This window comes from Ceratotherium simum, chromosome 16, assembly GCF_057802395.1.
Source record: "Ceratotherium simum simum isolate JZ-2026a chromosome 16, ASM5780239v1, whole genome shotgun sequence".
Classification (NCBI taxonomy): domain Eukaryota; kingdom Metazoa; phylum Chordata; class Mammalia; order Perissodactyla; family Rhinocerotidae; genus Ceratotherium; species Ceratotherium simum.
The window spans coordinates 16,274,199-16,401,637 of record NC_141915.1 but is presented as its reverse complement, the minus strand read 5'-3'; the positions used below and the strand labels follow the sequence as shown (position 1 = coordinate 16,401,637).

Sequence of the window (127,439 nt, the reverse complement as noted above, 5' to 3'; positions counted from 1 at the left end):
GCCACCGAAGCGGAGCATGCGAACTTAACCACTACGCCACCAGACCAGCCACATCATCAATTATTTTTCAAATTTAATGAGCTAAGTTTAAAAACCAACTTATAGAAATACTAGCATAAGGTAGAATAAAATGTCTGTGATCTGTGGAAGAATGCTTTTTCAGCATTGAAAGTAAAAATAAAAATTAACTATTTATATAAACAGTAAATCCAATAAAATATGCAAAGGATATAACCTGATAATTCATACATGAGGAAATTCAAGGGGTAAATAAATGTAAATATATTCATTCTCACTGTAATAAAAATATACAAAAAAATGACTGAGATATACCTTTTTTTTTTTTTTTTGTGAGGAAGATCAGCCCTGAGCTAACATCCATGCCAATCCTCCTCTCTCTTGCTGAGGAAGATTGGCCCTGGGCTAACATCCATGCCCATCTTCCTCTACTTTATATGGGATGCCACCACAGCATGACTTGATAAGTGGTGCATCGGTGTGCGCCTGGGATCCGAACCTGGGCCACCAGCAGCAGAGTGCGTGCACTTAACCACTGCGCCACGGGGCTGGCCCCACCTCTTTTTTTTGGTGAGGAAGATTAGTCCTCAGCTAACATCTGTTGCCAATCTTCCTCTTTCTGCTGAGGAAGATTGGCCCTGAGCTAATATCTGTGCCCATCTTCCTCTATTTTGTACGTGGGATGCCACTACAGCATGACTTGATGAGTGATGCGTAGGTCCGCGCCCTGGATCTGTGAACCCCAGGCCACCAAAGTGGAGTGCGCGAACTTAATCACTATGCCACTGGGCCGGCCCCTGAGATATACGTTTTACAAAATTTACTTAATTTTTATTTATTTTATTTTTTTTTATTTATTTTTTTGTGAGGAAAATCAGCCCTGAGCTAACATCCATGCTAATCCTCCTCTTTTTGCTGAGGAAGACCAGCTCTGAGCTAACATCTATTGCCAATCCTCCTCCTTTTTTTTTTCCCCAAAGCCCCAGTAGATAGTTGTATGTCATAGTTGCACATCCTTCTAGTTGCTGTAAGTGGGACGCAGCCTCAGCACGGCCAGAGAAGCGGTGCGTCGGTGCGTGCCCAGGATCCAAACCCCGGCCGCCAGTAGCAGAGCGCGCGCACTTAACCGCTAAGCCACGGGGCCGGCCCATAATTTTTTTTTTTTTTTTTTTTTTTTAAAGATTTTATTTATTCATTTTTTTTCCCCCCAAAGCCCCAGTAGATAGTTGTATGCCATAGGTTCACATCCTTCTAGTTGCCGGCCCATAATTTTTAAATTAAAATATTTTAATTGTGGTAAAATACACATAACAAAATTTACCATCTTAACCATTTTTAAGTATACAGTAGTGTTAAACACATTCACATTGTTGTGCGGGACATATAAACACTCTCTGGAAAGCATATATTCAAATGTGGTAATAGCCATGACCCAATAATCCTATTCCTGGGAATTTGTGCTAAAAATAATTCAATTGAGGGGCTGCCCCATGGCGTAGTGGTTAAGTTTGCACACTCTGCTTCGGCAGCCTGGGGTTCACAGTTTGGATCCTGGGCGAGGACCTACACCACTCATCAAACCATGCTGTGGTGGTGACCCACATACAAAATAGATGATGATTGGCACAGATGTTAGCTCAGGGACAGTCTTCCTCAAGCAAAAAGAGGAAGATTGGCAAGAGCTGTTAGCTCAGGGCCAATCTTGCTCACCAAAATAAATAAATAAATAAAATAATTCAATTGAACCAAAAGGCTATATTCATGAAGATATTTGTAATATTTTCCTATTACTGCTGTAATAAATTAGCACAACTTTGTGGCTTAAAACAATGAAAATTTATTATCTTACAGTTCTGGGGGATAAGAAGTCCTAAAATCAAGGTGTCAGCAGAGCTGTGTTCCTTCTGGAGGCTCTAGAGGAGAATCTATTTCCTTGCCATTTCCAGCTTCTGCAGTCTGCTTGCATACCTTGTCTCATTGCCCCTTCCTCCATCTTTAAACTGCCTCGTTGCAACCTCTGGTTCCATTGTCACATCTCCTTTTTCTGACTCTGACTCCTCCTGTGTCCCTCTTATAAAGACACTTCTGATTGCATTAGGCTCACCAGGATAATCTAGGATAATCTCCCCATGTCAAGGTCCTTAACTTAATCACAACTGCAAAATCCCTTTTGCCATGTAAGGTACATATTCATAGGTTCCGGGGATTAAGAAGTGGACATCTTTGGGGGACCATTTTTTGTCTTCCACAGTATTACTAACAGATGTTAATATAACTGCAATATCATTATTACATCCAACAAGACTAACATTTATTTCTTAACGTTATCTAATATCTAGTCCATGTTCCATTTCCCATGGTTGTTTCAAGTGCTTTTTTCCGATTGGTTTACCTGAATCGGGATACAGACTAAGTTCACATGGTGCATCAGTTGGTGGGTGTCTTAAGTCTCTCTCTCTTTTTTTTTTTTTTTTGAGGAAGATCAGCCCTGAGCTAACATCCATGCCAATCCTCCTCTTTTTGCTGAGGAAGACTGGCCCTGAGCTACCATCTGTGCCCATCTTCCTCCACTTTATGTGGGACGCTGCCACAGCATAGCCTGACAAGTGAGGCATTGGTGCGCGCCCGGGATCTGAACCTGGGCCGCCAGCAGTGAAGCGCGGGCACTTAACTGCTACGCCATGGGGCCGGCCCCTTAAATCTCTTTTTATCCATAACAGATTTCCCTTCCTGTCTCTTTTCTTTTTCATGCCATTTATTTGAGAAGAAACTGGGCCCTCTGTCTTGTATAATATCTCACATTCTAGATTTGTTCCTTTGCTTCATTATGGTGTTATTTAACTTGTTCCTCTATTCCTCATATTTCCTGTAAACAGAGAGCTGGATTAGAGTCAGGTTCACATTTTTTTGGTTTGAATGCTTCAGTGGTGGTGCTTGCTGTGAGCTTCCTGTTGTATCACATCACAGACATACAATGTCTTGTTCACTTTTAGTGATGCTAACACTGATAAGAGACAATATTTTTAAATAGCTTTATGAGATATAATTTACACACCATAAAATCCACCCATTTTAAGTATACAATTCCATGAATTTTAGTATATTTACAGAGTTGTACAATCATTGCCACAATCTAATTTTAAAACATTTCCATCATACTAAAGTGAAACTTTGAGCCCATTTACAGTCAATCCCCATTCCTACTCTCAGCCCCAGGCAACCATTAATCTATTATCTATCTCTATAGATTTGCCTTTTATAGAAATAAATCATATTTTGCGTGCTTCACTGTTCTGGTCTTTCTGTTAACTCTCAGTTAGCTTCTGAATTTGATTCAGACATATTAACCTCACTAAGTTTTTGTTTTTTTCTTGCTTCTGTTTCTCTCAATCCTTCATTTATCTTGGTCCATTGACAAGAATAGTGTCTCCAGGGACGGCCCCGTGGTGTAGCGGTTAAGTTTGCATGCTCCACTTTGGTGGCCTGGGGTTCATAGGTTTGGACCCCGGGTGCGGACTTATGCACTGCTCATCAAGCTACGCTGTGGCAGGCGTCCCACATATAAAATAGAGTAAGATGGGCACAGATGTTAGCTCAGGGCCAATCTTCCTCAGCAAAAAGAGGAAGACTGGCAACAGATGTTAGCTCAGGGCTAATCTTCCTCACAGCCCCTCCCTGCCCCAAAAAATAGTGTCTCCAGCTTTGTGCTTAAACTTTATTTTCTTGCTTTGTGCATTTTGTGCCGTCTCATATTCCCCAGTAACCAGTTCTTTGCTACCTTAGGTTGAATACTGGGGCCCTGCCAACCCATAGGGAGATTTGTGAGACTTATAAAATAGATGCCCCTTCCACACAGATGCATCCCTAGGGGCCTGCTGCTTAGCAAGCAAAATGTGCCTTTGAATTTAAAATGATGCCCCCTGCAGGCAGACAAAGCCAGAGACCAGGCCTGCTTCTCAGCCAGCAGAGCAAAGGTTGGATTTCAGCCCCACTCCTCCCTGCCCCATGTCGTTGGGAAGGGCATAACTTGCACATCCACAAGCAGCAGCACTGCTAGTAAGACTAGATATTTGGTTCTTCTTTACAATAGCAAATAGAGGTTTACTACTATTCATTCAATAAATATTTGCTGAGTGTTTTCCGTGTGCTAATGATGTGAGATGCTACAGATACAAGTTAATACAGTGGACACAACACCCCTTATGAAGCTCACTGTCTTCATTCTCAGTGATATTTTTCCATGCGCCTTTCTTCTCAAATAGTCCCCATGGCCCAGTTCCAAACAACTACTTTGGCAGGTACTAAAAATCATGCTTACACATGCAAAATTTTCAAGTTACAAAATAAAATGAAGAAAAACTGTGAACATTTGGATATTGACTCATCCAGTGATGATGCATCCTAGTAATCTGTGCTTCTTCACATTTTAGTTAGTTTCTTTGCTTAATATGGGGTAGCTGTGTAGATTGCAAAAATGGCCACAATCCTTCACTCTTCCCATATCCACACCCCTTTGCAATATGACTGTACAGCTTCTCCTATCCAGAGGTGGAGTCTATTTCATCCCTCCTTGAATCTGGCCTTGGGACTTGCTTTGATCAACAGAATGCGGTGGAATTGACATTGCGTCAGTTCTAAGGCTAGGACTTGAGAGGGCTTGTGTGATTCCACCTGTTCTCTTGGAAGCCTGTCAAGAGCCATGAGAACCAGTCCAGGCTACCTGCTGGAGGATGGGAGATCACACAAAGCAGAGATAAAAACTGTCAGCTGAGGGCCATCCAAGACCAGCTAGCCCCCAGCCAACCGGGAGCTGACCTGAGACATATGAGTGAGACTAGCCCAGACCAGAAGAACTGCCCAGCTGAGCACAACCCAAATTGCTGAGCTGCAGAATTGTAAGATAAATAGATGATTGTTGTTTTAAGCCACTAAGTATTGGTGTGGTTTATTTGGCTGCAAAAGCTAACTGATCGGTAACTTTCTTAAGTCCCTAGGATTATTACCATCCACTGCTCCCACTTGGCTTTTGATGACCTCTAGCCCACCTATCCCATGTTTTTCATTCTTTTCTTCAAAATACACACCCTGGGTATCTGCTGCGTGTCAAGCAGGGCTGGATGTTGGAAATATTACAATGAGCAGTCTTGGTCTTGTGACAGACACATGCACAGGCAATTTCAGTTCACTGTGACATTACAACTGTAAGCACATATTGCCAAGAGAGGATATGGATATGCCAAGAGAGGATATAGGTAACCCACATTACAGTGTCAGATAAGACTGGTAATTGAAGGTGAGGGAGAAGATGAGCCAGATAGAGGTACAGACTGTACAAAAGTCTAAAGGGGTGAGCAGGTAGTAAAGTAAGGACAAGAAATTCAGTATGGCTAGAGCCCAGAGTACACAAAGCAGAGTGAGGATAGGTGGGGCTGGAAAAAGAAGCAGGAACTAGAACATAAAGAGCTCTGCATCCCTTTGCAGGGAGTTTAGATATCTGCTGAAGGAGAATATAATCTAACATAATATGATTTATAGAAAGCTCCCCAGGGCTGCAATGTGACAGAGGGCTTGGAGGAGCCAAAACCAGAGAGAGGCAGGAGACCAGTTAGATAACCGTTGAGGTCATCCAGATGAGAGACATTGGCAGTTTTAACTAAGGTAGCAGCAGTGGGGATGGAGATAAATGGATTGACTTTAGATGCTCAGGAGTTAGGACTTGGAAAATGACTAGAAATAGGATGGTGAAGAGAAGAAGGAATAAAAGATGGTCCCCAGGTTTTTGGCTTGGCCAAATATAGACATTGAAATACGGAATGTGTAGGGCCGGCCCCGTGGCTTAGCGGTTAAGTGCGTGCGCTCCGCTGCTGGCGGCCCAGGTTCGGATCCTGGGCGCACACTGATGCGCCACTTGTCTGGCCATGCTGAGGCCGCGTCCCACGTACAGCGACTAGAGGGATGTGCAGCTATGGCATACAAGTATCTACTAGGGCTTTGGGGGAATAAATAAATAAATAAAATTATTAAAAAAAAAAGAAATAGGGAATGTGGATGAGGAGCAGATGGGGGAAGGAATGATGAAATCAGTTTGGAATATGTTGTTTGAGGTGTCTTCAGGACATCCAAATGGAAACGTCCAGTAGGCAGTTGAATATATCTAAGACCTGACAATATTTTATATATTATATATAATATATGCATCTAACTTGAAAAAAAGGAAGGATAGGAGCTGGCTGATAGTTGAGGAATTTAGGGACTAGAAGTCTCCTTGAAATTGAAGAACAAGGGCTTTGGGAAAATAGTGAGAGAATTGGAAGGCAGAAGGTAGTGGTCAGAGAGTAAGATATATAAGATTCCAGGGATGTAACAGTACAAGATAATGGATTTGAATTTGTCAAAAAAATGAGAGGCCAAGGTGATGGCTGGGTCACCCCAGATCATACCAGGCCTTGGGGTGAAGAAATACTGTGAGCCAGATGTCAAAATCTTTCATAAATAAGAAGGTCGGTTGATGACAGTCAAGTGGGAAAGGAGCATAACAGGATGGCAAGAGCTTCAAAGACGGAGTGAAGTCCAAAAATGGGAGTAGGTATGGTCAGAGAAGAGAAGAACCAGTACAGATTGAGGATGCAAGTGACAAAAAGAAGGTGACTAGGGACTTTCACTTGGGGCAATAAGCAAAGATGACAAGAATGTGAGCTATGGAATGAGCTGGTTGGCCCCAGCTGTCCTGGTATGGATTGTTTATGCTTCAGAAGGAATTCAATTCCCCTGGAAGGAAGAGCAGCAGCCCTGCAGCAGTGTTTCCCTAAAGGGCAGATGAAGGATAGAGTTGCCAGATTTAGCAAATAAAAATACAGGATGCCCAGTTAAATTTCAATTTCAGATATTACATGGGACTGACTTATACTAAAGAATTATTCATTGGTTATCTGAGATGCTTGAAGCATCATATGGATTTCTACAAAGCTTTGGCATCATGCAGTCATTACAACCTGCCAGTGGTTAACCTCTCACCTAACCAATTCAACTCCCTTCTATTAGTCAGAGTAGGCTAACTGCTCTAACTTAGACCTTAAAACATATAATAGTTAAACAGAAGTTTCTTTCTTGCTAACTAAGCTGGTCACTAAGCTGGAGAGGCCCTTCTCCATGTAGTCATTTAGGGCTCAGGTGGATGAAGGCTCTGCCCTGGGTGTCATCTCCATTCCTGCCTGATGGAAATGAAGAGCATGGAGGAGTACCTGTGGGAGGTTTCCATGCGCCAAGGCTGAAAGTGGTGCAGGCACTTCTTCTGTACACAGTCCATTGGCTGAACCCAGTCACATGGTCATATGTAATGGCAAGGGAGCCTGGGAAACGTAGTTGAGCAGTGTGCACAGGAAAAAGAGAATGTGGATTTGAGTGAGGAATCTCTGCCATACCCTTTATGAGTCGATCTGTGAATCCCCTAGGGATCAAAAGATTCTGGATCAATAAACTTTGCTTTAGAAGAACAGGCACACACACACACCCCACAACCTAACTGCTACTGAAAATATGATTAAGGACAGAACTAAAGATCATCACATTCATTCCTTTTTTTCTAAGTATATTGCAGTTTTTTTGATAGCAAAAAGTGGTATTTATTCAAATAGATCTCATTTTTAATGAGATCTTTTAGGAATAGGAAAAGTCCATTCTGTTGTTCCAAATTCTAGCTGCTAGCCCATCAAGTTGGTGTTGTATCTTTCCATATCAATGAAATTTACCACAAATCATTCCAAACAAATGTTTTCCCTCAGTTCTTGCTTATGGAAATGCAGGTTGCCATGACAACAACAACAAAAGACTGCCCTTGATCATATGGCAGATCTTGCTAAGGAACAAGAAGCAACTAGCTGGTTCAGACATAAACCTAACCCCACAGGCATGCATAACAAGGGAAATGAGAAACGGGGGCAATTTTTTATTTAAAAGAAAAAGTGAAAGTAGAGAAAGAACCTTGATTCTAGCGGGAGAAAAGATGTGGCCAAAGAATTTAAATAAACCACTTCCTCTTGTTACATTCTTTTTTTTTTTTTTTTAAAGATTTTATTTATTTATTTTTTCCCCCCAAAGCCCCAGTAGATAGTTGTATGTCATAGCTGCACATCCTTCTAGTTGCTGTATGTGGGACACGGCCTCAGCATGGCCGGAGAAGTGGTGCGTCGGTGCACGCCTGGGATCTGAACCCGGGCCGCCAGCAGCAGAGCGCGCGCACCCAACCGCCAAGCCACAGGGCCGGCCCTCCTCTTGTTACGTTCTTTTTTGGGGATGGGATCTGGCTTTCTCCTTTTTTCTTGTTATATCACAAGCCTCCTAAAAGCATTTGTGCCCCAGATGCAGGTTAGTTTTCTCTACTTCCAACCCACCTTGACATTAGAATGGGGTCATGCCCTTTACGATAATGCACAGAGAGAATTCCCAAGGACCCCGCCCATTAGTTACTTCTTGAGTTGCTGCCTCTGAGGTCTATGTTATTGAAAGACCTAAATGATAACATGTTAATAAGTAATTACTTTGAAGTCTGGCCCTGTGGTGTAGTGGTTAAGTTCATGCGTTCCGCTTTGGCGGCCCAGGGTTTGCAGGTTCGGATCCCAGGTGCAGACTTACACACTGCTCATCAAGCCATGCTGTGGTGGCGTCCCACATACAAAAGAGAGGAAGACTGGCACAGATGTTAGCTCAGGGACAATCTTCCTCACCAAAAGAAAAAAAAAGAATTAAAAAAAAGGTAATTACTTTGAATAATGTTTAGGCTATATTAAGCTACTTCCAATAAAATTGGCATTTTAGAACAAAATAATTTGCACACAATCTTGACATTTTAAGCAATGGGATTCAGCTTTTTTAAAAGTATGGCTAAAGCTAGAAATTAAAAATAACATATAACCAGTGAATAATCTTCATTGTATGAATATAGCTCTCCTCTAAGTGATCCAGTCACCTCCATTTCTATGGAAAAGGAAAAGGGACATGGCCACAGGGAAGCACTCCAACTTTCGAGACTGGGCTTTGAAAAGCATTTCATGTTTCAGCAACAGAAGGACCTTTCTAAATGGGTTTTACTCTGATCAATATTAAAATGAACCTACAGAGGCCAGCCTGGTAGCACGGCAGTTAAGTGCACGCGCTCCGCTGCCGCGGCCAGGGGTCGGGATCCCAGTGCGGACCGACGCTTGTCAAGCCATGCTGTGGTGGCGTCCCATATAAAGTAGGGGAAGATGAGCACGGATGTTAGCCCAGGGCCAACGTTCCTCAGCAAAAAGAGGATTGGCAATGGATGTTAGCTCAGGGCTAATCTTCCTCACAAAAAAAATAATAAATAAAAATAAAATAAAATGAACCTACCGTCTTGGAGCATACACAGGACCAGGGGTGCTAAGGACAGCAGCTGAGAGATAACTGGCTGGGTCCCTATTCCCCAGCACTCACCCTGCTGAGGAAAACATTATTCATTCAACAAATATGTACTGTCTGTTATGAGCCAGGCTCTGTGCTGGGATCTGGAGATGGAATGATGAGTAAATCAGATGTGGCTCCTGCCCTGCTAGTTGATTTATTGTCTAACAGAGGAGATAGAATGAAATCATCACAGAAGTATATAATTATAATCTGAGGAGTGCTGTGAAGGTGAATGATGTGATGATTAGGGATGGGATTTAGGGGTTCAGGGAAAGCATCTCTGAGGAAGTGACATTTCAGGGGGAACCAAGAGTCAGAGTTGGGGGAAGGGAGATGGGGAAGGGACAGGGCTTCCTAGAATGGGGAAGGGCTTACCTATCTGAGGAGCTAAAAGGAAAGCTTGATGGGAGCTCAGAGAACAAGATAGGTTGAAGGAGAGGTCAGCACTGCCCTGCCATGTAGGCCATTCTATGGAATGCAGATTGTATTTTATGATTAAGAAGCTGCCATTAAAGAGTTTTAAGCAAAGGAGTGCCATAATCAAGTCTGCTTTGTGGGAAGATCATCCTGGCTGCTCCTCAATGAACAGATTGGGGAAAGTGAATGACCAGGAAGGAGGCTGTTGCAGTGGTCCACAGGAGAGACGATGGCTGCTTGGGTGGTGGCGGCAGTGGAGGCACACAAATGTGCAACAGAGAATATTTTGGAGGTGGAGCTGACAGAACATGGTGATGAACTAGATGTGGGGGCGAGGGACATCTATAAATGGGCAGCCAACTGGAACATTAAGCAGAATAATCAAAGCTAATGTTTACTGAGTGCCATGTATAGTTGTGTACAAAACAAGGACACTCATTTGAGGAGGCAAGAGGGGCTATAATCCAAACACTTACTTTAAGAAAGCCACAAGGAGCCCCTGTGGGGGTTATGGATGTGGTTTTCATCCTGTTACTCCTAGAATGTAAGATTCACAAGGGCTGAGTCCATTCCATAGGAGCTATCACTTAGAACTGGGGAAATCTGATCAAAATTCCTAGTCACTGAAGCACCCAGCTAGCCCTGCCAGCTAAAAAGCCAACAAAATACGGAGTCAAACCACCCTTTGGTGATGATAGATGAATACTTCATATTTAGAGTGGCCCCTTTCTGTGGCAACAGAAGTATCCTTGGGTTCATGTGATACCCTCTCAAAACAAATAATTACAAAATGATGATGAGGTTAAGGTTGCTATCACCACACTGTAGGTAATCTTTGGACACCATGACACCACCAGCTAAAGCAGCCAAGACTTTGTGTTACGGCCCCCAGCTATGAAGGGCTCATGGGAACCCATGGACTCAGGCTGCAGGGCTAGGAGGAGAGCAAGGCAGCACCAAGTCAGTATAGGAATCTGCACAAATGGCAGAGCAACTCCAGGAAGCTCAATCCTTTATAACCAAAATGCTAGGGCAGTCCAGAGGTATTCAACAAGCAGTATTACTATACTCTTACACAGTACCAAACTCATGTTCACTTTCAGTCAAATACACTTTCTCAGCACAAAGGAGAAAGCAGGAACCCATCTGAGACCTCAGCTCAGGCCTCCACTTTCCTAGTTTCCTTGCTGGTACTGAGAACCTTGGAGAAGCCCACATGCCCCACCAGCTTGAAATGAGGCTAGAAATGCCATGAATTTCTCCCAAAGGGAATAGGGGCTTTGAACAAGCCTACCTGCACATGTCTAATATATAACTATTCTTCCCATTTCCAGAAAGCTAAAATGTCCAAAATCTCCCCCATCTGAAGTGGGAGGATGGAAAAGTTCTGTCCAAGCCAGTTTACCTTTGACCATATAGTCAACTTGTGAATGCCCACTTTGCTAGGATTCAACACAGGTCTAAAATCAAAGTAAATCAGGCCAACCACAGAAATATTGGAAACATCCCCTGGACCAAAAGCCAGCCTGGGCGTGCATGTATTTCTGCTTGCCTTCATCCTGTATCCCTAGCGGATCTTCTATGTGTCCATAGAACACAAAACTACAGAGTATAATGTCAACCTTTTAGGTATACATATTCACACACTGTGTGTATCTGTCTGTATATATATATACAGACAGATATATATATATATATATGTGCTTTGAGAAAGGATGGGAAGAACATGTTCAACGTTTTTTTTTTGTATTTCCTAAATTATCTACCCTGAAAATGTGCTTTCTGAACCTCACTTCTTGATAGCTAACTCTCCTTTGTCCCCTACCTTATCTCCCCCATTTCCTTTTCTTCAGGACATGTGTGGCAACAGAGCTCCAAATTCTTAGCCTCCTCCTGCCAAACTTAGGAAGACTATTTCCACATTTTCTTCTACGAAGGGGGCCTCTTCTCTCTTCATATCTGTAACAGGAATAGAATTTAATCTGAAGATCAAGGTCACAAAATATAAGAGCTGGTATGAACACTCCAGGCTATATAACACTCCTCAACATATTAAAACAAGATTTTAGCAATTTGTTTTATTGATAAAAAGTTGAAACATACTTAAATCACCTTGCTGTTAAGCTTGTATAAGCCAAAGCAGACTCCCTTCGGAGTATTTTTCTTTATTTAACTCTGGGTTGGCATACCTTGCTATGTCTACAGCAGTAACTAGATGTTGTGTTTTGGGTCCAAGGCAGAATACCGTGTAACAACTGGCAGACTGTCCTTTTCATTTTAAAACTTCACCACCCATAGAACACAAAACTACAGAGTATAATGTCAACCTTTTAGGTATACATATTCACACACTGTGTGTATCTGTCTGTATATATATATACAGACAGATATATATATATATATGTGCTTTGAGAAAGGATGGGAAGAACATGTTCAACGTTTTTTTTTTGTATTTCCTAAATTATCTACCCTGAAAATGTGCTATTTACATAAAAACAGAGAAATTACGCTGGATATCTACACTAACACTTTAAGAACCTATTGTATAACATCCAAACTTCTTGTTTGCTTTACAAAGCTCCCTACCACATCCTTATTTTCTTTACATCCTCACATAACCATTTCTGGACAAGTTGGATGTTCTCTGTCCACATCATTCCAGCTTCCTGGTCATTATATAATTTTTTATTTATTTATTTTTTTCCCCCAAAGCCCCAGTAGATAGATGTATGTCATAGCTGCACATCCTTCTAATTGCTGCATGTGGGATGCGGCCTCAGCATGGCCAGAGAAGCGGTGCGTTGGTGCGCGCCTGGGATCCGAACCCGGGCCGCCAGCAGCGGAGCACACGCACTTAACTGCTAAGCCACAGGGCCGGCCCTCCTGGTCATTATACAATCATTCTTCTTATGTTCCCCTCAAATCAGTATTTCATGACTTCTGGAGACCTTTCCAAATATCATCAATGATTAATCCCACCTTTCATGAGTATCCACAGAGAGTGTATAATTGTTTATCTGATTATATGATTATTTGTAGGCTGTTGAGGGCAAACACCTCTTAGTCTCTAAGCATAAAAGATTTAGCTCTTTTGAGATACATATTCAAAGATTACTTTCTTCAAAAGATCACCAAGCCAAACATTTGGCCATATTTTTATTTACTACATATACTATAAACATATACAATACATGCTACAAAAAAAACATTTTTTTTTAAATTTAACTGTCAAGAAAGTGTATAGTGTTATAATACAATGGCACATGTTCATATTTTATTTCAAACTGGTTTGCTTATTACCCATTTCAAACCACTAAAAGTGAAATGTTACTTAAGGATAATTAAAAATTATCTATTTGCAATATTAACAATAAACAATTCCAACAAATTAATAAGAATTAACCATGTCAAATATTAGTATCCAAAAAATGGGCTTTTGCAGAAATGATTATATATAAAATATAGCAGCCAATTTCAGTTTACTTTGCTCAGTGACAATGTACATATGCACTTGAATAGGATTCTAGCATTTGCTTTTGGAAGATACTTATAAGAAGTCCTTTGATTTCTTAAGGTCCAACAACTGCCACATCCAGCCAAATCCAATCCAATAGTTCATGTAATGGCTTTGGACAACCCATCATTGAGAAATTCTTATGATCTGGGTAGAGTTGCATGTTCCACTAATATTACATATGATGAAAAGAGACATTACAGGCCAATATCAAAGTCAAAAGAAAATATAAACATTCAAATCAGTTGTGACAAGGTTTTTCTACAAATATTTTAGATGTCATACTTTCAGGAAAACAAGATTTAATGTGTATTTGGATTTTACAGTATCTATACTCTAACAGAAAATTTAAGAGTAGTCAGATGGAATTAAGTCTAGTATTGCAAATCTGTTCATTCAACATTATCGAGCACCCACTATGTGCATAGCTCTGTGCTAACATTTTAAAAGTCGAGTATTAATGTCTTTATCAAGCACTACCTTAGTGTGAGGTAAAAATATATTAAATTAGCGTCAACTCATTAGTTTGCTTGTGGTAATGCATGTAATCCTGTGCCAGCTGGCTTCTCTGTGCCATATAATGAGCTTCTGCATGCCCCTCGTTCACTCACACAAACATCTGCAGACCAATTGTGCCGGGCGTTATGCTAGTCACTGGGATACCATGATTTGGTATATGTTCAAAGAATGCAAATTAATCATTAACCTATGCAAAACAATTAGAAAGATACATTACTTTTCTAAAATGAGGCTCAAAGCAAAATATAAGGTGTTTCTATTGGTCATATCACAACACAGACCAGTAAGTGCCTTTCTAGACTGAAAACTAACTTTGCAAGTTTCATATTGTAGTCTAAATAGCCTAGATCATTTTTGGTCTCAGAAGTCTATTCTTTGGAGCACCCGACCACATATAAACCACTCCATACTTTAAAGGGTTTGTAAACTAAAGTTGAACATAAAAAGAACCAAAAATGAAGGTAGTTTATAATGTAATGCACTTCAAGCACTACTCTGGCCATGTGAAATGAATAATACATAAGTAATTCATGATTGGGTCAAACATTTTTCAAAGCATTAACCCTATCCCCAAACTCATGTAATTTTAACTTGACTTCTATACAAGTTCCACATAAAGCAAAGGGCAGAATTTGGCCCCACAACCTTCTATGGAATATTCTAAGTGATTGGTCCTTCCACTCCAAGTAGAAGCTAAGAATTCTAAGATACTGGCCCTCAGGAGAAATGGCCCTGCTGGATCCCATTAGCCAGAAGTCTATTTAGCTGCGGCAGCAGTGTGAACCTACTATGACCCCTTGAGGGAAGGCAGAGAGCTGGGAGTTTGGCTGTCAACTCAGTGAATCCAATACTGGCTTAAAGCTATGCACTGAATAAAGTGCTCTGCACATCCTGCTTGTCATCTGGAATGAAAATAAACACTTATCTTGAGAGTTAACTATCTGTAGGTTTGGGGAAGAAGAATGACAAGGGTTAAAAGATTCCCAAGAAAAAGTATGAAGCATTGACTAGGAAGGAAGACAAATGCTTCTAGTAGTGTCCTTAGAATTCTCAGGATTGAACTGTCAGAATGAGTCATAGAATGGTCATGTTCTATAAATGAAAAAGCAATCCCACTGGGTACTATTCACATGGTGCATGATTACTTCATGGGGGTGGAAGGGAACAGTCTACTGCCATTTGATAGCATGATTTCAGAATGAAAACAAAACCACTGAATAAATCAGGGTAAGCAGTGTGCAACACTCCTCTCCTGTCCATCAGTTTTCCACAGGTTGATGTGCAGTGCCTGAGAGAAAGGAGTCAAGACACCTATCCCTTCTGATACACTCAGGCATGGCTGCTGCTACCACCTAAAATTGCCAAATCAGAAGTTAACACACAAGCCCTCCAGTTTCGTACCCTGAATATGGTAAATGAGCCTAGGGATGGAGTAGTTCAGTCTAATAAAGGTCACAGGTAACAATAGAATGCTTATATAAACTAGACTGTTTTGACATCTGTAAGAAAATTGTATAGATGGCAATTGGAAAAAAAAAAAAAAAAAGATTGTTCCCATCTGTCAGCAAAACTGTTTGTTGAGCTATACTCAGCTGAAGTCCTCATCGGGATTCTGTTGATCCAGCAGACGGACATGTGTGAATGGGAAGTGACCTCGTTTGCCATTACACTCCCCTTCCCACTGACCACTCACATTAATCTTCGTAACCTTTACCAGCTCACCGACCTGCAGGAGGAGAATAAGGAGAGCACTTTATTTCCAGTTATGAACATAAGCTGAAAAACTCCATTCTCTGGTTAGGCATACCCTGCCCACGTGATTACTCTAGGGCTGACATTACAGAAATGGCTATTCGCTGCCTCCCAAGCCCCAGCCACCAGACTGATTACTTATGGTTAATGCAGGCAGAAAGAAGTGATTTTGGAAGTGCAGGAAAACACACAGAGTACAGAAAATAGAAAGGATCCTAGAAAATGCTATTTTTTGGAAATCCCAAGTGTCTCTGGATGAGCAACCCCAACTAGAGTGAGATAGTATGCCTTTTCTTTGTATCCACTACCCTTAGCTTCCTGCCTGCCCCACAGGCCCTGGCCTAGGGGAAGAAGCACCACCCCCTCACTGGCATACAGCAGCAGCACAACCCCCAGCCCATTCTCATACACATATTCTGGCTTGCTACTGCTTGGAGAGCAGAAGGCAATCATGGGAAATATACTTCACTTGGTCCCAGAAAATGAAGTGTTCCCATCACCTTCCTACCAAGGCAAGGCTTTTCCCACTTGGGAAGGTACAGACCAAAACTCCTAATTCCATCAGCCCCCTGAAAAGCCTCCAACTTCTTCAGTAAGCTCTACTTGGCACGCCACTGCCTGCCAGTCCCCCTACCCGACTCCTCCATGTAATGACAGACCTTGTTGCTCCCTCAATGCTATTTGGTACCTGTTCATTAATAATAAGGGGACATCATGTTCTTGGTCCTGTTATAAAAAGCTTCCTGTCGCAATATAAAGTTTTGACAATCCAGAATATACCTCACCTCTATCCTGCTATGAAACTTAAGACAAGGTCAGTCTGATGAACGGATTCACTCTGTGACAAAATATTGAACAATGGTGAGATAAGGCCCCAGATAACATCAGACTAAAGAATTTTATGACTATCCTTCAATTACCAACATCTGAGTTCTGAGCATATTAAGTGGTTTCTAAGCATAACTGTTCATTTGGTTTTATTAAGTCAGTAACTACTATTTGTTGAACTTTCATAAAGTACTATAAAGGGTATTTTATAGAAATTATTCTCTAATCATTATAACAACCTTCTAAGACAGGAATTATTTTCATTTTACAGATGAAAAAACTGAGTTTCAGAGCAATTACATGATATACCTGAGGTCACACAGCCAGTGGCAGGGCTGGGATTTGAGCCCAGACACTATCTGGCTCCAAAGCCTATTTATACTCTCTCTATTATACCAGGAACTTTCAAATTATGCTCCCAGGGGCTCACGGGTTCCCTAAGAATGTCTGTGGGCCAATACCAACTCAAGTCTAGACCCAGTGCCTTCTCTAGAACGAGCTTGATCACACTCACAGAGGAAACAGCTTGCCTCCTTACTGGCTTATCTGTAACTTCCTAAAGAATTATCTGAAAACCACCGAGTCCTAAAGTGTTTGTGGGGGTCACAGTATGCTGAGAAAGGAAGATAGAAACCAGGGAATATCAGAGAGACAACGGATAAGATACAAGGGTGAGGAAAAGTAGTAGCTGCTGGGTCTGCTGATATTGTAAAGATTAAGGCTGATGGTGTAAGGGGACAAGAGGGATGGATGATATTGCACATCCATCCTTGCAAGCAGATCCAGCCCCTACAGGCTGTTGGCACCAGGGTTCTGTTTATTCCCAGCAATCTTTCTTTTTTTTATTTTTTTTTGTGAGGAAGATCAGCCCTGAGCTAACATCCATGCTAATCTTCCTCTTTTTGCTGAGGAAGACCAGCTCTGAGCTAACATCTATTGCCAATCCTCCTCCTTTTTTTTTTCCCCAAAGCCCCAGTAGATAGTTGTATGTCATAGTTGCACATCCTTCTAGTTGCTGTATGTGGGACGCGGCCTCAGCATGGCCAGAGAAGCGGTGCGTCGGTGCGTGCCCAGGATCCGACCTGGGCCGCCAGTGGCGGAGCGTGCGCACTTAACCGCTAAGCCACGGGGCCAGCCCCCCAGCAATCTTTCAATTCAAAGTTCCTGACATCCAAGCAGGCCAACTATGACAAGCAAAGATTTTCATACAGTCTTTGGGGAGAGGAAGACCAGGATATCAAGTGAAAATTTCCTTGCTAATAAAAACAGTCTAAAAGATTTCTTCCCCAATTCTAGTTCTCAGACTTTATCTCACTTGCTCCCTTTATAAAACTCTCGCAGTGTTGCATAAAGCTAGGCTTAACATCAGCTCTGTAACATTTGATATTCCTTAGTGAATCTTCCTCATTTCTGACCTGTCAGCTACCCTTGACTCCCTACCCTTCACACTCAGCACATGTTACTGGAATTAATGCACCTGTGCTGCTAGCCCCTTGTTATGTTAACGTCAATAAAAAGCACTTCTTTTCCCCATTTTTAGTATTTATTTGTACTATCTGTTAAAACACTCACGTCACACTAAGTGCTCTTTTGTAGCTGGACCCAGATAATATAAGTCAGTCCCTGACCTTAAGAAAGAGAAAAATGTTTGAGGGAATGTTTATGCTCATGCCAAAAATCTAAATTGCCACTCATGTTAGGTTTCCCTCCAGATGAGGACAAAGGGGACAGTTTCTTTTAAGAAGCTGGTTTGACGACATCCCAGTTAACAACCCTAATAGCTGTTATATCTGAATCCATCATCTTACAGATATTAAAAACACACACAGGGACATTAGGGAACATTCTGGAGTGCTGGATACATTCTATACTTTCATCTGGGTGGTTATCATATAGGTGTATATGCATGTAAACTCATCAGGCTGTATACTAAGGATTAGTACATTTTACTGAATGATTTCAAATCTAAATAAAAAGGTGAAAAGAAGAGTATGTTTGTTATATTTTATCTAGCTTTTCTAGGTGTTTTGTAGGAGACAGTTCTTCAGGATACATCCTCAAGCACATCATTCTACTTGATACCAAAATCTACATTTAAATACCTCTGTTTTCTCTCAATATTATATTGTCTTTATTCTTAAGCATTCAAAGTGCCATCTCAAATCACATCCCACAAAGCTCTAAGAAGTGAAGAGTAGGTTGAAATGTGGACCAGCCCAGCCCCTTGCTGTTATCAGTACCACAGAACCACACTAGCTTCTCCACAAGCAGGTCAAAACTTGCTGATCTGGGGGCCAGCCCTGGGGCTTAGCAGTTAAGCGCGCGCGCTCCGCTGCTGGAGGCCCGGGTTCGGATCCTGGGCGCGCACCAACGCATCGCTTGTCAGGCCACGCTGTGGAGGCATCCCATATAAAGTAGAGGAAGACAGGCACGGATGTTAGCTCAAGGCTGATCTTCCTCACACACACAAAAACAAACAAACAAAAAAACTTGCTGATCTGCCCTCAGACCTTTCTTCTTTTAGAGTTCGAAGGGAGAAATGAGTAGAGGTTCCTATAAGGCAAGATGTTACTAGGGAGGAGGAATTACGTGCAAATTAGATCTTTGGACAACATCTGAGCCATCTCTAACACACACACTCTTTTGGGTCTACTCTATAGAATAAGGCTCAGGAAAACCACACCATATTCTGGGATCCAAAATCTATTTTACAGTTGATTAGGTTCTTGGCAGAGAGGTCCAAACATCAGGGGGTGGAAGAAGGGCTACGCCATGACTCTGAAATGATTCTGATTTTTATTTATTTTTTTTCTTGTGAGGAAGATCAGCCTGAGCTAACATCCATGCCAATCCTCCTCTTTTTGCCAAGGAAGACTGGCCCTGAGCTAACATCCATGCCCATCTTTCTCCACTTTTATGTGGGATGCCGCCACAGCATGGCCTGACAAGCGGTGCGTCGGTGCGTGCCTGGAATCCGAACCCGGCCGCCAGCAGCAGAGCACACGCACTTAACCGCTACGCCACGGGGCCGGCCCCCGATTCTGATTTTTACATGGATAAAAGAGAAAAGTTGTAAGCAGTTAATTCGCCTAATTAACCTGCCTAAAGTGGCCTTCAAGTACAAATATTTCAAGGAAGACCTTACTAAAATTAAATGACCCTTTGGGGCCGGCCCCGTGGCTTAGCAGTTAAGTGTGCACGCTCCGCTGCTGGTGGCCCGGGTTCAGATCCCAGGCGCGCACCGACGCACCGCTTCTCCAGCCATGCTGAGGCCGCGTCCCACATACAGCAACTAGAAGTATGTGCAGCTATGACATACAACTATCTACTGGAGCTTTGGGGGGAAAATAAATAAATAAATATAATTATAAATAAATAAATAAATAACCCTTTGTACCCTATGCAGTTTTTCTCCTGAAATATTCAAAGCACAGGGGGACTTCTAGGGTCAAGTACAGTGCCAAAGGCAACATGACTATCCTTAGAGACTAGATGAGGCCCTAGCGCTTCAACAGTTTGGAAGGGTGGCTGTCAAGTCTGCAAGGTGAGGGTGGGGAGAGCGAAGGAAGGCAGGGCAGTCTAAGAACATGGTGCTCCACTAAGTGCAGTCTCTCTCCAAGTCCGAAATGACACCAGAATTTGTGCTCCTCCTCCTGTAAGGCAACAAACCACTAAAGCAGAATTCCCGAAGGCCAAACCAGGGAGGGTGAGGGGGATATGTATAAGTTTGAAACTTGATGTACTATTTTAAAGACAAAGAAACCAAAAGTGAATATTCGCCCCAGAAATGTTACGATCTTAAGGTACAAAGGAATGTACTAATCAGTGACTGCAGTAATAACCGTAGTTCTAACACTACTGATTTCAAAATTCAAGTAATAGATGGAAAAAAAATCCTAATTTGCCTACCAACGAAAAAAGACCTTATAAAGGACTTGAAGCAGTACAAAGCAGTTAACCTTTCTTTTTACAAGGCAGACATCACTAACACCTTGTAAAAGAGAGACAGTGATGAGTCTTTCACCACTGAGGTACTGTTTTAGTTACCAGTCAGTTCTTCAGTCTCCCAATCCCGTGCCACATCCTTAGCAGCAAGGCTGGAAGTAAACCATGGTATCATCTGTAAAGAGGACTGGATGTGGTTACTTCAGTTTCTTCACTCCCAGAGAACTTGATAAATACTGGTTTCTGGGGCCGGCCCCATGGCGTAGCGGTTAAGTGTGCGCGCTCCGCTGCCGGCGGCCCAGGTTCGGATCCCGGGCACGCATCAACACACCGCTTGTCAGGCCATGCCGTGGCGGTGTCCCACATAAAGTGGAGAAAGATGGGCATGGATGTTAGCTCAGGGCTGACCTTTCTCACAAAAAATAAATAAATACTTCCCCAGCTCTGTGTAGTTCCCAAAGTCAATCACGATTTTGGTACACTTGTCGTCACATCTAGAATTGGTCCAGAAGCAAAAGATTACCCAGTTGATGTTCACCAGTGAATTCCAATGATAATGAGAAAGAAATTGGAAGCCAAACAGCATTAATTTTTGGTATTCACTCAACAGGAGACATCAGGGAACTGTGTGACCTCCCTTGCCAGTATAACCCCAGGTGACTGCTTTTCTAGTTTTGTCCCTATTATCTAACAGGAAAGGCATCAACAATTGCCAGCGTTCCTTTGATCCAGACTTGCTGCAAGATTCCAGTGAGCTCAGGGCAGGAAACACATACAAATTCATATAAATAAAGCCAAGGAAAAGCAAGTACAGAGATGGCGTACGGGGGCCTTGTCTTCAAACATTTTCAAACACACCAAGAATGCATTTAGTAAACATTTTAAGATTTGGCTGAAGGAGAAAAAGAGTTAAGAAAACTATAGCAATCTAAGATAGGGGTCAGCAAATTATGGCCCATGAGCCAAATCCAGCTTGCTGTCTGTTTTTGTAAACATTTTGTAAACATTTTTATTGGAACACAGCGAGCTCATTTATTGTTTTGTCTGTGGCTGCTTTCTTGTTACAATGGCAGAGCTGAGCGGTTGTGACAGAGACCATATGACCTGTAAAGCCCTTTACTGAAACAAAGTTTGCAGAACCCTGATCTAAGGAATAGGTAATATTTAGGGCCTATCTACAGTCTTTCAAATCAATGAAAACAAGTGAGGACAGTTCAGCTTTAATGATTCACCTGCCTCAGAGATGGACTGAAATGGGCATGCACTGTACTGGTGGAAAGTTGCAGGTCTTCATGATTTAACTGGTAGACTTCCAGGTGAAGAGACAAAGTATCCCACCACAACCTAAAAGACGGATTTTACCCTGTTCTAGTCCAAGTCAGAGAAGATCTTCTCTAGCTCAACAACTGATGACACCTGAAACTAAGTTCCCCATCCCCGTGGTGAGAGGTGGGGAGGTGATCACACATAGTAGGTACATTTTAGCTTAAAAGAATGAATGAATGAATGAATGAATGATTTATTTATTTGTTTGTTTGTTTGTTTGTTTGGTTGGTGAGGAAGATCAGCCCTGAGCTAACATCCATGCCAATCCTCCTCTTTTTGCTGAGGAAGACCGGCCCAGAGCTAACATCTATTGCCAATCCTCCTCCTTTTTCTTCCCCGTTTCTCCCCAAAGCCTCAGTAGATAGGTGTATGTTACAGCTGCACATCCTTCTAGTTGCTGTATGTGGGACGCCGCCTCAGCATGGCTGGAGAAGCGGTGCGTCGGTACGCGCCCAGGATCCAAACCCGGCTGCCAGTAGTGGAGCTCGTGCACTTAACGGCCAAGCCATGGGGCCGGCCCCAAGAATTTTCTAAAAAACTAATATAATGAACTAGACTGAGGTTCCCAAACTGTACAGTGGCAGAGGCAATGGAGCAAACTCAGAGGGGTGCCTAAATGGAACCGTTAGGTATTTCTTTTGGCCTGGAGCACTGTGAAATATTACTGAGACATTATGGCTGCTATGAACCAAGAAAGTTTGGAACCTCTGAATTACACTGTTTGGTTGATACCAAGTTCCCCAAAAATAGAGATATTCAAATAGATGTTTAAAAATCATCTGTGGGGGCCGGCTCCATGGCTTAGCGGTTAAGTGCACGTGCTCCGCTGCTGGCGGCCCGGGTTAGGATCCTGGGTGCATACCGACACACCGCTTCTCCGGCCATGCTGAGGCCATGTCCCACATACAGCAACTAGAAGGATGTGCAGCTATGACATACAACTATCTACTGGGGCTTTGGGGGCACAAAATAAATAAATAAAGTTAAAAAAAATTTTTTTTTTAAATAAAAATAAAAATCATCTGTGAAGATACCAGAGGGCCTGCCTTCGATGTCTGAGAGCCCGATTAGTTACTTGCAAGTCTCCTCCCACTGAGATTGATTTGAAATGAAGATGTCCAAAAAGGATGGAAGGGAGAGGGAAAGTAGACACTGTCTCAATGCACAGGAAAAAAAACCTATAGCTAAAATTCCAGAAAAAGACAAACTGGACACAGCAAGAACTTGCCACTCATGTTCTTATACCTTCCAATCTCATTTTTTTTTTTTTTGCCAGTAATAGGTCAAAATGCCTTAACAACTTAGGTTTTATAGAATTCCACACGGGGAGATGTGGAGTTAATGTAGTCACTGCTGCATATAATTAGGGACCCAAAACACTTTACACCCTCCCTATCTGTGCTCTGACAAACAGGTCCAAGCCTAAGCATACCCAAGAAGATCCTTAGTTACTCTGAAGTCTTATCATTATCATCTGTCAAAGGCAAAATGCCAGGTTGAATCAGAGAATAGAAGTTACATGACTAGCACATTTCAAGATAATGTGATTATCCTGGACAGTCTATAGAGGTATAAAATAAACTTTATTTATTTATTTTTTTAGAAGCTATCAATCATAATTTTATTTATTATTTTTTTCCCCCAAAGCCCCAGTACATAGTTGTATGTCATAGCTGCACGTCCTTCTAGTTGCTGTATGTGGGACACGGCCTCAGCATGGCTGGAGAAGCAGTGAGTCGGTACACGCCCGGGATCCGAACCCGGGCCGCCAGCAGCGGAGTGCGCGCACTTAACTGCTAAGCCATGGGGCTGGCCCTAAAATAAAGTTTTCACACCTGCAATTTAGAAGATAAGATTTATCACTATTCCAGCGCCCAAGAGGCCATGAAACAAAAATCTAAGATCAAAATTTGAGCTCAAATCTAAGATCAGAAAACCAAAGGTGCCTCTGCACTATTCTAGTGTTATTTCCAATACCTCTCCTTCCAAACACTCGGCATATCTGCATTTGTTTAAAATCTGTCCTCATTAGGAGCTCCAGGATGGAACAGATGGTGTCTGTCTTGTTCAGTTATATTCCTCCAGAATATGGCTGACTGATTAACCCAGAGAACTACAGTGGGCAGAGGAATACCCCTACTTTGAAAGATTATTTATTTATTTTCCCCCCAAAGCCCCAGTAGATAGTTGTATGTCATAGCTGCACATCCTTCTAGTTGCTGCATGTGGGACGCGGCCCCAGCGTGGCCGGAGAAGCGGTGCGTCGGTGGGCGCCTGGGATCCGAACCCGGGCCGACAGCAGCAGAGCGCGCGCACTTAACCGCTAAGCCACGGGGCTGGCCCTAGGAATACCCCTACTTTGGTTGTTAGCTAGCATTAATCCCTTGTTTCCACAGCCTTCATCCCTTCTAGAGAAATCTGGTGGGTGGGAAAAGAGAAAATATCTAACAATTTATATTCTAGTGGGAGACTCTAGTCACAGCAAATATACCACAAAGGAAATATCCATCCATGAGGTGAAAGCATGTGGTTCTTGAACACTGCTTTTTAAATTTATTTTTTTAAAGTACAGAAACCCTTTCTTCAAAGAAAATCTTATAGCGACTCCAATATACAACACAGTTAAAAACAGAGTTGCTTTGGTGGAAGCAAGGGAGGAAACCCAGAGCCTTGCCTCCTCCTCAACTTGCACCCTCCTCCCCATCCACCCCTCTCCCTAGGCACCCCTTGGGAACTCAGGACACTGAGAAGCAGTCTGAAGAGTGCTGGTCTAATATATTATCTCCAGGGTCCTGCCCAATTCTAAAATGCAAGGATTCTCACATATCAATTTCAAGTTAAAACTCCACTAACGGGCCAGCCCGGTGGTGTAGTGGTTACGTTTGCACATTCTGCTTCAGCAGCCCCAGGTTTGCAGGTTCGGATCCTGGGCGCAGACCTACACACCGCTCATCAAGCCATGCTGAGGTGGCGTCCCACATAGAGCAAGTAGAAGGATGTACAACTATGACATACAACTACCTACTGGGGCTTTGGGGAGGAAAAAAAGGAGGAAGACTGGCAACAGATGTTAGCTCAGGACCAATCTTAAAAAAAAAAAACTCCACTAAAATGTACCTTGCTGGTCTACAGATCTGGATTTATAGTGGGTCAAACAGAGCAATGAATGTTTTTCTTACTAGAATGATAAGGTCAGAAAGCCAGAGTCTCCTAACCTTATCTCCCAGCCTTACATCAATAGGGACTAGGCATCAGCTCCTATGAAAAACCAGAGATGGGAAAAGAGAACCGCACCTCCCTGAATAGACTGTACAACTGAGGATATGCTTTCAATGAAACCAGACAAAAGCTGCATTGAACAAGGCAGCAGCACCGCTATAAAACAAAAAGAATCAGACTGAATTTGGGTATGGTAGGGCCAGCCCCGTGGCTTAGCGGTTAAGTGCGCGTGCTCCACTACTGGCGGCCTGGGGTTCGGATCCAGGCGCGCACCGACGCACCACTTCTCCGGCCATGCTGAGGCCGCGTCCCACATATACCAACTAGAAGGATGTACAACTATCTACTGGGGCTTTGGGGAAAACAAAAAAGGAGAAGGATTGGCAATAGATGTTAGCTCAGAGCCAGTCTTCCTCAGCAAAAAGAGGAGGATTAGCATGGATATTAGCTCAGGGCTGATCTTCCTCACAAAAATAAATAAATTAATTTAAAAAAAAAAAAAACTATGAATTTGGGTATGGTAGAAAAGGCACCAAGGCGGGCCCGCCCGGTGGCGCAAGCGGTTAAGTGCGCACACTCTGCTTTGGCGGCCCGAGGGTTCGCAGGTTGGGATCCCGGGCGTGCACCAACGCACTGCTTGTCAAGCCATGCTGTGGCGACGTCCCATATAAAGTAGAGGAAGATGGGCACAGATGTTAGCTCAGGGCCAATCTTCCTCAGCAGAAAAAAAGGAGGATTGGCATCAGATGTTAGCTCAGAGCTGATCTTCCTCACAAAAAAAAACAAACAAATACAATTAAATAAATTAAAAACAAAAAAGGGACCAAGGCAGATCTGAGTTCATATCTCCACCTCCAACTAGTTTGAACAACCCATTCAATCTGTCTAAACGTCAGTTTTTTTCATATAATGAATAAGGATATCGAAGGGCCCTTCCAGCTCTAGAATTCTATGATGCTAAACTAACACCATTTTTTTAAGTATGTAAGGTGTTCTAAAGCTATTACTTGGGGTACTTATTCTAACTTGAAAGAGGCCATCTTCAGCAATCAACGTATGTGGCTCAAAACCACCAACCAAAAAAGAAAACTTACTGAAATCATAAACTAGTTTCATACTCAAATCTTTATTTCACAAGATTTATGTTTCAGAGCAGGGAGAGCAGCTCAACCATTTTTGAGCACTAAAGCCTCTAACCAAGTCAGGCATCATTAAAAACAATTCTCTTTGAGAAAGGAAATGCAAATGGAAGCAAAATTAATGTGATAACTATTCTCTCCTGGGTGTTAGCTGGCTTGTCTAGGAATGCTTTTTTCACACTCCAGCCCAGTGCTGCAATAACCGTCAAGAGTCACATCTGTCACGTGCACAGCACTGTGCTGGATGCTGCTATCACCTGAACTTAAATGAAAACATGAGGCTAAAAACTTTTGTTTTCCTTATCCTCCAAACTCTAATTGGGAAAAAGTGGTGTGACCTAGGCAACATACAGTTCATTTCTCATTAAAGCAGGGACACGATACTTTTAAGTCACAGCATGATCTCAAAAAATATACACTTTAAAACACATATTTTTCAGTCAAACCTGTTAAGACTCAACTAACCCTCCTGTGCATCTACTATCCAGAACGTAAAAGAAAAAATTCAAATTCAGTAATATCGGAGACTGGTTCAAATAAATTCTAGCTTATTCTGTGGGCTAACACTCCCACTTAGACAGAGGGCAGCTCCTACTCCTCAGTGTATAAACATGACCCAAAGAAAACAAAATTTAGTGATTTTAGTTTACAAGAATACACTTTTGCCCCTTCTCTGCTAATCTGTGCTCACATAACTTCACCCTGTGCTAATGAAAGTTAGCCACCTGCTTACACTCAAGTTACCATATCAGTAGGCTCTGAAATATGGGATAGTATGCCACTTATGTACTAGCTTTTATGCTGAACCACTAGCTCTGCATAACTCAGAAAGGAAGAAAGGAAGAGAGAGGGAGGGAGGGAGGAGATAAGAGACAAAGCTCTTGAAGAGAGGAATAAAAGAATAAACAGAATGCAATGGTGAGCAAAAGGAGATGGGCTACCAAGGATAACTATTCACCAGTAAAAGACAAAAATATTTCTCAGGAAGAACTGGCTTCTTGCCTGTAAAACGCATTAAACAACAAAAACCAAGTAAACCTTGGTTGCTCCTTGGAATTAATACTTTTGGGTAGGTGTCTCTTCACACCTGTACTATGCTTTATTGTTACCCTTGAATTCTTACTTGATGAAAACAATCAATCAATAATAAATAACCCCATGCCCCCTAAAGTAAAAACATTATGTTTTTGTGGGAAAATCCCATTTAAGTGCTTTGCTAAAGACCACTTATTATACTTAAATCTGGTGAGCCCACTTTATTTTAGACAATGATAAACAGAAAGAAAGAGATTAGAACATAGATAAGAAAAAATATTTTAGGTTAATTTCTGCGAATTCAAGTAGTGTTATTAAAGTAGTCAAAGTATGTTTAGTAGATCAATTAGAACATTCAGTTATACAGTTTTAAGCTTACTCATTCCAATATAGGTTTTCTATAAAAAAGAGAAAACCCAACATTAAATGCCAAAATCAGTACTTAATGGTTTGACATCTACAACATCACAACGCTGGTGCTTGTATTCAGCATTCCTACAAAGCTCTAAGAGGTTTGAAAGGGAGACCCTGTAGCAGATCTCTTCTTTCTACATTTTGCACATTATGTACCTCCAAAGCCAAGGCTGTCTTGTCGTAGGCATTAGGGACTCGCTTCTGGATTACCCTGGCATAAATGGGCCCATTCTGGAGGTTAGGGAGCGGAGTGTTGACGCTGGGTTGGGCATAGGGCCCGGGCTCCGGCCCACCCAATGGCTGTGGGTGGGAACCCTCCTGGTTACCTCCAATCAGAGCCGATACTGAGGCGGAGGCAGGTCTATACTTCTCGACGTAAGGGACTGGAATCATCCCCCTCTTGCCTTCGCTGTCCTCCGCATTCCACCACTGCTCTTCAGGCTTATCCCGGATTCTCAGGATGTCTCCTTTCTTAAAGGGAAGATCTTCTTCATCATTCCCATTAAAGTCAAAGAGGGCTCGCACATACTCTGCCTCCTCCTGCCTGAGAATCACTCCACTACCCTGCCTGGATCTGGAAACTGGTTCTATCAACGTTGTAGTGTCCAAATAGTGTATTTTGTAGAATTCCAGTAAAGCAGGCAATGACTCAAACTCTTGATCTCCTATTCGGAGTCTGGAGGTGCTCACCCCTGGAAAAAAACAGAGCAGGGTATTATTTAAAGATGTATTACACTGGAGATGAAATGTAGATTTCTTTTTTGCTGAGGAAGATTTTCCCTGAGCTAACATCCATTGCCAATCTTCCTCTTTTTGCTTGAGGACTTGCCCTGAGCTAATATCTGTGCCAATCTTCCTCTATTCTGTATGTGGGGTGCCACTATAGCACGGCCGTTGACAAGTGGTGTAGGTCCATGGCCGGGAACCAAACCTGGGCCTAAGACGGAGCACACCAAACTTAACCACTAGGCCACCAGGCTGGCCCCTGAAATGCAGATTTTAAGCACTTCCCACAGGGCCGGCCCCGTGGCTTAGCGGTTAAGTGCGTGCACTCCGCTGCCGGCGGCCCGGGTTCGGATCCCGGGTGCGCACCGAGGCACCACTCCTCCAGCCATGCTGAGGCCGCGTCCCACATACAGCAACTAGAAGGATGTGCAGCTATGACAGACAACTATGTACTGGGGCTTTGGGGGAAAAATAAATAAATAAAATCTTTAAGCACTTCCCACACATATTTAGTCAATATTTAATCAGGAAAAAAAAACTGTCTAGAAAAAAATAATCCCTTCCCTTCACAGTAAACTGAATCATATTCTGTAGCTGATGCATTTCCTGAGAAGAAAGATGCCCATCACCGCCTGCAGCAGAGAAGGAACAGAAGGCCATGACAGACCAGGTCAGTCAGGACTTGCTCTCATACTGGATCAAAGACAAAGCAACATGTAGACTTTTTGTTCATTCTCCCAAAATGCTCTATTGCTATCCCATTTACAGAGTAGCACAAGGTTAAAGGTCTTATTGCAATCTCTTTTCAACCTTAGGACATGTAGCAACCTCTCCTTTTTCACAGGTTCCAGCAGCTATTCCAGGAAGAGGTGGGAAGAACTTGGTATCTATCTACATTAGGCTCATATATTCATTCTCTTCACATCTAAAAATATACAATTCCTAAGAAAAAGTTTTAAGACTATCTTTTTTATCTATGATTGCTGATCTCCATTTCATTTCTGACTGCCAAAAAAAGCTTAATTAGGCAAAAGAACCAAGGAGCCTAAAAAGAGAAACTAAGAAGCTAACTGTTTAAAAAGCAATTCCTAAGGTCTTCACTTAAATAAAACACGGGAACTAGACTGCTCCCTTAGAAGCAAACAGGTCATGAAAAAAAGGTAAACGAGGATGCTTGGGAAAATGAAGAAGTGTTAAAATCCTCAACCTCTGATGACACACTGAGGGTCCAAGAGAAAGGACACATTAGGAATGCTTAAAATTCACGTGACACAAAGATGTGTGCAGCTCTAGACACAGGGCATACTTCAGAATGTATTCCCTCTCTATCTTGAGAGTCTGGAATTGAAGAATAATAAATGAACATATATAGGTTCAAATAAGAAACAAAATTTCTAATGAGGAATACAAACCTTTTACTTGCACTCTGCTGAGCACCCAAAATATCAAATCATCTTTATTGGGTTTTTTACTTTTTGATTTCCCAATAAAGTAATAAATAGCTTTATAGAAAATTGGGGGGCCGGCCCTGTGGCTTAGCGGTTAAGTGCACGCACTCCGCTACTGGCGGCCCGGGTTCGGATCCCGGGCGCACACCGACGCACCACTTCTCTGGCCATGCTGAGGCCGTGTCCCACATACAGCAACTAGAAGGATGTGCAACTATGACATACAACTATCTACTGGGGCTTTGGGGATAAAAAGGACTGGCAATAGATGTTAGCTCAGACCCGGTCTTCCTCAGCAAAAAGAGGAGGATTAGCATGGATGTTAGCTCAGGGCTGATCTTCCTCACACACACACAAAAATTGGTTTTTGTGGAGTTTGTTGTTTGTGTTTGTGTGTGTGTGTGTGTGTGTGTGTGAGAGAGGAAGATCAGCCCTGAGCTAACATCTGTGTCCATCCTCCTCTTTTTGCTGAGGAAGACCAGCTCTGAGCTAACATCTATTGCCAATCCTCCTCCTCTTTTTTTTTCCCCAAAGCCCCAGTAGATAGCTGTATGTCATAGTTGCACATCCTTCTAGTTGCTGTATGTGAGACGCGGCCTGAGCATGGCCGGAGAAGTGGTGCATCGGTGCGCGCCGGGGATCCGAACCCCGGGCCGCCAGTAGCGGAGCGCGCGCACTTAACTGCTAAGCCACAGGGCCGGCCCAAGTTTGTTGTTTTTTAATCAGACTTAACCCTGCCACAGGACACTCTCAGCATTTTGAGTTATAACCTCCCAGATTTCAATATATGTAATATGTTTGTGTGTGTGTATGTCATAAACATATAAAGGTTTTTATAACTGGGTTACTATACATAGCTCTGTCTTGCTTTTTTCCTATAAAAACATTTTATTTTATATAATAAAAATTTCCCCATATTCTTCAAGAACATGACTTTTAATGGCTATAAAGTACTCCCCACTTTTCACTAGTGCAAACAATGCTGTTATGAGGGTTTTTGTTCTTATCTATTAATGAACATTTTTTATTACTTCCTTAGGATAAACTTGAAATGCAATAGCTGGATCAAAGGGTAAGAACATTAAAGTTTATGTTGCCAAATTGCCCTCTAAAAAGTTTGTACAATTTTACACTCCCACCAGTGGTTTACGAGCTCCCATTTCCTCCATATCTGTGCCAAAACAGCATTTTTTAAATTATTGCCAATTTAATAAGGAGAAATGTTATCTCTTTTTAAATATCATCTTTGATTGTCTGATGTTTTTCATATTTATTGACTATTTATACTTATTTTGTGAAACTTACTTATGCAAGTCCTTTGATAAGAGAACATGACCTATCTACCCTCTCTATTCTATTAACACTGGCCCACTCATCTAAAAAGCCACAGCAATTAATGCTGTGAAATAGGAACACTGTGGTAGCCTAGTAGTCTAAATTAATTTGCCACTCTGAAAAAACGAGACCCAATTATTTTGCTCAATGTTAGAAAACAATTCTTCCAGAATGACCAGAAACAGTACACATTTAAAATTCACTACTGGGGAGAGGTGAAAAGATAAACTTTGGAAGTTAACCAAAAGTCCTCAATACAGAATGAATACTGATGAATGCCTTCTCTTTTCACCCAAATGAATAATAAGACACCCAGACACAATTTAAAGGACAGTTGCACATTTCTTATATTGCAAAAGTCCATCTATGGAATTCACGGCTGTAAGCTATAACAAGTTAATAGTCCACATTCAGTAATGCTGGCTCTCTCTCCAACTCAAGATGCTGAAATAGATGCCCAGACCCAGGACTGTCCATCTATGGCAAACACTCATCAGGTACCAGCAGAATGCAACTTCAATAGTTCCAAGTGCACGACTGGAGAGATGATTTTGGTTATGACCATACCAGAACACGGTGGTGCAATATTCTGGAGTTTCTCTTCACTAAAGTAGATCACTGACGGGGAGTTATTCCTATTCAAATCTGGTAGGCAAGGAGATACCTGGCCACCTTGCCTACCACCACTAGGCTAATTCAGCGTTCCTTCCAGCCTGCAGAACCAGGTTAAGGACATGGTCAGTGTGAACTCCAAGGAGATGTACTTAGCACTGCCTGGTCAAGAGAGCCTCTGGGGCAGAGTGGTAGGGAGAACCTTCACACCAGCAGAGCACTCAAGACTTAAAAAATGGTCCTGATGACACCTGGGGAGAAAAGCTCCCTTACTAGAGTTTACTCAACTACATGCCAAGGTGCAACAGCGAAAATGGTTTTCACTAGTCACCTTTTTGGGACAGCAGTTCGCAGACAGTAAGTGCTCAGTAAGTGTTAGATATTTTTCTTAATGAACATAACTCTGAAGTGAGGGAAGGAACTTAAATGAAAATCTGTTCCCAGCTTTAAGAAGCTCATGGCATAGTTGGGGATACAAAGGCATCCACAGTGTGGTTGGTGAGCAGCGGGGAAAGCAGAATGTCTTAGGAAGACATTCTTTTTTCCCCCTGGCTTTCACTTTCAGTTGGAGATGTGTTCTTAAAGAAAATATTAGCAACAACAAACTATTCTCAGATACAACAAAATCACAATGAAAGAGCAGCTCTGACCATCCCTGAACATTTCCAAGGTACTCTTTTCACTCTAAGAAGGAAGACAACCACTCCCTGTCATCCATTGTTATGGTTCCTCCATTAGTCTACTAGCCCAAGTGAAATGTGTTTTTTGGGGGGGAGGACAGGGTTTAGAAAAACAAGTAAGACCACTAAGCCAAGTCCCTTAAAAAGATCAGTGAGAGAATTCTGAAAAGAAAGAAACTGGCAGCTCATCTGCCGTCAAGGTAAGAAGCTGGTTCCATTCATTTCTTGTTCAAATGCTACACGGTATCAACTGGGCCCACTATGATTTTTCCTTTTTTGGCTTGGCAATCCCAACAGACACAGAAATAAAAGTAAAACACCAAAGGAAATCTTTGACATTACTTCACCTATAAATTCTTTTTCTATTCTTTTTTTTTTTTTTTTTTTTTGGTGAGGAAGATCAGCCCTGAGCTAACATCCATGCCAATCCTCTTCTTTTTGCTGAGGAAGACTGGCCCCGGGCTAACATCTGTGCCCATCTTCCTCCACTTTATATGGGACACCGCCACAGCATGGCCTGACAAGTGGTGCCTTGGTGCGTGCCTGGGATCCGAAGCCGGGCCACCAACAGCGGAGCACGCGCACTTAACCGCTACGCCACGGGGCAGGCCCCTTTTTCTATTCTAATGACACTTTAATAATCACACAGAGGAACACCTGTTGTTGTGTACTGCTGGAGCAGTTAGATACATGGGCAATCAAGCTTCACTGACCCAAACTCCAGAAAGGAAAGGAGGGGAACAGAACATACATTAAGTCCCCGATAAGCCCACACCTCACCACAGCTATGTGCTCCAGCTCCTTTTCCCTAGTTCATCTCCTTCCAACCACAAACACCCAAAGGCAGGAAACAGAAGGGCGGTAAAGGAAGGAGATACAGCCAGTCTGTCTAGAGAACAGAACCAACAACAGGGTTCCCATAGCTGGGACTTGGAAAAACTCAATGATTTGTTGTACATCAAACCTGTGCTGGACTCTGAATGTGCAGTTATGAACTAAAACATCCAGAAATCGAAATCAATGCAAGCAGTTAGCTATCCTTTTGGTTTCTGTACATGCTCAACTCACTACTTCTAAGCATTTCAGCCCTCGGGTTACACCAGTTTTTACAATTCCCTGAAGGTTTTATGAAGAACACCCAAGAGCTCTGTGGGCTACAACAGGCCAGGTCACTTCTGGCATGGGTACCAACACAGGAGCTCCATCATCAGCCTCTCTTTGATCTCACAGCACTTCCTCTTCCCCTCCTCTTTCCTTAATTCCCACTCCTTCTCTTCCTTCTCCTCTGCCTATGGTATTTACAGAGGTTGCTTAGATAAACACTCCCCGCCACCTGCCCAGTACAAAGGGCTAAAAAGAGGCCACTGACTTCCATCTGAGAAGGTATCATAAAAAGGTGTCAAGATGCATGGTCTGGGCCGGCCCCGTGGCTTAGCGGTTAAGTGCGCGTGCTCCGCTGCTGGCGGCCCGGGTTCGGATCCCAGGCGCGCACCGAGGCACCGCTTCTCAGGCCATGCTGAGGCCGTGTCCCACATACAGCAACTAGAAGGACATGCAACTATGACGTACAACTATCTACTGTGGCTTTGCTGGGGGGGGGGGCCGGGGAGGAGGAGGATTGGCAATAGATGTTAGCTCAGAGCCGGTCTTCCTCAGCAAAAAGAGGAGGATTAGCATGGATGTTAGCTCAGGGCTGAACTTCCTCAAAAAAAAAAAAAAAAAAGATGCATGGTCTCCTAAGCAAATAGAACTTTCTAAAAATGGTGGGTGTTAGCATGGCACTTGGCAGATTCAGACTGACTGGGTTGAATAAATTCTGGCTCTGCCATTTACTAGCTGTATGAGCTGTCATTTATCTTCTCATGAGGCCAATGAGGCCAAGTATCTATCTAAAGTTCCTAAAAGTAGCTGGTACATTATAGGTGCTCAATAAAAAGCAAATTCAGTTTAATACCCCTCCAAACTTCTGAATTCCTTTAGAAATTTTCAATTCATCCCCAAATTCAGAATCTGCTGCACTGGTTCCCAGAGAAAATTCCACAGAATCTCAAGATGTTTCTCAAAAAGTTCTGTGGTCAGATAGATTTAAAAAACCCAATATCCAATACCTGCCCCTCTTTTGGAGGGTCATAATTTCACGTGAGCATAGTAAAGGCTTGGAGAAGTCTTGTAATAAATAAGCCTACTTTCTTTTACCATGGAATTTTCTTTGGTGTAAAACCTGTAAGTAACTCACTGAAGAACTTCTCTAGAACCACTGGATGGAGGGATACTCTGATACTGCAGACTAAGACATGAGGATCAGGTTTGCGAACTGCAAAGAAGATGAGGTAAACAAATGACACAGAAGCTGAAAGTACAAAAAGGGGGCAGCGGGTAATCAGCAGTCCCACAGGATCTCCAGAGAAGCAGCTTGGCCCAGCACCACCTTGAAGAGGCAGCACAAACAATCACCACCTTAGCTTCTGCTCCCCGACCCCCCAAATGAGGCAAGCTTTTATGCTCTCCTCACCCACTAGGGCAATAGGTGGGAGGCTCTGGGTTGAGCAGGGAACAGCAGGTGCCATCCTATTTCCAGGTACTGGATCCAAGATCCTTTCACACTTCCTGATGCACCCCACCCCGCTCCACCCCAGCACTTACTCCCTAAGACATGCTGTTTCACCAGTGCTCACCAACCTACACCATGCATGCCTGTGAGCCTCTCAAAGCTAAGAATAGATTTCCAGGGCCAGCCCTGTGGCTTGGTGGTTAAGTGTGCGCGCTGCGATGCTGGCGGCCCGGGTTCAGATCCCGGGTGCGCATCGAGGCACCACTTCTCTGTCCATCCTGAGGCCGAGTCCCACATACAGCAACTAGAAGGGTGTGCAGCTGTGACATACAACTACCTACTGGGGCTTTGGGGGCAAAAAATAAATAAAATCTTTAAAAAAAAAAAAAAAAAAAGAATAGATTTCCATTTTGCTTCAACTCCCCCCCCACAACCTCATAGTTATGTTCATAAGATTAATATATCTAATATTTATTGAGTACTTACGATATGCCAGCCCCATGCCTAAGCATTTAATACATTAAAACTCATTTAATCCTTACAACAACCCTATGAGGTCAGTATTACTATTTTCCCTTTCACAGATGAGGAAACTCAGGCAGAGAGAAGTTAAAGAACTTGTCCAAAGTTACATAAGCAGTAAGTGGCACGTAAGTAAGATTCAAATCCAGGTTCCAGAGCTCAAGCTTGTTAACTACTCTCCCAACTCATACTGATTCAGTTTTGTCGACTGTCTACTGGTCAAGGTCTAGTGATACCTCATTGTTCCAAGAGGAAGAAACTAGCAGATCAATGATTGCAAAGTCTTCCCAAGAGGTACACCTTGAGGTCCAACCTGACAGAGTATGACCAGGACACTTGACCAAACCCTGCCCTATGGCCCTGGGGCACAGCTAGGATAGTCCCAGGCTGCGGCAGCATCGGTAGCCTGTAGGACCTGAACACCTAAGGTAAGTTCAAATAGGTTCACTGGAAAAGGTTGAGAATACCTGGTCTATTCTATTCCTATAACTCTAAAAACTACATCTAGGCCACTCCATACATATTTTACATAGGTATTATGTCCACAAAATATACTATATAATCCTAAGCAAAAAGCTCATTTTCCATATTCCATTTGCCAAATAAAGATTTTAAAAGCCTCTTCATCATTGACTTTTAGATAGCAGATGTGTATTGTCTGAACACTAAAGCCAGTTTCTTCTTGTGATCCTTTCCTTTCGGTTTTTAAATAGAACCTGGGACCCTAGGACACAGACAAAAGCATTGAGTCCTCCATGTGCACTGCTGAGATCTCAAAAGGAAACTGGCTTTGACAGAAAAGAGTACAGTGTAACAGTGTCAGCACTCAGGTCAGAATTCCTAGGTTCAAATTCTGGCTCTGTCATTTACTAGTTGTGTGACCTTGGGCAAGTTACTGAATCTCTCTCACTTTCCTCATCTATAAAATGGAAATATTTTAATAAATGGAGATCATAGTACTTTCCTCACTAGATTGTTACAGACAGTAAATGAGATAAGGCACATAAAGCACTCAGCAAAGTACCTGGCACAGAATAACCAGTCAATAAATGTTAGCTATTAATATTGTATATGCCTTTCTAAAATTCAAGAAAGTCCTCTGTGTGATTTCAAAAGGAAAAGAGCTTCATCTAGGAGGGGGAGAACAAAGATTAAGTTATCTTGATAAAGACAGCAACTGGATCCTATGTGAAAAATAGGGTACACAGCACAAAGAATTACCACAATGCCCATGAACTTTCCACACCCTATCCACAAACTTTGGCAATCTTCACCTTCTCTCTTGGGCCAAGGATCTGAACTCATATCTGCTATGAAAAGGTGGAGCTCAATACCAAAGTAAGCGCTGCGATATAAAGTCATAATGCCAAGGTGTGGAGAAAGCTCAAACAAACCTGCCTGCTGCCATTTCCAAATTTTGCAACCAACAGAACACATACACATACAGAAGGTTGAGAACTGAGCTTCGGTGACAGTTTGCCATCATGTCACTAAACTATAATGCAAAACCCTAGATACTGTGCAGGTTGTAAACAGCAGAAAATATCTGGTTTAGGGCAAATATATGTTACATCAATATTATCATCTCCTGTCATAATGCTATTAAACCTACCAGACTGAGGAAGACCTAGGACAATTTGTGGACTAAAGATCCCACATTCTTTCTAAAAATTGGCAAGGGTTAACAACAAAGAGACTGATTATCCTGTCCCCCCATTTCTGGCCAGAGTGAATAAACCTAAATTAGGACTATGCTAAAAGGGCATGTCTGCAAAGGCTGGCTCAGAAGCCTCCTAATTCACATGAGATTGGCTTGGATCTAGACTGGGCTGGTGAGGAGGAAACTGCTTCAACCTGGGAACAGTGAGAAGACACCAGAACTCCTGTGCTGTTAGACAGGTAACGACAACCTCAGAATTACCGTGTCCCTCACAAATCTCAAGTACTATGTGCAAAAATCTCCTTAACATTTCCCAAACACCTCCAACGGCATGGGTAAGAGAGTCATACCTCAATGATGCTTGGCAAGAAACATCCAGTGCAGATAATTTAAATTCTCAGAGAATCAGCTTGGTGGGGTCTGTTCCCAATACCTAGCAAGACTCAGGCCACAGCCCCAACTTACTGAGCACGGAGACGCCCTAAAGCAGAAGACTGACAATGTTTAAGTCCAAGGAAAAATGAAGTTCCATTCACTGCCAGGGAAGGGATTGTTTCCACTGCCCTATTTCTGGTTTATTTCCTGAAAAAAATCTTTCCTCCATTAAACACGCTGAAAACTACAACCCCCTAATTGTGGAGGACAGTCTCTGGACACTAAAATCTCTGTGACACGGTCAGCTGGGCGTCACCTTACTGTGGGCTGGTCGTGGAGGGCTTTTTTCTATCACCAAGGCACTCAGCTCACCACCTTCGTCCTCCGCGGGGGAAGAGGACGGTAAAAGTATTTTGGAAAAATGCCCAAGAAAGGAAAAAGCTGACCGGTTTCCTGAGGGTGTCTCCATCCCTCCGGGCCAGTATGTGGTGACTTCCTACCAAAGGCCACCAGGGGAGTATAGCCAAACCCGGCTCTCCAACACTGCAGGAAATGTTTCAAGCCTAAAAAGCCACTTGCAGGATTATCGGATTCATTCTGGGCACCGCTGCCAAGTGATGCCCCCGCAGTGCCAACATCCCCCTCAGTTCTTTGTCCCCACGTTGCCCGGCTCTGCCCTTGTGCCTGGCCCAGGCGCTAGCCCCACCCTGGGACCGAGGCAGTTCCCCTTCCCCTGGGCTGTCCTCCCAAGTCACACCCAGAGAAGGCCTGGGTCAGCGGCTCCTCCTCCCCCACGCACTCCCGCTCGTCGGTGGGAATGAGCCCCGGCAGCAGGCTGCCCCCTGCCATGGTCACTCCAGCCCTCTGCCCACGTCCCTCGTGAGGGTCAGCACGCGAGGAGCAGCCGGCCAGGCTGGGGAGTTCCGCGGCCCTCACCCCCGCCCGTGGCCTCCCGTCCCGTCCGTCCCTCACCGGGCGGAGGCTGGGCGGGCGACGGCGGCACCGGTGGGCGCGGGCCGCTGCTGTTAATGATGTAGTGGGAGACGCGCGAGTTCTCCGAGACGCTGAGCACATAGTCCCCGGGGCTGGTGCTCGAGTCCCGCACCAGGAACACCCCGTGCCGCTGGCCCTGCAACAGCGCCACCGCCTCCTGCCGGCTCAACCGTCCCCAGTACCAGCTACTCCGCTCCTCTGAGTCGAAGTTGCCCGCCATGGCCGCCTCCGCGCCTACACGTTGGGCCGCCGCCGCCCCGCGCGCCCCTCCAGCCCCGGCGCCCGCCGCCCAGCGGACCGGCTCCGCTCTCAGCCTCACAGCAGCGCCCGAAATGGCGGCGGCGGCCGCGGGCCTTCCCCACCGGAAATGACGCGCTCCCTGCCCCCGGGAGGACGCCGGGAAGGGGACCGCCGCCCGCCATTGGGAGAAGGGCGAGAGACCGCTTGCTTTCTCACTGCGCATGCGGCCTCATGGGCGTCGCCGCCTGGCAGGGACTGGGACTGCAGAGGACGGAGAGGTGGAGTCCAGGGCCTAGAGGCGGGGCCTCAGCCGGCAGTCCGCGGAGGTTTGTATTCGCCCGGTTGCCCACGCGGTTCTTAGCTCCGCCAGGCTTCGAGATCCTGGAAGGCCCAGAACTTCTAGGCAGCGACTCCGACACAGAATTAGAGTAGCAAAGATGATATGGCCTCAGGGCCCGAGCTCCCTGAGACGGTCTTTTTTCTGATGATTCCTCCAGCTTCTCCCCAGGCCGGCTCAAGTTCTTGTTTTCATTGATTCATTCAGCAAACAGTTACTGACACCACATTTGCCCTGCGGGTGCAAAGGTGATCAAGGCTGGATCCTTCCCTCACCGCCTTCTCAGACCAGTGGGAGGAACCAGGAAACAGCCAAAGACAAAGGAATGCCAAGTGCTATGACAGGGAACGGACTAGGGACTCCAGGAACACAGAGCAGGGCCCCCTAATCCAGCCTGTAGAGCGATCCAAGAGGGCTTCCCACAGGAGGTGGCTTGAGCTGAATGTTAAACGGCAAGTGGGGAAGGGCATTCAAGACAAAGGGAACAGAGTATGCCAAGCCAGAAGTATGGAGGCTCTACTGAGGCTCTACTGAGGCTCTCAAGTCATCTGCCCAGATTCTTCTAAACCGTAATTGTGGCCATGGGTGTGCTCTACACTCCTTGCCATCATAATCATCTCTATCTCTGTATCCCATACCTATATCTGTATTCCTGTGAACAGCCTGCTCACTGGTGCTCTATAGTCTTGCTGCCCCTAATTGCATTGCACATCTGCCAGTGTGAACTTTCTAAATTACAACTCTGAGGCTGTGGCTACCCTGTGTAAAACTTTTAACAGTCTCCAGGTGTTAAAACTCTCGGTTTAGGACCAGCCTCATGGCCTAGTGGTTAAAGTTCCACACACTCTGCTTCGGCAGCCCCAGGTTCGCGGGTTCAGATCCTGGGCACGGACATACTCCACTCATCAGCCATGCTGTGGAGGCATCTCACATACAAAAAATAGAGGAAGATTGGCGCGGGTGTTAGCTCAGGGCAAATCTTCATCACCAAAAAAAACCAACAACAACAACTCCCCATTTAGCTCACAGCATAAAACTGAGCCACAGTCCCATCTTCACTTCTCCCACAGTAACCTTGTGTCTCTTCTTCCTGCAATGCCTGTCCACTCCTTTTGGGATCTCAAAACTCAAATGCCTCTGCTTTCCCAATCAGCACATCTCTCCCTCTTTGCATCAATAGCAGTACATCCATATTATCTCCATTTCTTACTGGTTGTACTGTAATCATTTACAGGTCTGTGTCCCATGCTAGAGCTCCTCAAAGGCCAAGCATCTAGTGTAGAAGGCACTCCATATATGTTTCATAATAATAGCTTACATTTATTCAGGGAATACTATCTGCCAGGCATAGTGCTAACTGCCTTTATATGGATGATCTCATTTAATCCCCTCAACAACCTTATGAGTTGGTATTTTACAACTATCTCCATTATACAGATGACGCTCAGAGAGGTTAAGTAACTTGTCCAGAGACACACGACTGCTAAGTGGGGAGCTGGGATTCAAATCCTGGAAGGAGAAGGGAGCTATGGTCACTCTGCTATATCCTGAGACTTCTGGTAGAGGGTAGGAGGTGGAGGGAGGATGGTAGGAATAGACATTAAAAAAAAATCAGTCAGCCCTGGGTTCTGGTCTTACGTGAATGACACACCTCTTCCGGACCCACTTCACACCCCTCTGAGCCTGCTCTGGGAAGGGGAGGGGAGCAAGGGCACCTTCCCTGCTGTGGGTGACTCATCGTGACCCTGGCTTAGTCACAGCATGTCACCACAAGCCAGCAGCAGAAACCACCCCAGTGTGAATTCCGGCCCTTTGGGAAAGAGAAGTGCTTGGTCTTCATTTTCCCAGGACGGCCGGGCTTTCAGACAGGACCATACCCAGAGACTGCCTGTGGGGTTCTGAAACCATGCCTCTAAGTCCCCTCCCTAGGGCACATGGACATGACAGAAAAGAATACTTTAAAAGAAGAAGAAAAAGAGAGAGAAAGAAGGAAGGAGGAAGGAAAGAAAGAAGAAAGAGAAAGAAAGAGGGAGGGAAGGAAGGAAGGAAGGGAGGGAGGGAGAGAGAGAAAGAAAGGAAAGGAACAAAGGAAACGAAGGAAGGAAGGAAGGAAGAGAGAGAGAAAGAAAGAAAGGAAAGGAAGGGAGGGAGGGAGAGAGAGAAAGAAAGAAAGAGGGAGGGAGGGAGGGGGGAAGAGGAGAACAAATTGTAACTGGAAAATAAGCAAGGAGATTGGCAAAGAGAGGAGATTCAGCCCCAAGCAGAGAACTATTGAGTGTGTTCTTCCTTGGAGCCAACAGGTAGGAACAGGAGTGGCCCTGGGACAAGCAGAAGGCCAGCCCAGCTTGCCCCTCCCTTCTTTCTCTTCTCCTCCTCCTCCTCTCCTCTTCATACACCAGGATTTGCAGCTATAATGGTGGCTTTTGCCCCCTGATAAGCCCAAGATCTGCCCTACAAAGAATGTGACCTTGCTTAGGAAGGGGTCCTGGTGCTGGGGGGTGTATGTGGGAGGGGTCGGGGAAAGGGACCTGAAGGAGAAGCAGGGGCAAAAGGGGAAAAGAAAGGAAAGGCTGCCCTGCGCAAGAGAAAAACCGCACCAAAGTCCTCCACTTCCTACCCTCCTAACCAAAGAAAGGCATTCTTTATTTTAGCAATGGAGGAGGAGCAGGGGTCAATGACCTGCTTGCCTGCCTGCTGCATGTCGCCTAAAGTGACCAGAGCTGCCTCATACAGCTATGCAGACAGGTCGTGCATTGCACAACGCTGGGGTACTATGTAAATGGAACCCTCTGGAGTTGGGCTACTTATATCCACTTTTCCTTAAAAAAAAAAAGCAAACAGAAAGATTATTTGTATCAAGATGACAAAAATTGCTATTTAGAGAGAAAACTGACAGTATCACCTTCCAAAGTGTGTGTGAGAGAGAAAGAGAAAAGGTAGGCACAATTTATATCAAAATATGTGGAGACAAGGAGAGAGAAAGGAGACAGAGAAATTCCAAGTCTGCTGGATTTTCTGGACTATGACAAAGAGAGATGCCCCACCTGCCAGTGGGTAGCCCTTAGTTTTGCAGTGACAAGGACCAGTCTTTAAATGTGCAAAGAGGGGGGCCGGCCCGGTGGCACAAGCGGTTAAGTGCTCGCGCTCCACTGCAACGGCCCAGGGTTCGCTGGTTTGGATCCTGGGCGCGCACCTATGCACTGCTTGTCGAGCCATGCTGTGGTGGCATCCCATATAAAGTAGAGGAAGATGGGCATGGATGTTAGCCCACGGCCAGTCTTCCTCAGCAAAAAGAGGAGGATTGGCAGATGTTAGCTCAGGGCCGATCTTCCTCACCAAAAAAAAAAAAAAAGTGCAAAGATAAGATCTGGAGGCAGACACTAGGGGAAACCTCTGGGGAGAAATATGAGGGGACTCAAGGAGGGCCTTAGGGAGCAAAGCGTGCTGGGAACCAAAGCAAGATGCCAGACCTTCCCAGAAAGGGCAGTGAGATGCTCCCAATGGCAACAGTCCGTAGGACTGTTGAGAATGAGTTATCTGCCTTGCAGCAATGTAAATCTCCCTCATGCCCCCATCTTTTAGGAAAGCTGCTCACACAGATGCCTTTTGTGGGGAGGAGTCCAGAAGAAGGTGCCAACTTCCTTGTCTCCATCCTCGTGGAGCTGAGAAAATCAAGAACATCTGAAGGAGGTGAGATGCAAATGCACCCATCTTTTCTTCTCCTCTTCTCTCTCTGCTTACTCCTCTCTGGCCCACTGACCTTTTCTCCAAAAATCCCCCACGCTTTGCACTTGCTGTTCCCTCTGCTGGATATCCATGGTCACTGGCTCCCCTGCTTCAGGTCTCTGCCCCAGTGCTGCCCCACAGGGAGGCCCTCCCTCACCAGCCCATTTGAAACTGCAAACTGCACACCCACTTCTCCCTCTCCCCCTCCCTGTGTCTCTGCTTTATTTATTTTCCTAGTACTTATCTCCTTCTAATCTAGTACATATTTTACATATTTGTTTTCTGTATTGTCTTCTCTTCCTCTTTAGAATATAAGCTCCATAAAAGCAAGGATTTTGGTCTTTTTTGTTCCTCCTATATCCCAAGTGCCTGGCAGAGAGCCTCCCACACAGTAGGCAGTAAGTACATATTGGTCGAATGAAGGAATGAATAATGAATTGGAGTCAGGTGGAGGCTCTCATCCAGAGCCAAAGTTAGCTTCCTACAATTGGCAGATAGCTCCTGGAGGGCACTGGACTTCCCACAGGATGGTAGCCGGGGGTGCAAACCATTCTTGATTACTTCTCAAAAGGACAGGGTCCTCAGTTGCATCTGGGTTATGACTTGACATCACTCTCATTTACATTCCAGGGTGCTGGAGAAAGGAGTGTTGTTACGGTTATAAAGCTAGTAATTGCACCTAACAATGCTTATCTTATCTGTCGGCTTCTTGGAGCCACTCTTACTACTGATAGAGTGGACAGATTATTGTGGTGCTTTAATTTTTCTGTAAATTAATTTGTGGGGAGGTGTCAAAATCTAGGTTTGCTCCAAGGATTGTGTCAAGCCCAAGATAGTCTTCCATAGCGTAGCCTGACCCCAAACAAAACCTTTCCTTGCCTTTAAGCCCTGTAGGTGCCACTCCTTCTGCCCACGGGGCCCTCCCCGCTTCGGAAAACTCTTAGCTATCTGCTGCTGAGTTCTGTGGTTTCAGCTAGCAACACTCGTTCCTTTTCTTTCTCTCTCTCTTTCCTTCCTTCTTTCCTTCCTTCCTTCCTTCCTTTCTTTTCTCTTTCTTTTTCCTTCCTTCCTCCCTCCCTCCCTCCCTCCCTCCTTCCTTCCTTCCCTTCTTTTATTTATTTTTGTGAGGAAGATCGGCCCTGAGCTAACATCCATGCCCATCTTCCTCCACTTTATATGGGATGCCGCCACAACATGGCTTGACAAGTGGTGTGTCGGTGTGCACCCGGGATCCAAACTGGTAAACCCCAGGCCGCCACAGTGGAACGCGTGCACTTAACCACTTGTGCCACTGGGCTGGCCCTTGTTCCCTTTCTTATGGAGGTAACACTCTGATTTTCTTTTGGCAAGTCACCTGCCCCCACTCTTGGTCCTTGTGGTTAGGTGTGGTTCATGCCGCTTCTGTCTGGGGAAGGGGATAGACACACAGCCCGGGCCTGGCAGACGCTCTTTTCCCTGACTGCAATGACTGGGTCCCGGAAGAGCACCTCATTCAAGCTGGCCCACTGAGGATGGGCTCTGAGACTCGAATCACTGGAAAGAGGCCCTTTTTCTTTCTGCCTCTGATGCTCAACTCAGAATGAAAGCCTGGAGCTGCTGGTGGCTGTTGCTACCACCACACGAGGGGAGAATCTGCCTGAGAACAAAGCCACCACAGAAGAAGGCTGAGCCAAGAGATGGTTCCAGACACATTCCTGACAATGCTGTTTGAGTGCCTGGAAGCAGCCCTACCCGGGGACGGGTGGGTCACTAATGCTAATCAATGCCCTTTTCTGCCCAAGCCAGTTTGGATTGAGTTTGTCACTTGCAACAGAATTTGGAGACTATCCTTTGAGACCCATCTCAAATGTCATTTTCTCTGTGAAGTGTTCCCTCCCCTGACCTGAGTCAGTCTCTCATCAGTGTGTCCCTTGGTGCCTGTACTTCCCACACTGGGCTGCGCTTCTGTCCGCCAGCTGAGGACCACACGGGCAGGGACCGAGTGTGATGCTTCTCCTCCCTGCCCGCAGAACTGGGCCAGGCTGAGCAGCCCTTCGGCAGACAGTCAATGAAAGAGCAAGGCCATGTTGCAGCTACTGGTCACTCTTGCTCCTTCCCCTGGGGAGGGAGCCCTGCCTCCTTCCTTCTGGTGACAAGGCAAAAATCGTAATACAAGACCCCTGGTTACCTTCTGGGGGTCCTCTCCCTTTCCTAACATTCACAAAGAGACCAGTGTTGGCAAACACATATTGCTTTATTTAGTGTTTCTCTGGATTGCAGAAGTGTCAGCAGTGGGTGAGACCCACAGAGGCCAGAGGCAGCTGCGCAGCCCCGGCGCCCTCTAGGGAGGTGTGGGGGGGAAGCAGCAGAAAGAGGTGATGCCCCTGCAGCTCCTCCCAAGGCCAGCCCCTTCCCCAGGCTCCCAGGACAGGGAGGGGGCAAGGGCCAGGAAAGGCCCTACATCTTTGAATTGGGGCCAAAGTCCGTGAGCAGGGTGTCTGTCATTCTAAGGCATGGACTTAGGCAGGAGTGCTCCTCCCACCCGGTGGCCCCCAACGGTGATTGCTGGTCAGAGAGCCACATGCACCCTTAAGACATGAGCCTGCTTCCTGGGGCCCCTGTCCCTGGGAGAGGCAGTGAGGTGTGTTGAGGACAGGGCTGCAGCCCCGACCTGCTGGATGAAGGGCAGGTCCCTTCCCCTCTTTGGGCCTCTGTCTCCTGCTCTGTCACACCAGGAGGCTAGACTAGATGATCTCTCAGAGTCTTCCATATTCTACAGTCTAAGACTCCTTCTCCCACTCCAGGATGCCCTCAGGCTGGATGATGATATTGAAAGGGCATTTTTAAGGCAGGAAGAAGGGGGCAGGCAAGGGTGGTCTCAGCCCCCAGGGAGATGTTGGAGTGGGCTGCAAAGGGTACAGATGGGCAGGCAGCCAGACAGACAGACAAGATGCCAAGGGAACGAGGACAGTGGCCTGGGCAGTGAAGAGGGCACCAGGGCCCAGACTGCCCCACGTCTCAGTGACATTCCCTGCCCTGCTGGAGTCAGGGAAAACACATCCAGTGTGTCTTGGGGCGGGAAAATGGCTTTTTTAAAAAATAGTTTCCTACAAAGCATCAAAAAATCTCAGAGAAAACCTCAGCAAAAGTTTCCTTCTCTCAGATATTTGGCATTGGCAGTGGGGCTGGCACAGCTGCCTCTGGCCCCAGCTTTCCTATTGCTGTAGCCCGGCCTGGCCCACTCCTGGGGCAGCTCCCTGGCCCCGCTGCTCCCTCAAGAGAGGGGTGAGCAGGGGACAGGAGTTTATCAGTGGGCTTCGAGGTGTCTCTGGGTCCCTGTCTGGAAGCTCGAGTCTTTGGTAACCGGGAAGGGGAGGAGGGGACAAGCAAAGCATTGGGAGGTGGGAGGGGGTCCAGTGGGCGCCTTCATCACCGAGAGTTCAGCCGTGGGGCCACCTGTGGGGAGAAGCCCAGCGGGTGAGCAGAAGCAGACAGAGGCTCTCCAGCCACTTGTCTCCATGGGTTAGATACATGCAGTAGCAGTTGGGGGTCCAGTGGCCTCGGTCCAGAGACTCTGATCCTACTCCCATAGGAATCCCTGCCCTGGCCAGAGGGGGCCTCTCCTCCTACCCATCATACCTAGGTCTTCCCCACCTCCCCATGCTGCCATCTGTATGACCCTCTGCACTGTGGGGGCTCAAGTGGCCCCTTCCTACGGCTCTCAGTGAGCAATGGGATGAAGGGGGTGGTATGAGACCCATGGGTGAGGTGCCCAGCCTCTGCCAAGGAAGCCTTGGCCACCAGAGGCTCCACCCTAGCCCTTGGGGTATCAGCAGGGAAGCAGGGTGTTGCCTGCCAGGCCCCACTCACCACAGCCAGGTGCCCGTTCTTGGCCTTGGTGATAAGCAGCTCCGAGCCAGGTGTGAAGTCAATAACGCCATCCCTGCCGGGGCCCCCTGCAAACGTGATGCTAGAGGCAAGGGGGTGCATGAGGACTGCCCGCGTGTGCACGCATGGGCCCCCCCAACCCCAACCGCCTCACCTGCCCTGGTTGATGTTGATGTTGTTCACACGGTCAGCGCTGAGGGCCACTTTGGTCAGTGTCTCAATCACATGGTCACTCTGCAGCACCACGTCCCCCTGGGGGACCCAGACAGGGCAAGGGGTCAGGCGCTGCCAACAGCTAGAGAACCGCCCCCCTGCCCCCCAATCCCCCATTCATTCCCCACCCCCCAGGCCCCACATGGGCACCTTCTGCTTATTGTCCTCACGCTGCACGTGCAGCACAAAGAGGCTGTCGCTTAGGCTGCTGACGGAGATTCCTGAGGGGGAAGGGCTGAGGTCAGGGATCAAGGGTCAGAGCAGGGCTCTCCCTTGCAGCCCTGGCCTCTGCTCACCGGTCAGGTTGGCGTAATCAATCCTCTGCTTGACTTTGGCGTCCTCCACGATGACCACGGCGTTGGGCGTCAGCAGCAGCTGCCGGGAGCGGGGCTTGTAGCCCTTTCGGTCATACTTCACTACAGGCACTGCATACTGGGGACAGAGGGTGTGGTGAGGGGTGGGGGGCGCTGAGGGGGCTCACCCTCTGTCCAGGCCCTGAGCCCCCGTCCAGCCCTCGGGCAGCAGAACTGTGCTGGACTAAGGGCTGTAGGCAGGGTCTCACCTGGATGGGCTCAGAGCCAAGAGCTTGCAGCACTTTGGGGCTGATCTCATCTGTACCTGCAACCCAGATGGGGACAGGGCAGTCAGAGGAGGAGAGAGGAGACTAGGATGGTGATGGAAGGTTTGAGCACTGGAAAGTCAGGGGCTCACCAAGCCGCGTGCTGATGAAGAGCCTGGGGACACTCTGGGGGTAATTGTCCTTCTTGCCCTTGAAGATCTCACTAGCCACGGCTTTCTGCTGCAGCTGAGGAGACAAGGGCAGGGGGCAGGTTACAAGGGGTGGGGACCATTAGGCGGGGGGCATGGTGGGGGTGGGAGGCCAGCCTCAGGAACTGAGACAGCCTCTCTCACCCTTTCTCTGGCCCCAGCACCAGGAGGCTGGGCCCGGCCACCAACACTCTCATCCGCCCCTCCTCTTCCTCACTCCCTGTCCCCACCAACTAAGGCAGAGGGCTCCCCAGAAGGGTCATGACAGCATTGTCAGGATCCAAGCCCGACTACGGGGATAATTCCCCACCATATCAGGCCCTGGAGTCCCTGAGAAGCTAGCTGATTGCTAACACTCAAAACTACTACAAGCTCTCTGAGCTGGGTGGGTCCCTTAGCATCATGCAAGACTGAGTTGACAAATACAAGGCACATGAGCCACCAAGGTCTGTCTCTGGAACCATGGCAGACATTACCAATTGATCAGAGTGAAGCTGCAGCCTCTTCAACGCAGGGCTCTGGACAGCCTCTGCCAGTCCAGTGGAGACGGCCCAGAAGATGAACCCTATTTGCCACCCAAAATCTACTCTGGCCTCTGCTTCATACATGAAGCCAAATGGGGGCTGGGATCCACTCGAGGTTACATGATAAATCAGGGGTAAAGTGCTGCAGGCCAGCACTCTTGGTGGGCGCCCACTGCTCCCCTGACCCCCTGCCAGCCCATGCCCACCTCCTCGGCTCCGTACCTGCTGCTTCCACTCCGGGCTGATGCTCCGGCAGTACTTCCACACCATGTTCTTCACGCACAACTCCCGAAGAAGCTCCGAGGCCTGTGGGCACGAGGGAGGGAGGTCAGGGCACCCAGACAGCTGGCTCCCTTCCCTCTGAAGACAAGAGGCATGTGCCCGCCAGCCGGTCTTTGCCTAAGCAACACCTCCTCAACCTGGACAACCCTTCCATTCCTCAGCTGTTTCTCTCAAAAGAACTCATCCTCCATGGCCCAGCTCCAGTTCCCTTCCCTGGGAGCCCTCCTGACCGCTCCTCTGGCCACAGGATTATTAGGCCCCTCTGCTGAGCACTCTGAGGGTCCCTAAGTCAGCAGCAAGGGCTCACAGACCTCACGCAGGGCAGGTGGGGGTGTGGGCCAAGAAGTGTCCAGGACATTCCGGGGCAGCTGCCGCCGCAGGTTGAGCAAAAAAGAGGTGCGCACGTGGTCTAGAAAGAAGGCGTTCTCGGGGCAACGGGGTGCGTGGCGCAGGATGAAGCCGCGGATGAGCCTGGGGTTGGGGGCCCGACAGGGATGGGGGTGAGAAGCCTGGCAATGGACCCCCCCACACACCTTGCTCTGCAGCCCCCTCATGGCACTCCCCTGCTCACCGCCGGATGGTCTGTGCTGCCCACTTCCTCTTGGCCGCCTTCCTCCGGCCCAGCGTGCCACGCCACCACGACTGAATGCAGATGGCTGCAAAGACCACAGACGGCTGGCCTTATTTCCTCACCATGGTGGCCCACCCTGGTCCCAGACCCTGCCCCTCCTCAAGACCCTTGGGCCGCCGAACCTGATCGCTTCACCCGGAGGAATTTCTGCCGCCAGTGAAAGCCCCTCCAGGCGGCTTGGATCTTCGTGGCTGTGGTTGGGAAAGAAAGTCAGTTGGCCAGAGCTCAGGGGAACCAGCTGGGGGCCTGGCACTGTCAGAGCTCACTGAGCGGCATGAACGAGCGAGTGGTTGAACAAGCTATTGGTGAGAGGACAAATAAGCGAAGGGAGAGTAAATGAAAGAGAGTAGGAGGGGACAAAGGAACGCGGGAACGTGCCCCGAGTTTGTACCCAGGGGCAGGACAGATGGCGGGTGCTGGAGCTGGTAAGGAGGAGGGCGGCTGAACGTGGGTGAGGTGGACTTCCTGGAGAGGGAGCCCAATGCAGTGATCTCTTTCCTGCTCCCCAGAACGGATCCCCTGGGACAGGAAGGGTGGGGCCTCTCACCCAGGCTCTGCCGCCGGACCTCCAGGGCATCCTCTGTGGCAAACAGGGTCTTGGGGAAGCGGATGAAGATCTTGGTCCTAGGACAGCAGCAGTGATCAGCCCCTGGTGGCCACCTCCGTGCCCCCCAAACACAGGCATGGGCACCACTCACCTGCCCATCTTGTATTCTTCTGGCTTGTAGCCGAGATGCCTGACCAGCACGGCCACCCCATCCTGGGGCCGTCCTGCCCATGTGGGCCATGTTTCTGGGCACAGCGACTTGTACCTGGGGACAGGAGGAGCAGAAATGCATCCAACCCCCACCCCAGCCAGTGCCATTCTCTGGGGGACCAAACCAGCTTTCCTGGGCACCTGCTGGGCACTCCCACTGACTTGCAGCTCACAGAAAGCCTGGGAGGTCACCCTGTCACTACCTCACTTTAAAGATAAGGGAACAGGTATTCTCACCTGCCTAAGGCCCTGGGGCTAGAAAGTGGCAGAGTTGGAATTCACACCTGATTGAGTCCCCCAACCCCTAACTCAGGATAACCGCCCAGCTGCTCTGTCCTTTCTGAGCCGATGGGAAACTGTCCTCTCAGAGGCTTTGGCCATCTCGTGGTGACAGGCATGTGGATGCAGGCCTCACTGACCCCTGACCAGGAGCTCTGAGGGCAGGGCCTGGGGCGCTAGTGTTTTCTCTACTGAGCTTGTCGTTAGATCTGCAGCATGGAGGGGTCCCTGACCTAGGTCTCTCAGCAGCTCAGAACCTCAGCATCCTAGTCTCCGAAACTGGCCAGGAATCTCAGTCCTCCCTCCCAGGATCTAGGAGCCTCCTTGCTGTCCACCCCCTTCCCTGGCGCTGAGCCAGGCCCCGCCCCCACCTCTGCAAGAAAACCTCGTATTTGCGGCGATAGGCAAAGCCGGCTCTGCGCACGCGCAGGTTCTCCATCAGCCCCAGGTACTTCACCTGGTGCCGGATCAGCACCTCGTCAAAGCGGCCTGAGAGAGGGATAACTGGGTGGTCAGCGGGCTTTCAGATGGCCCGTCGCCTCTGCAGCGAGGCCCAGCCCCCACCGGCCACACGGCGGGAGCGGCCTACCGGGCTGTTTGGCGTCATTGGGCTTGATGCAGCGGACATAGGCAGGCTCCTTGGACTTCAGGATCTCCACCAGCTGCAGGAGGCTCATCTTGAACTGGGTGGCGACCTGATCAGCAGAAGAGAATGGAAGGTTGGCCAGAGCTGGGCTGAGGCCGCTGATCCCTGCAGCCGTCCCTTCCTGGGGCAAAGCAGCACCAGTCCCCACTACTACCCCCTGCCCTGGTTGGGCCCTTAGTTCCTCCGGTCACCCCTCCCTCACAATAGAGGAAGGGGCCGGACTATGTCCACCCACATCCCTCTAGCTGGGCTACAGACCTCTGCTTAGGAACCTTGCTCCCATCTAAAAATCCTGCTCAGGTCTCCCTGCAACTTCAACCCTACATCTCCCTTTGGCAACAACTCTTTCTCTTTCTAGAATCTCAGGGCACATTCCTAAACGATATGTCCTACATCTATGTATTCATCCATTATCCCTATACACTGCTCTGTAGGCCCTTCAAGGATCTCAGGCTTGGGTGAAGCGGACTCTGCAGCAAAGACTCGCAATCCATCGTGACCCCATTAATGGCAGGGGCGTATACCTGGGGGTTCTGGGAACCCCAAGAAGGGGCAACTAATCCAGTCTGTGGGGTAGGGGGCATCAGGAAAGGCCTTCTGGAAATGACCCTTTGGCTAAGATTTAAAGGATAAGTAGGAGACAGCCAAAAGGAAGAGAGGAGAGGAAGACATTCAGGCAGAGGGGCAGCCTGAGTGGAGGCCTGATGTGCACAGGGAGCTGTGAGCAGTACAAGGATCCTGATGGGAATAAAAAGAGAGCATCAGAGAGGCAGGCAGAGGCAGCATCACGGCAGGAGTCAAGAATCACATTAGGGAGACTGAATTTTATCCTGAGGGAAATAGGGAGCCAAGGAGCATTTGGAGTGAGGGAATGACAGGAACAGATCTGCATTTGGACTATCTCTACAGCAGATATGTGGAGCCAGGAGATGAGGGAGGAGTCTGGCTGGCTCAGAGGACTGAACTGGAGCAGTGGTTATGGGGAAGGGCCAAGTGGGAGGAGCTGAGAAGTATTTAGGGAGCAGAAATGGGCAGATCCAGTGGTTGTCTGGATGAGAGAGATGGGGGAGACTGAGGGTCAGGGATGCTGCCCAGGTTTCTGACCTGCAGGACTGGGTGAAGGGCGATCCCTGTCCTGAGTTAGGGACACAGAAGGAGCAGGCCTGAGGGACCTAGCAATTGAGGGCCCATTATAGACCAGTGGAGTCTGCTGCCTGGAGGCCACTTGGAGGAGATCAAAGGATACATGATTCTGCGGCTTGCTGGAGAGGTCTGGACAGGAGTGGCTGTGTCCTCACGGGAGGGTGGGGGGGATAGTGAGGCTGGGAGCATGAGAGTGCTCAGGGCAGGGGCTGGGTGGGAAGTGGAGGGAAGGGTCCCAGGGGGTCTCAGCCCACTGGGACATGTAGCACTCTGGCTTCTACCTCCCGACTGACCTCGCTCTTCCTGGGCTGCCCTGGCCCTCCTCCTGCCAAGCCCAGCAGCCACACCCCTGCCCAGCTCACTGGAGCTCTCCCCGCATCCTACCCTACTGGCTACACCTGCCTTTCCCAGCTTCGCTCCTCGATAATGTCACTTTCCTGTCGACCTCCTGGTCTTTTGTGGACTGTATGTCTGTGTGTGCCCTCTCACTGCCTGCAGTGCCCTCCCATAGGTCTATCTGACAAGCACCTACTCATTCCCAAGTTATCTCAGATGCTTCCTCCTCCAGGAAGCCTTCCCTGACCCTCACCCCTTCTACTTTGTATTCTAAGTTTCCAAAGCACTCCGTGCACATTTCTATGAGAGCATCTATTCATTTTTGGATTCTAAGTGCCTAACAATGTCTGCTACAAATGTCTGCTGAGTAGGTGAATGCCTGCAAGCGCCCACACAGAGACAAGTGTATATACATATATGGACATGCACACAGACACACATGGGTCCACACTTAGAGACAGATGCACACACAGGAGTAGGCACAGATGCACCCAAGGGCAGCCTCCTAGACACACACAGATGAGCACACAGGCACCAACAAACACACGAGCTCACATGCACACTGCCAACTCCCAGGCTCGTGCAGGCACTCGTCCACGCCCCCGTGCACACACATGCCCCCTTGGGTCCCACGCCTCCACACCGTCTCTGGCCGCTTCTTGTCACTGAGCTCGCTCCGGTCGAAGCACTGGCTCATAATGGGACTCTCCGAGCTGCACATGGTCTGTGAGGGCAGAGCAGGGGTCAAGGTGGGAGCACAGGGCAGGCAGGACAAGTTCCTGGGGCAGAGGTCATTCAGGGCCCAAACCCGGAGCCCTCCCTGAGGTCCTCCTCACCTCCTTCAGGTTCCGGAAGAGAAGGTCATTGTTTTTATCCAGAAACCCTAGGAGGGAGAGCAGATGTGAGGTGAGGGAAAGCCCCTTCCCCCGCCCACTGAGGGAACCGAGCCCCAGGATCCTCACCCGTCACGCTGTAGGTCACCTCCCCTGCGTAGTGCAGAAGGCGGAACTCCCCTCGGCCCAGGGATTTCCTGGTCCGCTGGTCGGCCAGCTTGTGCCTAGGGGTGACAGGGAGAGGAAGGTACAGACTGCTGGCCAGAGCTGTGCCCCCTGCCTGTTGAAGAGACTCTGAGAGAGGAACCAGGCATCCAGTAAAGAACAGCATGCTCAGGGCCGCCCCACAGCCCACTGCGCCGGGTGGTGACAGGGCAAGTTCATCGGCCTCCCTGCACAGAGGTGGCTGCTGAGGCTTAGGGAGGAAGATGGCCTTGCCCAGAGTCATACGGTGCCAGGACCGAGACCTGGGCCTCCGCACTGCCAGGGCTCGCTGGACAGAGGGTTACATTCATCGCCTCTGGCTGCTGCACGACTGCTCAGAGGGCTGAGGGCTGCCCACTGCATTTTAAGAATGGAATCTGCCTCAAGAGATTACTTAAGTCTTAAACATGTTTATACCCTTTAGCCCATTTTCTAATTTTGAGAACTATTCCAAGCAACTAACCAGAGATGCAGGCAGAGATTTAAGACACAAAGATGTCTGTGGCAGCCCTGTTCTCCCAGCAGAAACCTGGAGGCTGCCCAGGGCCCCCAGAGCCTGGGTGAGAGCAGCGGAGTATCTGTGGGTTACAGCCATCAGAGGAAGTGTTTTGAGGAAATTTTTCTGTTTGATGATACAGGAAAATACTCAGGATATAACATTATCCCGAGCCTTACACACAATGAATTCTCAACTATGAAAAAAAAAATGTATAGAAAAAGGCAGGAAGGAAATGCCTTGAATTGTTAACAGTGATGACCTCTAGGTGACAGGATTACAAGTGGCTTTTGCACACATTCCAACTTTTCTCTAATGAGCAACATTATTTTTACAATCAGAAAAAGGTTTTTAATATACTATTAAGCAAAAAGTGCTCAGGGCTTCGGCATTCGCAGCCCTGGGACCAAGTGTCAGCCCTGCAGCTTACTAGATGTGCGATAACTGTGGGCCAATGACTTCACCTCTGAGCCTCAGTAAAATGGAGAAAGCACCACAAACACCCCCTTACGGGGTGGCTTCAGGTTAGCGGAGATGACGTGCACAAAATACGCTGGCCAGAGCTGGGACAGGGGGGTTTGTTTCTTTTCTCCCTCTCCCCACTGTAGGGGATTCCTTAAATAAAAAGCAATTTCCAAATAAGGAAGCTAAACAAATCTTAGCAAGTTTCATTCTCAACAAAGAATAAAGAGGAAGCCACGCTCCTAGCTCCTGACTTTGTGGAGACCACGAGCTGGGCTTTGCGCTCCCGTCCTTGACTGAGCACCTGCCCTGCTCCTCTCCTTGTGGCTGGTGTTTCAGGACTGTGGGGATGCTCTGCCTCAGGGGAACCCCCGCCCCCAAGCGCGCCCTGCAGCCCACTCACGTCAGCAAGTGCGGATGATGCTTGACTGTGTCCTCCAACTTCTCCAGGAAGGTCAGATCTGTGGCCTCCCCAGGGCGCAGACACTCCTCATCCTAGGGGGTGTGGCACAGGGTGCAGCATGTATCAGGGGAGGGGCTGGAGAGCACAGGAGATTCAGGGGCACTGTGCCGGGAGGCACAGACGCAGGGGAAAGGGGCAGATCACAGGAAGCCTCCTGTAGACAGCTTCCCGACCCAGCCAGCACCTCACCTCACCCTCCATGCACAGCCCTGCCCTGCCCCTGCTCAGCCTCAAACTCTGGCCCTCTATGGACAGGCCTGGAGAGAAAGGGAAGGGGATGATGTCCTCCCACCCAGCCCCGAACACAAGGCCTTGGAGGAGCAGAGGACTCACCAAAATGGAGATGATGCCCTTGAACTTCTCCTCTACCAGGTCACAGATGATTTTGTTGTTGAAATACTGGACAGGCTCCCACTGAGGGGTAAAGGGAAGGAAGGCATCATCCTGGGGTCCTGGGACGTCTCCCAGTGAGACCTGTGGGCCAGGGAACACCCGCAGGCTTGCACTTACCGCGATGCCCTCGGCCTCATATTCCTCCTGTTCCGACTTTAGGGTGAGCTCGATGAAGAGCTGCTGCAGCTTCTCGTTGCAGTAATTGATGCAGAACTGCTCAAAGCTATGAGGCAAACAGAAGAGGCCACAGTTCTCGAGGGGGACACAGGACCAGAAGCAGGGGACAGATGGCATGAGGCCCCAGAGTAGCTGAGGGAAGAAACACAGAGCAGGACCTGGGGTGGCTGGGGGAGTGACTGGCAGGAATGAGAGAGGCAGGGGGACAGGAGGGACCAGGACAGAGGAGACAGGAGGAGAGACAGGCAGAGGCATGGGGGGTGCTGACCTGTTGTGCTGAAACACTTCGAAGCCATAAATGTCCAGGAGCCCAAGGACCGTGGTGCTCCGCCAGCTGGGGCTCTCAGCATCCTAGGGTCATTCAACCGAGAGCATGGGTTCCCATTCAACCGAGAGCGTGGGTCCCCATGTCCGCCAGCTCCCACCCCCAGTCCCCCCTGAACTGCCCTCCCTGCTGCCCTGGAAGCAGCATGGGCCAAGCCCTCACCTTGGAGGCCAGCGACCTGTTGATCTTCTCGACCAGCCAGGTAAAAGTGCGACTGTACACGGCCTTGGCCAGGGCGTCTCGTGCATATGCAGCCTGTTCCAGGTTTAGCGGGCTCAGGAGCTGCAGGCACCGAGTGTGACAGGGCGATGAATGCTGCAGACCCCTTCCCATCCTCCTCCCCTTCCGGCTCAGGCTGAACCCCAGGAAACTATGACCACTCTGCCCTCCCTGCTGGGGGGTGGGGAGCATCAGAGGAGGACACAGTGGCCACACAAGAGGGAAGGTGGCATAGGGACAAGAAGCCTCATTCCTAGAGGTGGGAGTCTTGGTTCCAGCCTGACTCCAACATCCTCTTCCTGTGTGACCTTAGCCAGCTCCCTGTGCCTCTCTGAGCCACTTGCCTTCCGTCCTTCCAGTATTGCTGAGAGGACCAGCTGAGCAGACCAGGGGAAGGGGGAACGGTGGGAGCAGGGGCTGCCCTGGAACACCTGCACCCCTCACCCCACCTCCTGAGGCAAAGGCTTGGCTTCACCTCTTCTCCCTTGGCGATGATCTTCCTGTGTGTCAGGGCTTCCCGCAACGTCGAGCCTTCTACACTGAGGAGCTGCCGAGGGAGAGGGTAGGCATGGTAAGGGTGTGCCCCCCTCGCCTCAGCTGCTCTGCCCTCGCCCGCTGCTCACCCCGCTCACCCTGGTCAGATACTTGAGCTGGTTCTCGGTGGTGACCTGAGCATTGCTGTCCTCATCGGCAGCAAAGTGGATGTTGCCCAAATGCAGGACACTGGCCACGATGCTCAGCAGGTCCTGGGGGAACAGGCAAGGGGCAAGTGGGAGTCACAGGAGGGGCTGAGAGTCCCACGAGGGTAACCAGTGGGTGGTCGGATGGAGCAGGGAATGGGTGGTAAAGTGTCTAAGAGGAAAAGGGGGCTATAAGTGGAAATAGGCTGGAAAAGTGGACTGAGAATTTCAGGGTGTGATGGGAGGAAAGGGAGGGTCCCCAGCAGAGGGCTCACCTCCACTTCATCCTCAGTGAAGTCGATGACTGTCAGAGCCTTCCTGACGACCTTCCAGTCACTCTTGTCATTGATGGAGGAGACTTTGGCACACTGGCCCTGTAGGAAGGGCAGAGCTGGGTTACCCGGCCCGGCGCTGTGCTCCCTGGGTGGTACCTGCCCTGCCCGCCAGTTACTCACCTTCACCAGGTACAGGTAGCTCTGGGGGTTGCGTTCCAAGCCCAGCCTGCGCAGCAGCTCCTCCTCGCCCCCCTCCAGCAGCTGGTAGAAGATGTGGAAGTTCCTCTCCCCATGATTCTGGTGCACCACTCGGGACTTCTCCAGGAGGTAACTGAGGATGTGGCCACCCACGGGGGCACCCTATGGGCAGGGCGGGACATGGTGAAGGCTCAGGGGACTGAGGAAGGGAGCCCATCTTCCCCTCCCTCCCCTGCGCTCGTGGGCTCAAGTCCAGCTCTGCCACTAGCTGCGTGGGCTCAGGTAAGTCACCCCTCTGGCTTCAGTTTCTTCATCTAAGGAATGAGGACATTCAGCCCCATCTACTTGGCAGCTCCACTTGGATGTCCAACTGGCAGCTCAGACTCAACAGGCCTGAAACAGACCTCCTGGTGTCCCCCTCCTCAGACTAGCGCCTCTCTTCCCAGCTTGGTCAATGGTTACTCCACCCTTCCAGGTGCGCAGGCCAAGATGTCTGCAGTCCTCCTGGTAGCCTCTGTTCTCCCACATCTCACGTCCGATCAGAGAGCCAATCCTGCTGCCTTAACTTTCCAAACATCCAGAATCCAACCACTCCTCACCACCTCCACCGCCACCAAACTGGTCCCAGCCACTGTCATCTGTCACCTGGATTTAATAATCGTCAGCTTCATAACTAGTTTCCCTGCTTGGCCTGGTTCTCCTACCATCTATTCTCCACAAAGCAGCCAGAGCAGTTTTTAAGAGGAAAGTCACATCATGACATGCTTCTGTTCCGAACCTTCCAAGGGCCACCCTTCCACTCAGAGTTTAAAAAAAAGTTCTTTTTTTTTTTTGTGAGGAAGATCAGCCCTGAGCCAACATCCATGCTAATCCTCCTCCTTTTTGCCGAGGAAGACAAGCTCTGAGCTAACATCCACCGCCAATACTCCTTGCTTTTTTCCCCAAAGCCCCAGGAGATAGTTGTATGTCATAGTTGCACAGCCTTCTAGTTGCTGTATGTGGGACTCGGCCTCAGCATGGCCGGAGAAGTGGTGCGTCGGTGCGCGCCCGGGATCAAACCCGGGCCGCCAGCAGCCGAGCGCGCGCACTCAACCGCCAAGCCACGGGGCCGGCCCTAAAAAAAACTTCTTACAAAGACTCAAAAGGGTCTGCACCATCCCACCTCCTCTGCTGTTCCTTGACCCCTTGCTCTCTTCTCCAGCCACTCTGGCCTCCCTGCGTCCTTGAACACACCAAGCACCCTCCCACCTCAGGGCCTCCGCACTGGCTATTCCCTCTGGCTGAACTGTCTCCCACGGTATCTGTACATCTTGCTCCCCTGTCTCCGTCAAGCCTTTACCAAAATGCCACCTTCTCAGTGAGCCCTACCCTATCTGCCTTATTTAAAATAGCAACTGCCCCTACTGCTTATCTCATTTTATTCTTTGCCATGGCACTCGTCACCTAAATTACCTTTTTCTGTTTATCGTCTATCTCCCTAGAGGCAGGATTTTTGTTTCACTGCTGTACCACCAGCACCTGTAACAGCGCCTGGCACACAGGAGGCACTAAATAAATATTTGCTGGTGCCAAGGCCTTGGCCAATGGGTGCCTACCGAATGGGAATCCCACTCCCCCAGCCCTGACACACACACACACACAGTACCTTGAAGTCAAACTGCACGTCCATGTATTTCCCGAACCTGCTGGAGTTATCGTTCCGGAGGGTCTTGGCGTTTCCGAAGGCCTCGGAGTGGACGGAGAGATGAGGGACATTCTCTCCCCGCCCTCTCCCCCCCCCAGATGCTGCCGGCCCCTCACCTCCAGCACAGGGTTGCTCTGTAGCAGCCGGTCCCGCACAGCGCCCCCCAGCTCAGGGGCTGGGCAGGTCTCTGCATAGAACTGCAGCAGCCGCTTGGTGGCCTCTGTCTTGCCTGCCCCGCTCTCCCCAGAGATCATCACTGCCTGGTCCCGGCGCTCGGTGCGCAGTGCCCGGTACACAGTGTCGGCCACCGCGAACCTGGGGCAGAGGCTCGTCAGGAGCTCAGGCGGTGGGAGTCCCACAGGTAGGACTGGGGGCCACTCTCATGTCTGGTTGGAGTTCCCTTGTGGATGGGAGTTGGGTGTACCCTTGGGGGACCCTCAAGGCTGGGTCAAGGGAGATCCTCCACAGTTGAGGATGGGGACCACTTTCAGATGGAGGACTGAGGGGATCACCACAGGTGGGGGTATTGGAGGTCATTCAGGGGGAAGCTGGGGTCTCTCACAGGTAGGGCTGGGAAGTCCCTCAGAAGTGGGGGTCAGAGGGCCCCTAAGGTTGGGAGGCCATGCCCAGGTAGAGTTGGGGGAATAAGTTATGGGTGTGAGTTGGGGTGGGGGCTAGGGAGGTTCCACCCAGAAGGAGTTGAGACATTCACCTCAGGTGGGGATTGGGGTCACGCCAGGGTGAGGGATTGTGGGATTCCTCACGGATGTGAAGAGTGATTCATCTCAAGTGGGAGGTCGGGGGTCATTTTAGAGTGAGGGTCAGGCGGGGTCATCTCAGATGGAAATGGGGGGTCACTCACAGGTGGGGTGGCACCTCATAGAAGCTGACACCACGGTAACGCTCCATGTGCTGCCGGCTGTAGATCTGTAGGTCCCGGTAGGGGTTGACAGAGACCAGGACAGGGCCAATGTAGGTCTGGGGGTCAAGGGAGAAAGGTCAGAATTTTCTCCCAGAAGCCCCTGATGCCTCTTTCCCCCTCAGCCTTTCGTCTGTACCCCCCCAGCACCCCCACTGTCTTCCCACTTGGGTCTCACATAAATGAGGTTCTCCCGGAACCGTCGCCGCAGGTTCTCGATGAAGGCTGCCTCACTGGTGAAGTTCTCCAGCAGCACAAAATCTTGTACCCCAACCCGGTCACGGGCAGTCAGTGCACTCTCCATGGTCACCCGCACCCCGTCACTGCCCAGGGCCTGCAGGGAATGGGCCACAGGAGAAGGTCAGAGGCAGCAGGATAAGAGAAGGCCACTTCTCCCCCTCCACCACAGCCTGCAGGACTGAGAGGGCAACCAGGGGCACACGGACAGAGGAGGCCCGGACACAGGACCCAGAGAACACCCAGGAGACGGACCATGCTGGGTACAGCAGGCCTGGGTCACAGGAAGCCAGCACATGGAACACTGAGGACACGGGTCACACAGAAAAACACCACATGGGGCACATGGGACTTGGACATAGGACACTGGAGCACAGAGGACCCAGAGGGCATGGGAGCAAGGCCACTGAATCCAGGGAGGTGCTGGTTTTGTGTAGAGAAAGGGGGGTCATGAGAAGGAACTCCCTGGAATAACAGAAAGAATGCTGTGTTGTCCTTGGACAAATCCCCTCCTCTCTCTGGGTTGCTTCCTCCTCAAGGAGGAGGAGTTGAGTTAGACCAGGTGACTTCAGGTCCCTTAGCTCTGGGCCGTGTGTGACAGGTACTTTAGAGGACGAATGGCTCAAAGTGAATTCTGCACAAAGGGTGGGGCTATCTCTCCCACCCCAACCACCAAAATCTCCAGGGAGAGAGTATCTGGGGACCAAGCAAGAGGCCATCCCCAGGCCATAGGAGAGGGATTCCCCCAGAGGGCCTCCCATCCCAGCTGGGCCCAACACTCACCCCAGAAAGGGGGCCCTCCCTCTTGTGGCTGGGCCCCGCCCTCCCCCCCAGCTGCTGGGCTCTGCAGACACCCTCCTCCACTGAGGGCCCTGAGAAGCCTCAAGGGAGTGGGGGTTTTACCACGGAAAGCCCAGCTGCCTCAGAGTCCATCAGAGGGTGAGGAGAGGAACGGGCTTAACAAGGCCTTCTCCCCACACCACACTCTTCAAAGAGGGTCTGGGGGCTCTGGGAAATTGACACCAAGAGTGTGAAGGGTCAGAGAAGAGCAAGGTGGCGGTGATGAGAGGGGGTGTAGATCCCAAAGAGGCCACCAGGTCTTCTCCAACCACAGACCACCCAGATCTATAGCGCGGGGCACCCTCCCCATCTGGCCGGGGTGCCTGCCTCTCCCAGGTCTGTCCCTCAACGCCCCCCTTCCAATCCTGCCCCGAAGCTCCCGCCCCCTTGCCCTCCGGGTGACGGGTCTCTCAGCCCTCCCTGGGGGCTACTCGCCCGGCCCCGGGTCCGAGCGCCCCGCGGCCCTCCCTGCCTCTGCCTCCTCCCCCTGCAACTTTCCGGGACGTTTTTCCACCCGAAATTCCTGGGCCGCGCCCGCTTCCTGGAGGGGCTGAGGCGGCGCCGCGAGGCAGGGAGGGACGCCCGGGACCCCTCGTCCTGCCCGCCACCTCTGCTCACCGACGCCCGGTAGCGCATCCTGCCCGGCTGGCCCGGCGCCCTGCTCCGCTGCCCGTGCTCTCGGCTCGGGCTCGGCGGCGGCGGCGGCGGCGGCGGCGGCGGCGGCGGCGTCAGCGAGGGAGGGGCCGGCCCGCCCCCCCGCACCGCCCCCTCCGCGAGCCTCCGAAGCGCGGGACTCCCCGGCCGCCCCCGCCTCCCTCGAGGCTGGACTCCGGGGTCCCTCTGCAGCTGGTGGGGGTGGGGTAGGAACTAGGGGGGATCTCGGGGCGGGGGTGGGGGCGGGGGTGGGGGCAGGCGGGGGTGGGGGCGGGACTCCCCGCCGGGCAGGGGCTCCGCCTGAGTCAGGTTTTCCAGGAGGGACGTCGTTGGTTCCAGGGTGGGGCCCGGAACCCGCTCGGCCGCCGCGTCTACGCGGACCCGGAACTCACTTCCGGGCTTGTGTCTACACTACGCACCAGGCCAGGCGCGGGACAACGGCTGAGGCCCGTGGGTCTCCGAGGAAGCAGGATTTCCCTCCCCCCTCACCCAACCTCGAGTCCCGGGAAAGTTAAAAATAGAACGAAATGTCCAAATACGGCCTGCGCGCCCAAGCGGGCGGAGCCTCTGCCGGACACTGTCCACCCCCATACACTCTCTAGGGGGTGGGCCCCGCGTCCTTAAACCCCAAGAAAATCTCTTTAGGTTCCCGCGTCAGCACAGAGCGCGAGCCCCGACAGAGACGGCCACAGGGCGCCTCTGCCGAGAGCGCCGTGTGCCCGGCCCCTACGGAGGTCTCAGTTTCCCATCTGGGAAATCCACGTCTGACTTCCAGCATTCGGGGCCAATACCCTTCTCCCCTATCCCGGGCACCCCAACTAGGGCCTCTGTGCCCCAGGAGCGCCTCACTTCTCTCCCTCCTCTGGAGGGTGTCTCCCTCTCTTGTCCCTCTGGATCCCTCCATACTCTCTGCCCAGGACGCCCTCCCTCTCCCAGACAAGCCCCCAGCAGCCCCACCCTCGCGAGGCTCTTGGGAGGCACCAGCTTGAGGGGCAAACTCTAGCTCAGATGCCACCCTGGTGGGGGTGGTGACGGCTAGTTCTTACAAAGGCTGGGCTGTTTCTTACAAGCTGTGTGACTGCGAGCAACTAACTTAACTTCTCGGAGCCTCTTCATCCTTAAAATGAGGCTAACACCTGCCTAAAAGGGTTGTTGAGAAGGCTAAGATAAAGCACTAAGGCACCTCTAGGCCCTCAATAAACATCACTTCCCTCTCTCGGCCAGACATTCATTCCACACATGCTTGGGACAGACGGGGCACACTTCCTATCTAGTGGGGAAAGCCCCTCAGGCGTGTCTGCCAGTTACAAAGGGTTCTCAAGAGCTTTACCTGTCCCTCACTTGACAGATGCGGAACCTGAGGCGCAGTACGGGCGACACTGACTTGTCGTAGGGGGGAAAAGGTAGAGCCGGGATCCAAAGCCCCAGCGCGCCCCGCCCTGGGACCCAGGCTCCCCGGGGAGGGGGCGAGGCTGCGGCAGGTGCGGGCTGCAGCCTCGTGGAAAAGGCTCATTACCTCGAGAACAACAGCCCTGCTGGAGCCACGGCCCAGGGGACCCCGCGGGGGATGCCAGCTGGGAGATGGGGCCCTCTGGAGGGGTGAAGGGACTGGGTGCTGCCGCGCGCAGCTGGGAGACGGGTGGGAGCAGACAGTGGGTATTAAACGCCACCGGCAGAGGCGGGCTCAGGGCGGGAGGGGGCGCCCTCCGCGGTGCCCCTAGGGGCAGAAGGGGGCGGGAGAGGGGAGGGGACTCAGCCTCCAGCCCACCCTGGGTGGGGGGTGCCTTAGAAGACCGGGGAAGGGAGTCGAGCGAGCCCCCCAGAAGCGCGGCTCCCCTGCGGGCAGGGGCCCGGGGCTGGCGCAGCCCGGCTGGCGGGCCGGAGGGCGGGGCGGACCCTCCCGCCGCAGTGCCCGCCCCGCCCGCCGCCGCCGCGTCAAGCGGCTGGAATGAGGAGAATCCGCGTGCGGAGGGGTCCGGCCGGCCCGCTGCCCCGAGCCGCGCCGCCGCATTCCCGGGATGCCCGCTGGCGCCCCCGCGGCCGCCGCCGGGTGCCGGAAGGAGGGGGCGTCTCCGCTACCGGGCGGGCCTGAGGGCAGGCCACAGCCCCCGCCACCCCCACGGGCCCGCCCCGCCCCGCTGGACGGAAGCGCGAGCCGGGGAGAAGGGGTAGGGAGGCGGGGACCCGAGGGTGACAGATGCTGCGACGAACTAGGCAGCGCCAGGCGCTTCCTGTCTTCTGAGCGCTCTTATGGTACTCCCTTCAATGCCCCCAGCCAAGCCAGGAGGTCTGTATTAGTACTCCCCTTCTACAGAGAAACTGAGGCTGAGCAGGTGGATGACTTGTGTAAGCTCTCAGGACTAGTAAAAGGAGGGGTGGGGTTGGAACGGGAACTCTAGCGCTCACTCCTCCTGCAGGGCTGCCTTGAGGGAGAGAGGCCAGCCTAGGGCTGGCAGATTTCCAAGCTTCTCCTAAAGGTTAACACACTACCCTGCCAGGCTGTGACCTTCCTCAATGGCCTCCTGACTGCAGTGCCCTGTACACAACCCTGTCCATGCTGTGTGACTACTGACAAGTAGGCCTTAGGAGTAGCAGCTAGGGAGTGGGCCACGGCCTTTGGGCCCCCAGCATGGCCCCGGACCTAGGGGCTGGCTGCAGGCTGGGGTGCCGCCATGGCCCCTGAGTGACCCAGGACTTAAGTTCCCAAGGCTGCCTCTGGGTCTCCTCCCACATAGGGAGATGTTTCCAGCAAAGGCAGGGATGGGGCAGGCCCAGGAGACCTGCGTCATCCAGAGCCCTTTACCTAGTGTGGGCCAGGTGCGCCCAAGCCTGACCTCTGGAGGAGAGGGGAGGGCAATGGGCAGCCTCAAATGTTCCCCCAGCCCAGGGCCACCCAGGTCTTGAGAGGGTATTCTGAAGACCCCCAGATCGCTGCTATAAGCTGATTGCCACAGAGGCAGCCTCATGACCTGTTGGGGCAGTGGAAAGAACCCTAGCCTCTCTCACCTGCAGCGCAGTGCTGGGTGCAGAACAGGTCCTCAATTTATCTTTGTCAAATATATCTTAGGTCTGGGCCCAGGCTGCCCCACGAAGGACTGTTCTAGACTCAAGGGAACCGTTGTGAGGGGCAATGGGGAGGAAAAGTGGGGCCTTAGGGGCTCTACCTAATTGCTCACAGGGCCCCAGTCAGGGGCTGTACACTCTAGCTTCGGAGCCATGGGCCTTTGGCCTGCTAGACACTTCTGCCTGGGGGTCCAGCAGAAGTAAACAGAGCACCTTGCCCCCATCCTTCTTGTTTAATATCCTGTAGGTAGAGAGAAGGGAGGCACCTCCAGCTAGTCATCACCACCTGACCTCAAAAGGCCTGTCCTCTTCCCTCCACTCCTCACACCAAGAGTCAACACTCGCCAAACCCCCCACCCCCTGCTCCTCCATCACTGCTCCACTCCTGACCGGGCAGCAGCCTCCAAACTGGCCTCCCTGCCTTCCTCCTCCAATCCATTTCCCCACAGCAGCCTGTGGTATTTACAAACGCAAATCAATCAATTAACATCTCATGTTAATAGAGTGAAGGTTTATAGGGCACGGGTCCATGTGCCAAGCCCATGTGCCGAGCCTGTACTTCACACCCACTGCTTCTTGCCAGGCCCCTGAGTATAGACTCCAGCAGCCCCCTCTGTCCTCAGTTTACCCCCCTGCTCCTGCATTCTTGTGTGACCATAGGGGTGGCCCTCTCCAGTCCCTTCTCTCCCCATGCCTCCCTCACCACCACACAGAGCCAGGAGAAGCTGCTCCCACCCCTGCCACCAGCCACATGTGGCTCTCTAAGCTTCTTGCCTTTGCACCTGCAACTTCCTTGGCCCAGCGCACCCTCCCTCCTCCCCACCTGACTGACTCTTAAGTCATCCTTGAAGACTCAGCTCAGGTATCACCTCCTCCAGAACCCCTTCCGACTATCCCCAACACACAGCCCCCTCCTTATCGCTTTGCGCTCTAATCGCCGGTTTTCTTGTGGGTCTCTCCCAGTAGCCTGCTCCCGCCCGGGGCGTACACCCAGTCCGGCACACAGTCGGGGCTCAATAACCCCTCGTAGACGCCTGCATAAATGAATGAATCACAGAGCCCGGGAGTGTGAGCAGGAGGCCGGAGCGCGCTGGGAGTTGCATAAGGCCCTGGGCCAGCCATTCATTCTCTCATTCATCTCGGAGCCCCCCATCTACCACACTCACGCCGAGGCGCGCAAAAGCCACTGGCGCGGCTGGGTCCGGGGGGCGGAGAAGGGGAAGGGGCGGGGCTCGGGCAGCTTGTGCGGAACCCAGAGGCAGAGCCTGGCTGGTGGAGGGGCCCAAAGGGCGCGCAGGGTGCCTGGGTCCCGGGACCCCAGCTGCTCCTTCCCGCCCTCACGTTACCCGCAAGTAATCTAAGTCTCTACCCGGCCTAGTTCCGGCGCCAGCGGGTCCTGGGACCACGTACGGCCCAGGCCGAGCCGACCCTCGGCCCCAGCGACCCCCGCCTCCCGCACGGTAGCTCGGCGCCTGGCCGCCTGCCCGTTGCCCCCATCCCGCCCGCCAGCGGAGGCCTCTACGGGCCACGCGGCTGCTGGCCGCCCGGCGCCCGGGCCCCGTGTACCCACCGTCTCGGTTCTTCGGGTGCGTGGGGGGGGGGCCAGGCTGGGCGGCGTGGCCGGCTCCCCAGTGCTCGGCCCTGGCACGCTCTCCCCGCCCAAGGCCCGCCCGGGGCCGGGCCGCTGCCTGTCGTCATCCCGGGCAGGGCCCAGGCCTCGGCGCGCGCGCGCGCGCTCCCTCCGGCCCCGCCCCGCCCTGGCGGCCCTGGCCCTGGCCCCGGCCCGCGTCCGCGGAGACTTGGTGCCGCACACTCCGCAACCAGCTTCTGGGACGAGGCGCGTCACTGTCACACACACGCGCGCGCGCACCCCCCTTCCAGCCAAAGACCCGGCCCACTCGCTGCAGTGTTGGGTGGGTGGGTGCATCTGATGGCTTTCTCTCCCTCCTCATTCTAGGGCCCCTTTGCATCCCCAGAGCCAACCCGACCCTCCCCTGCGTGCCAGGCCGGGTCAGTTCTTGTCCCTTTGTGACTACCTCCCTTCACTCCCCCCTACCCCCACCCCGCTACTGCTCTGAGTTGGCCAGTCCCAGTTCTTTGGGCCAGAGGGAGAAAGGCGAGACATTAACTGAGCCTGTAGTATGCGCCTGGAGCTTTTACATGCACTAGTCCTTTGATCTCAGAGCAGCCCTGTCACCAGTTCATAGCCCCCTGAGGATCAGGGAACCAGAGGAGAAGGGGTTCAAACTCAGATTCCTGCTTCGAAAAACCCTGCCCCTAGTGGTGCTTAAACCTTCACCCCTTCTTGTCCAATCTGTTCCCGTCCCACCAAGGATCAGAACCTCTCCCCACTGCTCACCACTTTCCTGAGGGGTTTGCTTAAGAGGGGGCTGCTGGGCCCTGGGGAGACACTGCCACCCTTCCTCCCAGCCCAGAGCATCCCAGCTTACAAGCTTGCAGGGCCTGTGGGGATGAACCACGCGGATGATCTCCCCGGTGGGTATCAGCTCCACTTGCAGCGCCATTCTGCCTGTGGATAGCCAGCGTGCAGAGCACTGGGGCCTCTGAGCAAAAGCTTGCCTGCCTGCTTGCCCACTGGCTCTGGCTGCTCCCGGAGCCAGGAATCTGGTCTCACGCCGGGACGGCCACTTGGTTCAGCTTCAACTCCAGCCCCAGGGGATGTGTCTGGTCCAGCTCCTCAGGACACAGCTGGAGCAGCCCAGGTCTGATTGGGAGGCCTCTTGGCCCAGTGGGTTGGGGCAGGAAGAGGAGGGGCTGAGGGATGGAGGAAATGCCTGTTGTCCCAGGTAACCAGAGGAGCTGATGCAGTGCAGTCACCGTGGGGGACCCTGGGCTCCAGGTCAAAGGGTAGGAGGCTTTTCCCCCCAGCAGCTCCATGGCTGGCCTCTCTCGCTGCCCACTCACTGGTGAAAGCTGGAGAGCACAGTGACCACTCCCCAAACCACAACGCACATCCTGCCCTAAGCCAAGAGGATCCATCAATAGGCACTGCCCCTCCTGCATGCTCCCCAGCTTGCCTGCCTCCCACAGCAGCAAGTGAGCCCCTTGAGTTTGAGAGGCTAGGGCTGGTGGGGGCTGGCCATGTTGGGCAGAGGGGTTTAGCTGGAGAGGCAGGGGACACTCTGAGGAAGCCCCTGTCCCACCCTCCTCTGGAGCCACAAGCGCTTGGGAGGTTGGTCCCTGGGTTCCTTGGCTGTGGGCAGCCTTAGCTCTGTTCGCTTCTTGCTTTTCCATAGTACCCTCATGTGCCCCCTAACCAGCATGTTCCTGTTTTTCTGTCTTTATTGTTGCTAAATCACAGCTGACACTTTCCTGGCCTGGGACTGAGCCCTCTAGTCTCCAGCCATTCCTTATAGGAAGTGAGAAGGGGGAAGTGGATGAGGGAAAGCAACCTTTCCAGAGGGAGACACTGGCATAGGAGGGGCAGAGGCCAGTGGGCCTCTGCTGGCCTTGACAGCCCCTCGGGCAGGCATCTTCCCCCAGGCACCCTTCCCTTTCCTCCCCACAGCTTCCCCCGCCCAGGAAAGGCCAGCAAAGCTTCCTTCCTTCCTCCGGGAAGCACATCTATCCAAGGCAGGCTCATCCCCGGCAGCCACACAATGGCCCTTATCAGCCTCGGAGCCAGGCGCAGAGACCCAGCACACACGGAGTCTCACATATTTCCTGTTTCCACCCAGCGGGTCATGGCTGGGCCCAGAGCGGCCATATCCTGACTGGGGCCGAGAGGAGGGAGAGCACTCCCCCTTCCCCTTCCGCCTCTCAATCACTGCTGCACTCACCCCTCCCAGGCAAGGAGCGCCCTGCAACAGGAGGCGGGGTAGGGGTCTGTGAAGACTTAAGGGGGCAGGGGAGAGGTGGGCACGTGGAGGACAAAAATGCTCCACAGCAGGAGAAACGGGGGAGCCCTGGAGTCAGAAGCCCTGAGACCCAGCCCCAGGGCTACATTAATCAGAATGAGGAGGTAGGTATAGGATTGCTCTGTGTTTTTTGCAATTGTTCTCTCACAATAATCTTGTGAATAGGTTCATTATTTGTACTTTACAGACAACTGAGACTCCTATGTGGATAGAGATGGAACTGATTCAAACCCAGGTCTTGACCCCAGTCCTGTTTCTGGTCCTGCGTAACACCACAGCTGCCTGTGTAACTCCAGAGGGCTCATGCCACTTCTCTGAGATTTGGTTTCCCCATCTGCCAAACAAATGGTTGTGCACTTGAGAAGGAATGAGGTGGGCAAGTGCGAGGGCTCGGGGTTCCTCAGGTGTGTGTGTGTTGGGGACAGGGAGAGAGATTACAATGAGAACCTCGGGGTAGGGGGATCTGGGGAGAGGTGGCACAGAGAGAAAAGATGGTGACATTTTTGGATAGCTTAACCCAGGACCAGTGGTCAAGACTAAGGTGTGAGAGAGTGACAGGTAAGGAGGGATGGACCAGTGAGAGCAGAGTAAGCACCTTTTCCGAGTTCCAAGAAACCCATTCTATTTAGCAATGGAATAAACTAAGTGCCCAACAGCATAGGTGGCATGTCCCAACTGGGCCAGGGACCCAGAGGGCCACCATCCCAGAACCTCATCTCATTCCTACCCAGGCAACGTCTGTCACTCGCAGACACAGAAAGTCTAGTCTGGATCTACAGGGCCCTCGTCCTAGAGTCTAGCAAGGGCCCATCACCATGTGCCCCCTCCCACCACCATCATGAAGGAATCACAAACAAGTGTAAAAGCCATGTTTCTAATTATGCCCCAATGCAACAGACACAGAACACAGACAGCCACGGCCCTCTAAAGCCAAGGGGACAGTTCTAGATGGTACCCACAGCTCCCAGGGTGGAGTATGGAACGTACAGCAACTGGAGTGGCACTGTCTCAGATCATAGGATGGGCATGACCGTCACAGAGCGGGCTCCCTGAGGTGTCTTCTCCTGCGAGAAGGGCTGTTGAGTCGCCAGTGGCTGGAGGCAAGTGGTGGGAGTGCGGACAGACCTAGTCCACGCAGCACCTGGAGAATGCTCTCTGAAGACCCCCAGTGCCAGATTCTCCAAAATGTCTTGATTCTGGCTCTCCTCTCTGCCTGCCCCCACCTCTAGGTCCCAGAGCAGTCTAGATAGGTTTCTGGCCAATGACTGCAGGCAAGGGTACAGGCAGATGAGCTCAGCTGGGCAAGGACTATCTTGGAAAAGCCTGTGGCCACAGCTCCTCTACCACCTGGCCAACCCTTCACAAGAGGGCAGGTTGGGGGCATGGAGCCTGACCCACCAGCAGAAGTGAACCTGGGTCCAATTCTCTGTTCAGGCCCTGGAACTTTCTGGTTCATACTCCATGGGGGCGAGGGGGTGCTGGCAGAAGGACGCTCATCAACCTGTCCACAACCCTACCAAAGAGCCTGGGTAGAGGGACCCCTCATCCTGCCCACTTAGTCATACTGCTTCTGCTGAAAGCAAGGATCCCAGACCCTCTGCCCATCCCTCAGGGGGACAGGCAACAAAATGCCAAGACTCCTGGAACCCAGTGCTGCTTGTGCCAACCAGTCTATGGAGCCTGTACAAATGTATCTCCCCCTCCCAGGCAGCCTGAGGCCCAGGATGGCGTGACAAGAATGCAGGCCTGTGCCAGATGGGGCATGTGCCTGGCAGGCCTGCTTGGGCAGGACTAGGAGTGTGTGGGGGGAAAATCAAAAAAATGAGATGCAGGCTGGAGGGTCTTTCCCACATCTGGTGGACTGTCCACAAGTCTTCACTGTTGACAAACTAGCTGGTTTCACTCACATCTCAGTACCAAAAACCTGTATTTAAGAGGCTGATTCTAGAGATCTAGATTGGAGAGAGCAAAGGAGTGTGCTAGCGCTCCCCCTGGGAGGTGGAGGATACTTGCTCCCTCTTCAGAGGGCTGGGCTGGGTCCCCAGTGCTCCTGGCAGTGGTAGGCAGAGCTGGCTGCCAGCTCTGGCCTCCGCCCTGGATTTACTCGTCCCAGCTCAGAACTGTGGTTGGGCTTCATCCAGTAGATCCTCCCCAAAGAGCGAGCGAGGCCAGATCTGCAGGAATAAAGCAGGTGGTGAGCGGAAGGGAGAAGAGCAGGCTCTCCTCCGTGTCATCACTCCATTCCCCAACTGATGCGGCTCCACCATGTGGGCTGGCTCCTAGGCCTGTGGCCTCGGTGAACTGATGATGGGCTCACGTCATCTGTGATACCCTTCCCCTGACCCCACCAGCATCTCCTACCTTGAAGGGTTTGCTTATCCCCACCACAGAATGTAGACTGTTGCTATAGTAACAGAGGAGAAACTGATCCTCAGTCTCTGGGATATCGCTGATGTCCATGTATACCTGGAGCGGGGGATGGACAGGAATGGGGTCAGCTCCATGGCCCTGGGCCCCACCCAGCTCTCAATGACAAGTTATCCAGCTCTCTATTCCTTCCAGAAGACAGGAGTGCTCGGGCAAGCCCACCTGCTGGAAATGTGGAATACCTATCTCAGGAAGGGAGGCAGGTACCTGGTTCAGCCCGACACTGAAGGAGATCTGGTTGTCCCCGACCCAGACATAGGACACGTAGTCATTAATGTGGCGCAGTCCCACCTGTGGGAGGGAGGGTCGGGGGGTCAGTGGTCATGGAGGAGGTGGGACCTACGGCAAATCTGAAGGAGAGGATGGTCTCATTCCTAGGGCTGGCCATCATATTGGATGCCTCTCTCTCTTTCACTGCCAGCCTCTAGGTGGGCAACGACCCCTGGGGTGGACAAGGGTGAGTTCAGTCTCTGTGCCCAGTTCCCGTGAGCCCTCAGGATGGATCAATCAGAGGGGTGTGGCTCAGGGACTCCCTGCCTCGCCTGCCACATCACCTTATACAGTCCAATCCAGTCCCAGGGGCTGTTGAGGAAGCCTGGGGTCAAGGAGTAGCTGATCAACACGTCCTTCTCCATGGTCCACAGGCCCTCGGGCATCAGGGTGATCAGTGGTGCAGATACCAATGGCTTCAGCTATACACAGGGGTGGGAAGGGGGTTGAAATTCCATAGCATCATTCCTTTCTCTGAGGTGAATGTCTTTACTGTACCCTTCCAATAGGTCAGGGTCAGTGGGGGGAGGAGGGGCACCCAGCGGGGTGGGCACAGAACTCCACTAGGCTGTTCTGAGAAAGTATCGGACCTTGGTAGGCCAGCTGGAAAGAGAAAGGGCCCGAGGCTTGTCAGGGGTGGCTGGTCCTGCCACAGAGATGGGGCTGAGAGCCAAGTGGATAACCAAGCAGAAAGCTAAGTGCTGAGGGGTGAAGGTGGAGGAGAATGAGGGAGTTGCTCACAGGTTTAAGAAAGAAGCCAGGTAGCTGCTCTCAGGCCTCCAGGGCTCCTGACCCAAAGGCCCAAATCCAATTTTGCACGGTGGGGTGGGGGTGTGGTTCTGATGAGAACAGCTATAGGGATGTGGAAGGACACAATGGTGGAAAGACAGACAAACCAGCATGAAAAGGTGATGGCTGAGGGTAACCGGCAGCTGGAAGGTCAACACTGCCTTGGTCATTCGATGGCCAGATACAAGGATGGAGGGAGCTTCCTTTGCAACCCGATCCAGATACATTTAGGACAAATAAAAGGAAGTCCTGCTTCACTTAGTAGGTAATAAGCATAATGGAACTCATTTGCCCCAAGGGACAGTACCGAGAGGAAATGGAAACCTATTCACAAAGGGTCTGAACATGTTTTTGACAGACAGAGCCATCAACAGCTCCTAAGAAGAGCTGGGGTACCTGACCTGGGAGGAAAGGCAATTATGTCCTCCTGCAGGTCTCCCCTGGAGGATTTGCTGACATTAGAATCCAGGGCTAGAGGGTTTGGGGATGTGGCCCAGCATGGCTGCTCCTCTGCCAAGTGCTGGGCAGCCTGGCAGTTCACCTCCAAATCAAAGGTGCCGGTGACAGGCTTATGGTCACTGATGCTGTACATCATGTGGCTGACGTAGCTCCTCAGAGACAGGGAGAAGTTGGGGGCTGGCAGGCTGGGGGTGTGGGAGCTGTCCTGGGGCTGCTGCTTCAACCTCCACAGGATGCGGTCAGTCCATGCAGGCTTGCGTTTTTTCTCACTAGGTGTGGGAAGAGGAAGAATGGGAAGGGAAGAAATGGTTGGTAGGAGAGCAGGAAGGTAACCACATGAGCTTGCTGGAGCCCCTAACACCAGGGTCTGTCAGTGGCCGTGAGACCTGAGCTGGATCATGGCATGGCGCAGGCAGGAGGGTGCCCTACAGAACCAAAGGTACGCTGGCCTTTCTCGGACTCAGCCACGGACCCTCAGCCTCATCTACATTCTTACGAATCAAATGTGACTCAGAAACATCCCATTTCAAAGCTTTTCCTATATCTTAACAAAAGCAGCAGTAGATCAAAGAAGCTGAGATTTGGATTTTGAAGTTGGACAGATCTGACCTTGAATTTGGCTTCCCATTGACTAAAGGTGCTACCTTAGGAAGGGGAAGCATTTAGGGAATGCTCACCACAGGCCTGCGATCAGTACCCTTTATTTCACTCTTTACAGGTGGAGAAACTGAGTCTTAGAGGGGAAGTAACTTTCCCAAAGTCACACAGCTACTGAGCGGAGGAGCTACAATTTAGGGCCAGTCAGCATGACTGCACCAGGCCAACCCCTCTTGGGCCTCAGCTTTCTCATCTGTAAAATGGAGATAATTATAGTAGTTACCTCACAAGGTTGCTGAGATGATTAAATGAGATAAAGCACAAAAAAGGTTTAGCACAGTGCTTTGTACAAATAAGCTCTCTGTAGACACTGGCTATTATGATCGTTTGTTCTCAAGAGTCAGCTGAGACCTCCCACCTGTTCTTCATTTACCAACTTCCCTGAGGAGCCTGAGAGGCTGTACAGCCCCTGGAGACAAGAGTGCTTTCCTCCCCTAAGTAACTGTAGTTGCTCCCAGATAGGCAAGTCTCTGACTCCTTACCCAGCCCTGCCCAAGCTACTAGGTACTAGGGCACTCAGGTCCCGCTCTCCAAACAGAAACCCCTCCAAGTCCTGGAATGGGGGGCGGGAGTTACTGTTTCTGGGTTGCTCCCCCTTGGTTTTGAATGAACCCAAAGAGTAGTAAAGCCTGGTCACATGACTCCTTACTTTAAAACCTTCAAGCAGTCTTCATTGCCTCCAGAATACAGCTCGTCCCCAAGCATGGCTTTCAAGGTGCTCAGGAGTCTGACGCCCCTGTTCTACCTTATCTCCCACCACTGCCCCAGACCCTCTCCACCCTGGCCACTCTCTCAAGCCTCTGGACCTTCCCTCTTGCAGTTTTTGCTCCCTGGAACACCCTTCTTCACAGGGAGAGGCCCAATTCCAATACTGTCTTTGTCATAAAGTCGTCCCTGTCCTCTCCTTTTTGCTTCTAAAGCATTTTACACCAGTACTTTTTTTTGGTGAGGAAGAGTCCCCCTGAGCTAACATCTGTTGCCAATCTTCCTTTTTTTTTTTTTTGGCTTGAAGAAGATTAGCCCTGAGCTAACATCTGTGCCAGTCTTCCTTTATTTTGTATGTGGCATGCCTCCACAGCATGGCTGATGAGTGGAATAGGTCCGTGCCCAGGATCCGAATCCACAAACCTGGACCACAGAAGCAGAAGGTGTGGAACTTGAACTACTCAGCCATGGGGCCAGCCCTACACCAGTACTCTTGCAATTCCTTTATATTGTAGTTTCCTATTTCTCGTTGGCATATCAATTGGTGTGTAAACTCGGAAGGCATGGACTGGCTCTTGGAGTCTCCTGTGTATCCTCTGCCTGAACACAGAGCCTGGCACATAGTAGGTATTCAACAACCACTTGTGAAACCCAGACTAACTAGAAAACCCCAAGATCTCTCCTGAAAAATGTGCATCTAATCTTAATGTATACAGTTTCATATGCTTATGATCAGTTTGAAATGCTATTTTTGTCTTTTGCTTTATTCAATTACTATTTTTATTTATTTTTTTTGTGAGGACCATCAGCCCTGAGCTAACATCCATGCCAATCCTCCTCTTTTTGCTGAGGAAGACTGGCCCTAAGCTAATATCTATTGCCAATCCTCCTCCTTTTTTTCCCCAAAGCCCCAGTAGATAGTCTATGTCATAGCTGCACATCCTCTAGTTGCTGTACGTGGGACGCCACCTCAGCATGGCTGGAGAAGCAGTGCATCGGTGCGCGCCCGGGATCCAAACCTGGGCCGCCAGTAGCGGAGTGCGTGCTCTTAACCGCTAAGACACGGGGCTGGCCCCTCAATTACTATTTTAAATAAAAATTTCTGACATCCTGTTGTCACAACAGCGATAGTTTTCCAGCAATTGAGGCAGATGGTGTCTCGGTGGTGAATTCTGATTCTAGAATCAGAGACCAGTCAGGCGAAGGTTCTACCCTGCTAATTAAGAGCTGTGATTCTGGGTTTGTGACCATGTGCAGATTTGGGGAGAGTGTGGCGCCTGGGGAGGGCATGGAAGTTCCTTCCCATTTCCCCATACCTTGTCCTATGCATCTCTTCCATCTGCCTGTTCCTGAGTTATATCCTTTTATAATAAACCGGTAATCTAGTTTAAAAAAAAGCTGTGTGTCCTTGGGCAAGTGACTTCACCGCTGCAAGCCTCAGTTTCTTCAACTCTAAAATGAGGTGATAACAGTACTTACTTCAAAGAGCCATTGCAAGGATTAACTAAATTAAGGTGCATCAAGGGAGTGGTCAAGAAGAGGTAAGTGGCTAAACCATATCTGCTTGGGGCTCCTTGGGTTGTTTCAACCTTTCACTCTTCTGAGCAGTGTTCGGAGGACATCAGAATATGGTATTTCCAACCCAGAGACAACAGACACTGAATCGCTGAACCAACCTTGGACATTCAGTGCCTAGCAATGCTTAAAACTTGGTGATGAACCATACGAAAGTACCACTCTCCCTTTCAAAGCATCCCCCCTCCCCAACTTCCCTATTATGGTTAAGAGCCCATACTTGCTGTCACGTCAGGATCTTCCCCAAGTCCTGACCACAGCCTGTCTCTCCTTCCTCCTCAGTACCTCTTGGCCTGTCTCCCTCTCCTCCTTTTCCACGGCCTGGTCCAGGCTCGTCACTGGGTACCTATACTATTCATTCTTTCAACAAGATTTACTAAGCCCTTATTATACACCAGGCAACTGGGGATCTGAAAAATGGGATTGACAAGGTCCTTGAGGAGCTTGTTTGACAAGCAAAAAACAAGAAATAAGCAAAATAAGTACATACAAATTAAATATTACAAATATTTCCCTAGTTCTCCACTTCTAACAATAATAATAGCTAAACATGGGGTCCTTCTGTGCATCAGCCACCATGATAGGTGTGTCATAGACAGTTCTAATCCTTCCAACACTGAAGAAGGTTACAGGTCACATTTTTCTCCTTCTACAGGATACTGAAGTTCAGAGAGGTCACCCTGTCCAGGTGGAAGCTGGATGCTTGCCCAGGTTTGCCGACTATGAAGTCCATGCCCCTACCTGCATTCCACTGTCTCCTCTAGCTTGCCCTGTGGCCAATTCCCAGCAGCCAGAACTGTCTCATAGTGTGTACTACCAGAACAGGACCTCACTAATGCTTTTTAGCTGAAGGGTTGTGACAGTATAAGAATTGCTCCTGGAGATTAGTGTGTCTTTACTTTCAAAAAATTAAAACTGAGTAGCTCTGTACGATTCTCTTGGCTTAAGAGCCTAGAAAACGGAGGCAATTTACTGACCCCAAAGTAGTGATGTGTTCTATTTCTGGGTCTGAAAGTACTTTAACAGCTCCCTGTAGATGGCTTCTAAGTGTCTTATTGAACTCTGGACACGAGTCTTGACTAGATTGATCATAATATCCTCTGCTCATTGCCTAGCAGAGAGGCTGACAGGGTTCACGTCGACTGTAACAAAACACCATTGCAATCCCTGACTTTAACAGGATTTCCCGCCCTGAGCCCTTTCACCCTCCCCTGTAATGGAGTGACCTCGTTTCTCATTACATCTTGGCTCGGGGACACTGCTGTGGCTGGGCAAAGCTGCATACCATGCCCTGCACACAACTCACTTGCAGTTACTTTGTACAGCTGGGTCAGGCTCCACTCAAGGTGCCTCTCATCAGTGCTGCTGACTGACTGGAATGCCTGCCCTTTCTGCTCAACTTGACAACTTGCGACCTCCTTGACAACAACTCTCACTGACTCCTCCAGGCTTCAGCTGCCCATCTCCTTACCATTCGTTTCAACCTCCTTTTGTACTTCCACACAGCATTCTTGAATCTTCTATTGGCCAACTCCTGGACTTGACAGTGTTTATTTGGATCTCTTGCTACGGATGGGTCCCTCTACTAGACTGGCTGCTCCTAGACATGTCTTTTCCTTTTATCCTCTCAGACTCTTAATTCAAACATATGCCAGGCACAATGCTACATAGCAGGGATGATCATAAATCAGATCCTGTCTCTGTGCTCTAGGCATTCATAATACAGCAGAAAAGGCACACTGTGTCTTAAAACCAACACTGAAAGCATGGTGTATGCAAGGCTTACAGGCAGCATAAGGGTAGGAGAGAACTCACAGAGAGATGAGGAAACGTCAGGGAAGGCTTTCTAGTAAAGATGGTGTCTGAACTGGGTTTTCAAGGATGAATAACAGTCTGATTAGACAGGAATGTTTGTTTCCTATGAGGGGCTCAGGCCCTGCCCACCGCAGGAACTCCCAGCTGCCTCTGGACCACGGCCCCAGTGGGAATATTTCAGTTATGATATCCCCCTGTAATGTCCCCTGTTCCCGTCCAGACATTCCTTCATTTCCTGGGCTCCAGGCAAGGAGAAGTGCACGGGTCTGGAGTCACACAGACTCGAGTTCAAATTCTTGCTCAATCACTTAGTCTTCTATTACCTTACTTAGATATTCTGAGACTCAGTTTCCTTTTTTGTAAAGGGTAAATAACAACAGTGTCTACCTAATGAGGATACGATATGAATTAAGTGAAGTGATGCAGGCAAAGCCCTTTGCACAATACCTGGCATGTGGTAAGTGCTCAATAATGTCAATCACAACGTGGATTATATCTTTACATGGAAATAAGTATCTGCTTCCTCCTTATCAAGCTTTTGCTGTCCTGATCCTGCCTTCCTTTTTGCTGCTGCTGGCAACACTGGCTGTGAATTCAGAGGCACTGTGGGCTAGAGGAAAGTGTCGTGGGCCACAAAGTCCACAGGATCAGGTCTGAGCCCCAGCTCCACCACCATGAGCTGAGCCAGCCAGGGAGGTCCTTTAACATCTCAGAGCATCTCTACCCAATCCCAGTCCCTGCCAACTCCAGCCTAGACCCAGCTGTTTGCAATGACTTCCAGTCTCCTGGTGGTTTCCCTATCATACCTGAGAGTGGGGGCAAAAGGACACCTGGCCAGAGTGAGGTTTTGAAGTCAATTGGTAGAGGGTCCCACCCCCAAGGCCCCAGCCTGTCCCACTGAGGCCTTATAATTGCCCTGATGACTCTCATTTCCAATGGATGGTTGGGGAGACTAGCAGTCTCCCTGCAGCTGTGGACCCAGGCCAGCTGGTCAGCAGGAGCCTGCCCTCTTACCTCCTTTCTGGTCTGTTCTTATGCCCAGGCTGGACCCCGTTTCCAGTGTTCATGGCCTCGTCTTGTGTGCACTGCCCTGACTATGACCCCACTCCATCTTGCTTCACACTCTTGAAATGGCTTACCCTCTTCCCCCTTCTTTGGCGGGGACGCTGTGGCTCTGACATACCACTTCCAGTACTGGGCCAGCAGTTCTACCTCCCACCCTGGCCTGGCTGTGGAGATACCTATTCCCCTCCCTAAATCCCAGAGGCCTGGGCTGCCCTACCTCCCTCATAAGACAGTCCTGCTAGGAGGAATAAATGAAGGAGCTGCTCCAGGTAAAACAAAAAGCCCCATTACATGTAAGAGATTCTTCTTTTTCTTCAAAGAGATGAGGATCCTTGCCCTAAATTGGGCCAGAGACCTCTTGCCAGAGCTGCTTTTGCTCCTCTGCCTAAGCCTAAGGTGTTGGTGGTTACCTGGCCCCTTCTCAGCTTTTTAGAAAGGTTTTCAGTAAAACTACCACCTGAAGACATGAATCTGAAAATAACAACAGCAGGTATCACAGTGCTTCCCAGGTGCCAGGCACTGGGCTAAACATATGCAAGGTCTCATTCAATCCTCAACCCCATGAGATGGATACTGTTATTACCCCCATTTTATAGATGACAAAATTGAGTTTTAAATACCTTGTCCAAGGTCACACAGCTGATGAGGGGCAGAGCTGTGCTTCTAACTACTAGATGCACTGTTTCTATATTGGTCCCCATGAAATTCTCCATTGACGACTACTACTTCATCTTCCTAAATAGTACCTGACCCACTCACAGCTGGGGCAGGGGGATTTAATACCACTAACTGGCTGAGGCAAGCTTTCTGCCCCTGTCTGTGGAGGACCAGAAAGCCCTGGGGAGTGGGGGCAGGGGTTCCCAGAATGCTGAAGTGCAGTCCCTCCCAGGTCAGGAATCAGCTGCCTCCCCCTTCTCCTCGGGCCCTACCTGCGCCATCCCCCACCCCCACTCTTGCCAGTGTTGCCTCCGCTTCCTGCTCTGAGGATAATCTGGGACAGCTCCCACAGTCAGCACGTCATGAGGGGGCAGGAGGCGCCACTCCTGAGAGGTGATGGCTGGACTTATTCCTGCTTCCCTAACACTTCTATTTTGAGGCAGCTCCCACTGCTACTAGGGCCAACACAATTTGATTTCCCAGGCCTCTGGGCCCCTCTTTTCCTCCTCACAAGCTAATTCCAGATCCATGGCAGGCTGATCCTCTTCTGGTGGAGCCCCCTCACCTGGTGTCATAGTTGTTGGAGTTCTTATCAAACTTGTAAGTGGGCGGGAAGAGCAGGGGGCCCTCCTGGAACTGCCGGAGCAGCGGGTCGTGTCTCTTGGCAATGGTGAGCTGTAGAGAAAGGCACAGTCCCATCTCCCAGTAGTCCTGACCCAGTGGCCCAGCACCACACTCCATTCAAGGGATCAGCACATGCCATCATGGCGGGGCAAGAGTCAAGCAACACCACCTCACTTCTTCACTGCCCCAGTGGCAGCCTCAGCACCCCATCCCCAACCCACCCCCAGGAGAGCAGCTGAATCCTTTTGCAAACATTACCCCACAGTCCCGGGGGGGAAGGAGGTGGGATTGGGGGGCACACTGGGGGGTGGGCGGGGCAACTGCCTGCCATTTCCCAGTCCTTGGACTATAGGGACTAGGCTTTGAATTCCACTTCTCTGGGAGCCCCTAGCAGACACGTATCAGAGGGGAAGCTGGGGTAGCCAGGGTCCCCCAAAGGGTGGTATCTCATCCTCCACGAGGCAAGCAAGCCTGGGGATGGGCAAGACAATAGGGATACAAGAGGCTTGGTGCGTGGTGCAGGGCCACGGCAGGCAAAGCCCTTCCTGGCTCCCTGTTCCAGCGCATACCCAGCAGCTGTCCCCTAGGTCCTCCAGGTGAAGACCAGGCCCTGACAGAACTGGTTGCCCCACCCCCAGCTGCGAAGCCCTCTAAGCTTCCTCCTTGCCAGGGAACAGGGACTTCAGAGGCCTGGGAGAGGAGAACAGGTGCTAGGGAACTTGAGCAATGCTCCCCAAATTTCACACTAGACCTCCACCACAGGCTCAGATCCCCCACTGGATCCTCCCATCACTCGATACCTGATCCTTCTCCCACAGGGTACTGTAGGATCGATATTTTATGGATTCCCGAACAGAGTGCAACCCCAAGTCCTCGATCCGAAAGTTCATGTCTCCAAACCAGAGAATGAGGCTTCAGAAAGAAAGGAAGGCAGCCTGAGGGTCTGTGATGAAGTCAGGGACAGGAAGAGCAACAGGTGGCTCATGCCTGCTCATTCCAGGGGTGCTGGAGCGGGAAGCTTGAGGGGGCAGGTGAGAAGCCAGATACTGGGAGAGGATCAGGTGAACACAAGGGCATGGGGCCAATGGGACTATACTCATGGCCTCTCCCCGACCATTTAAGCCCAAGAGACCAGCCCCACGGGGCAAGTGGCAAATAGGGAGCAGGCTCTAGCCCTCCTTCCCTCTCTCTCAACTGGCCACCAGACAAGACTGAGAACCAGCCTTTCAGACCTCAGGAACCATGGGGTTCTTAATCTGGGATGTTCGGAAGTGTCCAGGGTTTCTAGGCAAGACAGAGGGACCAGGGAAAGGGTCCTACACCCCAGGCAGGGATAGGAGAGCAGATGGGGCATCAGGAAAGAGGCTGGGAAGGGTGGGATACAGAGCACAAACTGCCTCCGGCTGGGGAACAGAGACTGGGCAGGGGACGCTAGCCTGGGTTGGCATCGGGGAGGGGGCAGAGGCAGCAGTTCACAACTGCACGCTCACTCATGGTCCAGGATATTGGGGATATCATGTCCCTCAAAATTCTGCATCTCCAGGATCCGGTCAAAGTGCTCCAGGCGCTGGTCATTGTTGTCCATGTGGGGGGGCAGGTGGCAGTTGATGATGCTGACATAGTAGCCGTAAAGCTTCAGGCAGATGTTGACACCCCCTTTGTTCCCCTGGTAGGACAGATGGGCAGAAGGGTGGGAAGCTGCTGTGGGTGGGACACACCTCTCTTTTCCCATCCTAGGCCTGAGGGGAGTTGGCCTCACCTCCCGCAGAATCTCCCAGGGCCAGACACTCAGCTTCCCAGAGTGACCTCTCCATCCAGAGCCTAACTCACCCAGCCTGAGGTCTCAGGGATGCTAAGCCCTCCTGAGGTGGGAGAGTGGGTATGCAGAACACTGGCCTAGACAGAGTGCCAAGATTCATTTCACCCCCTTTTTCATTTGTCCAGCTCTAAAGCCCCCAGCCCTTCCCAGCCCATGATAGGAGGCCTCCCAGCTCATGACCCAGACAACAGCTCAGTCCTTACCCAGTAACCAAAAAGGCCAGTGGGGGTGGATTTAGTAGAGAGGATCTGGATAAATGGCAAATGCTGAAGCTTGGCAAAGACCAGTAAGAGGAGCCCCTGCATGCGGACACTGGAGACCTGCAGGACAGGGGGGCAATGGTCATTCATTTCCCTTTACAGGCCACGTGTGTCCCTGCCAGGTCCTGTGCTAGGGGTTCTAGAGAGCCATGAGCCACACAGATACCCTGCCCCAGGGTCTATGGGATCTCAGTTCAAGTTTCATTCCCTTTAGCTGCCGAATGATGCATTCTGGGAGCTGAGCAAGTTTCAGTTTCTGTCCCTGGGCTTAGGGACGGAGGGCAGAGAAGACAAGGCTGCCGGGGCACCCTGCCACCAGGAAGGCATCAACTCTCCAGTCCCAGCCCCATGCATGCCTAGGTTGTCCTCTCACCGATGCCCTCTTGAGGTCCTATGGCTATGCTGGGCTGCCATCCCCATGGGCCAGCGCCTCAAAGAGGAATGCTGCTATACAGGATAGTGGCTAAGGGCACTGGCTTTGAAGTTAGCCAGATCTGGGGTCAAATCCCAGCTCTGTCTCTTAGTATTTGATACTGGGCAAGTCTCTCAGCCTATTTTCTCACTGCTAAAGTAGGAATCTATCTCATAGATGCTGGAAGGATTAACTGGCAGCTATTATTTTTTGGTTTAAGGATTCTTAAAACTAAATTCAGGGAAGGAACACGGGAGAGCCTTCTGGGGTGCTGGAAATATTCTGTATCTTGATTTGACTGGTGGTAAAATGGGTGTATATACATATAAAAATCCATCAAACTGTATACTTAATTTCTGCATACGTTACACCTGAGTGAAAAATAATTACAAAAATCCTTCTGAAAAATAATTATAGACTGTGAGCAGTTGGATGTCCCTGAAGGCAACACACTGGGGATGAGAATGAGTTCAGAGGACAAGTGTTCCCAGGGTGGGGAGAATAGCTACCATCTACTGAAGTGCTTCAGGTCGCATTTAATCTTCACACCAATCCTTTAAGGAAGCACTGTCCCTGTTTTGCAGATGGACTGAGGCTCAGGGAGACTAAGGAACCAGTAAAACTACCTGGATAAAGTCAGAAGACAAAGACTGCCAAAATCCCTGCTCTCTGCAGCCACAGAGGTGGGGTGGGAATCAGCTTTAGGCTGTCTACACCCACCACCCGAGTAGCTGTTTCCGGAGCATGAGGTGCAGAGGCCAAGGAGGAAATCCCCGGGTGGGGAGCATGTACTGGGGCCTTCCAGGAATTATGAAACTTGATCCTGCAGGCCAGGAGCTCTGGCAGGGTGGAAAAGTCAAAGCAGGGGGAACCCCAAGCCCAGGACCGAGTGAGGGAGGCGTGAGAACCTAGGGTTGGGCAGAGGTTGCTACAAATGTCCCCAACCCCACTCTCCACCCCCAGTCTTGGCCACTCCCCTTCACATGCATATGATGATGAAAATGGGGGAAGGGCTGGACTACGAGGGACTGACTCTCAGGGAACTGATAAAGCCTCAGGAAGAGTTTCAAGCTTAATCCTAACCCACAGAGCAGGTTTGGGCCACTGGGCTCCAACACAAAGGCACCAGTCTACTTTGTGAAGGAGTAGGGAAGTGGTGGGGCGGGAAGGACAGGGGTGGGGGTGGGGCAGGAAAACCTCACACTGGGAGAATGGGTGGGGCTGTGGGGAAAAGCAGGAGACTTGCAGGGGGAGTTCTAGTTGGAGGAAATTAAGTGGGAGGAGCTAAGGAACGGACTAGAGGGAAGCAGCTGGGGAGCCTTGGAACTGGCAAACAGGGTCAGCCCCAGGCTTCACAACCTGTGGCTGGCAAATTCCCATGCAAGGAACAAGCTGCAAGCAGGGCTCACCCCTTCACATCAATTCTTGGCTAGGGGAAAAAGGGTCATCTGCTTTGAGTGCTGGGTCCTCAGGCTGGCCTCCCAACCTCGGGAGGCCGCATGGGTAGAATGGATTGTGTCCATGCCACAAGCTGAGCTAATTTCCTTGGCTCAATTCCTTTCTACCAATCCCTTGCCAGTTAGCCGAGGTACAAGGAGGGCTCCAGTCTTGGGAAGGGAGTGGGTGGTAAGACAGAAGTGGTTCTGCCCTCCAAGAGGATCTAGCTCCAAGTCTGCAGAAAGAGGCCCAAGTTTAATCTGGAGGGAGCCAAGGGCTCAGTGGCTGGCTTGTTCCAGCCTCAGTAGCAGGAGCAAATCTTGTACTCCCTCCTCCCAGCTCTGCCCTCCTCAGGAGTACTCACAGTTCCTGCCTCAGCACCCTTAGACAAACTAGGGTAACAGAATTAATTCTGAAGAAATCCAGTCACCCAGGGAAGGGAATAGAGGAATGCTGGTATTTTCTAGAAGCACTGCACTAAGTGCTTTGAATGGGAGTGTTTCATCCCTCAGCTTGCAGGGCAGAAAGGTGTAGATCTCGGAATCTGGGGTCTTTGTTTTTTGGTGAGGAAGATTGGCCCCGAGCTAACATCCATTGCCAATCCTCCTCTTTTTGCTTGAGGAAGACTGTCCCTGAGCTAACAGCTGTGCCAATCTTCCTCTATTTTGTATACGGGACGCCGCCACAGCATGGCTTGACGAGCGGTGTGTAGGTCTGTGCCCAGGATCGGAACCCACGAACTCCAGGCCACCAACGCGGAGCGTGTGAACTTAACCACTACGCCACTGGGCTGGCCCCTCCAGAGCCTTCTTGTGGATTCTCCTATGGTCTAAAGATTCCCCAAAGAATACTGGCCCTTCAGACTGAGAACCCTTTTCCTCCACACCTATCTCCCTTCTTCTAACTTCTGAGCCCCTGAGAATTTGAGGTGCATGTCCCCTGTGATCAGAGGACACTCTGATACCAGCAGGCTAGCCATGGGATACCTGTCAGCCTCAGAGCTCACCAGTATAGCAATAAAGTATGACATAGGTTATAAAGTTTGAAAGATCTGGATTCAAATTCCAGATAGCCTGTGTGACCTCTGAGTCTTGGTTTTATCTGTAAAATACCCATATTTCAAAAGAGTTCTTAAGATTTTTAAACAATATATATAAAGAGCTTATTTATAATGCTTAACACCAAGTAGACACTCGATAAATGGTAGCAATTATTATTATACTCAGAGATTTCAGGCTGAGCATGTGAGTAGAGATTAGAGGCTGGGGTGGGGTAGGCACTGAGGTGTTAATGAGCCCCCCTGCACCTCCCGAGGAATTCTCCTAATCTGAGAAATATCAAGGTATTAAACTAACTCCTCAGGTCCAAGCTCAGCTCCAGCTACCTTGGAAAGACACAAGGCAGGGAGGAGCCCCAGGGAGCCAGGGGCAACTGAGGTTTAGGCCTTTAAATAAACGGGAAGCAGCATAAAAGCCTGAGTGGGAGAACAAAGGACTAGGGGTTGGTGACAAGAGGTGAGACACATTTCCCAATCGCTCATGAACTTGTAAGTTACCTTGACGAAGCTCAGAGAGGAAAGCACATCCATGAAGAAACTGCTCCATGGGTCTTCGAAGGCAGTGTCAGAAAGAAGGCTCATGATCCCAGAGTTCATTTCCTGCAAACTGGCCACCCCAGGTCAGAGGCTCTCCCCCTGGCCTGGAGGGTACTGCCCCTGCCACAGACATTTAGTACTGCCCTCAACAGACTTTCATACCTTGGGTTTTCATGACCACGATCTCTCCCTCCCCTAGCTGCTGAGTGCTAACCCTTTGCCACTGCTGACCCAGGACAAGACACACCAACTGGCCCTGATGCAGGCTGAAAGCTCCTAGCCTTCAGCCTCCAGAGCGAGGGAGTAAAAGTTACAGCGGTTCCCCACAGGGACAACTTGGGACTGGTCAGGCTTACCTGATCTCAGATATAGGGATGGGTGAAGGCGCCCTGCAGACACCTACCCAATGACATACATGTCCAGTTTCAGGTTCTGGTTGTTCAGCTGAAGCAGACCATTGAGGTCTAGAGGGGGTGCTGCAGAAGCCACGTTCCACGTCACAACATGTATGCTGTGGAAGGGATGCAAAGGGAGGTCATGGAGGAAGGAGGATAAGACCTTGTGCAGGTAATGGACAGGGGTCTAGCTGTGCTAATGGCCGCACCACAATCCACTGCAATCATAACAGGAAATGCAAGTTTCTACATCTGGTGGTGGGAATAGGACCACTGAACTACAAGCCCTATGTCTTCACCTCTGTCCTCTGAAGCAGGAAATTCCCACCTTGGATTGGCTCCTCTATGCATGCCCACAGCTGCTCACACCTGGCAGCACTGGTGCTGCTGACATTAGGACAGCTGCCAAAGTGGGCCCAAAGGTTTAGGGTCAGGCAAGGGAAAGGGTGGAGATGGGGTGGATAGTCAGGAATTTATTAATTCCACCAGCCATTCACATCTCAGCGATCATCTATGGCTCAGTCAACAACTTCCCACCCCCCCATCCCTCAACCCACAGGTTCCTAAGACCACCACAAAGATTCTGCAGGTTCAGTTTTCACCTTGTGAGAGGCCTCAGCACTACAAGACAGGGGAATTTCAAAAATAACAGAGATAACAACACCACATTCCCTTCCTCACTCCTTCCTAGCAGATCCCTGGAGCACAACCAGTTCTGCCATGCATTTCAGAGAGTCTAAGGAAAAGATTCTAAATAACAAGTTTCTTAACATGGCTCTCAAGAGTCTATCCCCTTTTGGGAAAAGTCATCAGCTGGATAACATCCTCTACCTCGGCTTCATATAAGCCCTAGGGAAGCAACAGAACTTGACCAGCAGCTCTCAACAACACAGGATCCTGTCAGGCTCAGGGGAAGAAAAGACTTGCAGATCTCTTCAATTGAATATTTACAGCAACACTCCAAGGAAGCCCCAGACTGCTGCATATGGAGCAGGTGGGAGCTACAAACCCTGCAGAGACCAAGAACAGCCACCAAGCCTCAGGTGAGTCCTAGGTACACCATGAGGAGGACCTGAAGCAGCAGCAGATCTAGAATGGGAGAGGGTACCGGGGGGCGGGAGAGGTGGGAGAAAAGGGCAGGATGTCCCAAAACATCTCTTCTCCACCAGACTCTGTTCTTAGAGGTCCATGTTCTAAAAAGCACAATTTGAAGAAATTCTTGCCCAGCTTAAAGCAACTTCCTGCCTCTCCCTATGAAGATCAACAAAATACAAAAACCACCTTCCCAGGCACTCGCCCAGAGATTCTGTGCTTCGTTTGTTTATGATCTCCCCCTGCTGTCCAACAGAGAATTAAGGAAGGCGGCCCTTTACTCCAAGGCTTCTTGTTTTCCCAGGGACCTGCTCTAAGCGGATGGACAGCAAAAGTCGGGATTTCTTGCCCTCACTCTCAGGGCCGACGATTAGCAGCAAATCCTTGCATTGTGACCTGCACTAAGTTAGTGATTAGCGTTGTTCCTCGTTAAAGAGCAAGCATGGAACCAGGCTATACCACTTCACTAAAGGATCTTATCTAAATCTGATTTCGGATTTCAGGGCAGATCCCATGATGTACATGCTGACCAAAAAGTAAGAACCAGATTTCTACTCTAGGGGGCCAGCCCCGTCGCGTAGCGGTTAAGTGCGCGTGCTCCGCTGCTGGCGACCTGGTTTCGGATCCTGGGCGCGCACCGATGGACCACTTGTCAGGCCATGCTGTGGCAGCATCCCATATAAAGTAGAGGAAGATGGGCACAGATATTAGCCCAGGGCCAGTCTTCCTCAGCAAAAAGAGGGGGATTGGCATGGATGTTAGCTCAGAGCTGATCTTCCTCACACACACACACACACACGATTTCTACTCTAGAGCTGAGGACAGAATGTCTTTAACTCCAGACAGCCCAACACTGCTGCCTCCTCCAGAAGCCAACTCTAACACCCGCTTGGGGCCCCCAAGTGGGAACGAGCTCGGTGGCCTGAGTGTAGATGGGGCGCGGGGCTTGGGCCAAACATACCCGCTCGACACTGGCCTGGGAGAATCTGGGAGGGCCTCTGAACTAGCAGCAGCCCTGTAGGCCCGGTCCCTTCTCTCCCAGTCTGGTTCTGCCCCAGATCCGCAGCCCCGACTGAGTCAGAGGCAGTGGTCCCGGTCAGAGGTAGTGGTCCCGCCGGAGCGGACCGGCATGCCTGCAGCCGCCCTCCTCACCTGAGCTGGCTGACTCTCGGTTCGGTCCGCTTCCATGGGCTCACGGCCTCCATCGTCCCCACCCGGTGGCCCGGCCGGCTCGCGTGTCCCGGCCCCGGTCGGGCAGCACGTCCTGGTCGGCTCACGCTCGCCGGATTGTTTTCCTTCCGGATCTGACCCTCCGCCTCGGCCTCCGTCAGAGGCGGGGCCTGAGCGCACGGAGGGCCCTGGGTGGTGCGCCCGGGGGAAGAGGCGGGACTCTCTGACCAGCGCGAAGCGGCCCAAGGCTGAAAGGGGCTCAGGGAACCCGGGACGTCAGAGAGGCGTGTCTCCGTGTCATCGGAACCCCGACGCAACACTGCCCCACCGGCGCGCGCGGGGCGAGGCCTAGGCGCCGAAGCCTCGAGCGCCTCTGCCACCGCCGCGGCTCCCAGGGTGCCCCGCGCGAGGCCGGCCGGGAGGGGCCGTCTTCCGGCTTCCGCCGCCACGCCCGAAGGGGTATTCACGGCCCTGTCCCGTTTCACTAATACCGAGTCTGAGGCCTCCGGCCTCTGCGCTGTCTCCCTCCAGCGTCCCAACGCCCAGAGGCCCAAAGGGCGAAGGGAGGAGTGGTAGTCCAGGCCACTGTCCTGCCTGTAGACCAGTCTCTTCCCCCCCCACCTACAGGTAATCTCTCTCGTCTTGGCCACAGAGCTCCTCCTTTCCTAGTTCGCCACTCCCACTTTCAAGTGTTTTTCGCTTTTCAAACTCATTCAAACTATTTCACGTTGGACGTTTGGGGGTTCCTGGACTCGTAGAACATTAGCCAGCAATGAAGGAAAAATAAGTCACTGCCTCTATTTTACTACCAAACATGAAATGAAGGTTATTTACTTTGCCAAAGATTAACTATGATTTCCTTCAAATCACGGGTTCTTAATCTTTTTTTTTTTGGCGGGGGTTGGAGGATGCATGGGATTCCTTTGAGGATTTGATGAGAGCTATGACTCTCCAGAAAAATGCACACACAATTTTACAAACAAGCTTCATGAGATTCAGAGACCCAGAAGCCAGGTTAAGAATGCCTACTTAAAATGTTTTGTTTGGTAGGATGGGAAAAAGAGGGAGACGTGAAGAGGAGGGGAGCCAAAAGCAAAAAGGAAATACTGCCAGTACAAAGTGGCCAAATTACTGAGAGATACGTGATGTCTGCATGAGTAAAATGACAAGGGGATGTCTTAATGTACAGAAGTTCACTTGCAAAATTTTTCAGAGACATCTTATCCTTTCCCTAATCCTTCCCTGGTAAAATGGGGGACATCAGCAAGAGTCTGAGGATATCTAAGTTGTAAAATGGGTATAAGGACATCACCAATAAGCTGGACTCCAGAAAGCTCTGTCTAGGATTTTATTAGACTGCTTTTTTCCCCAATATACCTGTATTGGAAGATTGAGACAAAAAGGCACAAACTCACATTAAATAAACAAGGTAATCTAATCAATTCTACAAAGTGTATTTTGTAAAAGAAGTAGCACTAGGAACCAACCAAAATAAGTCAGGGAGTCCCAGCAGGGACTGTAAGAGAACTTGGGAAGATATACACATGCCCACAATACTGACCCTGTCCCTGACCTCTCTCTGCGAGAAGGCCAGAGCCCAGCACCCCTCCTACAGAGGCACTGCTGCTTCCAACTGAGACCATGACCCCAGAAATCTAATGGAAGCAGCTGGTCTGAAGGGGCGTGGCACATCCTCAGGTACTAGCCCTGGAGCTGAGCCTTTCATCATAAGCCTCTCTGAGTGCTAGTCAGTTTGGGGGGTGGGTGAGGAGGGAAGGGGAGTACTTAAAAGAAGCCAACACTGTTGCCCAGCAGCAACACTATCCATGGGTACGGAATAAACCAGGGACATCCCTCCTTATGTTTATGTGGGCTGGAGCCCCAGATCCAGCTGACCTAAGGAAATTCTAGCTCAGCTTCTGTGGATGCTTTCAAACTGGGGCAACAGGTGGAGGTGGGAGGAGCCAGAGAAAAGGCAGATAAAGAGCGAGCCCCGACTAGAGCTGAAGTGATACGTGTGGATCTCAGAGAAGAGCTGAAGGAAGGTGACCAAGATCTGCTGACTCTCAAACCACATAAACAACTGTCTGCTTAGAATATCACCATTTGTATCTCCCAGGATAACCACATGTGGACTTCAGTTGATGAATGAAGAAGGGAAAGCTTTAAGCACAAATATAATTATAGCTAATATAGAGCTTGTAGGAAAACATTTACATTTTTCTCCAGTAGGAATGCCTCCTCAACTTTCTCAGTCAAATAAAGGCTACTAGCAGTTCGGATGCTAATAACCAACTGAATTGACCCAGATCCATTACTATAGACCCCACAAGGTGAGGAGACCAAAAGGAAGGTGTAACAGGACATCTCCTGGTCCCAAAGGGGCCTCAATGAAGGTCGGAGCTAACCACCTGAGGGGTCTGAGTCTGTCCACTCTTGCCCCAGGAGGGCCACAGGGAAGCATCCATTAGGATGTCACACTGTGAGACACTCCCTTATTGCACTTAGAAATGAGTAAGGCAAAACAAACAGGCAAAAACATAAGGATAAATTCTCCCATCCTATTTCTCGCTCCCCCAACAGAGATTTGGTCTCTCTCAGTAGCAGCTGAGCCCAGGCTAGCATGGGCTCGGATCACTGCACGTCAGCCAATACCCTTCACAGGGTTTGGGAAATGTCAGGTGAAACCACAGCTATCTCAGATTTTCCCACCACGAAGGCATACTCAGATTCTGCCAAGTCGTAGGAAACTATGCAGCACTCAGCTGCTTCTATTCCCCTGGAGCCTGGACTTTCTCACTGGCCCACTCTGGTAGAGTTCTGCACTACAATCACTACTTGCTTTTGATTATCCAGGACAGAACTCAGCATGGGGGCAGGATGGGCTGAGTTCTTGATCCCCAAATTCCTTTAGCAACTGGAGACAAGAGGGAACATGTTCTGCTGGAAAGAAGCTTTTTGCATGCTCATTTTGTGCAGCATGAAAAGATCAAGACTCGTGTGTCCTGACCAGCCTCAAAGACAGAGGACAGGAATCTAAGAAAGCACAGAGAAAGGAGGATTATTGCTGAGTGGCAGCACCAGCCCAAAAGGGAAGAGGAGCATGGACATACAGAGCTCCTCGGGGGGCAGACTAATTACATGGGGCAGACTCAATTCTAAGGGCCACACTGGGCAGGTTCCTCCAGGCGGAGAGTTGACCCAGGCATATTATGGGCTCTGCAGAGATTCAGAGAGAGTGGGCAACAGGAGGGCCGAGAAGCCATAGGTGTTTCTAAGAATAGTGACCAGAGATGCAATGCCTGGGGCAGGGGTTATTTGTATATGTTAAATTTTCAAGTGTGGGTGGTGGGTACTTCCTTGGTGCCTAGAGTGCTCTAACAATGGGTTACTGGGAGCAGAGGTCAGAGTTATGAAGCCACATTGCTGTTCTGTGGAACTGGGGAAAAAACCCTGTATTTCTAACTCATCCCCTCTCCCCAGGTGAGCACTCAAAATTGCAAAGATCTGCCCAGGCAGCAAAATACCTCAGTTTATCCCAAGGTTGAAAACAAACAAATCATTTAAATCACCACATCACAAAAGGCAGCTATTTTGAAAGACTAAAAATGTCACTTGGAAATAAAGGGGAGGGACACACAGAAATGGGTTGAGAACACAATGGTTGGAGAGGGAGGAGCTGTAAATACAGCAACCTACACGCCACATATCTCAGAGGAGCAGGCTCCCGCGCACACGGGCTTCATAATACCAGACGGTCTATTTGTTCACAATATTAAGGGGTATCTAGAATTAGCTACAGTAAGGGATCGAAAGTTGCCTGAAGAATGGGCACAGAAAGGCTGCGTCTGAAGATGGCCTGTCACTCGGGAGGGTGGAGCTGCTGGGCCTTCCTGTTGACCACTGTCTTGCAAAACTAGAAGAGAAATACAATTATTAAGGAAGCAACAAAGGAAAATAGAAACATATAAATCATCACTGATGGGGGAATTTCAAAAGGAGGAAGGATGCCAGTCAGAGTGGTGGGAGTAGAGGGGTGAGAGGAAGCTAAGGTCCAAGCAGTGACTGAGAAGCTGGTGCTGTGACAATCCACTAATCCTACCATTTTATCACCCAGTTCTCCTCAGGCACCCAGGGCAGGGAGAGCGAGTAGAGGTTCTCAGCATTGCTGGTGAGACCAGGCCTCCTTAGCGCTAGAGGACAGGCAGTTTTTATTTGATAAAATAATTTTCTCTCAGAGCCTGATAGGGAGCAGGGCCAGGTTTCTCATTCCATGACCAAGCCCACTCTGAGCAGCTGGAATAACAGCAAGTCTGGAGGTGTTCAGGGCACTGGGAGCTAATAGAAGGAAGGGGCTTGGGGAAGAGTAACAACCTGAGACACGGGACATCCCATCTTGGTCCTATGACCTGGGCAGAAATACCCTCCAAGCATCTGAAAGATGCTGCCTCTGATGAGGACAGCTACTTAGTATGGGATCAGGCGTATAAAGAGGAAGGAAATGAAGTACCAGACACGACAATGAAAGCTAGGAAAAGCTTTCTGGCCAGCAAATTTTCCAAGAGAGGGGCAGGGAATGCTAGCAGTTGGGAGCTAGGAACCGACTCTGGCACAGGGGGTGTTAGGGAGCACCCCAGAATGCCAGCTTCATCTGGAAATGGCTCAAGTTCTTAGAGGAAGAGTAATTCATTGCAGATAAGGTTCAATTCTGCATCTACCGCCCCCACCCCAGCGCCACTTCTCACCACCCTGTCCATGTCCCTGTCTGGGCGGTTCTTTATAAAATCACATGGCCCTGAAATGTCCTAATATTCATAACCTCTTTCAATGGAAGCCTGAGAGCTGTTTAGCATGGCAGTCATCATTATTACTAGAGGGCAAGACAAGGAATGAAGCAGGTTTTCTCACTCCATAGTGAGCTGCTGAGGCCTTGAGAACCCAAACTGATTTTAGCATCTATGACGTGCTCAGTCAGAAATTCAGTACATACAGTGCAGAAGGGGGAGGAGTGGCTTTAGTCATCTGCTGTCATTCCTTTCACTGGGTCCTTTTGTCTCATCTGGAACAGAAAAACCAGGAAATATTGAAGGCTCTTACCACTGATGGAACTCCACCACAAATATATTCCACCTTCTCCTCAATCCTCCCAATGGGTAGGGTAGAACATTTTTTGTGCACAAAGCAAATTGGAAGAACAGAATTCTGCATACATACAGCCAAAGCCATACCATTTACGGCCTATGTCACTGGTCCCACCACCCATGATTTCTTTTTCTCTCCCCTGTGTCCCAGTGTTGGGGTATAGTTCTTAAGCTGCTCTCTCTTTCAATCATTAATTCCACAAATATTTATGAAGCATCTCTCTTGTGCTAGCAACTGCTCCAGGCCTGAGGATTCAGCAGTGAACCAAAACAAAGTCTCTCTTCAAGGAGCTTACACTCTGGGGCAAGGTTGGGGAGAACAAATAAACTAACACATGTCAGGTGGGGCTGAGGGCTGCTGGGATAGAGAGCGACTAGAGAAGTGCTATTTTATAAGCTGGCTATGGAAGGCCGCTCCGATAAGTGATGTTTGAGTAGAGACCTGAAGAAAGTGAGGGGGAAAGTCCTGGGGCTCCACTGAGTGGGCTTGGGGGGAGCGTTCCAGGCAGAGGGAACAGCAATTCCCTCTCCTGAGCTCTGCTTAGAGGCTTCGCCCATCAATCAGGTGGGCACAGTGTGGCACCAGAGTTTGGCACAGGAACGCAGGGGTCGCAAGTGCAGCAGGGTAGAGCTCAGCTTTACAGAAGTGCAAGGCTGCTGGAAAAGAGGGTGGGTTCTTATCTGGGAGCACTGACTGGTCCCTGCCATGGCACCTTCCAAGCAGAAGTGGACAAAACTTCTTGTTGGGGACACTGTGGAGGTGATCTCTCTCTCAAATCCTTTCCAACTTGAAAATTCTATTCTATTTGCAGAATGTCTGTAACATATGTTGTGTTTTAACTTCACATCAGATATTTCTTCACCATCCATGAGTTTTCTGCTCAACTTTCATTCTTTATTCATTCAACAGATTTTGAGCACATAAGGGCATGACCCCTGGAATCCAACTGCCTGAATTGTATTCTGGCTCCATCACTAATTGTGTGACCTTGAGCAAGTTACTTCACTGCTCTCTAAGCCTCAATTTCTGTAATGATAAAATGAGATAATAATAGTACATATGCCATGGGGTTATTGTGAAGATTAAATAAAGATATTTGTGTAGAGTACTTAGCATAGCAGGGTCCTTGGCATGGAGTGTGCACTCTGTACATGTTATTTGTTATTTCTTTGTTCCAAACAGCGTCCTGTAGCAAAAGGGACGTATGTGTACACAAGCTCTGAAGAACCTGGACTTTTAAGATCCAGCCCTCCTTAGAGTTATGTTTTATTCACTAAAACTTTAATACTGCCACATTTTGCAGAGGTTCTATCTCAGTAGCAGTAGTTCTCCACTGGGAAACATTTTCAAAATACACTTCCTGACACATTTCAAACCCGTCTATTGTTCACACACTCCTATCCCCAACTCTTATAATCAGTAAGTCCATGTGGAACCTGGGCATGGTAAAAAAAATTCTCCCGGTCCTCCCCAGAGGTCCCGATATTCAACTCCCTATTGACAACTATTACCATAGTTACACCAAATGTCTTAGCTGGGTGTTTTAGGCCAGAGTTTCCTCAAACTTGATCAAATAATTGTCTGGGGCACTTCTTATAGATTCTTGTGCCCCAGACCTGATGAATCAGAACCTACAGGAGATGGACCATAAGTGAGTCATAGAATCAATCAGTCTTAGAAGCCTTACTTTTCTCTGTCCCCAGAAAAGATCCTCTGCTCCACACAGGAAAGTCTATTTTCCAACACCAAGCCAGTATGTGCTTATTCCTAGCTCTACCTGGAATGCCTGTCCCCTGTAGATTTTGCTCAAAACTCACCCTCCTGAATGATGTCTTTAAATTCTTATTGCTCCTCTAACTTCAGTTATCCATATTAATATCTGTTAATTATTACTTTATAAAGATTCAACAAATTCAAGATTTCCCAACATGACAGAAATATGTTAAGGATAAGGGCACTGTCATATTTTTAAAAAGACAAAAAGTTAACCTTGTGATGTTAGGTATGAATTGGAAGTATTTGTGTGAACAGAATATGTAAGATAGAGACATAGATGTACAAGTTCCCTAGCTCTGTCCTATAAGAAGGCCTGGGAGCAGCAACACCCCAACAGTAATAAGCACACCTAGCACCCAAACACCCCCCACCACTAAGAGGAACAGGGCTCCTTGGAGACACGGCTGATTCTAGGGCTGGGTTAGGGAAAGAACAAGACAAGCCCGGAACACTTGGTTGTACTTCAGGTGAACAAAGTAACTACAGAAAGTCAGATAGGGGGCCGGTCCTGTGGCGCAGCGGTTAAGTGCACGCACTCCACTGCTGGCGGCCCGGGTTCGGATCCTGGGTGCGCACCGACGCACCGCTTGTCAAGCCATGCTGTGGCGGCGTCCCATATAAAGTGGAGGAAGACGGGTATGGATATTAGCCCAGGGCCAGTCTTCCTCAGCAAAAAGAGGAGGATTGGCATGGATGTTAGCTCAGGGCTGATCTTCCTCACAAAAAATAAAAGAAAAGAAAGTCAGATAGGATACAAGGAAAAGAACACCCAACCTATGACATTCTAGCCTAAAATACATAAACTGCATCTAATCATGCAGAATCATTGGACAAACCCAAAGTGAAAGACATTCTACAAAATGAATAGCCTATAACCCTCAAAAATGTCAAAGTCATGGAAGCCTAGGAAAACTGAAGAATTGCACCAGATTGAAAGACACTAGAAGGGTGCAATGTATGATCCTGGGTTGTATCCTTTGCTTTAAAGAAATAAGGTCTCTGGGTAAAGGGGTATACAGGAGTCCTTTGTATTCTTCTTGCCATTTTCTCTAAGTTTGAAACTCTTTCAAAAAAAAAAATTTTTTTTTTTGTGAGGAAGATTGGCCCTGAGCTAACATCTGCCAATCCTCCTCTTTTTGCTGAGGAAGACTGGCCCTGGGCTAACATCCATGCCCATCTTCCTCCACTTTATATGGGACACCGCCACAACATGGCTTGACAAGCAGTGCATTGGTGCACGCCCAGGATCTGAACCGGTGAACCCCGGGCTGCCACAGCAGACCACGCACACTTTTTTTTTTTTTTTTAATTTTATTTATTTATTGTTTTTCCCCCAAAGCCCCAGTAGATAGTTGTATGTCATAGCTGCACATCCTTCTAGTTGCTGTATGTGGGACGCGGCCTCAACATGGCCGGAGAAGCGGTGCATCAGTGCGCGCCGGGATCTGAACCCGGGCCACCAGCAGCAGAGCGCGTGCACTTAACTGCTAAGCCACGGGGCCGGCCCCCAAAATAAATACTTTTTAAAAGACAAAAACGTGCTCATTAAATGTCTGCTTACTAATGACTATTCACATCAATTTTCAATAATCAGAGAGGCTAAGATTTTAATATCATGGGAGCAAAGCTCCTTGGGCCTCAACCAGATCCTTGTTATACCCTGAAAGCTCACTGCCTTGCTGTAATTTACTAATGCAAAGCCAGGTCCCGTTTTCCTACTGCTTGAAACAAGATGCAACTTCCTATCAGGGAACACGATGGCTTCCCCTACTCTTGGAGACAAGGTCTCCCCTAGAGGGTGCCACTGAAATAAAAACGCTTTATTTCATTCTTATAATGAAATGCTCTGAGAATGCTTATTTCCTGTTTCCTGGGGCCTAACCGACATGAGAGATTTTATCTGATGTTTGCAGTGTTTCTCAGATCAAGTCACTGCAGGCTATATATACACATACAGTCGAGGAACATGAAAATAGAAACTCCAGTCCTGGTTTGTTTGTTTTTAACAGTGGTTTCCTCCAGGGAATGAAGCCAGGGGTTGAAGGAGAGGGGCTTCTATTCATCTATTTATTTATTTGGACTTCTACTTTTTAATATTTTTCTATATCTTTTGAAAATTACTTTTACTATTAAGTATGAAATACTCTTTTTTTTTTTTAAGATTTTTTTTTTTTAATTTTTATTTATTTATTTATTTTTCCCCCAAAGCCCCAGTAGATGTATGTCACAGCTGCACATCCTTCTAGTTGCTGCATGTGGGACGCAGCCTCAGCATGGCCGGAGAAGCGGTGCGTCGGTGCGTGCCCGGGATCCGAACCCGGGCCGCCAGCAGCAGAGCGCGCGCACTTAACCGCCAAGCCACGGGGCCGCCCCATGAAATACTCTTTGATTTAAAAAAAACTCATAAAAGTATCAATGTCAATATCCTGGTTGTGATACTGTACTATAGTTTTGCAAGATGTTGTCATTGGGAGAAACGGACCTCTCTGTATTATTCCTTATAACTGCATATGAATCCTACAATAATCTCAATAAGTCCAATAAAAAAATAGTAAAAAAAAAATCAGTTTAAGACACTGAAAAGCAACTACAAACCAATTAGCAATCCTGAAGGAACACAGATATGAGGCACATGTGGAACTGTTTTTAGAACCTCTTTAGAAAGCCACTCTCTTTATAAATAGGTTCAGTCCTTTGGGGAATAAATTGGGCAATAAGTAACAAGAGTCTTAAATTCTCTAATTCCATTTGTAGGAATTTATTCTAAGGAAATAATCCTAATTACCCAAAAAACTGAGTGCACAAAAATTTTCACCACAGCATTATTTATAACAGCGAGAGAACCTGAAAACAACATGCAGGAAAATCCAACACGGGGTAATGACAGAGTATAGGGCAATATGTATCTTACAGTCAGAAACATGTGAGTGAAGAAATTTTTTTAGCTGGAAATGCTTTGTTATAATGTTCAGAAGAAAAAGTAAGATAACCACCTGGCACATGCAATACAATCATAACTTAGTAAAAGTGTATAGAAAGACTTAAAAGGTTTGTAATGGTTGTTTAATAGTTTAATGTTAAATGTTTAAATAGTGAGAGTACAAGTGACTTTTTTCTTTCTACTTTTCATTATTTTCCAAAAAACGTTTAATGCTTATATATTACCTTAATATTGAAAAATGAAACTGTATTTAAAAAGAAAGTAAAGCTACACTCACATTTCAAGATGTTGGCCAATGTTCCAGGTGGTCTGCCCTAGGGTCAGTCACTGCTAGGCAGGTCAGAGGGATTTAAGACTCCACCGGACAGCGTCATCCTCCACATACAGGGATCCCTCTGCCTCAGAAGACCTAGCTCTGCCCTCTGCAGACGCAATGGGAATCTCAGAGGCCAGTCTCCTGTGGCTCAGCAGGTGAGCTAGGCACTGAGTGGTTTCTCTTTATCAGCCCAACCCTCAGAACCTATATTTCCCACAATCCCAAACTGGAAACTTTGGAATGCAGTGTCCTGCCAGGCACTTCAGTGCACAGGGATACTTACATAGTCTCTGGGTAACCAGTCCAGAGTTTAAGACTTAAAATAAAACTGACGGTGATCCATCAGTCAAAGAGCCATAGGATGGAGCAAGGGCCTTATGCATCAAAATTCAGGTGATGAGAAAGGGACAGGCAGATTCACATGCAAACAAATGGACAAGGAGACCGGCTACAAGGAGGCTCAGAGACAGCCCCAAAGTGAGCTGGCAGAGCAAGAGTGTCATGCAGCCTCTCAGCTCCATCACAAAGTACCAAGTCCAGAAGGGATGGGCTATGGAGGGATTAGAGGAATCATGGAGCCAACAGGGACTTAGAGAGGAAGGCCTACACAGGCAGGCTGGGCAAGAAAATGCTGCAGAAATCTTAATCAGGCACTATAACACACAGTATCTTTGCTGTTTTTCAGCAAATGTTCTAGAGAGTCCAATAAATAGGGAAATAAGTTTTCTTAAAATTTTTAAAATGAGTTCTCTTCTCCCAGTCTCATTATCTACAGTTTATGGCCAAAGGCCCAGGAGGTACCTGTTCACTGAACCAGAAAGTATCTTTAACTTCTCTGAGCCTTGGTTTCTCTTTCTAATTTTATTTATTTATTTTTTCCCCCAAAGCCCCAGTAGATAGTTGTATGTCATAGCTGCACATCCTTCTAGTTGCTGTATGTGGGACGCGGCCTCAGCATGGCCGGAGAAGCAGTGCGTCGGTGCACGCCTGGGATCCGAACCCATGCCGCCAGCAGCGGAGCGCTCGCACTTAACCGCTAAGCCACGGGGCCGGCCCTTGGTTTCTCTTTCTATAAAATGAAAATAATACCTATGGCACAGGTAGCCATGAAGATTTCATGACACAATACATGTAAAATGCTTACCACACATGACATGCACACAGTAAGACCTCAATAAATGTTAGTTTCTATTAATAATAATACCACCATGTTCAAGAGATAGTGAGTTCCCCATTACAGGAGGTGATCAAGCACAGACTGGTGGGGAAGCTTCAGAGAGGACTCAAGCACTGGACATATAATTGGACTAAATGACCTTAAGGTCCCTTCCACTTCTGAGATTATGAGTCTCTTAAGAGAGCAGGAGCAAGGGAGAGGGCAAAAAGGCGAGAAGGAGAGAGAGAGAGACTGCTCTCCTACAGGCACGCACTTCCTGATATTTTTCTTTTTAGGGCAAAGGACTAATCTCTTGATCCCTTGTTTCTCAAATCCTTGAGCCTCATCCAAGAATGGTGGGTCCACCCCCATAGGGACTAGAGTTATAGCAGTGGTGACTGTGGCCTTATAATGACCCCTCATAATTCACAAAAAAATCTACCCACACTAGACTACTAGGCATTGGTTTAAAGAATAACAGTCATAATTCCTATTGCAAACTTGCAGTTAATCATGGCAGATTGAATACGTGCATTTATTGCTATTCCTCCCCAAAACTCTACCACGATGACAGTAAAGGAATAAAAAAAGATATAAAACCAAAAAGACAACAAGAGCAGAGGAGACAACAGCAGATAAGAGATGGTAACAACATTCTGGAAGATGAAAAAAGAACAGATGAGTAGTGACCAATCTGCAGAGCAGCAGGAGCTGATGCCTAAGTGCCTGTGAGGACGGGGGCCCAAAAAGAGCAGATCAATTTATGCTGCAGGTTCTCCAAAGGCTCAGGAACTGGCAGCACCAGGCACCTCTAAAAGTGGGAGTGCAGGGGGTGCTGGAAACAGGTGACTTATTTGAAAGTGCAAATAAAGAACAATTGGGCCCTGGCGTGCCCTGGTGTTCCCTCCCCCGGTTCTCACGGTCAAGCAACCACCCCCCTCCTGCCACAGCAAAGCCAGAGGGTTTACTCTCTGGAGGCGCCGAGAGAAGCCTGAACCTGGGACCCCAAGCTCAGCTAGGGGCAAAGTGGGCATGACGCAGAATATGAAGGGATTAAGTTAAAGCCAACCATGGCATGGTAAGTCCACCAGGACCTTCTCCAGCTCAGCTCCCAGAAGGCTGACGATGCCTTGCAAGCAAGAGACTAGGGAGTCCTCTTGAGGCAAAATGAGCAGCCCAGGAAAAACAGACTCAGGATCCTGAAGCAGGGACCCCAATGTAACCACCTAAGTACCCTTCAATGAAACCCACCCACTGATTCGAAGAGCTTCCCACCAGCTTCTTAGAGCTTTACTCTTAAATGTGAACGGACAGCCAAGGACCACCAGTGATTTGAGGAAAGCCCCTAACACGAAACAGAGTGTGACAGGAAAAAGGAGCTCAGAGGAACCGAGGAATGTTCAGGGCTACAGCAGGGATATCCCAAAAACTAAACACACACACACAAAACCACAGCTTCAGAAAAGGAAGATAACACATGTAGAAAAAAAGAAAAAGTATTTTAAAAAAAGAACACAGAACAAGAAATGCTTAAAAATGTTTTAAATTCAATAGAAGACAGAGACGTTAACATTGGAAAGTATGTCCCAGAAAACAGACAAAAAAGGAGATAAAACATAAGAAAATTAGGTCAATTCATGAGGTCCAACTTCTGACTAATAAAAATTCCAGAAAAAGAACAAAGAAAACAGAGGGGAGAAAATTATGAAATAGATAATTCAAAAACTTTTTCTAGAACTGAAGAGATCTTTAGATCAAAGTGTCCACCGCGTGGGAACAAAATGAATGAGAAAGGACTGACATCAACTACGTTATTGTACAACGCACATCACACACCAACCAAAGCAAACTATCCATGTGAGGACTCAAAACAAAACTTAATGATACAGACATGGGGCCAGCGCCGTGGCTTAGCAGTTAAGCGTGTGCACTCCGCTACTGGCGGCCCGGGTTCAGATCCCGGGCGTGCACCGACGCACAGCTTGTCCGGCCATGCTGAGGCGGCGTCCCACATACAGCAACTAGAAGGATGTGCAGCTATGACATACAACTATCTACTGGGGCTTTGGGGGAAAAAATAAATAAATAAATAAAATTATAAAGTTGAGAAACGAAGGATTAAGAGGATAAGCATATTATTTGGAAATATGGAGGTAATTAACAAAAGAAACAACTGTAAGAATTCTAAGTGGCTGCTTCTGGGGGCGGCAGGGGCAGAGGAGGACACTTCTTCCTCATAAGCCTGGATACTGTCTGAGTTTAAAAGCTATCAATAGGTGATGGATATGTTTATGGCACTGGTTGTGGTGATGGTCTCATGAGCGTGAGCGTATACTTATCTGCGAACTCATCAAGATGTTTACATTAAATATGTGCAGCTTTCTGTATGTCAATCATAGCTCAATAAAGTGGTTTGAAAAATAAAAATAAAGAAATAAAACTATAAAAATAAAACTCTGATAAAAATATTTTTAGAAAGAGGAAAAAAAAAAGAAAGATGACAAGTGGGCCAGAGGTGCAGTCAGCACACAAATGTCTGGTACAGTTGCTAAAGGGGTCAAAACATGTCCCACGATGACATGGACTTGGTTTTGCTTTCTTTTCCACTGCAAACTAATTTAAAAATTCCAACACCAAAGAGGGTTTCCTGCCTTTGCAGTTATCCCGGAGGACAGAGACCATCTCAGCTTTTGGCACAATTCTCCACAGAATGGAGAAACACGCAAAGACAAGGGTGGGGATTAAAAAAGAACTCCCTAATGATGAGGGCTCTCAAACTTTGGATCTGAGGGAGGCAGATCCAGTAGATCCTCTGGAGAGCTCTCCCAGCTCCAAGAATTCCAATTCTACCCAAACAGTGAAAGGCTGTCAGCAGACACTTCCATGAACCCCAGCACGCTTTAGGCTGGCCTTTGTCAAGCATCGGGTGGCTGAAGCTCCAGGCTAAACCCCAAAGGTTCTGTGTTCCTCTGTTTGGTAACTTTTTTCCTTCTTTTTGTCAGGATCAGGGTGACCAAAAGACTTAGGCCTCTCTCTTATATAGTCAGAATCACCAGAGCCCTGGACATTAACAGCTACCCACTTCCTGAAGATCCTTAGCAGTACAATCAAGAATTGTGTCCAAAATTCTGCCACTTCCCTGCCAAATGTAGCTGAATGAACAGCCAAAACATCTGCCTTCAACAGGAACTAACTCGGCACACCACTTAACCACTGAGCCAGCCCAGGAAGTGTCATCCTAGAGAGTAAAATTAATTCCCCACGGGGCTCCAGAGGAAGGAAGAGTTCCTGGGCCCAGTTTCTACCCGAGACCAGCACTGTGAAGTGGGAGCATCCGTGTAGCGTAGGGCACCATGGCACCCAGGCCTGGGTCTCACCTCAGACCCTGCTAGAGAGCCGGGCATGGCTGTGCAAAGCCACACCTGCTAGACACCCAGGCACCATGCCAACCCATCCAGGGCAAGGAGGGAGAAAGGGATGGCAGTTCTTATGAAACAGACCTTCCTGCCTTATTTTTAGCCTGAAAGGACAGGAGGGCCCAAATGGCATTTACAGGGAGAAGAGGCCAAGTGATTAAGAGCTATGGCTTCTACCCTGACCATGTCACCTGCAGGCCGTGTGACCCTGGGCATGGCGCTGAACTCTCCATGCCTCCACCTCCTCACCTGAGTGCAGGGATAACAATGTGCCTCCTCCCAGGCATTGGGAGCATCACAGGAGACAGCCTCGCACCCAGGAAGTACTTGAATGTTATTCACTAACAATCTCCTCAGAGTGAGCCTCACAGGGAAGCATCCCCAAACGAGGCAGGAGGAGTGTTAGGTCTTCAGGCTCTGGAGCAGACAACCCTCCCTCTGGGATCCGTGCCAAGGCCAAAAAAAACCCCACAAAAAACAAAGCCTCTAAACTCTAAAAATAGCTCAAAACAACCTTCTAGAGCAGTTAGTTGTGTGTGTGCTGTTGCTGTCCTCTGTGGGTAACGTGCGTGGTGTTCATGGATCAGCTCAGCCCGCCTCCTCACAGGGTCACCTCCAACTCTGCAGCCCAGCACGATTCCCCCACCCCGCTCTGAAGAACCACCAAGCAACTGTATTACTCACTTGGCATTCAGCACTTACTGCCATGCTTGTATCTCTGGATATGCCAAGATCTCAACTAGACTGCAAATTCAAGAGCACAGGCTACTTTCTTCCTTATAGTTCCCACACTGCCTGGCATTAGACCTTACCCCACAGTAGACAGTGACAGGTTCCCAGAACCACAGGACGGTGCCCTCAGTGAACTGCCCCAGCACGACAGCCTCCTTAATGTTCACCTATTTATCTAGTTGAGAGCCTCAGTCTCCTCTGGGCTCCCACTTACCTCATCCAGCTGTCTCTTCGTCTCTTCTTCCATCCTTCGAATGTCGTCCATAGTCAGGTCAACCCACTTATCGAGCCAACAGAACAGCTGCCTGTGGAAGTTTGTAAATAGACGCCTCTCTTGCTATAAAAAGGAGGGACTCAAGTTAGAACTCAGAAGTGAAGCCCACTGCTGTGGCCCTCCTCCCCATGATCTCCACACCCATGCCCACCTTTACTGGGAGGAGTGATGCCTGGCTGGCTTATCTGCACCAGCCCTCCAGTCCCACAGGTCAGTGACCTTTGCCTTCACATGTCTAACACGTATGGCTTCAAGTAGGAGGGAGCCCCCAGAAGAGGACGGGTGCCTACCTCACAGCTAGGCCCTGTGCCCAAAATGCTACCAAGACAGGCAGTCCGTGAGTTTACAGCTAAGCCAAAGGCCCAAAACAACTGTGTCAAGTTTCCTCCTTGTCTCTGGAGCCTACAGCCAGGTTAAAACTTGCCAGCAGCTGTGAAATGTGGCCCAAGAATGAGAAAAGAGAAAAGGCTATAAAAACTCCTGAGGTCTGCCCAGTTCAGTAATTCTGGGTACTGGAGAATTTGGCTTCCAGTGCCTCTTGCCTTTTGGCTTCAAGAAAAAAGAGATACTGAGTTTTGTCATTCAAGCATAGCAAGCCTCTTCCTGTTTCCGTCTTTTGCCTCAGTTTCCTTCCCTGTCACATGCAGTGCCCTGGGTCGACACCAGTTTAATGGATGGACAGCATTAAACTGCAAAGACAGTTAAGTGCAAGTGGAAGTGAGGGTCTGGGAAATCAAATTGAAATATTCTGATGTTGGCTACCCTAGGATACAAGTCACATGGGTTGTATGATCTTCTCTTGTTGGGCAAAACACCCCCCACCAACACACACACTGGGAAGGCCTCACCCTGGTCACTTACCTTATGTATAAAGTTTTCCACTTTGTTCTGCAGGCCCCACCACTTGAACTTGACGGTAACCAGTTTGTATGCACACATGTATGGGCAGTCTTTCTGATTTACAAGTTCTTGCTGTATTAGAAACACACCCACAGGTAGGCAGGTGACTAAGTGGGCAGACCTCTGGCTCTCCCTTAGCCTAGTCCCAACCATTCCCCTCCTCCATGAGGAGAGGTCCACCCACACAGTGCCCAGCCCCCTGGTGGTGAGGGTGTGAACTGCACCTTCCAATTGGGGCCCAGGGGTCCTCTGCCTGTTTTGATAGATTTAAATTTTGCTGGGTCTTCCTCTGCCTTGTAATCCTGAGAGAAGTTGTAGAATTGGAGTTGGAGGGAGGGGGGAAAGAGAGAGAGGAGGAGGGAAAGAAGGAGAAAGAGATCAGATTTTCCATCAGCATTACAGTTCATTCCATTCTTGATGCTGCTGGTGCACAGAAAATATGGGGAAATGTTAAACAAGATACAGAACAGTTTACATTTTCCTGAGAGGAGAGCTCTGTGTGATCTTCTCTGCCAGGTTTTGCTTTCAATTTTACCAGTATGAAAGTGACACCAGACTGCCTGAACAGGCACGTATTTCCACTGTTTCAGACAGGGATTTTCAACCTGGGGTGAGCATCCAAATCGCCAGGGAAGGCTTTTTCAAAATATGATTTCTGGGCCACTCCACCTAAATCCCAGTGAATAAGAATATCTGCTGGTGAAAGTAGCATGGATTTTTTTTTTAAACCTCTGCAGGTGATTCTAAAATGCAGCCAGAGCTGAGAACCAACTGGCTGCCATCATTCTTGAAATCTTCTAATCCCATCTCCCTCTGGCTTGTTTTTTGTTTTTAAACTGGCCTGTTTTAATAAAATCATTACTAGAAATGTTTGATGTATAGACTCTATCCTCTTGTGTACTACTGTCAGTCTCACCTCACTCATTTACCATGCAGTCGATGCTGTGTGTCAATTAACTGTAACAAAAGTTCAATCTCCGGCTGTTCCTCTGCATTCACTAATGTGGGCTCAGGAAAAGCAAACTCATTATAGCACCTACTTAACAAAACTAACGAAGATAACAATCACACACATACATGCACACACAGTCATAAAGTATTTCCCAAAGCTTAGGAGATTATGTGTACTTTAAAAAAATATATCTTCCTCACCTCTGCTTCTCTCCACTCACATGAAACAACTAGAGTTGACAAAATACTCAGAGAACCATACTCTTTGCTAGTATTTCTGTTTGATAAATACCTGGGACTGTTCAGTTTGAGGAAATTCATCAAGCTGCACACTTATGATATATTCACTTTGCTACATAATTTATACTTCAATAAAAAGTTTTTTGAAAAATCCACTGATCTTTTGAGGGTGGGGGTGAGGATATCAGGCAAGGAAGCACAAAATGGTTTTCATATCTTTTTGGAAATGCACAAATCAAAATATCTTAGGCACACAGAGGGACTCCAGGAAAGAGGCATGAGACCCCTGGATACAGAGAGCAAACACTTATTCTCCACCAAGGGGCAGAGAGCCACTGTCCTGTGCCCTGATCCCAATAGGCCTCTGTCAAAGAGGAAGAGTACTGAATGAGGGGGACCTAACCCTCTCCTTCCCTAAACAAATACTTCCTGGGAGCACAGCAGTGAGTCTTTGGACACGGTCCCTGCTCTCTCCCAGTCTGTGGTCTAGCAGCGGACTGTCCTTTCCAGGCGCCTGCTGCCATGTTTGCTACTCTGAGAAGCCATCACCAACTTCTTGAGGGCAGGCGACTTGCCTTTTCATATATTTTGTACCCCTTACCTGGAACCCAAAGAACAGAGTATTCCAAACATAACAGGCAGGCAATAAATGCTTTTTAATTACTGGGTTGGAAAAATAACCTGAGAACTAGTTTCAGGTTAAGTGTCATCTCAGCAGGGCAAATCACCCTCAGGACGACTGACAGCACCTACATTGTCCAGCAATAATTTCCAGAGGCCAAACAGGACACATACATCTGGGCCACTACGTTCCTGGTGGTATTCCCAAGTCAAGACAAGGGAACACTTTTTTTTTTTTTTTTGTGAGGAAGATCAGCCCTGAGCTAACATCCATGCCAATCCTCCTCTTTTTGCTGAGGAAGACTGGCTCTGAGCTAACATCTATTGCCTAATCCTCCTCCTTTTTTTCCCCAAAGCCCCAGTAAATAGTTGTATGTCATAGCTGCACATCCTTCTAGTTGCTGTATGTGGGACGCCGCCTCAGCATGGCTGTAGAAGCGGTGTGTCGGTGCGCATTCGGGATCCGAACCAGGGCCGCCAGTAGCGGAGCACGTGCACTTAACCGCTAAGCCACAGAGCCGGCCCCAAGACAAGGGAACTCTTAATACTCATTTTAAAAATAAAACAAACAAGGGGCCGGTCCGGTGGCGTAGCAGTTAAGTGCGCACGCTCCGCTTCGGTGGCCCGAGGGTTTGCAGGCTTGGATCCTGGGCCCACACCAACGCACGGCTTGTCAAGCCATGCTGTGGTGGCGTCCCATATAAAGTGGAGGAAGATGGGCATGGATGTTAGCCCAGAGCCAGTCTTCCTCAGCAAAAAAGAGGAGGATTGGCATTGAATGTTAGCTCAGGGCTGATCTTCCTCACAAAAAAATTTAAAAAATAAAAAATAAAACAAACAATACCCAAGAGAAAACTTCCCTTTGAGCCAAGCTGGGTATGGTTCCTTGGTTTCTCTGACACTTAGAAGTCATTTCTATAATTTTATTTATTTATTTATTTATTTATTTTTCCACCAAAGCCCCAGTAGATAGTTGTATGTCATAGCTGCACATCCTTCTAGTTGCTGTACGTGGGACGCGGCCTCAGCATGGCCGGAGAAGCGGTGCGTCGGTGTGCGCCTGGGATCCGAACCCAGGCCGCCAGCAGCAGAGCTCGCGCACTTAACCGCTAAGCCACGGGGCCGGCCCTGAGAAGTCATTTCTGCATCTCAAGGCCACTCACATCTCTAAACGGTTCTTACCTTGCTGAGTACTTGGCTGCGATCTGCTATGTCTATATATATGGCTTCCACATGTTTCCATGCCTCGGGCTCCAGTTTATGCACCTGTGGGAACAAGGAGGACCACTGTGCAGTTTTTCTCAGCTACAAAGCACCCTTTACCCAGCAGGATACCTAGGGACTGCTATTCCCATAGCCATAGATGTGAGATTCCTATTGGTAAAGAATTACATACAAAATTATTCAAAGGAATGGGAGGATGGATTATAAGAGAACATACATTTGAGAACTAAGGCTCTGATTTTTCAGGCTAAGCACTACAACAGTAGGCCAAAACACTCACAGGGCTACCAACAGCATCTATGTCATTTCCCCCTTTGTAAAGACTGTCAACACTTGTGGAGATGTTGCCTGCTTAGCATATACTGCTTATTTTGATGCTTTTAAAAATTAACTCAGGGGCCGGCCTGGTGGCGCAAGCGGTTAAGGGCACGCTCCGCTGGGGCGGCCCGGGGTTCGCTGGTTCAGATCCCGGGCGCACACCGACGCACCGCTTGTCAAGCCATGCTGTGGCGGTGTCCCATGTATGGTGGAGGAAGATGGGCACGGATGTTAGCCCAGGGCCAGTCTTCCTCAGCAAAAAAAGGAGGATGGGCAGATGTTTAGCACAGGGCTGATCTCCTCACAAAAAAAAAAAAAAAAAAAAAAATTAACTCAAACAGGTTGGACATGCATGTGATACGAAATGAGGATACAAATTCAAAACGTACAAAAGGATGTGATAAAGAGTAACTCTCTTCCTTATCTCGCAGTCCCCTTCCCAGTAAGACCATGCTACCAGATTCTATGAACGTACAAACATCCATGTGCAGAGATTTCTCTTTTAATACAAGTGGTAGCGCATATACACACTGTTTTGCATCTTGCTTTTTTCATTGAACAATATATCCTGAAGATTGTCCCCTACTGGATCTTTTTAATGGCTGCATACTATACCATTATATGGTTGCATCACAATTTATTTAATATGTCCTATTGATGAGCTGTTAGGTTGTTTTTAATCTTCGGCTACACAAAGAATGCTGCAATGAATTGCCTTGTACATAAATTATTTCACACATGTGAAAACACAACTGTAGTATAAATTCCTAGATGTAGAATAGATGAGGTAAAGGATAGGTATATTTTAAATTTGAGGAGTTATTGGCAAATTGTGCTCTACAGAGGCTGTAATTTGATGTTTTAAAAATACAGCTCCTCTGTGCCAGGAGTTGCATTTTAGACCAATACCAGCACTACAAGAAGGCCCTATAAGGAGTCTTAGAGATCATATTTTGCAAATTAGAGACAGAGCAATCCCATGCTAATAGGACAAGTCTATGCACAGGCTGTCATCTTCCTGGCCAGGAAAAAGGGGACCATGGAGAAGACCCCACAGCAGGGATGGAGAACAGGACAGAGCCTCAACACGCACCCTGGGGCCTGGGAGTCCTTGGGGCTACTTACATTCTCCTGAGTACCCAGATCTGGTTTGTGCCAGGTTTCAATTTTAATCAGAAAGTCTTCTTTCATGTACTCATTCTGGAAAGGGGAAAAAATACCTTAGAGTCACCAGAGTTGAAGTTGGAGAGTAACCATCCCCCATTACTGGATCCCGGACAGTCGAGAGACTCAGCCTCTGCCTTGTAATGACAGCTAGCTTTACTGGGAGCCACAGGCATGCATTATCTCATTCAATCTCTATCCCAGCCTGCGAGGTCTGTGGTAATATCACTCTCATTTTACAGATGAGGAAAGTGAAGTTCAAAGGGGTGAAGTGACTTGTCCAAGGCCACAGAGATGATGACAGAGCTGGGCTTAAAAAACAGGTTTGTCTGTTTTCAAAAATCCAGGTATTTAACCACTCTGCCATACTACCTTATGCACAGTGTCTTAATGGTTAATTAGTAGTGTGGGAAGAACACAGGAAGACCTCCTAACCAACGGAAAATGTTCACCACCGCCCCATTCCCCCCCGCCAGCCTTTTGCTAAGGCCTGAAGTTCTCTTCTCTGCAATTTAACCCTTCCTGCTAATTACTGTCTTCTTCTCTTAGTGCTTTTTAAAAACTGGAACTACTCAAAGGAGGAACACATTAACCCACTAACTCCTCAGCAGGAATTAGGCATCCAGAAACTGCCTACGTTTACCAGCAGCGACACAGCACCTGGATGAGAATCTGAAAGGTGGAGAGAAGGGGCAATGACTCAGGGGATGGTCATGGAAAAGAAACCTCGCTGACTGCACAATTTCACCAAGGGTGCAATTGTGCTTACTGGGGTCAAGAGATGTCCAAAGAGGAAAGCCACAACCCGGCTAGCTGAAGTTTCTGTACAACCCTGAGAAGGCATGACATGGGGAGTGGCGGGGAGAGCCTTGGGTCATTCTGTGCACGGAGACCCAGAGCGAGGATGCCACAGTCCTGACTGCCACTTTGCCAATTAACAGGTTCCTCATTAGGTCTGAAAGGATTAAGCCTCAATAGCTCCAAAAGTCACCCAAGAGAAAGAGAGGAATACCCAGGAACCTCCAGTGCAGGTCTATCTTCATTTCTTCTTTTCTTATAAATCATCTGCAATTCCAACCCCCCTGGAAATACTTACTGTAATAACTGCTCCGAGGCAAGGACATGAAAAGAAGAGAGAGAAAGGTTAATGAGGATGAATAAATATCTGCCCCTCACCCCCAGAGACCATGGTGGCAAAGAGTTCTCCACTCCCTGGGGCTTATTCCAGAGGCCCTCTCCAAGCCCCACTGAGTGCATCTGATACCTCAAATGCACCAACCCTCAAGTTGCACTCATACAGAAGTCCCAAAAGACCAAATATGGAATTTATTTATTTATTTGGTGAGGAAGATCAGCCCTGAGCTAACACCCATGCCAGTCCTCTTTTTGCTAAGGAAGACCGACCCTGAGCTAACATCTATTGCCAATTCTCCTCTCTTTTTTCCCTTTTTCTCCCCAAAGCGCCGGTAGATAGTTGTATGTCATAGGTGCACATCCTTCTAGTTGCTGTATGTGGGACGCCTCCTCAGCATGGCCAGAGAAGTGGTGTGTTGGTGCGCGCCCGGGATCCGAACCCGGGCCGCCAGTAGCGGAGTGCACACACTTAACCGCTAAGCCACGGAGCCAGCCCCCAAATATGGAATTTAATTAAAGTGGTGCCACTATCAGCTCCTCGGGATTCTTTCCAGCTGGGCAAGGAAAGGGGACTGGCTCCGATGAGCTGAAGCACTGAGACCCACCGCTCTGCCGTTGGAGCATCAGTTGGTGTCCCCCCACTTCCTGGGGCACAGAGCAGGGCACTTTAGGCCAGACGCTGCCTATCTGCCTTCTGCATCCTTCCTCTCACTGTAACCAAACCTCTAACCCTCTACACTCCTGCTCATTGTAACGAGACCCCCTCGGAAAGCACAGTTCAATTATTTATCAGAGAAAATGACTGTAGCTCCTACATTACTGGGGAACGGACTAGCTCTCTTCCTGACAACAGCCCAGTTCATTCTGTACCCTGTGAATTTAGGAGTTATCTCAATTTCTGATGAATGCCACGCTGCCATGTTTGGACAGTACATGTGACTAACAGTCAAACTCCTTAACTGTAAAACTGAAACTAAGGTTACCTCTGAGCTTGAAATGAGCAAAAGCTGAAATGTAAGGGATAAGATCCACCTTCAATAGAAACAACCCAAGAGACTATCAGTAATTTCCCGGAATCCAATGAAAGATACTTGGAGGAAAGTACCAGATTAAGATTATAACTAAATGGCCTATTGAAATAACTGCCCTGTTATCAGCTTGAAGAAAATCACGTTAACAAAAAGGGAAATGATGTGTACAATATCCATCGAGCGGGAATCCAAAGAGGCCAGTTTGGCAGAAATTCTCCAGTGCTGTCCTGGGAGCAGGAGTCTGGGCTGCATATGTGGCAGCCCCCTCCCTAGAGTGGAGACAGCAGTGTCAGGCTGGCCTGGTTTGATGACACTAGCCACTAAGGTTCTCCAACTAACCACCTGATTTTCAATCCCTCTTCTCTAAGCAACCTTCTTCCAGTTTGGCCTCTGTAGGGACAGAATGTGCTAATTAACAGCCACAAGAGTTTGATCACTTAAGTGAGAGGACATTTTTCAGTACGTTGGTTTTCTGATTACACTTTGGTTTCCCATGTAGAAGAGTCCAGAAGGAAAGAACGCCCTAATCAGCAAACAGGAATATCTGGTTTCATTAGTAATTCTGTATTTCAATATAACTTAATATATTGGCATAAGGAGTTTGTATACATTAGTCTTTATGAGACCCTGAGAAATAGATCCACTCAGTTCTGACAAATTAAGTTTCTGAACCTATGAGGGTGATGACCCTCCCTGGCCTTTAATGCTAACTAGGGTGACCAATCTTCCTCAAACCTTCTTTAGCCCTCCCTTGCCCCTACAAATACCTCTGCATTCACAGTACTCCCTTTTCTTCAAACTACAACCCTGAGCACGCTGGAAAAGTCCCAGGAAACCCTTTGCAGTTGGAAATTAGGGCTCTCCAAATAAGATGAATAAGGTACTTTAAAACCATGGCTTAGCGAGACTGTATCCAGCTGAGGGTTAAGGTTAGAGGGAGAGGCAAAAGGAGAAAGATTTATATTCCTCTTCCTACTTTCATCCACAGAACCACCCCCCATCTTATTCCCTCCTTCCTCACATCCCAACCCATCAGCTTCAGGGGAAAACAGACAGAGAGAAATAAAGTAAGAGGACAGAGAGAGCTGATTATGAGTACAGTATTCCAAATCCATCTTCATTCCACTCAGAAGAAGGTTAGAGCCTTCCAAAAGGCATGCAGAATTTTACTCCATGCTTCTGTATCTATCTCACCTCAAACTTTGATCAACTTAGGCCAAGCTTAGATGTTTGAACCAATAATCTTTCTCTTATCAATTCCCAGAGGGAACTGGAAAGTAGCCTTCCTTGTTTCTACCTCTTATTTTAAAAGAGCAAGTGTCTGACTGAACAGATCTAAGAATCGACACACTCATTCAGTACGACAGTGGATTCTGACTGTGAGGTTAGCACCCACAGAAGAAACCAACCTTCTCTACCCTGCTCTCTGCCTCTCTCTCTTTTTTTTTTTTTTTATTATTTTATGAGGTCATATTGGCTTACAACATTGTGTAAATTTCAGGCGTACATTATTCATTATTATATTTCAGTTTCTGTATAGACTCCTCGCCTCTCTTCTTCACCTAGTATTTAGAAATTACTTTTATCCTTTTTTTTCCTTTTGGCCAAGGATCAGGACAATACACGAATGAACACTGGGTGTCTAGAAAAGTGCCCATGTCAGCCGCAGTACATCTCCCCAGAATGACACACAAGACAGTGGCATCTCTCAGTTGGCACAAGCTGTGTACCCAGAACCCTGCCCCAGACACGGAGGAGTCCATGCTATCCATTTGCCTCCTTTATGCCAAGCTGGCTTGGGTTCTTATGACACATGCTGAGTGCAACTCTCTTAGACATTGAGAAAATTCACCTTTGGCCCTAGACCAGACACACCCAGCCACAGTGCACACTGTCTTTTAAGAAAGTATGGCATGTCTCTTTTCCAAGTATTTAACAGCTTCCTGTCTGATGCTTAGGGAATAGTGATGTTAGCATTTTCAGCGACAGCAATAAAACTCTTAAGTGTTATACATCCCAGGTCCCACCAATGATTGTTCATCTCCTGATACAAGGTTCTCGAACCCGTATGGGGACACTGAGCACTGGAGAGAGCAATGAGCCCGGTGCTCTAGACTTAGTCATTCCCAAAGTCCACAGGATAAGGACCACATGGGTGGAGCACCCTCATCAGATACAATCTAGGGAGTGCCAGGTTTCAACAAATAAGGCAAGGGAAGCAGTACACGTAAGCAGAGGCTGGTAGGAGAACCTAACAGACAGACTGGCTGTGCAAACAAATGTTGGTTGGCTGGGGGAAAGGCCACACACCTCACAGACAAGTTCCAGGGGACTTCTGGGGAGGCCCCCCACCCCCCTGCCCCCGGCCCACGATATGGATCAATACCAGTTTGGGCCCTCCAAGAGGTCTACTCCTAGATGGCCCTCAAGACCTAGGAATCCTGGAAAGCTAAGAGTCTGAACTATTCAAAGGGAATCCCAGAATGTCTAGAATAGAAAGCTCTCTGTGGAGGTTCAAATCTTTCCTTTCCAGAAACTCCAGATAACAGACTGGCCAAGATTAAGAAAATAATTCCATCCCTACTCTCACCTTCAACTTACAGAACATGCTAGTTTAGCGTAAGCCATCGATTCACGGCTCTCAGTAGTGGTCTACCTCCTCCTTGTCCCCCTCCCACCAAAATCTGGCATGCACACTCCATGTGTTATATAACATATTTGGGAAATAGCTGTTTCTAAATCCTTTGTCATAAAAAATTGGGCTTATTCCACTTTTCCCCAACAACATCAATGTTTCCTTTGCCACGTTTTCTTGGTGTCTAGGCCTGACCCTTGCCCAGGGCAGGAAGGTCACCTGATAGGTCCTTTCCTATGACTGCCTCAAGAGTCCCTGGGCCTCAACACTGCTTTTCAAGCCAAACACAAATATATCACATTAAAACTGGAAATTTCAGTATTTAACAATAAGGGAGTGATTTAAAAAGATCACAGTACAGTCATACAATGGAACACTATGCAGCCATTACAAATTTTTAAAAATAGCAGACTATACAGTGACAGGGAAAAGGTTCTCCATTTACTGAGAAAAAATGAGCAATTTAATAATTACTATGATATGATCCAAAATTTGTCTAGACAATGTGTCTGAAGATTTTATATATATGTGTATACGTAAGCATTAAAAAAAAGGACTAGAAAAAAAGACATTAAAATATTAACAGTGACTATCCAGGGATGGGAGAATCATGGGTGATTATTTTCTTCTGTTTGTATGTATTTTCTAAAATTTAAACAGAGAACATTACTTTTATTTTTTTTTTTATTTTTTTATTTTTTTAAAGGTTTTTATTTATTTTTTGCCCCCAAAGCCCCAGTAGATAGTTGTATGTCACAGCTGCACATCCTTCTAGTTGCTGTATGTGGGACTCGGCCTCAGGCTGGACAGAGAAGTGGTGCCTCGATGCGCACCCGGGATCCGAACCCGGGCCGCCAGCATCGCAGCGCGCGCACTTAACCACCAAGCCACAGGGCCGGCCCGAACATTACTTTTATAATCAGTAAAAACAATCAAAATTATCATACCATCCCCAGATAAGAGCGGTTGGTTCTGTGCATCTTGGGCCATGACTAGCTGGTGGTTCCCACCCAGCTGGCTGCCAAATGGTACTGACAGCACTGACACTCACCACCAGCCTGAGGGAGTCCCTAAGCTCATCCTTTCACTGGCTTAATCAGAAAATGAAGGTGGGACGCAAAACCCCAATCCACTCCCACCCCTGGGTCTACCTGACCACACCCTTCGTCCACCCTGGGGCCCAAACTCTGGCTTCTAGCCAGGTCTGCACTCACCAGTTCTGCAGTAAGGGTAGGCATTCCATGCTTTTTCATGTATATTCAGGGCTCCCTCTGGGGCCAGCATTCGAACAAACGTGGGCACTTTGCTATAATCAGAAAAAAGGGTTATGAAGAGAAATGGAGGAGAGAGTTAGAAGACAATGGCCTTTTACATCACATTCTCCAGGCCACAGCTCCAGCTTCTTCAACAGGGAGTTGACAAGCAAGATTCCGTGAGATAAGCAGGTTACTCTTGTCTGTGAGAAGCCACCTGTCAGAAGACACCTCAGCTTGGCTGGCTACTACCATCCACTCACAACTTCCCCACCACCTACCAGGAACAGGACAGCAGGTGAAACCCCAGGCTACCTGCCACGGCTTATCAGTCATTACATTATCATTACGCATTTTTCCAGAGCTCACTGGGCCCAGGACATTATACCATACACTGCAAGGATGAGATACCTCCAAGAATGTACTAGTCTAGGTTTATGGGCCAGGGTGACTGGCTGACAAACTTGGAATATGGGATCCAAGATGATCTGATCTGTTTATCATCAGTTCTGGGAGGCCAAGAGGGCCTCAGGGCCATCTGCCTCACAGGGGTAAAATATTTTCTTCTATTCATTCCTTCTTATCTCAGGTTACAGAACAGCATATACAGTATAAGCATTTTTCTTTTTTTTATTGAGATAAAATTGGTATATAACATTATATTAGTTTCAGGTGTACAAACAACATAATAATTAGATATTTGTATATACTACAAAGTGATTACCACAATAAGTCTAGTCACAATTGACCCCCTTCACCCTTTTCCCATTTTGTTTAGAAAAAAGTGCATATATTCCTCTTCCTTCATTTTTAACTGGCAATCTGTGCAGTCTTTAGCACGCTCCAACAATCTCATCAGCTTTAGTGCCTGAGGCCTAAGAAAAAAGAGCTAACTCAGTAAAGAACTAACTCAGAGCACTCGGAGCAACACTCGGAGGTTCACGCACTCACTGCCACACTCACTCAGGGAAGGATCTCTATGTGCCAGGCACCAGGACACACACACAAATCACACAGACGTGGCCCCTGCCCTCCTGGAGCTCATGTTCTAGTGGGGAGTACAACTAGCCAGGCAGTGCCATGATGGGTGAGCACAGGGCTCTGAGGTGCAGAGCACTGTGAGAACATGGCGCAGGAGGCACGGTGCATGGGGAGGCTCCTCAGGGAAAGTTAGGATTAAAGGAACAGAGTAGAGAGTGACTAGGACTGAGCCAGACAAAAGGATGGGAGTGGGGTGGGAAAAGCTGGGAGAAAGAAAGACAAGTTCAGAGTAGCTGGTGTAAGGTATGAGGCAGGGACTACAAGAGAACACACAGAGGCTGGATCATAAAAGATTTTGTAGGTCATGTCAGAGAGTATGGACTTTATCCCAAGGGCAAAGGAAAGCCATCTATAGCTTTTAAGCTGGGGAACAAGAGATCTGTCTTCTGGACAGAACACCTGAAGTTGTGCAGAGAACTGGAAAGCAGCGAGACCAGTTAGGAGCTGCTGTAGGAATCCAGGCAAGAGATGGTGGAGGGAAATGGAAACCCTGGAAATACTCAGGAGATGGAGTCCAAAGAATTTGACTTGATGTGAGGGACGAGGAAGAGGGTGGTGGTGAACCCAAGTCTCTGACTGGGGCAACCAGATGGCTGACAAGGAGGCTTCGGTCCTCCTGAGGAGAGGTGGTCTTGGCAGCCAGCACTGTTGGTATGGGTTACTTTGCAGTTAGGTGTTTTGGGGTTAAGGAAAGAGTAGTGGTAGCAGCTCAAAGTTTACACCTCTCTTGTAAGGAAGAAGGTAAGACAGGTCCCACCCTCCATATGTACAGACCTCCTCTCTGCCACTTTGGTTGGACCAACTGTGTCTTGAGGAACCAAGTGGCCCCTTCTATCAACCTCACTACCTCTTTTCAAAGAAAGTCCTCTTTAAAAAGTACAAATGCACTACCAGGAAGGCATATCTTGAGCCTTATTCTAATCAGCTCTTAAGGGCTCAGTAAGATTGGTAGGCAGTCAACTCAGTGTAGGGGTGGAGGAGGATGAAGAGGAGGCATGGAGGAAAGAGGACATTGGCAAGGAAACAAGATCGTGGTGAGATTGTCCCCACTCACGGTGTGGCTCTCCCCGTGGCTCCTCGCTCACAGAGTCCTGGACCCCTCTGGGCTAGCACTTGCACATCTCCAGGGCGGCAGACGACATTAAATCAAAGATGACTTTACCAAATGAAAACGAAATTGGTTTCAGTTCAGTTTAATGGCTAGAAATTAAGATGCAGGTTTAAGTCACACAGCAATGTGAATATACTTAATGCCACTAAACTTAAAAATGGTAAAAATGGTGAACTTTGTGTTATGTATATTTTACCACAATTTAATAAATATATCAGGTTTATTTTTTCCGGTACTGGATAGTTCCGATACTAGCTTGGTTCAACTGCCATTCAAGCTAGTGTATGTTTACTATGGCTTTCAATACCCTTTGAGTCAGCTTATAGTTTACTGAAATATTACTGTTTTGGTTAGAGCAAATTTGTGTGGTTTGCTATGGACTTTGGTACACAAATCAGTTCAAGTTTCACTTTTAAATATTTATGCCCTTGATCCAAAAAGAGGTACCAAAATTTAAAATATTACCTGAATTTAAAATATTACCTGATCCCGCAATTCCACTTTTAGGAACATTTACTATAGATTTACACACACAAGTACATCAAAAGATTTTTGCAGGGGCCTGCCCGGTGGCATAGTGGTTAAGTTCACACGCTCCACTTTGGCGGCCTGGGGTTAGCAGGTTCGGATCCCGGGCGCGGTCCTACACACTGCTGATCAAGCCATGCTGTGGCAGCGTCCCACATACAAAATAGAGGAAGACCAGCACAGATGTTAGCTCAGGGACAATCTTCCTCAAGCAAAAAAAAAAAAAAGAGGAAGATTCGCAACAGATGTTAGCTCAGAGCCAATCTTCCTCACCAAAAAAAAAAAAGATTTGTGCAGAGGGAGTTTTACTGGAGCACTGTATGTAAACATCTGGAAATACTATAAATATACATCAGGAAAGGACTGGTGAAACAACATGCAGCACAGCTGTACAACACAGTACTATGCAGACTTCACAAGAATGAGGCAGAAGACACCGAGAGGATAAGACAGCTATGATATGATAAGTAACAAAAGATCAGAAAAGTCAAGACCAGTATGTATAGTATGATCCCATCTATGTAAAATAACAATAAAGGAAATGAACACCCATTTACACACACACACACACACACGTCTACTTCTATACTCACAGACAATGGAAAGGCCCACAGGAAACTAAAAACTATCACCTCTGGGAACTAGGAGCCTTTGAGTTTTTTATTACTTCTATTAAAAAACAAAAAACAAAAAAATACCTTTAAATGAGCAAAGTAGTACCACCTACACCCACTTTCACAGATGAAGCAACTTGAGCAACCATTATCCGTTATCCATTATCTCCACTTCAATACCAGGCCGCCTTTGGGCTCTGCTGCGCAGCCACATACCTCTGTAAGTGGTAGATCTTGTGTGTGTACTGGCCTTTCTCACCGTCCTTCTCATATGGTTCGTTCACCAGGACCTCCACGCCTTCACCACCACCCGTTTCATTTTTGCTGGCCTCAGCCACAGAATACAGCTGCCCTACTTGATACTAAAGGAACAAAGAGACAGGAGTTATTGTCAATGCAGAATCTTCTTTATGGTTGCACACAGTCCAGCTGCTGATAACTCTCCAATTAGATCACTTTGGGATCCCCTCATCTGGGAGCTCATTCTGCAGTTTCACACAGGACCTTGCCCAAATTCACCCAAAGCAACTGCGAACACTGTTCCACGGCCATCACCTGTGTTTAATTTCATCCTTCCCATTTTCACTTCCTCCCTCAAGGCTTAAGGAGGCAGGTGAAAAATACTTAACCTCACACCACTGTCCAGAAAACAGATTATCAAGTCCAAGGTAGCTTTTTCCCTGCACCTGCCTCTGGTATTAAGACCCTAAAACAAGATCTGGGTTTGTTGCTAAAAGTCTCTTTATCCCATTCATTTAAACAGATTCTACGACATGACTTTTTGTCAAAGAAAGTTGCCCAGTGCTCTGTGAAATCCACAACCCCTGCTGTAAAACTGGCTCATCTACTTGCTTTTTCTCCAGTGACCGGCCCCTCCTCACTCTGCCAGCAACTCAGAGAACAGCCTTGCAGGCAACCAAACTTGATGCTTTCCAGATTCCCGGTGGGGCTGAAGCAAGGGCCCTGCTTCCCATATTAGATAGCACAGATTCCTACCCCTCAGTCTGTGCTGGCTGGGTGCACCCTGCATGTTGGCACTTACTAGATGGCAAAAGCCTAGTTTTCCTTTATTTGGGTCACATGCCGCCCTATCAAGTCACCAGTCAAGAGCACTGGGCTCCTCTGACCCCCTCAGGACAACTCAATGTTAGGGCGAATGACCTGGGCAGTGCCCAGGCCTGGCCATTCTGCCTCCTTCTCTCTGAGGGAAGCTATCTGGAGGTGCCACCAGGCACATCTGCCAGTGCCACGAGGCACAACAGTTCAGGGAGTATGAGAAAAAAAGGCACTTGATTACCTGTTGGGGGAGTGGGGGATAAAGGTTTTCCTCACCCTCTATACCCCCTCTCCAAGCTCCTGGTACTCCCAGGAGTGAAAGACAAGAGTTTTTCTCCCTTTGAGATTAAAACAGAGAGGCTGCATCTCTGGGCAGCTGCCACTTGAACCAATGCCTGCAACAGCAAGGCTCAGAGGCAGCTCCCAGGCTGCTTCACCTCAAACTTGGAAGCCTGCTTTACCAGGCAACTTTGTAAGAACTGCAGGAAAATTTCTGGGCAAAGTCTGGAAGGCGAAGCAGCAGACCAGGACAATTCACTGTTCACCACAAAGCTGCAAGAGCTCTAACTTCCAAAGCAAAACTACAGGACAAAATGCCACAGAAAGGCCCAAGCAAGTGATCAAGGCTCAGTTAACCCCAAAAAGAGGAACATCTGGGTGAGAGCCTGTCACCTTGACCTTGCTAACCCTGAGCAACACCAGTGCTGCCTCAATGCCCCCAGGGAACCCCAAGCTGTCTCTGCACCTTTCCAAGTCCACCCCTGGCTGAGGCACACATGAAAGCCCCTATCAAGTGGGCCAGGGTTTGGCTGAGCCAGGGGATCCTAAGAAGGAGCAGTAATTCTGTTTCAGAGAAGAGTCATAAGAACATCTAACCACTGACTCAGCAATCCTAAAGGGCAGGCTGGGGAAAGGGCCTGGTGGAGGGGACTGGGTTGCTGCTTATGGAAGGGCCCCCAGCAGACACTAATCCCTTTCATTTGGTTCCTCCTCAGCTGCAGGAATCAGAGGGCAGGCTCTAAGAGGATCAGCTTGTTGGGCTGGCATCTTCCCCCTTTAATCTCTCTTGATATTCTGATCCTTTAATCCCAATGAGACAAGTGAAGGCAGTTTTGTTAATCCAAAGGAGTAAGTAAGACTGGCCTCCACAAGCTACAAGTGAGGGACACTTTTCATGTCAGAGGGTTCCCTTTGGCATAGTGGCTCCTCACCTTGGGAAAGCAAAAAGCAGTCTGACTCAGATGGGGTGGAGGTGGGGGTGGTGGTAAGACCATTAAATCAGATAAAGAGCCCCCCGAAGAGACAGGGATTCCAGCCTGCTCAGGTCTAGGACAATGCTCCCTGCACTTGAGATTTATTCCTTTGTCCCAAAGAATTAAGACATCCAGCTAAGAAAAACAGAGACTCCACCACTTTGGCAATCTGGGAGTGGAGCCCAGGAAGATGCACTGGGTGGGCCTCAGACACTGACATGAAACCTATCATGAAAAACAGCACAGTTGTTGGTCCCATCCACCGGGCCCTGTGAGGCCAGGTATCATAGGGGGATGGTGCCATGCATCTCTGGAAGTGAGAAGTAAACCAGCCCTGCCCACAGTAGGTGGGGGTGGGGGGCGGCAACCTGAGCCTGGAACCACTAGTGGACACATCCATGTCAAACAGCCAAGGCTTTCTTGCTCTGCTGCAGAATGCCTAGAAACCCTAGGCAGCGTTAGGCCAAAGGCTCTGGCCAGCCAGAAGCTAATTCCACCCCAAAATATTGATTCAGGTCATCAGATGGTTATAAAGAGATGGCCTTCTCTTTTTCTTCTCTTTTCCCCCCAAATCAGGAAGTTCCGAGAGGCTCAAACCACAGCCTCCAATTAGGAAGTGAGTCCAACATGATGCTGGGCTATTCCCATGGGAACTGTGGTTATTGACAAAGGATGGCATTATTGACAAAGACTCTGAGAAGGTTGATCATTACTTGTTTCTTCTTCAGCCTCCCATTCAAGATTTCCTGATCTTCTGGAACTAAGGTTCAAGCCATTAAAACAGCAGCTCCTGCTCCAACCCTACCCAGGCCATGCACTGCTTTCTCATCAGTGGTTTCTAACTAAGAACAGATTGACCAGCACCAGGCAGACTGATGAATCCTACCCAGCACTTGCTTCCCAAGCGTCTGCTTAGACTTTAGGTTTTGCTCATCCCACCACAACTTCCTCAGTGCTGCAAAAAAAACCATCACAAACTAAAACCCACCAATTGTGGATGCTATCAAGGTTAAATTCCCCTTTCCCTCCATTCTTGGCCCCATTGACCTTACTACAAAGCATCCAAGAAGTGCTCCTGGATAGTGCTGGCTCTCCTGAGTTTGTGGCATTTCTCAGAGACATTCCTACCCTTCATTCCATCAAGAAACTCCCTGTAGAGAGACCCATTTCACCTCCAAATGCCACAGTGAGGTAGTCCTGGGTTCCCGGGGGACATCTTCCTGATGAGGGGGTGGGATCATCCTGTACATCAGAGAGGGAATCATCAGATCCCCCAGGAGTTGAGTTTCAGGGTAAGGGACATGCTAGGCCTTCCTGCTTGGTCTCCTGATTTGGAAAATCATCACTTGCTATTTTTCATAAAGATAACAAGGCCCCCAAAGGAGGGAGGTTAGTAGGGCCCCCCAAGCCAACAGCTGTCAGCCCAAGCAGGTGGTTCCTAGGCCCCACATACATCTCAGGTGCCTCCAGGGATCACCGCATCTATCCAGCCATCCCCTCTCCCCAGCTTCCCCAGTCTCATTTCTCTTAACCTCCTTTCCGAGAATTCCCAGATTATGTTAGAGGTCCATCTCTGGCCTCTAACAGGTCTCCACAGCTCTTATCAGACGTGCAGGCCACCACCAGAGACAATCCTCTGGGATTGTCTGCCAATGCCTGCCCATCCCCTTTGGGGGCCAAGAAGCTTGAATATTTGTCTCATCTAAAGTGTGCTGCGGGGCCGGCCCCGCGGCTTGGTGGTTAAGTGTGTGCGCTCCGCTGCTGGCGGCCCGGGTTCGGATCCCGGGATCGCACCGACGCACCGCTTCTCCGGCCATGCTGAGGCCGCGTCCCACGTACAGCAACTGGAAGGATGTGCAGCTATGACAGACAACTATCTACTGGGGCGTTGGGGGAAAAATAAATAAATAAATAAAATCTTTAAAAAAAAAAAAGTGTGCTGCGGACTCTGTTGGCCTGATTTCATTTTTCAAAGGTCCATTTCATATTTGGAACAGAGTGGAAGTTATCACAGGAGCTTCATGCTGACGCTGCAAGAAAGAGTGACTGAGGGCACAAGACTGGCTGACAAACTTCACTCAAACTTGAGCTTAACTGGAAGCTGGGGGGCCTGTGGATTCACAAAGAAGCAAAGAATAAGGCTGCACCAGGACAGGAAAGCAGAGGAAGTTCAGAGAAAGGGTGGGACAAGGGATGCTCTGTGACAGTTTTCTGCTGTCCAAGAGACCAACTCTGAGTCAGCAAGGCCTATGAACCTTCTTGTGGCAAATCCTGCCAGATCCCCATACACAGGGACGTCAGGCCCAAGAACCATAAAAGGACAGAGGGCAAGCCAAGCCCATTTGTTATTGTCTGCCTTCATAAAAGGAGGGTTCTGGGCCTTGGTCTTCCCAGTAGTCACCTAGCGTGTGGCTAGAGAGGGCCTTGGAGACTTCCTGCCCTGCTGGTTTGTTGCACAACCAGAGACAGCCATGTACACTTCCCAGTCAAGTCATAGAGGTCCCAGAAATGCACACACTCAATCCCTTCAATAGCATGCCCCCAAAAAGGCACAGTCCCAGCAGGTAAGAAGGGCTGGTTCAGTCTCTATTCAAAGTCATCCAGAATGCCAAGAGCTTGAGGTAGGCTGCACAGTTGCCTCGAAATACAAAGTAAGTACCTTCCTTCAACTGAAAGTGGCAGCAGGAAAATTCACATGGAGTACTGATTATCTCTATGTTAGAATAAACATGAAAACCATACAAAGAGTCCAACTTAGCTAATGGTCACAAGCAATTATATACAACTACGAAGAAAAATGAAGAAAAAGGACTTACCTCATCTACAGACACAGGCAGGATGACTCGACTACAAGAGAGGGAAAACAGTGTCAACAAGAGAGGGAAAACAGTGTCAACTTCAGGCTCTAAAACCCGCCCAAAGCTCTTAAAGGATCATCTTAGAACAGTATTAATTGTTTTTTTGCACACAACACTATCCTCACTGTCAAAAATCCAGCAGAGAACGGCCCCCTGAATGCTTCGAGGCTAGGAACCTCTGTGCCCCTCTGGCATCCCATTTAGAACCCTGTGATTCAGTGCAAACCTGTCCCCCCACCAGCTACTTCCCAGGCCTCTGACTCACATTTGGAGCTGTCTTCTCCCTCTCCCCCACTAATAGCTTCCCTAGAAAAACTTGCCAATGAATTTAGTAAAACGGAGAGGTTAACACAGGAGGACCCAATCCCTGCAAACTCTGAAGCCAAGATGAGGATTCAGACCCAAAGAATCAGGCCCTGGGGAGTTATATCTCTGTGGACCCAACCTCCCAACAACAGCCCTCAAGGTGAAAGGCTAGGAAGGGGCCAAGCTCCTTGGAGGCTTAATTACCATAAGAGCATGCACCAACCATCTCTGATCTGGAGCAGGATATTACAATACAAGCTACTATCACAAAGCCACCAAGAGAGGACACCCAACTGTGTCCTGACGTCCAGGCGCTGTCCAAAGGCACTTCAACTGATCACTTTCTTTCCCTTCTCCTTCATTTCAACGGCCAGCAATTATTAGAGGTACCACCAACAACCTAACGGAGAAGCTAATGGCCAGCAAAGTCCCCACACTGGTCAGAACTCCACAGAAGTGTGAGGGCTAGTGGCACTCCTCTGAGTGGTTTGTATTTGTAATGCAGAGCAACAGCCAACCCCCAGTTCAAAGCTGTGAGGTCAGAGGGCCGAGACAAAAATGCTCGGTTGTATTCATACAAATCAAGCCAGCTCCCAAGCTTAGATGCTCAGTTCCCAGACCCTAGCTGGAACCCACTGGCCCTCCTGCATCTTGCGTGCTTGGTGAAGCATGAGCTGCTGTGCTCTCCTTCCTATGCAGTGGTTCCACCATTCGGGATCCTTGCTCCAGGCTGCTAAATAGTCCGCTCACTATTTTCTAGTTCCACAAAGGTCCCCCAGGTAGCAAGGAGCACACAGAGGGGTCTGAGAAAAACATCACACTAAAGGTAAGACACCAAGCAGAAAAGTAGCAGAAATAACAAAATGGGCTCCAAGTCTTTACTGCCTGCTAACTCCCCTCCTCCAGAATGACTCAAATAACGTAAATCCTGCAGGTTATTGGATGCTGCTACTAATGCTCTCCTCCCATTAGAGAAAGCCGATGGTGCAGAAAAATACTTCCAACTTGGAGGCCACAATTTCTGCACCTTCAGAAGAAACTTCCTAGAAAACAATAAGCTTTTTATCTTCAAGAACAGCAGTAAAAATCACACCCAAGAATTTGCAGAAATCAAATCAAAGAGAATCCTGTTAGAGGAAGTGTCAGAAAAATCAACAGGGACAACCTTCAGAGCCAGGGTGGGCACCAAGCCTCTCCCAAAAGAGACCAGCATCGGCCAGTTCCTGACAGGATGCTCTGAGGCCGCTTACACCTCTGTAAGCTGCACACCCGGACGTTTCTCCTTGGCTCCTTGGGAGCAAAACCACTTCAGCAGCAATAGGGTGCAATTCCAAAGGATAGTGCCACAGAGGCAGTGCTGGGCCGAGAGTGGAGCTGTGCTCACTTCAGTGTGACCTTCACTCACACCCTTCCCAGAGCTGCGGCACTGCAGCCATAGCCAAGTGTCTCGGATGCCCCCCACCTGATCCCCCGCCCAGGGATGCACACAGGTGCCCAAGCACGCACAAGGCACAAGTTGGGCAGGAAAGAAACATAGATGCCAAGCAGGCTCTGCATCCCCAGAACCTTGGACCTTTTCCTGGCAGGCTTCAAGGGGAAGAGAATAAAGAATGGGAAGGGAGGACCTCTCTTCAAAACTCACTCAGATCTCTTCTGAAGGTCCCCTCCCTCTTCTGCCTGACTTTCTTTATAAAACTATGGGTTTCTACAGATTCTAGGATTCATCTGGGAATAAGAAAAAAGATGAGGAGAATGGGAGAAGCCTGTTGTCTGGACAGTCACGATGGAAATCCAAAGTGCACCATGCTCTTCTCCTGCGAGCACCCCAAGGTTCTTCCTCCTCACGACATAAAGCTCCGAGCTCTGGCTGGATCAACATCGGACTGGATGTCAAGAAATAGAGGTGGAGGGGCTTCAAAATAATGCTCTTCAGATGAGGTGTCAAGCTGGGAGGACACCTGGGTCACCACTCCCTTTGTTATCCAAAGCTCCACACTATGTCCTAAATGTCCTAAATCCCTCCAAGGAGTAAGCTGGATGGGATGGGGCAAAGCGCCCTCACTGACAAAATGGAACCAGCTCTCTGCACCCCTGCCTGGCCACCAACTGAGTTCCTACAATTGCTCTCTACTTGGATATCTCCCGCTTCCGGACTCCCTGGGCTTTTGGCCCAATGCTGCCCACTTTCCCTCCCCTCCAGGAAAGCACAGTTTCACTGTAAATTCTGCAGTCACACACTCAATCTCTCCTCTTTGGAAAAAGAAAAAAAGTCCTGAGAGGTTTACTTGGAACCATGAGCTTCAGGGATGGATCATCTCGTATTTGAAAGATTTAGCAATCCAAACATCCCCACCTGTCATCCAATCCCCTGGATTTCAGGAGTAAGCCCATCTCTCTGCAACTCCTTCCAGAAGTCACCAGTTTCCCACCCCCCAGTCACTATTGAAGAACTCCCTCACTCTTCACTGTCTTTCCTTAACTAATGGCTTTACGGGAACCTCCTCAACTCCTCAAAGCAATTTCCTCATCTCTTTGCACCAAGACTGAGAATCTCCTAGAGATAGGCTGCCCCTGCCCCCACCTGCACTCCAATAATACATATATTTATTCACAGACCTACTCTCTTTCCAAACTGTTCTCTACCTTGGTAACATCCTATCCCTCTCCATCACCATAACTCCCTCACATCACTTCAGCCCCTGCCCAATATTTTCTGGACTCCTCGCCCAAGTGTCCCCAAGTCCCAAGCAATCATCCTAAGCTTTTCTCTAAATACCTTCTCCTCTGCAACTACCACTTGAGCACGTCACACCATCAGTCCCCTCTGCTATCTCCTTAGACCCTTCCCCTGTCACCCAAGGCTGGCCCTGACCCCCTAGTCCTTTTCCTGTGTCCGCTTACTACAGCCCTTTCTCTGATACCTGAGGCAGCCACTCCTCATACTCTAGGTTCCCTTCAGCACTCCTCCCCATCATCTCAACTCCATTCCTGAAGCTCTCTTATCTGATATTCCAGGGTCTCTGAGTACTGCTCAGTCCCCAAAACCCTCCCCAGCGCGGGCCAGTTCTCAAGCCCTGCCTGCCCTTGCCTAACTGTTCAATCAGCCCCTCTGACAACTCCTCCCTCTCCCACCGGTCCTCTCAGCCACTCCTGCAGTTCTGGTCCCTTCGGCCCTCAGCGCGCACCCACAGTAGGACCACCCCACATCTCATCCAGTACTCTCGATCCCCGCAGCCCCTCTTCATACCCTGTCCAGCTCTCACTGTCCCCTTGACTCCATCTCAGGCCCTGTCCGGCTCTCATTGTCCCCTCGTCCTCTCCTCAGGCCTATTCTGCCCTCACTGCCCCTTGGTCCCCACCTCAGGTGCTGTCCGTCACTCTCTATCCCCGTTGGCCCCATCTCAGGCCCCGTCCGGCCCTCACTGTCCCCTCCGCCCCTGCTGGGCCGCCCTACAGCCCATCCAGCGCCCTCCATCCCCTCGGGCCCCGTCCGGCCGCTGCATCCCCTCCGCCGGGCCATCAGCCTCCCTGGTCGTCATGCCCGACTCTCCCTTCCTCCTCGCTTCCGCACGGCCGGCCGGACACTCACTACTCCTTGAGCAGCACCATGTCGCTTCGCGGCTCGGCGGCTGCCCGCTGCCCGCCCGGCCTCCCGCCCGCTTCCCGGCGGCCGCTCTCCCCGTGGCCCGGCCCGGCCCGGCTGCCTGTGCGCCTTCGTCGTGGTCTGCTCTGTCTCCGCCGCTCGCGCTGCGGTCGCCGCGCCGGCTCCTGGCGTCCCGGCCTTGCCTCCTCCCGCGCCGCTGCCGACGCCGCCCGGAGCTCCGGTTCCGCAGCGCCGCGCGGGGGCGGGGCGTCTCTGCGGCAACCAGAGCGTCACACGTAGCCGTGCGCGCTGACCTCAGCGCGGAGGCGGAGCCTTCTCGGGCCCGCCCCCTTCCATCCTTAAATGGCCCGCGGCGTCGGCGTCCCAGGTGGATCCCCGGCGTGCGCAACTCCCGGGCGGTAGGCGGAGCAGACGCCGAGGTG

The 127,439-nt window shown here is 49.1% G+C and overlaps 4 protein-coding genes across 12 annotated transcripts; all 4 read right to left on the bottom strand.

Moving 5' to 3' along the window:
- Window positions 1–12,986: 12,986 nt before the first annotated feature.
- On the bottom strand, window positions 12,987–38,779 carry CRK (CRK proto-oncogene, adaptor protein). Its single transcript, XM_004433321.3, has 3 exons — window positions 38,431–38,779; window positions 27,706–28,241; window positions 12,987–15,617 (listed from the first exon to the last, which is right to left on the bottom strand). Exons 1-3 carry the CDS (start codon window positions 38,669–38,671, stop codon window positions 15,480–15,482), a joined length of 915 nt encoding a protein of 304 aa, XP_004433378.1. The 5' UTR covers window positions 38,672–38,779; the 3' UTR covers window positions 12,987–15,479.
- A 6,189-nt stretch (window positions 38,780–44,968) lies between these two features.
- On the bottom strand, window positions 44,969–67,020 carry MYO1C (myosin IC). 3 transcript variants are annotated; one of them, XM_004433319.3, is made up of 32 exons: window positions 66,773–67,020; window positions 59,707–59,862; window positions 59,472–59,587; window positions 58,726–58,924; window positions 58,571–58,651; window positions 56,908–57,087; window positions 56,728–56,826; window positions 56,405–56,518; window positions 56,248–56,319; window positions 55,716–55,835; window positions 55,497–55,579; window positions 55,169–55,274; window positions 54,992–55,072; window positions 54,599–54,690; window positions 53,163–53,257; window positions 53,037–53,083; window positions 52,844–52,924; window positions 50,665–50,770; window positions 50,447–50,564; window positions 49,738–49,851; window positions 49,587–49,663; window positions 49,162–49,230; window positions 48,980–49,064; window positions 48,720–48,879; window positions 48,349–48,432; window positions 47,546–47,639; window positions 47,397–47,452; window positions 47,131–47,266; window positions 46,985–47,055; window positions 46,776–46,873; window positions 46,604–46,703; window positions 44,969–46,189 (listed from the first exon to the last, which is right to left on the bottom strand). In XM_004433319.3, the coding sequence occupies exons 1-32, from the start codon at window positions 66,845–66,847 to the stop codon at window positions 46,163–46,165; spliced, it is 3,192 nt and encodes a 1,063-aa protein (XP_004433376.1). In that variant the 5' UTR covers window positions 66,848–67,020; the 3' UTR covers window positions 44,969–46,162. The 3 variants fall into 3 exon arrangements, with proteins under 3 accessions (XP_004433376.1, XP_087296791.1, XP_004433377.1); XM_087440665.1 differs by lacking the exon at window positions 66,773–67,020 and adding an exon at window positions 65,893–65,992; XM_004433320.3 differs by lacking the exon at window positions 66,773–67,020 and adding an exon at window positions 61,224–61,317.
- Window positions 67,021–69,058: 2,038 nt separating this feature from the next.
- Window positions 69,059–88,680, bottom strand: INPP5K (inositol polyphosphate-5-phosphatase K). 7 transcript variants are annotated; one of them, XM_087440666.1, is made up of 12 exons: window positions 87,405–88,680; window positions 85,122–85,276; window positions 84,727–84,835; window positions 81,266–81,382; window positions 80,734–80,909; window positions 80,044–80,155; window positions 79,185–79,294; window positions 72,228–72,414; window positions 71,182–71,319; window positions 70,835–70,918; window positions 70,562–70,666; window positions 69,059–70,374 (listed from the first exon to the last, which is right to left on the bottom strand). In XM_087440666.1, exons 1-12 carry the CDS (start codon window positions 87,438–87,440, stop codon window positions 70,315–70,317), a joined length of 1,389 nt encoding a protein of 462 aa, XP_087296792.1. In that variant the 5' UTR covers window positions 87,441–88,680; the 3' UTR covers window positions 69,059–70,314. The 7 variants fall into 7 exon arrangements, with proteins under 7 accessions (XP_087296792.1, XP_004433374.2, XP_014645195.1 ...); XM_004433317.3 differs by having other exon boundaries at window positions 84,727–84,828; window positions 85,169–85,276; XM_014789709.2 differs by having other exon boundaries at window positions 85,169–85,276; window positions 87,405–88,062.
- A 76-nt stretch (window positions 88,681–88,756) lies between these two features.
- Window positions 88,757–127,230, bottom strand: PITPNA (phosphatidylinositol transfer protein alpha). The gene is made up of 12 exons (XM_004433316.3): window positions 127,003–127,230; window positions 123,066–123,096; window positions 118,157–118,302; window positions 114,608–114,699; window positions 109,690–109,697; window positions 108,555–108,629; window positions 107,070–107,153; window positions 104,300–104,377; window positions 104,037–104,147; window positions 103,116–103,238; window positions 92,413–92,481; window positions 88,757–91,338 (listed from the first exon to the last, which is right to left on the bottom strand). The coding sequence occupies exons 1-11, from the start codon at window positions 127,020–127,022 to the stop codon at window positions 92,437–92,439; spliced, it is 813 nt and encodes a 270-aa protein (XP_004433373.1). The 5' UTR covers window positions 127,023–127,230; the 3' UTR covers window positions 88,757–91,338; window positions 92,413–92,436.
- Window positions 127,231–127,439: the final 209 nt, after the last annotated feature.

Coding starts and splice junctions, on each gene's coding strand:
- CRK (XM_004433321.3), bottom strand. CDS start 38,671: ATGGCGGGCAACTTCGACTCAGAGGAGCGGAGTAGCTGGTACTGGGGA. Junction 28,242..38,430: donor GCCCGCCCAGCCTCCGCCCG/GTGAGGGACGGA, acceptor GTTTTTTTCCAG/GGGTGAGCACCTCCAGACTC. Junction 15,618..27,705: donor AGACAGCCTTGGCTTTGGAG/GTACATAATGTG, acceptor CTCCTCCTGCAG/GTCGGTGAGCTGGTAAAGGT.
- MYO1C (XM_004433319.3), bottom strand. CDS start 66,847: ATGGCGCTGCAAGTGGAGCTGATACCCACCGGGGAGATCATCCGCGTG. Junction 56,827..56,907: donor GCTACCTGTACCTGGTGAAG/GTGAGTAACTGG, acceptor CCCTTCCTACAG/GGCCAGTGTGCCAAAGTCTC. Junction 53,084..53,162: donor GGTGACCTACAGCGTGACGG/GTGAGGATCCTG, acceptor TCTCCCTCCTAG/GGTTTCTGGATAAAAACAAT.
- INPP5K (XM_087440666.1), bottom strand. CDS start 87,440: ATGGAAGCGGACCGAACCGAGAGTCAGCCAGCTCAG. Junction 72,415..79,184: donor TCCAACAACTATGACACCAG/GTGAGGGGGCTC, acceptor TCCCACACCTAG/TGAGAAAAAACGCAAGCCTG. Junction 70,919..71,181: donor ACTGGATTGGACTGTATAAG/GTGATGTGGCAG, acceptor TCCCTCCCACAG/GTGGGACTGCGCCACATTAA.
- PITPNA (XM_004433316.3), bottom strand. CDS start 127,022: ATGGTGCTGCTCAAGGAGTA. Junction 118,303..123,065: donor TGCCTGTGTCTGTAGATGAG/GTAAGTCCTTTT, acceptor TTGTTCCTTTAG/TATCAAGTAGGGCAGCTGTA. Junction 103,239..104,036: donor TGGAAAACTTTATACATAAG/GTAAGTGACCAG, acceptor TCCTTTTTATAG/CAAGAGAGGCGTCTATTTAC.